We start from the raw sequence: 144,179 nt of genomic DNA, 5'->3' as shown, positions 1-144,179 counted from the left end.
TAGAAGAAGGTAAAGAGAAAGAAGGCATCGCTGAGGAAGATTCATTTGAAGAAGAAACATCATGCACATCAAACCCACTAGTTTGAGACGCACAATAACAAAAATAGACTTCTTCTATTTGATTACTATGCTCCAAAAAAGAGAGTTCGGCATTACATATGAGTGGTGTTGGGGGTACATCACGTTCCCCAATAAGTAAAACATGCTTACCATTGGCCTCAAACGTAAACGTATTATGTTCATAACTCCTTTTGAGTGATGACCCTAACCCATACAACCACTCCCGTCCTAAGATGACATCCGCACGAGACATATTCATCACTTGGAAGTCAAGAACCATAGTGTGTTCTTGCACAAACACAGGCACTTGCCGTACTAGAGTATCCCACACATCGTAATCATCCCCCTGAATGGTGGACACCACATAACGATGAGAACTCTTTGTCTCCGGCAACTTTAATTTCTTAACTAATGCATAGTTCAAGAAATTGTGCGTGGCACCATCATCAATGAGAATACGTACTCGATGACCATAAATGGAGCCATGCATACGGACCAAATCGTGTGGTCCAATTGTCTCTTGCCACATAGATGCAGTGAGATTACACTCATGCAACTCGGCAGTGTGCGAAACCTCTACCGCAGAATACTTAGGATCAGCATCCAAGGGAAGCGTTTGCACCATGTGTACAGCCTTCTCCTTGACCTTATCCTTATTCTTGCGAGGCAACTGTGGACAATTTTTCTTCTCATGATCACTACCTAAGCAATGATAACATAGTTTCTCCTTCTTGGCCCGTTCATAGTCTTGTGGAGACAACGGACCACTTGACCCTTTAGACTTCTTTGTGTTTTCAGTAGAATTGCTGGCAAGTTTACGCTTATTAGCATTAAATTGTGAGCCATTGAATCTGGCCGATCTATCCATGCCCTTCTTATCCATGGTGTCATCAAAGATAAGGGCACTTTGGATAGCCGCTTCCAAAGTTTTAGGATACTGGGTTTTAACCTTTGCCTGATATTCTTTATCAAGGCCTCTAACAAACCCACGAACCTTTTGAAAGTCGTCCAAACCGTCTAGCTTGAGAATGACTTCACGGTATTTGGACACATACTGATTAAGTGTAAGACCTTCCATCTTGCACTTGTCCCAGGCTGTCCAACTCCGATCTTTCTCGTTTTGCGGTAAGAACTCCTTTTTAAAAGCTGCCGCAAACTCCTCCCAAGTCTTAGGGCGAGTTTCAATAGGTAGACTCATCCACCACTTGTAGGCTTTACCTTCAAGTGTGAGACTCGTCTCAGTGACCATAACAGCAGCGGGAGTGCGGCGTAAGCGATGCAAGTCCGTCCACTTGTGTAAAAATGTATGGACCGCATCCTTGTTACGATCGCGCTCCTCTCCCTTAAACACAGGCGGCTTCATGTTTTTCAACATAGCCCCTTCCTGCGTTGAAGATGGTGCAATAGATTCTAGTGTAGGATTTGGAACAAGAGGAGGCATAACTATCGGAATAGGCCCTCCACTTGTCGCCGATCCACTTGCAAAACGTGCCATAAATTCAGTAAAAAGCGTGCTCATGTTTGTGAGATTGGTATTGACATTTGTTATAGTGCGCTCAAGTGCAACTACCCTTGAAGTGAGACGCCCAAACTCTACCGTGTCTACCAAACCATAATCATCTATTGGACTCGCACCCCCTTCGGCATCGGTCATGTTGTCATCCCGATCAGGCGCAACGGCCTGTTGCGAATCACCCACACCACCACCCAAAGGGTGTGCCTCACTAACATCATGCATATCATTCTCAAAATCGAAGTGAACATGAGACGGTTCCGCTGAGGCCATGGTATGCACGTGCTTACAAATAGAGAACAGATTACCTTCAAAAGCGAACTCCAATTAAAGCGTCGTAGAAGAATTCCTCTTGCATGCACGAAAATCGAGAAGAAATCACCACTTGAGTCGTCAATCAACACATGCATGCAAAAAAGTGTGTTGCATGTAGCATGTCGTTGAAGATCCGTCCACCAAAAACTTCCAAACTTGGAGCATAGAAAACTCCTCTCACAAATTGAAAGAAGGAAAGTTGAAGGTGAAAAGGTCACTAAGTGAAAAGGTGAGGTGGCTAGCACACTTGCCTTGGAGCTTGAGGTTGTGGGTTCAAAACCCCACTCCTTGGATGGTGAAGCCTCCCCCTTGTGCCACTCAAGTAAGGGAGAATTCTCGCGCGCTCGCCAACGGCGCGCCAACGATCGCTCACCGATCGCCTTCTAGGACTGCCGGTCTGCCTTGGTCGCCGCCTTAGGCGGAGCCGCTGTGGTGGCCGTACGCGGCGGAGCCGCTGTGGTGGCCGTACGCGGCGGAGCCGCTCGTGGAGGTCACCGTACGGGCGGCGGCTACGCTCGTTTCTTTTGCTGCAGCGTCGAGCTCTTTCTCGTGCAGGTCACGCTGCCGCCGCTGGCTCTGATACCAGTGTAACACCTCCGCTTACGGCTGCGTCTTCCTCAAGCCGCCATAGCCTAGGCGTGGAGAAGAAGAGAGGGTGGAAGTCGGTTCACCTCCCAACCATATAATGACGAGTTAGAGTTTCTCGTTGGGTTTTATACTAAAACCCTGGCCTGTGTCCACACCTCCTAGCCCGGCCGCCCATCTTACTTAAGAGCCATACTAACTTAGATGTGTACACACATCGACCAAACCCTAACTCGTCATTATATGGTTGGGAGGTGAACCGACTTCCACCATATAATGACGAGTTAGGGTTTCTCGTTGGGTTTTATACCAAAACCCTGGCCTGTGTCCACACCTCCTAGCCCGGCCGCCCATCTTACTTAAGAGCCGTGCTAACTTAGATGTGTACACACATCGACCAAACCCTAATGCCCATTAACCCCTGAACCCCGCTAGCACTAATAATACTCTCGAGACTCCGAAAGCTATTAACTTATGCTAGGGTTCGACTTTCGTAGGACCATAGTCCTGACAGATTGTAAGGGTACAACAATGCCCATGGATAAGAGGGCCATGACGGCTTTCCAAACATGTTCACTATCGCTAAAAGCAAAGGTACCTCTTGAAGGAGGGAAACAGTAAGATGAGGGCTACCTTAGAATCCCAACCTTCCCTCACGGCGGGATAATGACTCCTACATAGTCTTATTGGGTATCATAGAAGGTTTAATAGCAAGGCAAATAACCAAAAGCTCTAATACCAATTGTGAGGTGTGCATTCACCCAAGACCTCAACACATAGAATTTGCAAGAATTACAGAACTGTGATGTAAAGTCTTCACATCCAACAGGGCCTCCTCACTCTCATCATCGTCGTCGTCATCAATAGGAAATTTGCATTCATAGGAAATTACAAAAAAAAATAGAGATTTATAGACAATAACTTGGAATAGCAGAATCACATTGTTTAGCAGAGAATGGCCACAAATCTTTGATTAGAAGATGAGTACAATTTGATGGAAACTGCACTTCATGGCAAAGCTAGAACCTTCCAACATCCTCGAACTTTCTCACTTGCACTTGTTCTTGCATAAGTCTCCCCTCTATAAAGGTTTGATCAAATTACACTCATAGAAATCTCTAAAGATTTCCTGATAACACTAATCTATGACTAAGAAAATCTGAAAGAGCTCAATCTCAATAATGTGTATGAGTGAACTTAAATTCTGCTAAAAACAGACTTCTTTGATTCTTTTCCACCACCCAACTTTTAGAGAGGCTAAAGGAGAGGCTTATGTAAAATCTACATATATTTTTTTGTTGAACACTAGGAAAATAGACTTGTTCAGGATCCTATATCTCCTAAACAGTGAGGAGTTGGAAAATTTCCCTCAAGGGAACTTCTAAAGCCCTTTAAATTTTGCACATTTTTTCTCTTGAGGTCTTCACTCCAAAAAACTTCAACTTTACCCCAAAAATCACCGTCAAAACTTGTGACTCTAAACTACTCAAAAACAACCCATAAAATAGCAAAAATCTCTCTTTGAAGAGCACAAAGTGTGAATTCTTATTGTTTCAAAAAGTGTCCACATAAGATCCAAGACTCACATATACATTCCAAACTCCAAAAATATGAAGCTTCTAAATTTTTATTTCAAATCCAAAATGGAGCATTACAAGTAACCTGGTTTTGGCACGACCAAGGAAGACAAAATGGACAACATGACCAAGGAAGACAAAATGGACAACATGACCAAGGAAGACAAAATGGACGGCATAACCCCAAAGGCTTCTCACCATTGGGAAGTGTGTTAAGAAGTGTTTTTCCAGTGTTGGGAAGGCTCTCAAGTTGGGAAGGCTCTCAAGTTCCTCCAGCAAATAGACACGTTAAATAATTACATGTGTTCATAACATAGCAAAAATGTTAAAATGTTTCCTTCTCCTTTGTAGGACCTACACTTGTTGGTTTGTGTGCAAATTCACCTTACAACGTTAAACAAATTATGTCAAGGAGTATTTTATTAAGGTACATAAGAGGATTATATCAAGGATTATTTAGTTGAGGTAAATCATATCAAGGATTGTTTGATTGAGGTAAATATGAAGACTCCAACAATTAGGGTGTGGGACAAACCGATATTTTAGCATAAAGGCAAAAAGTATTTAGTACAAGTAACATTGGTCATAGCAAGCCCATTTCTCAACAAACTTTTGTATATAACACAAGGACTTTTTCATTCTTTATAACTTTATAAAGCCATTCACTTAGCTATTAACCCCTTTTTTAGTTTTGTTGCATTGTGTGCGGTACGATGACTATAATTATTCATTCCAAAAATCAAGGATAGTAGATACTGTAATGATGATGCTATTTGTTTGATCTAAACAAACGATTAATAATTTGGGGAGTGAAGTGTTGTATTGTCTTATTAAAAAGTTATTCTCCCCACCAAAGCCATGCTTTAATGGATAAAGTTTTCCCTATTATAAAGGCAGTAACCCAAAATAGAAATTTAAAGGTACATATTTAAGATATGCAAGATGCAACAACAAGCTTTTGGCAATTAAAGTGTATGAGCTTTGATGTGGTTCTTCCACTTCTATAAGAAGGGTGGGTATCTATGTCTGTAGGGAGGTGAACGCAAAAGGGATATACAATCAGAAATCGATCGCCTTATCGAAGGCTAAGGTATACCCTTACAAATCAATCTCCTCAATCGACCAAAGAAAAAAGATTTTTCCTAAAAGTGGTCACAAATATTAAATTCTTGGTTTGTTGCAATTTTCACTTACTAGAGCCTCACATAATGTTGGAGTAAAAACTATATATTTTTAATTTGTAGGTGAATGCACACATGAACTAGCATTGCATAGACCCATGTGTCCATTGAAAATAAGGACAATAAAAACAAAAGCGGGTTAGACAAGCTGAAGTCTCAAGATATACTTCTACTTGTGAGGGCCAAAAATTAGGCCACAATAATGGGAAAATTTTTTATTTCAAGGATCCCTACCCCTTCCCTTGCTAATCTAAGAAAGTTGACCTCCTCACAGAATGGGAAATGCTGGATAAATATAATGGAGTAGTTAGGCACTAATGAAGTGGACTAATAGAGCAATTGTCATAGTCACCTTTCTCCAAATTGCCACAAATTTTTGCTCATAGGAAAGGCTCTACAATAATTGTGAGTGGACAACAAAATAAATGCCTGTTCTCGTGAGCTCCAAAACTACCCCACAGGTGGCCTAGCATTGGGGGTTGGTGTTAGGAGTGCCCAGCCCTGCCACTTGGAGTTCAAAAAATACCATTGATGGTATTTTCGTACGTGGGAGCTCATGTTGGTATATGTAGCTTTTACAGCCCTTTGATGTACGTAATAAGGAGAGGAAAAAAGGTGTAGGAACGGGCTCTAAGTAGTAGTAGCAAGGGTTGGTGGGAACCGCCTCTAGGTGAAGGTGCGAACTTCTAAGGGGGCATCACCATGGGAATGGCTTGAGTGGGTTGGAGAAAAGATAGGTTGGACTTAGTCTAGAATTTGATCAACTTTAGGAAAAACCTTTTCAAAATGATGGGAGACAGGAAAAAGCCTCCGCAAAAATACTCTAGAAAGAGTTTCCCGAAGTTGGTGGATATATGTTATCATAAAGGTCTATCGTAACCGGCGACGCTGAGCCCAACGTGGGGGCATTTCGGTTTGTCGGTCCCACACACATGCATTTATCCTTTAACAGGACGACGACTTTCGTCACCTCGTGACTCATGCATCATGTCTGTAGTAAAAGCAGCACTGAGTAACGTTGTACTGCCCCTCTCCTTTGTCAAACCTCTCTCTCTTTCTCTCTCTCACACACACACTCTCTCCCATGGAGTCCCACCGCTACTACTACGCAACAGCACGCAGCATGCCCCTTCGCTTCTGACGTTTTCGGTGCTATTGCGCCGTGGAGCCCGTGGACACTGAACCCTATACCGCCTCCTCTTTCTTCTTCTTCCTCTTCTTCTTCTTCTCCTCTCTCTCTCTCTCTCTCTCCCTGTCACCATGAGAGACATCAGAGTTGGCTCTTCCCCCTGTGCCGCCTGCAAGCTCTTGCGCAGACGATGTGCCAAGGACTGTGTGTTCGCCCCTTACTTCCCTGCCGACGAGCCCCTCAAGTTTGCCAGTGTACATAAAATCTTCGGGGCCAGCAATGTCAACAAAATGCTGCAGGTAAAACACACACAGTGACCTCGATTAGATCCTTATCCTTATTGCAGTATCAATTAATGTAAATCACCGTCTACTGTAACGTGGAGATTAGATCCTACTTGCGTGCTGTAAAAGCTTCTCACGATCACAATAGGCCATAATGACATGCTCTTTAGGGCGTCTAAAACGTAATTGCATGCTCCAAAAGCCTCTAAATTTAGTTAAACCCTAATCACATGCTCCAAGAGCTTGTAAGCTTAATTATACCCTGGTTACATGCTAATTAAGGTGTCTAAGAGGTCTCAAATAATTGCATTGTCCATTGTACAGGACCTCCCGGAGCATCATAGAGGGGATGCAGTGAGCAGCATGGTGTATGAAGCAAATGCAAGGGTAAGGGATCCAGTATATGGGTGTGTGGGTGTCATATCTTCTCTTCAACACCAGGTCGCTCAATTGCAGGCCCAGCTGGCCGTTGCACAAGCAGAGATTGTGCGCCTCCGAATGTACCAGGGTTCGAATCTCAACAGCCTCAACACGAACTCAAATGGCTTGCTCTTGCCCTCCGGTTCTCCCCCCATGGCTCCATCTTCTCCTGGCTCAATCCTACATCAGAAGCCCAGCATCGGCGCCCAACAATTCAATAATCTAGAAAATCCCCTCTGGGCATAAATCAACTTAGAGTTAAGACTTTGGCTATGGCCACTAGTTGTGCTGCTGGCTCATGGGAGTGTTGGCCAGTGGGCTCAAGCCCTTCATCCCCCATACAGTGGAGTATCAACCATCTAAAAGCTTCCTTGTCTTGATCCTGTGGCTGGTGGAAGGCTGGCTGAAGATATGTCGCCTCCGAGGTCACAAACCCAAAGCCATGGTTAGGAGGCATAGTTATGTAGCAGCTCAATGTTTTTGTTTCACAATGGACAAACAATACGAGAGAGAGAGAGAGAGAGAGAGAGGGAGAGCGCACAAAAAAATCTCGATAATAACGACGTAGAATACTGGTAGATGTACAATTAAGATTCGCTGAGAGGCTAGAATCAAAAGCCCATTGGCCATGACAGGGGAGAGTGTGTGCGCGCGTCTCTCTCTCTCTCTCTTAGGTATCTACCTACGGTGATTGATAATACGCAAGGTTTTCGTGGCATTGGTTTCTATCTGTGTGACACGATGATCGGTTTGGCAGCTCGGCTCTCTGCGATAGCATAGCAAAATGTGCATGGTTACTCCAATGTTTGTCTTGGTGATAGGCCATGCATGTACAACTCATCACGATTATTACTCGTTCACAATATGTTTAGGGCAGGCAGCATTACAAGGACTTTTTGATTCTAGCCCTGAGAACTGGGCCTAGCCCTCCACGAGACTAAAAGACACATTATGAATCAGAAGGGATCTAAGGTTGAAAAGAGGCATCGTTTTGATTCCCGTCGTGCAAGTAAACTAGGGGTGAACTCAGGAGGGGTGAACTCAGGGTATACCATGGGGATTTTTGGGACTTAGAAAATTTTGTAAGGGTTGAGATCAATGTAAAAGTGGATTCGAACTTGGAACCATCCGCTGAAGCTTTCAACATCTAAGCACTATACTATACTTTCCAACAGGTTGTGGAGAGTGTTTTGAAATTTAAATCTTGATATTTTGGTCCCTAGTTCACTTTCTTACCGGAAAATGTTTCCCTAGTTCATTTTCTTGTCGGAAAAGGTCTCCCTAGTTCACCCCTAGTTTATCCCTGAGATTACTTGCAATTCACTCGTACTTCACTTGGGAATCCAACGGTGTTGATCAAATCCCGATCGCGACGCCTCTTTCAAACCATTGATCCCTCTTGATTCACATTAGGAATTTTTTGAGGTCATTTTTGGGCCTTGTAAGGAAGTTTGACCAGAATATTCCCTCCAAAAAGGGGCACCGGATAAATTTTTTACAAACGAACTCCAAATTTATTGGACCTCGCATATTTAGATTTTACTCTTCAAAAGCTATCCATTGATATATAACACGATAGGGTTCGGACAAGGGACAAGATAGATACCTAGAAGATTCTTTTTTGTTTGGGAAAGATTCACGTTACATTCCTTTTTGCTTGAGGAAGACAAAAAGGAATCTTTTAGGTATCTATCTTGTCCCTTGTTTGAACCCTATCGTGTTATATATCAATGGATAGCTTTTGAAGAATAGAATCTAAATATATGAGGTCCGGTAAATTTGGAGTTCGTTTGCAAAAATTTTATCTCGTGCCCCTTTTTGGAGGGAATATTCCGGTCAACAAACTTCCTTACAAGGCCCAAAAATGACCTCAAAAAATTCATAATGTGATGTGTCACTTAGTCATGAGGGCCCTCCACGGGACTGACACATTATAAATCAGGAGAGAAATAAGGCTGAAAAGAAACGTGCTCGTCGCGATCAGGATTTGATCAACACCCGACACTATTCTCCGCATATTCTTTGCTCTAGCAACCTTGTGCATGTCCTCATGAGATTGTAGTGGATTGGTTTTCAATTGGTAACTTGTAGGTATAAGAGTAGTGCACGACTCAGAGATTTCTAAATGAAATAGGCTGTAGTTGAAGGCCATCAGTTGTACCTTAATATGTGGGACCAAAATTTTTTTTCTATTAATTAATTAATGACAAGGGCTACAACCTTTGAGTTGGAAGGTTGATTAATAAATTTGTTTAAAACCTTACGAAAGGTGGTGGGATCTTACCGAAGCTTTCCAGAGAGTTCCCTTCGCTGCCCCTCGCGCTTTCGTGTAAGTTATGATGCAAAGACCACGTTGTCTCTTGGTCTCTTTCGTGCACGGCGCGTCATGAACAGTGCACTGTGCATCATGAACAGTCTCTCTGGGGGCGTATCGTGCACAGAGTAGGCTCTTCTCTCTCCTCTCGGCGTATCATGCATAGAGCAGCCTCCGTCTCTTGTGCTAGTCGTGTGTTTGCTCAGACAGATTCTCTCGCTCGTCGTCGCTCCTCCCTTGTCGCCCACGAAGGCAAAGGTGCTAAGGCTCAAACCAAAGGTTTGAACCTTAGTATATATATTAATTAGTGCCTGCATGCGGGCACTAATTAATATATTAATACACTAGACCAAATATGTCTAGTATACACTAGACATATTAATATATTTATACACTAAATCGAATATTAATAATCTACTATTTAAGCAATATCTATTACACTAGTCCTTGGGAATAAGTATCTAGATACAGCTCTTGGTAAGCTTATAAACGATGACATCAATAATTACCTTTGAAAACCACAACTTGAGACATGTCTAATCCTTGAGATTGTTCATACCGCGCCTAATCCTTTGGAACCTCCTTCACACACTTTGTCTTAGAGTTCATTTAATGGCTAGCACATTGCTTCCAAGACTAGTAATTCTTTGAAAGGTAACATAGCACTTGTGTAGCACTTTGGTGTGTCAATCTAAAAAGTGTGTAGGAGTCGAAGTTCGAACTAAATGCTAGTGCTTTAACAATGTCAACAAAAATTGAGAAAACTAATGAAAATATATGTTTAAAAGAAAAATATGGTTTCATGCCAATAATCAAGTCTTTGTTCTCAAGGACTTTGTAGAGTGGAGTTTTTGAGGAAAGTATATATTATGTTGTCAGCGGTGTAATCAATTTCATACATGGGGTCTCAAATGCACATGGCAGACGGGATCTATACTCACAAACGATCCCAGTGGGATGTTTCTACGCCATCAAATCCTAGTTAGGTAAAAGGTACATCATTGTCTAAAAATAGGGACGTTATCAATCAAATCATGTCCTCTTATTATCACTAGGAATGTAAGTGCTAAAAGCGAGTTGCCTCTAGCATTTTGCTAATTCATATTATATCACATAGGTCAGGTAAGCATTATGATTCCCTAAAGCAATCTTCTAGTTCTTCTTTTTGAGATCCTCCTTTCATGCTGGTTTGTGGTTTATCCTTTTGCTTGCTTACACTAACCCTAGAAACAAATTCCAAATTTGATTTTTTATTGATGTTCCTTAGTTCTAATGTAAATGCTTCTATAATGCTACAATGTTGTGCTTATAACAATGTGCATACAAAGTATACTATATAAACATTAGAATATTGTATATATAACAATGCTTATAAAGCATACTCTAATGTAAGTGCTTCATTTCCTCTTACTATTACTAGGAATATAAGTGCTAGAAGCGAATTCTTCATGAGCCAGTTGCCTCTAGCGTTTTGTTGATTCATATATCACTTTTGTAGGTTTGGTTAGCATTATGATTCCCAAAGAAATCTTCTAACTCTTATTTTTAAGCTCCTCCTTTCATACTAATTTGTGGTTGTCCCTTTTGCTTGCTTACACTAACCCTTAGAAATAGATCTGATTATGTATTGATGTTCCTTAGTTCTAATGTAATTTCTTCTACAACACTACAATGCTGTGCTTATAACAATGTGCATACAAAGAATACTCTATATATGTTGTGTATATAGTAGTGCTTATAAATTGTTTCAATGCTACTATGTTGTGCTTATAAGAGTGCTCTATAAAGTGCACTCTAGCACTCATTTCAATGCTACATAAAGCATTAGCACTCTATAAATCGTACTCTAATGCAAGTGCTTCTATAAATGTTACTATGTTGTGCTTATAAGAGTGCTCTATAAAGTGCACTCTAGCACTCATTTCAATGCTACATAAAGCATTAGCACTCTATAAATCGTACTCTAATGCAAGTGCTTCTATAAATGTTACTATGTTGTGCTTATAAGAGTGCTCTATAAAGTGCACTCTAGCACTCATTTCAATGCTACATAAAGCATTAGCACTCTATAAAGCGCACACGAGAGGCACATGAATGGGGCCAAATAGTAAAATAGTTTACATAAAAATATATTCATATAGGAGGATTATCTCTTTTATTTGGTGTAAACTTTTATTTAACTCTTCATTAACATAAGGTTGATCACAAATTAGAAAATTACTAAGATAATGGGACTAATGGGAAGGCAAACCTAGTTTTAAACAGGAAGACTTGTAATATTATTAGCAACCATCCATGATGAGATCATGCATATTAAAACGATACAGAATCTTGATGTGCTTTGTACAAGCAAGGAACACTAAGTTCTTTTTTACGATTTCCTTGCAACTTTGGATGTTGCACTTTAGCTCTGTTACTGCTTTGTTAGTTTCTCTTGGTGGATTGCACCCATGTCATGTCCCAAAATCTTCTAATTTACTTGAAGCAAGTTATGTTACTTTGTACACAACTTAACTGCTTCTAGCAGATTGCACTGATGTCCCCTAAAATACTCCTTAGTTAAACTACTTTATTATGAAGCAAATCATGATGCTTTATAATTGGTCTTAATTGAAGAAAGATCAATTATAAGCTCTTGTTATTGATCCACAAGATAACTCTAGATACAAGGGAGAAGTAGCAACCTTTCATGTTTTCAATGTCTCTCTAGAGTCATAAAACCTAGCTAATGTATTTTCCAAAGTGTAGGTAATGTGATACCATAGATGTATTGTATCCCTACTTCATTCTATCATAAAACGTAGCTAATGTATTTTCCAAAGTGTAGGTAATGTGATATCTTAGATGTAGTATATCTCTACCTTATTCTTCCATTATTTGAGAAGCTATTCAACACACCAGTGCGATAGGTGAATATGGTCTTGTGTTCTACAAGAAGATGTGCATAAAAAGATCCCAATACCCACAAGGCTTCTATACTGCTATAAATCGACTAGTAGAGAAGCATCTTCTATATATAAAAAAGCTTCATCAAAATTTATGTGGGTGCCCCCTAGCCATGCCAAATGCCTCCAAAATATCTTTACATGCTTTTGTTGAGAGATGAAAATGAAATTTAACTTTGTTAAGAGATGAAAATCTCCTAGCATACTACTTTTGTTGAGAGAAAAAGATCTTGTGGCATATGACTTTTGTTAAGAGAAGAAAAAGTCATGGCATACTTTTGTTCAAAGATGAAAAAAATGGTTCTTTCCAAACTTTTATCCCAAAAAAATCACGAGTCCAAGGTTCGTTATTTTAAACTCTTGCTCTCAAGATCTCCTTCATCTATAAAATTTTATTTTCATGGTTCCTCATCAAGATGGGGTTATTCATATAAAGGAAGATGATCAAGTACTTGACCTTCTCAAAGAAGACACATAAATTTTGCATCATTTTAAGGCCTTTTTAAAAGACCAATACTTATAAACTAGCCATTAATCCATTGGTACCATGCTCAAGAGGGGCCTATATCACCTTTATGAGTTTGAAACTTTATCTTCTAAAATGGAGATCACAAGTCGTATTGGCTTCACCCTATACAACTCGTCCTTCAGATGCCAATTTATATTTGAAAAATATGATTTTACATTCCTTGACATGATTGGCTATACTGAATTTGTGCTGCTATGGCCAACACTGTGTGAATTGTTATTGATCTTGCTACGGGGATAAATGTCTCCTAGAAGTCGAATCCTTCAACTTGTGCAAAAAAATTTACCATGAGTTGAGCCTTGCACTTCTCTAACGAGTCATCTAATTCATACTTAGCTTTATACATCCCTTTGGTGTGAATCCCTTGGTGCTAATGGCCTTGTGTTTCTATGAAAAATCCAAAAGGTTCCAAGTTATGTAAAAACTTATTCTCCATTTTTGTCATTTTCACTGTGTGAAGTTCTTTCTTTTTTAATGGTCTGTTTGTAAAGTTAGGTGGGATTGATGATCTACACGATTGTCAAGCATTAATCTAGTTGCCTTTGCTCTCACCCACCATATGTATGTGTCTGTGTAACATGAAGTTTTAAACTGCAAATAATTATGATATAGTGCTTAGTGAACATTAGTACGATATGAAAGTTTAAGATATATTCATACTACTTTCTTTAATGTCAATTGACAATACTTATAGCTAATCTTTTTGATATGTCTACTGGAAAATTTGATTGCATGTATCTTTATGTATTTGCGACTACTCTCCATCCACATGAGCTTCTAGAATTAGTTTGTAATGAAACCTATAGCAATGATAGCTAATAAAACTCTGAACAAAAGCTCTATTAGAAACTTTAAAGTTGTCTTTGATACCCTAATAACGTACTAGTAAAATGAAAAATTGATGTGGAGTTTTATTATCGAAGGAGTGAAGGATGGATGATTTCTAATGTGCTTATTAAATGTTTAGATGCCCTGTAAAATAACAAACCACATAGATTATTCTATTGAATACAATATAAATGAATAAAATATGATATGAATAATTAAACACAATGAACATTTAAATTAAAGACTTATAATTTTGTTTCTCCATGCATACCAAGCATGGAATTCAAAAAACATGTCTTTCTTTTCTTGTGATCGATTATATAAATACACTCCAATGGCTCCTGCACAATAGAAAAAGAAGCAAATGATCATTGATAGAGAAGCTTAAAAAAATATATTTAAAACTAAACAAGATATTAAAAAGAGAATACTTATTTCTCATTGTAAGACACAATTACATATTGCACCTTTTCAAAGTCACATCTCCTCAACCATTCTTTGAGCCTATTAAAATTGGTGTTTACTTCTCTTACATAAATAAAGACTACAGGGTCTAACAAAAAAAGAGGATAGTAGGCCTCTAGGGGTAGGGTGGCCACCCAGAAGAAGCCTACAAAAAAATAAATCACTAGATAAATTAGTTTCGTATCCTCATAAAGGCTTATAATAATAAAATCTTCAGAAAAGATAGCTTACTTGAGAGATATCAGGATCACTACATCATTTATTTCTTAATTTCTCTCTACTAGCATATATGTATCTGAAGGTGCTATATCAAGATACTTTGAACCATCTGCAAAATCTTTCACCTGAACAACAAGTTGGCCAGGTACCTTCTTTAAATCTTGAAGATTATTTCCCTCAAGATTCATCAACTCATATTCCATTATTCTTTCTTCTTCAATTCTCCTTTCTTTCTCGAAAGACATCTTTTATTTTCCCTTCTCAGCCTTTGCTTGATTTGCAGTTCTAGTATCCCTTTCATGCGTAACATCTTCAATCTTAATACCTGCATCCTTGGGTTTCCTAGTGATAGCCATTTTTTCGGCTATTCACATTGCCACAGGGAGCTACCTTGGCCAAGGAAAATCACATAAACTCTTTGTCATAAATACCTTTTCACTGTAAATAGGCGTGTGTGCGTTAGGGACTTTATCCATATCTTCTATATATTTTTTATATTATTAAAAAAAGTTTTTGCTAGCTACTCATCAAAAATAAATAAAATTATTACGGTCCATTTTGTGTAAATATTTCATTTCATATAAGGGCCTAAATATGGGGGTCTCTATTTTCTCAAATATGTAAATACTTCATTAGGCGTGTGTATTACAAAACCTAAGTATATTTTATTTATTTATTATTATTATTATTTTTTCTTCATAATGCTTTTAGACCATCATTGTACATATGCTTCAACTTCACCATGCATAAGTAAATCCTATGCCCTCACATTTCTACCTACGCCATGTAGAAAGCCTACTACCCAAATCACTTTTTTCCTTAGACTATTTCATCTTTTATTCTCTCATCTACCCTAAAATAAATGAGAGTCTCCCTCCCTTTTGACTTCCATAGTTTAGTATTTTTGTATATATTTTTTACTATTATATATTTTATAAATTTTTATTAAATATTTTTTATATATCAATTATTTTTATATATTTTATTTTAGTATTTTATTCACAATTAGATCTCTTTGTTTATTTTATTTTCCTATCATAATAACTATATTATCATGATATGTTGACTAGTTAAATACTAGCTTGTTTTTTCTTATTATGTAAATCTTTCATAAAATGGAAAAAATCTCCTATGCAAGTGTCCACATACACTTGAGTCTCTAAGGTCAAGGTATGATATATTGGGGGGCTCACTCTTGGAGCTATCAAGAAATTCCACCAATGGCGACCCACACAAAGATTTAAAAAATTCAGAAAATACATGGTTCTGCTGAATTTTTTGTGCCTGCCTCCACTCCGAATTTGGACTGGTCATCAAAAGACAAAAGTTAGCTCGGGAGCTCAGGAATATGCTCAATTTTTTTTGAGAATTTTTGGAGCTAATGGCAGTGAGATATCAATTTTTTATTGGACCCCAGTCTGCCCACTTTTTTGGCAAGGTACACCTAGTCTCTTCTCACTTCCCTTACACATTCATCACCTACACACTTACTCATTCCTTTCTCACTCCATCAAACCTGCAAACTTCATGTCCTCTCTCACCCTCTCCACCTTTTCCCTCTCCTTCCATCTCCATTTGCTCTCATATCTACTCTACACCTATACCTCATCTCCATTTCTCTCCCTACTACTCCCATATTACTAAATTATTTTTTCAATCTCAAAAAATACATAAAAATTCAGCATGAATGTATCATATTATCCTCTGCAAATATAGGGTTTTCATCTACAAAAACCCCCCATGTTCTTCACCTCAATCAACTTTTGTGGCGTCAAATGCAAGAAGGAGACCGGCGGTTAACTTAAAGATCTACACATGGGAGAATCCAAGCTTCTTCGAGCTTTCAACCACACAAAGGATCTTTTCAAATCTTTACTCCTCTCACTCAACCTCTCAGCCCTTCTCACCCATTTGTACATTGTACTACTAACCTTTTATAGTAATTATTACTAACACTAACATATGTAAATAAGCACCCACTCTACTACTTCTTGAGTAGGCATTACTACAAGTTATTTGCTCAAACCTCTACATCACACTCTCCTCTCATCTTCAATAATTCTCTCCCTTGAGCCCACATCCATGTGACTCAAGGGATAAGAAGAGGCCCACTCTCATTTCAAAATAAAAAATCTATAATCTATGATTTTTCATAATAAGATTGATTAGGCTTAATCCTAATTGGAGCTTCTCAAACCTATAAATAGAGCCCCCTCCATTCCTTGTAAAGAGATATTACACACATTGTACACCACTCCCAACTCTAGTGTGTAAGGAGATAGTGAACTTGTGAGCTCTCTCTATACATCAATACCTTTGATTGCATAGAGAAGCTTGAAGCTTGAAGCTAGTCATGTCATTGTGAGGGCTTGAGTGATGCCATACTCCCTATCATAATTGTATCTTGCCTTTGTTGCATAAATAAGATTAGTAGTTTGGGTGCAATTGTGTACAAAATCTTAGACTCCTACATCTCCAAAGTTGATTTAGCAAAGCGGTCCGATGTTTGATTTAAGGTAACTTGTATTTTGTGGTGTGATTTTATGCTTGGCGGCTTGAGGGCCTGTTTTTGATTTGTTGCCTTTCATTCCATGGTAAGAGGGATGTATGGTAAGAGGGCTCCCGTAACCTTAAGACCATGTGTATACCGACAACAAAATCAAGCTTATAGTGTCTCTCTAAGTTCTTCTCCAAGTTTGGTGTGCATATATTTGTGTTATGCTAGTCTCCTCCACATATAATACCATATGTTATGAGTGTTTGTTGAGGGTATGTGTGTCTTTTGATTGATGTATATGGTTAGCTTGTATTGATTGGCTACAAGGAAAGATCTTTGGTGTCCTAGTTCACACACATAACTAGGTGGTGCCCCGTTCTTGTTGAGTGTGTGGTTTTGGGGTTCTTATGTTTGTGTTGCGTTGTGCCCCAAGCCCATTGAGCAACACGAGAGCCTTGAGGAGTGCTTAGAGGCCGCTCTTCTTGTTGCCCGCCCCCGGACTGCCTCACTAGCTGGAGGCACATTCAAGATATTCAATGCCCTAGAATCACTCAATGGTATAAAATGCAATAACTTCTCAAATCTATATCCTATAAGCCTGCATGTGTGCATGTCCTTGTCCATAAGAGTGACCCTATGAGCATGGGTGGAACAACTGTAGCTGTCAATAAAAAAACCCTATAATAAAATCTTCTCCAGCCTCGTGAAGGGCACATAGTACATTACCGGCCCATCTCATCCCAAGCTTCCAATCATCACAAATTTGTCTCACAATTCTCATGAATGTAAGCTTGGGTATTAGAAGCTCAACATGCTTTTGGGCCCTCCTTATCTCTTTGAGGGCACTCACATGCTGGTTAATCCTTTTCTTCAACTTTTACCCTGCCAACTGAACCAACCTTTCTTGCTATTTTCTTTGTTCTAGCCATATATAGCCTGTCAATAAAGAAAAATAGAAAAAATATAAGACGTAGATAAATATCTTCTCCAACTTCACTTACGTGCAATAAAGATATTCTACATTGTAACAATACACAAGGCACTCACCGACATTGACAAAATAGACATATTACATAAGTCTAACTCGATGGAAAGACGGAGCGTAGGAGACAATCCAATATTGACATATTGTCTCTATCACACTGTTTTTCCATCACGTCGCCCCAAGGGTATTTATAGACATTGAGATGTTACTTCTAAGGAACCCCTTCTAAATCCAACATTGAGATTTTACTTCTAAAAAGGGAGCTTGGCTAGCAATTTCCACGCAACCCCTACTAAATCCAATATTCAGATATGAATTGAATAAACCTAACATTGAGTATGAACTTACTCGATGGAAGGATGAAGCGAATAGGCTATTCTAAACAGGTCCTGGTGGTTTTCAGCACATTGTCTTTCTAACAACACAGGTAAAATCAGTTCCAAAGCAAGGAAAGGAAAGCAAGGTAAAGAAAAGCAAAGACAAGGCAAAACAAGGCAAGGAAATGCAAAGCAAGGCTCTAAAAGCAAATCCCAAGGGAATGATGGCGCGGTGAAGCAGACGGATTAGAGCAAGGTTTCCTGGATTGTGTTGTCTTTCCACTCGCACCAAAAAAAATGATGGATGCATATATAGGATCGTGATTGCACACGTGGCCATACACGGCGAGGATGTGGTTATACAATCACACATGTATCCTGTAGCCATGTGGCCATACTAACACGTGAACCAGTAATGTTGCCCCACACATGCGTTACACACGTGCATGTGACACGTGTTAAGATTCCATGCAACCACACGTGTGACTCATGCATGGGACACATGTTTCACACGTGTGGGCGTATGTACATGTGGCTCATACGTGTGCCTAGTATGGCAATCGTATTTTCAGGGCCTTATAAATAAGTGCGAATCATTTTTTAATTTTTTTCCCGTGCACGCGCTCAACTTTCCAATATCTCTTAATTCCTCCTACTTGCTCCAAGTTGCCCCTAATTCGTGCCAATTTCTCCTAGTGGCTCCTCGTTCATCCTTATAGGCTTCTACTTCCAACTTACATGCCAAGTATAAAAACAACGCGATTTAGGCAATCGAGAGTCAGCTGATCTCTCGCGCCGTGTTTCCAAGCACTTTTTATACCTTTGAAGGTTCTCCAAGTTCTACTTGCTCTTAATTCCTCCTATTCTACATTGCTCCAACTTGCTTTCAACTACCCATGTAGAAAGACGATGTGATTCAAACAATCCACGCTTATTTGATTTCTCTATTCGCGTCATATTTCCAAGCACATCTGACCATCATAGACTTCTATTATTTCTTATTTCACTGTTATTTATTGTAGATCCTTTTGAAAAAGGTTCTTATGTTGCTTTTTGACAAGGTGTTGGGGTTATTTTTGTTCTAGGCATGGGTTCAAGTGATGAGGGCATTCCTGTGGTGGTGGAGGAAACTCCTGCAAAGAGACTCTTTAACTTTTTATAAAGTAGTAGGTGCACAAGGTTTGTTTGTTTCCTTTAGGGAATTATTCAATGTTGGTTTTGAGTTGCCTTCGGTCATTGAACATTTCAATGAGTATTATGAAGAAGAAGCGGAAGATCTTCTTAGATTGATTGATAGTTCTCTAGATATTGATGGTGTAAAGTTTGATCATCTCAATAGTTTAGCAAATTCTTCTTTGGAAAAGGCCAGATTGTAGAAGAAATATGATGCACTTCCTGAATATGTCAAGGTCACTATGATTCCATGCACAACACTACATAATAGAAAGTGCAGGCTCTTGTAGCATCATGTAGCCTTGCTTTTTTATCTGCATATGTACAAGTATAGAAGATTCTGCAAAGAGCAGTCCTAACACTTCTGTTGTGCAGTCTGTGGCATTTCTAGGTAATATTGAAAATCAAGAGGAAATGAATGATGTAGAAATGGTGGTGGATAAGGCAGAAGAAGAAATGTTGAGTAAAGATTTTGATGTTGCATATTTTAAAGCAAGTTTAATTTTGCCAGTAGAAAATGATGTTTCTATAGAGTATTCAGAGAAGGTGCTCACTCTCCCATGCCTTCCATCCTTCCCACTCAAGGACAACAAAGATTTTGTAATGCTTATAGATATCAAAAAACTCTTAAATTTAAGGGAAGACTATTGTCTTGGCTAAATAACTGATGGATGTCAAGTTGCCTCAGATTTTTTTAGATCCAAATAAAGTGGATGAATTTTCAATGCTTGATACAAAAGCAATAGGGAGAAAATTCATTAATGCACCCAGGGCTATAGACATGTGCTATAAAAAGATTGAAGAACAAGAAAACACATTTTCCACCACAGAAGAAGAGTTTTTGGCTATTTAAGAAAGTATGGAAATCTCCAATATGCGAAGAGGGTAACCAAAGACTCCATGCTCATCAGAAGAAGAGATGCCTCCACAAGGTTCAACTGACTTGTGTGAAGGATAGGATACTTGTTGAAGATGAGAACAAAAAGGTATATATAAGAATATATTTAGAATCTATTTTTTCAATATTTTATTTTTGTAAAGATAACTATAATTTTTCTCTTTGTAGCTTGAGATAGCAGATGAAGATGGATTCCTCAGCCAAGGTGGAGGTACACGTACTTTTGTTGGTAGAAATTCAGCCCTCAGCCACTTTATTTCAAGGATACCTCCAAGCGTGTTGATCATTTATCATTTAAAATATTCAGATGATCCATACATTCCATTAATGGTTTTAAAAAATTTGTCAGCATACTTAGGATATTCAAAGATATAGCATAATGCAAAAAAGATCATGTTGATGGAGAAGATAGAAGCTTTACTTATATTTGGATATGGGCCAGGGTTGTGGGAATAGAGGGTAGGGCATTTCTTGTGATATATGCACCTTATGCTAAGGCAATTCTTGATTTGAATACTTTTTCCCTTGGAGGCTATCAATGACAGAAGTTACTGAGGTATAGAGGCAAACTACCTGAAGAAGATGAGGACTATCCTAGAAAGGAAGGTGAACAACTACCCAAAGAAAATCCCGAAAAGGAGGGCAGTCTCGCTGAGGAAGACAAAACAAGGGAGGATGGAAAAAGAAGAAGACTTTATTAAAAATGGCTTTCTCTACTTGTATTGAAAATGTTTTGTTACATAGTATTTATCTTAATGTCAGAGCAATTATTGGTATATGGTGTTTGCTTCTCATTTACAAGCACACTTTCTTCAAAATTTTGTAAACTTTGTGCCACCACCACTTTCTCCATCATCGTGCATAGAGATACGATTTATTGAGCATCATGAATGTTTATAATTTATTGATGTTAATAATAGCATCTATATTTTTATGTGGTATGAACTAACCTGGCTTTTAAGAATTACATTGTATCGTTGCATTTTTCTTCGATAGAATGTGTTGAAGTGCTCTTGTAATGCATTTGTTTTTTTTCCCACCACTGTGTCAAGTTGTGCAAAAATAATACATGTGGCATAGTGTGATTTTTCTATGCCTTAAGTACTCCATGTAGCAAGAGCCCCTTGGTTCTTCACAAAGTATGGACCATGTGCAAACAAAATATGCTTCACATATAAAAAAGAACATACTAATAATCGCTTTATGTCATTAATTAGTCAATGCACAAATTATATGAAGCAACAACTCTTACTAAGTAGAAGGTTATGTCATGTTCCCCCAAGCAGCTACAATTGTTTCCACAAGCATCTCGATTGCTATCCCAAACTGACTAGCATAATCACCTTTAGTGGTTTACTTACGTAAGAGTCAACACTTTAAACATTATGTGTGATTAATGGATGGAATAGAATGCTACACTTTCCTCACTAATTGATTTGTCCATTTGTCCACTTTTTGTTGCAAGGACGTTGTACTAACATTTTGTTCTAAGGGTGTGGAAGAATAAGTGAGGGGGAGAGAGAGGTGGTGTATAGAGAGATGTTGAAGAGAGGGGGCGAGGGAGAGTGTAAATTAGGGAGTGAGAGAGAGATAGAGTGGGATAATAGAGAGAGAGGGAGTGTAGGGATTGGGTATGGAGAGGAGAGAATGTGAGTGAGGGAGAGAGATATATACTATGAAGAGAGTAGAGAGAGAGGAAATAAGCGCTCACCAATTTGGAAGATTCGCTCGTTGAAAATTGCTCGCCAAAAAAATGTGTTCAATCCATTGCTAGGTTGTTACACCATTCTAGATTGTGCATCCCTGCCATGCAATAGAGGCATGGGTTTGCTAATCTAGGACCACCACACACCCCATACATGCACTTTAATACTTTTAAGTCGGCACTCATGTGCCATTCAATTGTAAAGTTTCCTACCCCATCCACCACAAGATTCTCACCTTTATTATGTGCATCAATGACGCTTGGAATTACTGTGTGCCAAAATAACCATTTAAGAGTATCATGACTCTTATCTGGCACTGCAGTTGCCCGAGGTACCATAGTTCCATCTCTCTGATTGTGCACTATGTAATGGCTGGTCTCCCTCTCACCTTGGAAAAGCTTTGTTCATCTGTCGTCCTATACTGATTCTTTCCACTTTTTGATGTTTGAGAATATTTGCCTCATCAATCTTGATAACAAAATAAGATTACCCTCACAGTCCTCTATTGTGCACTGATAAAACTTCACCATGGCTAATTGGACTCTTCTAATATCTATAAATATGTTATTATACATGTCATACTTGAATGTTGATTTCTTTTTCTTTGGATTCTCTACAATCATTAAACCATCAATGTGTTTGTATTCACCTATAAACCTTGAAATAGGTAATTTTGTTGTGTCATGCCATTGCTACAGTATGTGTTCGAGGTAAGCCGAACACACGAAGACAATGAGGCTTCATACCTTGGATGAGTAGCTGTGATATAGCTCTGTATCCCTTCTTGCTTATTGAAACCTTGTTACAAGCCTCCACCACCTCATCAGTCTCTTGACAAAGTCATGAAAGTCATTGCATACTTCCTTCACTACCCTCCTTCGAAGCCTTGCACACTCCGAGAGCTTGAGCATTTCAATCAAGTCACTGTTTTTAATAGAAGACTTGATTATAGCAATTCTATCTGGAGTATTATCTAGGCAAATACCTCCCACACTATTCATGTAGCTTCGAGCAAGCTTCATCCATTTCTTCTTGGCACCCCCATGTGTTGCTAAGCATGTAACACTCTTAAACTGTCTAGATATTGCTCTTAATCCAAAAAGAGTACTTTTAGTTGGGTTTTTTGGAGTGTATGTTCCTCTAAATTCTTGTTAGTTTATTTTAGCTTTATAAAGTAGTCTTTCTAACTCATTTACACGAGTTTGCGAGATTACAATGTCTTCTAGCCCTCTAACAGATTGCTTATATACACCAAGCATAGTTTCAGCCATGCATGTGTGTTGATAATGAAAAAAGCTGCTTGATTATTCAATCTTGAGCAATATCCAAATAAGACTTCTCTACCATCTCTAATGAATCGAACAAGATCATGTAAAGTGCTAAATGATGGAGGCTTACTAGTTGATGGGTCAAGAGGGTATAGACCTCCTTGAACCCACAAATCTACATGCTTCTTCCCTTCTGCACGTAGTCTTTGAGCTTCAGCCTCATCATGTAAAGCTTTATGTGATGAATGCTTCTCCATGTGCAATAGTCTTTATCAAGTACCAAGTTGATATGGTGTCTTTTCTTTGAGTGTGGATTGTTACCATATTATAGTAGTGATGTGTGTGAACACACTTAGGACCGCCGGGGCACTTTTTCCCTCACTAGGAGGTTTTTTCCCCCGTGCATTGTATATACGCCCATTATCTTCTAGGGCTTGTTATCTTTCATTTTTGGCACTCATAATACACTACTGTGTTGTGCTCAAGCTTCCTCATCTTCTTGAAGTTGTGTGTGCATTCCTGCAACCCTAATTCCAACAATTGGTATCAGAGCAGGCTTCCTCCTCCCGGGCAGCATCACCGGCACCTGCCGCTTCATCTCCTCCGATTGCGACGAGGTTTCACGAGCGTCTGCAGGTTAGTATATGCCGTGGGAGAGCCCGATGGGCTTGTTCGTTTCAGAATTTTGATCTGAAGTCATTTCGCCCTCCGTTTTTGCATTCCAAGTACTGCGCAGGCAAAATCGTCCTACTGTGCAGATTTTCTATCAAGATTAAAATCTGCAGGACAGGTGCCCATTCGTCTGTTTTGGGCTGTGCTACATAGCACAGGTCGATTTTATACAGGTTTACCTCTTACAGACAGCATTTACATCTAGTAGTACAGTCATTGGCCATGGCTGACAACAATGATGTATTCCGCATGTTGGCTGCTGAGGATAAGTTGGATGGCACCAACTATCCATTGTGGGCATATATGATGCGACATGTATTGGTAGCAAAGGGGTTATGGAACATTGTGCAGGGTATTGATGCACGTCCTATTGTGGCTGGGAATGTTGCAAACACATCAGAAACAGGTACTGTTGATGATGGTGCAGGCACAAGTGCTGTAGCAGCTGTTCGAGAACCACCACTTTCAGCAGAGCAGATTCGTTGGGATGGTAGAGATGCGCAGGCTCATGCCTTGATTGCGCTGTCTGTCAAACGTACCATTATCCCACATATTCGCTCCTGCAGGACTTCTAAGGATGCTTGGGATGTACTTGCCACATTGTATCAGGCAAGAAATGAGGCTCGTGTTGCTTACCTCCGAAAACAGTTGGAGAGTGAGCATATGAACGAAGGTGATTCTATGGATAGCTTTTTGACAAAGATCAAGGATTTCAAAGAGCAGCTCATTTCTGCAGATGAAATCCTGTCAGACAGTTCACTTGTGCAGACTGTTTTGAATGGTCTACCAGATTCTTATCAGGGTTTTGCTTCCACTCTTCGCTTGATGATGAAAGGCAATCCCAATGCCTTATCATTTGAGGAGTTAGTTTCTGTTTTGCTGCAAGAAGACCAGTCAAGGCAAAACAGGAATATTATGCGTGTCGCAGATCAAGCTTTCGTTGCTAGTCAGAGAAGCGGGAAAGGTAAAGCTGGCTTTTCTTCTAGTAAGCAGAAATCTGCAAATGCTGCGCAACCAAAGAAGGAAGACAAAGATGAGAAGAAGGGTGACAAACAGAAGACATTTTGCAAGTACTGTAAGGGAAATGATCATGTCATCAAAGCGTGTCCTAAGCTGGCTGCGAAAGAGGCTAAGAAGAAAGAGGCTGGTATGGCTGTTTGCAGATGCCTCTCCTTCTAACAATGAATCTGCTAATGTTGTTCAAGATACAGAATGGGCATTCAATGCGCAGTGCAGTTATGACCCATCTTTGCATGACACATGTATGTCTGTAGTAGATTCAGATGTATGGTACTTTGACAGTGGTGCCACTAAGCATATCACCTCGCAGCGCAGTTTATTCACTTTCCTTGAGTCTGCTCCCACAGGGAATACTGTCACTTGTGCCAATAACTCCTCTTATCCCGTTAAAGGAGTTGGACAGATTGTGCTGAATGTTGCAAATTGCAACACCTTTACACTTTTTGATGCATTGTATGTGCCAGGGATCAAAAAGAATCTGCTGTCAGTCTCCGCATTTGCCAAAACAGGTTTGGTTGTAAAATTTGTGGATGACAGATGTACTGTTCATGATCTCTCTTGTGGTGACATCATTGTAGCATCTGGTTCACTATGTCGAGGGCTGTATAAGCTCAATATGGATGGCAAATGTGTAGAGGATTCAGCATGTGCTATTATGGATACGGAGGCTATTTCAAATGCAAAACTGTGGCATGCACGTTTTGGTCATCTGAATTTTGCAAGTTTGCTGCGCCTCTGCAGAAATCTGAAATGGTGTCTTCTTTGCCTAAGCTTGAGGCACCTGTCAAGCATGTTTGTGAGGGCTGCATATTGGGTAATGGATTTCACAGATAACTTCAAATTCCAAGATGGTACTGACCCTGAGGTGCAACCTAGAGATCAGTGGGGTGATGACCAAATTTCAGGGTCTAGCGTAATAGTAAATCCAGACCAGATAGCTAACCTAGTACTAAGGAGATTGGGACAAACCTATCGCCCACCCATGCAGCCATAACAACAGCAGCAGTGAATGAGGAGTGTACTACCTACAGGTCCTCATCTTTGTGGAGCATGTGGCAGTAACCTTAAAACCGAAGAATGTAATACCTTTTCTCCTCTAGTCACAAACCAACCCACAAAGAAGTGGTGCCAGGCCTGTGCTTGGAATTATACCCACACCACACAAGAATGTACTCGCATTGCAAGAATGAGATAGGAGAGTGAGCAGCAAAGGGGTGTAGTGGCTCCACAAATGCATCAACAGTATACTAATTTTGAACGTAAGCCACCGATGGCACAAGAGCAAGCACGACCTGTACTTGGAGCTCAACCTCCTACTCCTGGGACTGCTCCTGTGAGGTTTGTTGACTACGACAATTCAAATATGTGTAGAGACTTGGTAAACCCAAGCTATGTGGAGGAGGAATATGCATCATATTCATCCAAGGAAAATCTCTTTGAAAGTCCCGCATATCCAAGCCAAGCACCCGGGGGAACAAAATTCTTTGATGTTGCTAGGCAGCTACCAACCTAGGACTCCATGCCCCTTAGGTCAATGGCAGCAAAGGAAAGTAGAAGCCAAACTAGTGGGCCCCTGTTATGAGTGCGGAGAAGCCCATTGGGCTCGTGATTGTCCACATCGCCAAAGGCAAGCAGCTCGATCCAATACAACAGTACCACAGTTTCCACCAATTGAAAGATATTGTCTAGGGTGTTGTGTAGAACACTTTCCAAAGAATTGTTTGCTGAAACCACATGAGGAAGGCACCTCTCAACCAAAGGTCTCACTCAACTTTGTAGAGGCAGTTCCATCGCCACCTTTATCAGAGAATGAGGATGTCGTGTCACTTAGAGTCATGACTAGACACGAAATGCTGAAATGCAGATTGATGAGACACCTCGAACTAGGGATGCAAAGGCAAATCTAGTGGACACGACCCTACATTCTAATAGAAAAAGGACCACTAGGAGGAAAAAGAACCGCAACAAGCAAACTAAGAGTGCATCCACTAGCTCTCAAGAAGTCTCTAAACAAAACATTAAGGATCAAGCGTTTACAGGGCCAAGAAGTGCATGAGGAGCATCAACCTCAACCTGGGCCTAGTGCTAAACAAGATGAGGCTATTACAACTGAGGATAGTTCAGGGGGTTCTATTTTTGTGGATAAGGTGAACGAGACTCTAGATGCCATCATTGATGCTCATAGAAGTCGCATTGCAGCTTTATCTGAGCTACCCAAGAAGCTTCAAGAATACCCAAACCCTCGTGAGGAGAAGATCAATTTAGCTGTACATCAGCAACTCATTAGGGAAGCTCAATCAATACTTGAGGGCCCACCTCCACCTATCCCTCGGGGCCCCGCCTCTCTTAAGCCAACATTAGAAACCATACCAGAAGTGTCATCAAGTTGGGAAATGAAAAGTGAGCTGATCTCACAAGACCATAACGAGAAGTCTGCACCAATTGACACCCCATTGAAAGAAGGCATTCTGCCACCACCTCGTCTTGCCTTCCCATGCAATGATGAAGTTATTGATGCTAACGAGGACATGGCAAATGAGATGTGGGCAGCAGTTCATGAGAAATTTAATGAGAATATGTCCTCTATTATTTCACCTCCATTCTCTGAGAAGTGGATTTTACCAGGGGCACAGAAAACAACTTTAGACACCCAAGCATCCAGGAGGAAGTTCAAACAATTGTTTCTTCTAGAAGTAAGCATACAGTGAAAACCTTACCATCTTATTTGGGAGAATATGAGAACTGTTCTCAAACCTTGAGGATACCCTCCATGCATAGAAGGTTGACAAAGGAGATGGATATGGGTATCGTGCAAGCTATTTTGTCAGCACCAGAATTGGCTTGGACCTTACCTTTGCTTGATTTGATAAAGCTTCGACCAGAGTTGTGGAATGATATTGCCACATGTTTGTCAGAGCAGGTATTGCTACAAAAGGGTCACCATCAATGTACTATACACCCTGAGACAAAGCATGTTATGCCAGTTCCTATCAACAAAGTAGGAAAATTTTGTGAGGACGATCAGGGAAATGCTACCCTCCCATTAGAAGTGCAAAAAGTAGCTTCAACTGCAATACTTGATAGTGGTGTGGTGCAGGAGTGGGCATTGTGACAAGGTCCATTTGGGAAAAGTGGGGAAAACCAGTTATTAGGAGTACAAGGATGCGCTTGCAGCTAGCAGATGGAAGCTTAGAACATCCCATTGGGCTGCTAGAGAACATACTGGTCACCACATGTGGGATTGAATATGAGCACACATTTGCAGTAGTGGATTTTGGAAAGCATCCAAACTATGAAGTGATATTGGGTAGATCATTCATGCGACAATTTCAAATGATTCAAGATTGGGGATATAATTATTTGTACCTTCGACATGATTCTGTCATCACAAGGGTCAACCTAAAGAATCACTCATATCGTGATGTAACGCGGTCTCCAATAGATGAGTTTGATTCGGCTTCATCTGAGGGCTCAAGAGTTACATTGTCAGATGGACGAGAAGATTTGTGGATGTGTGAAGCCTCATGTAAGGATTTCAACACTGAGAGACTTAAGGGTAATCGAAGTGTATCAGATGAGGCGTACATTCCACAACCCTTCCCTGAGCACTTAATTGATCTCCTAGAATGGAGTCATGTCCTTGCAACATTATCGACATGTGCTTTACCTAAGTCAATTCAATTTTGTGACTCAGATGGATATGACATTATTCCTATACGAATGGTACAACCACATGACCTTCTAGATGATTTGTACTATGGGGATGCATCCACAACAGCACTGCATGTAGAGGAAGTCTCAGTGGAGGATTTAACACTCGAATCTGCTCTAATGATGCTGATAAGGAAGATGGATGGGACTCTGATTTTGATGATGATGTGATAATCCCGGAGGAAGAGTTAGGAAAGGCACGCCTACTTTTGAGAGGAAGGGAGGTTCAAGTAGAGATCCCTCGAAGCTGACCTAAACGTAAATGCTGTAAGAGCCATAAGAGAATCCGTAAGAAAGAGCCATAAGAGAATCCGTAAAAAAGATGAGAGGGAACGACGTGAGAGAATACAAAAAGAAGATGAGGAGTTTGAGAATGAACACTCTCGACCACCACCTCCACATGTCAATGTCCTGTACCACATTTTGACTTTTAGAGAACATGGCTGATTTTAACTCAGGAATCCCAGCATCCAACTTAAATAACCTGCCTTCTTTCTTGCCTTTTTGGCAATGACTCTACATCCATTTTTGAAATCCTCAACGAAGCAACCATGCTCATTGAAACGAGCCTCTAAACCTTGTTCCACCATTTGACCAACTGAAGGCCAAACTTTTTGTAATAGAAGGCACATACAAGACATCTGCCATAGACTTTGTTTCACCATTGTGCATCACCAATGGTACACTTCCAACATGAGTGATAGCATGTTGGGAATCATCACCTGTCTCCACACAGCCTTTCACATCCATAGACTTCATATGTTCAAACCATTTGCCATGATAAGTCATATGGTTTGATGCTCCAGAGTCCATATACCAAGTGTCATCACTGTCACCATTTGTCATCATAGATCCCACGATATGTTTCATGGTTGCAAACAAGTGATTTGTGCTGCCATCATTACTGCTTGATGCAAAATTTCCACCATTTGCATAATTTCCACTATGTTGTGCATAATGTCCACCATGCTGTGCTCTACCCCCTCTCAAATCATTTTGTTTGCGGTAACAATCACGTGCGACATGACCAAACTTCCCACAGTAATGGCATTCCACATTTTGCATAGATGTTTGTTGGCCTTGCCAACATCCTCTTCCAAGAGGATTACCTCTGCCTCTCTGAGGTGTATATCCACGACCACCTCTGGCACCATATGTAGGCTGAAAATTCTGTTGTGGTGACCTATCCTGCCATCCACGACCATTACCAAAACGACCTCGTGATGCAAATCTCCCCCTGCCTCTAAATCCCCTTTGTGAATAGAAAGCCTGATTTCTGTCATTATTATCATGGGCTAGTAGATGCATCATGAGAAGAGTCACTGAGTTTGATTTTCTTAACAAGCAAGAGTGAAACCAACTCATCAAAATCTGGTAAACTTGTACTCCGAACAGAAATAGATATATCAAAAGACTTGTACTCCTTGCCAAGACCACGCAAGGCAATGTCTACCAAATCATCATCAGCCATGGGGGCATTGATAGTTGCTAATGCATCTGCATACTTCTTTATCTCTTGAACATAATCATGGATACTCCTTCCTTTCCGCTTCACATTATGAATCTATTGTCTCAAAACTAAGACTTACAAGCACTAGTATCTGTATCAAACAGCTTTACCAATGTATCCCCCATGCATCCTTGGGATTCTCAGCATCATGTATATGTATGAGTATAGCATCCGAGATACATATAGACAAGTAATGCAAAACTTTGTATGCTCTCTTTGACCACTGTTTATGAGCTACAATCGGTTGTTGTGTAGGTTGTCGGGGTAGTTCCGGCTCTGGCTCCACACCTATAACAAGGTTCCAAAATCCTTTTCCCTTCAAAAAAGCTTTTAATCCTGTATTTCCATGCCTGGAAGTTCTTTCTATCCAACTTCTCACCCACAATCTGTACTAGGTTGTCTAACATATTTGCTCAATGCAAATGCACCTTCTGACATATTTGCTCAATGCAAATGCACCTTCTGCACACGTCCAATTCTGTAAACGAGCCTTCCTCAGCTCAACCACACTCTAATAAGTGTTCTAGATACTCCAAAGTACTCAACGAACTTCACTGTTGATGTAGAAAATCAAACTGATTGCATTCAAATTGAACTGGCATATGTAGTCCAAAGTACCCTGTTCTGGTGCGCTTTTTCCAAGGCTTCAAATTGCAATGTAGTGGTTTAATCAAGTGTGGATAACTTGTATTGACACCTAAAAAAGCTCAATATTGCATATCAACACCAACCAAGGTGCGTACATACCAAATCTATCAAATCCCCTTCTCTGTTTTGAGAAAAAAATAGTAAAACCAAGAAAAACCAGTAGTAAAAGTGCTCTAATTCCTTTGATTCTTGTCCAAATTGAGAGACCAGGCATTCATTAGCTTAGTAATGATGTCTACTAACTCCATGTAAAAGGAATTAGACCAATTGTTTAAGTTGAGAGAGTAATTAGCCGATTAATGACACTCTGTTTCACTAATCACACTGTAGATAGCCTGTTTAATCAGCTCATAATCAGCTCACACAGGAGCAAACCTTAATGTATTATCAAACCCTAACCATAGAGGGAAGCCATCTCCCTTCTCACACAATGCATAAAGCCATAATCCATAATCTACAACACACTACATGTGTTGTGTCCACACACTACTAACCCTAGCTAATGTCCACACACTATGACCAGCTGGACGCGGTCATTTATGTCTCACACATGTTACTACCTAACATGCCAGCACATAGTAGTGCAACTGGCACACGCTAACATCGAGCTTGAATCTCAACACTAGACGCGGTCATTTATGTCTCACACATGTTACTACCTAACATGCCAGCACATAGTAGTGCAACTGGCACACGCTAACATCGAGCTTGAATCTCAACACTAGACGCGGTCATTTATGTCTCACACATGTTACTACCTAACATGCCAGCACATAGTGCAACTGGCACAAGCTGACAAGTTTGGTTGTTTGATTGAGCTAGTCAATGACCAAGAAGGTAATTTCTTTAATGAGGTTATTCAAAGTCATACCCAATGACCAAGAAGGTAATTTCTTTAATGAGGTTATTCAAAGTCATACCCAATGTCATATCCCAACAGCATCATATGATTATACATAAAAATCCACATTATATTATCCATAAGCAAGTGATCCTCTACCAAGATCTTGCATGAGATATTGAAGAAGGTCGTGAATGAGAAGTGAATGAATTAGTACCAAGAGCTAGGACATAAGTGTTGATAATGTATGAAGAGTTGGGATAGAAGTGTTGATAATATATGAAGATCGCTCATTGGGGTATATACTAAGACACGATCCGCTACTTCAAACAATGACAATGATAGTAGATTTGGATTCTTCTTGTGGATTTCTTCCTCCTCGTCTACATCTACCCCTTGCAACCAATTTAAGCCTTTTGTATATATCGGACGGATTGACTAATGTAGCATATCTCTAAAGGCCATTGTCACTTAGTTTTTTTTGTTTTTAGATCCTCATGGTTATGTGATCTGTGGCCTAATTGTGCTTAACCTTTGCTTGAATGTAGCCATTTATATGGTTGTGATGTATGGATGTAGGCTAGTAATGGGCCGTGGCACTTTTTTCCTCTTTAGGAGGTTTTTTCCCTTGAGCATGTGTACACACTCTTATGAATGAGTGTGTAAGTGACCTTATCATGTCAAGGCACTTGTACTTCACTCATTGTCATCAATCTACTTTGAGTGTTGTGCTTCTCTTTATCTTTGCTTTACTTGTTGCATCTATGTGTATGCTACTACATTTGTCTCCACTGCACTAATTGGTATCAAAGTAGGTTCTCTTGGCCCTCATCAATCACCTCCTTGAGAAGCTCTTCTAATTATCTCATACTGACCTATCCTCTTAGGTGGAGAAGGTATACCCTAATTATCTCATACTAACCTATCCTCTTAGGTGGGGAAGGTATACCCTATAGCGCTTTGTTAACTACGTAATTTTTAAAAAAAATTATGCAATTCGAGCTGTTTCAGCCACATTTGGAGGCTCGTTTACATGCTATAAGGTTTCTATAGATAACCCAAGGGGAGTGTCAATTGAAACTATCTTTGTTCAATTTTAGGTTTTCTATGACAATAGCATACATTTGGCATGTAGATAGGGCCATCACATCACCGCTTCTCTATCATCATCGGCATTGCATCTTTGAGCTCATTATCACAGCTTTGTTAAAACCATCATCATCTTCGACTTTTGCATCCCTGCAAGTAACATTTCTACACTCTACTCTTTGTCATTTTTCATAAACTTTGTAGGTTTCTTCATCATCACTAATCTACTAGCATGCCATCTCGATTGTATTCAATGGACGTTGATAATATTGCAGATTGTTTGAATATTATATTTTATGTCAGTGATCTACTAGGGGCAGCCATCTTCAGTAGCACTAACAACACCTACAAGTCAGTGATCTACTAGGGGCAGCCATCTTGGTTGCATTCAGTAGCACTGACAACACCTACAAGTTGTCAGTAGCACTGACAACACCTACAAGTTGTCAGTGGCACTGACAACACCTACAAGTCAGTGATCTACTAGGGGTAGCCATCTTGGTTGCATTCAGTAGCACTGACAACACCTACAAGTTGTCTCAGTAGCATTGGCAACACCTACAAGTTGTTAGGATATTTGCATTTTTATGTCATAAATTTGTTATTTGTAGGTTGAATAGTAGGAAGCGATGTATTTGGGATGCTTTTTGCTGAGGATAAGCTTGATGAGACCAACTACTTGTAGTGGTCCTATATGATACATCTTGTATTGGTTGCCAAAGGGCTTTGAAATGTTATTATTGGGATTGACGAATGCCTTGTCTTGCTAGCGCAAGATAGTACATGCACTTTGGATGTAGTTATGGCATCCACCTCCCACAACAAAACAAGCCAAGTAGGATGGTAGGGATGTGCACATGCATATCATTGTTGATAGCAATTTCCATGAAAAGGTAGCATTATTTCTCATATTCACTCATATAAAACTACCAAGTACACTTGTGCATCCCATCCTAAGCTTCCTTGCACTTGCGCATCCTAAGCCTACTTGCACAAACAGTTAGAGTCCAAGCATATGAATGAGGGAGACTTAATATACAAGTTTCTTACAAGGATCAAAGATGAAGAGAGCATCTTGCATGTATTAACGAGGCCCATCTAGATAGTTCATTGGTGTCTATTGTTCTCATAGCTTTACCGGATTCATACCAGGCTTTTGGATCCACACTTCAGCTCATTGATGAAGGGTAAACCCAATGCTCTTTTGTTTGATGCGTTGGTGGCAGTGCCCCTGAGAAATCCTAGCAAAACCAAACTAGTATGCATGTGGGAGATCCCATTCAGAAAGGTAAAGGCAAATCCTTTTCTCCTCACGGTGGCTGGCTAAAGCCTAAGGAAGAATCATCCCTATCTTCTAGTAAGGATACTGAGAAGGGAGGTGATAAGTGTAAGAAGAAAGGTAAATATAATTATTGTCGAAAGCCAGGTCATTATATCAATAATGTAGAAAAAGACTAGAGAAGGAGAAGAAGAAAGATCCACACATGGCTCTGGCTAATGCATCAGCACTGAAAAGAAGAAGTCATCAAACTATGAATATTCTACACTGCATTTTTAACCCTTCTTTCTTTATGTATGCATGTTAGTGACAGATCAACATGTCTAGTATTTTGATAGTGCTACTAATAAGCACATTAGTTCTCAACATGATTTATCTTCCTCCCTTGAGTCTGCTCCCCAAGGAGGTATAGTCATATGTACAAACAATTCCTCATATTCAACAAGAAAGTATTCACTGCTACAAATGGTGGGATAACTACTCTCTCAAAAGTCTTGTTTATTCCTGGCATTAAAAAGAACTTAATGTTGAAGGTGTTAATTTACCTTCTTCAATGTTGTTATGGTGACAAAGTAACAGTTTCTCCTCTTTAACAACTAGAAACAGTTTGCTATTTTTTAAGTGAAGCTAAGCTAAGTGGATTGCTCCTCCTTTTTTGAAAGAATATCATTTGTATTCCTCCACACTTATAATACAAATGGTGTTTCCAAGTCCACTTTATCCATTATAATTTTATGCTTCATTAAAAAGTTGCTAATTCTATTCTCCTATCATCATGTGATTGGTTTAAGTAAAAACACACTCTAATTTTCCTCTAGTAAATAATCTCAATCGGTTACACATAAGCACTTATCTCATTTTATTCACTTGAGTTACTCTACTAAGCTACTTCCTTAAGCTCACAAGTTTTATATGTGTTTAGATAGCTTTTTGACTTATGATCACTCTCTTGCTTAGAGAGAGTTTCATTTCTATTCAGTGAGCTTGTTGACTTATGATCACTCTCTTGCTTCTACAGTCCTAGCCTTGCCCTTTCCCTTCCCTCTCATGCCATTTTAGCATGCATCATTAACCTTGACTTTCATGCCTTTCTTTGTGTTTGATCATGATATTGAGGCTTATTGGTCCAATAAACCCTTCCTTGTTGTTAAACCCTTGTCATTAAAACTTTAGAAATTCTCTAAATTCAACAATGTGGATGGATTAAATAGATTAAAAAGTCTCTAAAAGTTTGTCACAGCATTCTAGCTTCAATGACTATCTTTCCTTATCAATGCTAAACCCCTTTCTATTTCTACAAGTGTTGCTCCTATCAATGGATCCCTTCTTAGATTCATTGATTTGGACCTTGTCCCTTGAAAAATATTCCTTTGAACTATTTTCTAGGCTCTTTATAATAAAGAGATCAAGATTTTTTCTTCTTGTATTCCTCTTCTTACTCCAAAGGTTGGTGGAAGTTAAAGATAAAAAGTTCGCCCATAAGATTTGAAGTCTTGATAATATGGTTCCCATTCAATATTTGGCCTTTTTATGTAAAAGGAAGTTTAGAAATACAAACAAGGATGCCCTTCACAATAGGCAACACCTGAATTCCAAATATTTTCATTTCCCTTTGAAATTGATTGATAGTATTAAGTGTCCGTCTAATGAGGAAGTATTTTATAGGACCAAAGAAATCACTCTCACAATAAAATTCAAAGGATGATGGATCGTATGTGGAATGTGTTTCGTCCTTACATGAAGTTTTTTGTGCTCTATAAAGGGTTCCAGTAAGCAATGTAAATCTTCCATTTTGTGGATTTACCATACTTAATCTTTCATTTTGTGCTCTATAAAGGGTTCCAGAGCAACAAGCAATGTAAATCTTCCATTTGTGGATTGACCATACCTAATTACTTACTTAAAATTATTTTTTTAGTGATGGTACCATCAATCCAAGTTATTTTCCTTTCCTTGTTTGGATTAGCAAGCTTCCTAAGCTCAATATTGTTTCCTTCTTCTTTTGTTTAAGGTTAAGGGTCTCAAATGCTTCACCACCTATATAAAGAAAGATAAAGTGGATGACAACTTAAACATTAATAAAGCATGTTTGCTATCTTGGAGATTGATTTTGATGAGGCATGATCCTTGCTCTCAAGTAGTAATGGTTTGGTTCATTACCAAAGTAGAAGAAGTAAGGGTGCATTAAACTTGTTACAATTACATGTTTACCCTATTGACTTGGATTTCTTCCATTATAAAGCCTTTAAGAAAGAATTTGCAAAAGGTTTGAACCATGTCCACATTGAACCCATTAACCAATCAAAGCTCTTTTACAAGCTTGGTATGTCCAAGGGCCCAAAAGTTAGTTAATTTTATACCTCGGCTAGGTATATACGAACTCCGTACGCTCAACTAGATTTGCACGTAAATGTATGAAGTGAAATAGGGAAAAGAAAGGTCTTGTTTTTCTTTATCTATGATGGCTGTAAATTTTCTTGATTACATCATCAAAATTTAAACTCTTTTTCAATATGTCATCCTTTGAAAATTCAACTACACACATCATCCAAGTAATGGTTTTGAATGCAATGATCTGCAAGGGCTCTTGCCTGTCGCAACATCTCATGATTATGAGGTTATTATTATCACCATTAATCATCACAAGACATGGATCTTTCTTATTATAAATTTTTATTATTTTGAGATTACTATTATCACCATTAAGTTACACATAAGATTGCCTAATTTCCTTTTCTTTTTGGGGTCTTTATGTGCATATTAACTAGTCATTCCCTCATTGCCTTACTACAAGAATGACTAAGATTACAAGCATGCTCTACATACTACTCTTAATCTCTCTGCAAGAATGATTAAGACTGCAAGCATGCTTTACATACTGCTCTTAATCTCTCTGCAAGAATGGTTAAGATTGCAAGCATGCTCTGCACATGCTACTCTTAATCTCTCAACAAGAACGATTAAGACTGCAAGCATGCTCTACTTACTACTCTTAATCTCTCTGCAAGCTTATGCTGATATTATGAGAGTGCTTGTTGTTAGAACATAGTTATACCTTTAATGATTTGTTTACTACTAGGTTTTAGCTCTTAGAATGGCCATCTCATTTTATATAATGTTATACTTGATTAGAACAATAATTATTTTTGTATAACCCTATGTGGCCTGCCTTATTCTTGCTATGATTTAGTGTTATTTGACCTTCACATGATTATTTATGAGACCCTTTGATCAATGTACATCGATCATATGATAGATTGATTGATGTCCGTTCATGTTGTTTCTTTCTTTTTTGGGGGGAAGTTAATGTTAACCCTTGGTATTTCAACCCACACACTAATGTGAGCAAGTCCCCCTCCCTCCCCCCTCGGCTGCTCCCTTATGATGTCGTCGTAGGTGTAGCAAACATTAAACTAAAGACCTCTTGCTTGAGACTTAAAATGCCGTAAAACCACTACACTATGCACTGGGGGTACATTCACATGGCACATTCATGCTGTTTCTATATTTGGCCTATGAGAACTACCATTGCCTCCATTACATGTTGCTTTCCTTGGGTTTCTCACCGTAAACCTCTTATGTCAAGGAAAGCTTTCCTTGGGTTTCTCACCATAAATCTCTTATGTCTATTCCATATAAGGCTTCAGGTACTCTATTTACTTTCTGTTTCCTAGACATTCCTTTAAATAATGACCTACATTATTCATTAGTATATTTAGCATATTAATGTGCTTGATAATGACTTGCACATATAGGCAATTTTTCTTTCGCATCAGTGTTTTTGTCACATTGATTAGTTTTCCTAAGATGCATGGCATCTTGTTTGTCTTCATTGAGCACTTTCTTCCATAGAGCACATAATTAGTTTACGAACTCTAGGAGTTCAATGAGAAGGTTGGTATTACATTTAATAACTCTAGGAGTTCAGTGAGAAGGTTGGGATTATATTTAATTTCTTGCTATATTGATTTTTTAAGGTTGGGTTTAGTGAGAAGGTTGGGATTACATTTAATTTGTTGCTATTGATTTTTTACACTTGGTTAACTTTTATCCAAATATGTTGTGTTGATTTTGCATGGTTTAAGAACCTTGTTATGCCTTAAAGGATTTTTTCTTTACTCTAATGATTGAAATTATGATACATACATTCATTTTAACACTGTCACTTTTCAAGATACACACACTCATTGCCTTCTTACTTTACTCTTCTACACGATGTACCTCAACCTTTTGCATGCTTCTCTTTAATCATTTACTTGCTACTTGTATTTTTGTTGTCTTTTTTAAAAATGTTAAAATCTATAACATGCGGGGAGTCACTATGATAACTGCTTTCCCAACTAATAAAGCAAGGTGCTAATTTAACTTCTTTGTTGTTGGATGGCGGCTAGTAACAATGTCTCCCCTTCATCTAGTTTGTTATTTTCAAGAAAAGCTAAGCTAAGTGTAGTAGTACCTTGCTCCTCCTTTTTGGAAGCAATATTAATTACATTTCCCACTTATCATACAAATGGTGTTCCTAGCTCTAATATTTTATCCTTAGAGAGAGAGAGAGAGAGAGAGAGAGAGAGAGAGAGAGAGAGAGAGAGAGAGAGAGAGAGAGAGAGAGAGAGAGAGAGAGAGGGGGGGGGGGGATAACATTGCCTTAAAGGTCAACCTTAAAGGAAAATATTACCAAAACCAAAAGATTTGATACTTAAATAAGTACAGTAATACAAGTTACAAAACCAAAAGATTTGATACTTAAAACAATTATAATAATACAAGTTACAAAATCAAAAGCTTTGATACTTAAAATAAGTATAGTAATACAAGTTACAAAATGTATTTGCAAATGATATCCTGCATGCAAGAGTATGAGAACCATCATGTCTAAATTAAAAAGACTCTTAATAGGCATTTGCCGCAGCATGGGGAGCTATCTTTCTATCATCAAAAGGGGGCTGATAGCTTTTTACATTTTTTGTCATTGCACCTTTCTTGGCACTTTGCCAAAACTAGTCAATGTTTCTATGACAACATTTTTTGTCATTGCACCTTTCTTGGCACTTTGCCAAAACTAGTCAATGTTTCTATGACAACATTACCAGAGGTAGCCAATGGAATAAGCCCGTTTTTGAGTGATTTAGGAGTTTTAAAAAGGAGAAGGTCGATTCATACTTTTGTGCACAAAATGTTTATTTGTAGGTGTCTTATGTTTGGACTTTTTGTAGTTGTAAAGAAGAGAGGCTTCAACTGTTGAGTTATATAGGATTATAACCTTATTGATGAGGTTTGATTTTTGGAAGTGTTTATACTTTGGCTAGGGTGCAAGGGAACATGGCATAGAACTTGTTGACTTCCTTGATTTAGAGTGGGGGAAGACATTATTTATGTCAACCTTGGACCCTATGTGGGTGTGTGTAATGTGGGATCCATTTTTAAGGCAGCTTCTTCTAAGGTATATCTTGGCATTATTCATCTATGTAGTAAGTTACAATTGCAAGATAAGAGTCATCATTTCTAAAACTTAAGAATTTGTTGAGTTGAATAATGAGAACTGTCACTTAAAAATACTTTAAAGTTGGCATTTATTTCACTTTAGGACTTCTACATATATAGCTTTGCTACCGTCACTTGAAAATCACAAATCTATCACACCCGTTAAATCAATGAAGATTCTTATTATATTACTTGTGACTTAATTAGCGTTTCTCTAGTCCATTTCTCACCACACGATTGTAATTCGCATTTTGATACAGAGATACATGAAAGCATGTTTCAATTCGGAAATCAACCAATAACATGCAATGTTCTACGTACGAGAAGGAGATCGTTCATGGTTTAGAGTGTGTTCTTCTACTATGCCATTAGGGCTAGGGTTGGCGATGAAGAAACACATGAAGAAAATGAGATGGTGGTGATAAAACGATGAAGAAGAAGAAGTGAAGGTGGTGGTTGCAAATGTCATTTTAGTTTCCTTGATTAAGGTTAAAAAACCTTAATTTCAAAGGTTACCAAAAGAAACCTATCAACTAACCATTTTCTACTTGTTGTGCATCCCTATTGGGTGGTATGATAATTGATAATCTCTCTCTCTCTCTCTCTCTCTCTCTCTCTCTCTCTCTCTCTCTCTCTCTCTATAAACGATTAATTAATGATATATATATATATATATGTATGTATGTATGTATGTATGTATGTATATGTATGTATATGTATATATATATATATATATATATATATATATATATATACATATATATATACATACATACATATATATATATATATATATATGTATACATATATATACATATACATACATACATACATATATATATGTATGTATGTATGTATATGTATATATATGTATACATATATATATATATATATATATATATGTATGTATGTATATATATATGTATATATATATGTATATACATATATATATATCATTAATCAATAATTTAATCTAGTAATTACTAGCAAATATTCCCTTAAAAACTATAGGACTTTTGCTCAGAATGCAAAAGAAATAGCTTATGAATCATGTTGTAGCCAAAAATACCCAACTGCAAAATAGTCGTGCCACTAATATTAATTTGTATATGTACTTCGGTGTGCGACGGCTTCTTTGTTCTTCAAGTTGGCTAAGTGAAAGTGATGGCACCTTCTATCTCAAACCATATCTTTGTTTCCATCTCTCCTCTTGAGCCATCATCTCTCTCACCTTAGTTTAGCTCTCTCTCTCTCTCTCTCTCTCTCTCTCTCTCTCTCTCTCTCTCTCTCGCTTTAAATCAATTATAAAATATATGCAAAGCAAAGTTCTGTAGACAAACCCAATTTCAATGCACATAGCCTCATTGAGACCAAGTTCTTCAAATTTGACATGCTATGATGAGAAACATAACTAAGCCCCCTATACTTTTTTGTGAAACAAAGCAAGATTTTTACATGTTTTTTTTTCAATGGATTCCTCCATTTTGCATATTCTATGAAAAGAAGGTAGCATTTATTTGATGCAATTAGGGTTTTTAAGATTTTCTTTCAAGCACTTAATAATAAGGTTACAAAATCATCTCTCTTGATTAAGGGAGGTTTTCATATACGCAAAAAAATGTACGGTAAGGACGGTAGTAAAGATGGTGAATAGATTCCCAAGCTTAAAAAATAGCAGGTTGACTTGATCGGTGGTTGTCTTGTAGTTTACAACTGATTGGGCATAGCTTTGAGAGTGCAAGGTCATCATCACAAGAAAATAATGGCAATAAGTCAATACTTTGAAAGGTCCCATGAACTCGATAACCCCCACCTTACATGCAAGGTTGTGTTTAATGCCTTTGCTACTACTGCTTCTTCTTCTTACACCACCTTTGTTCGTTATATCTACAAATAGATCTTAATTAGTTGGCTTTCAAACATATAGTTTACCAGTCAATGCAAATGAAGCTGAAAAATAGTAAATGGGCTCACGTTCAATAGGTTTGATCCTCATACATCCATATGAAAACCCTTCTTTTAAAAATTATTATAATAATGCATAGAAAAGTTCTAATGTATGTATATATATATTTGCAAATCTTTTTAAAAAAAGTTTAAAACACATTCTTTTCTCTCTTTGTCTATGATGCAGTGAAATGTCAAAAATTAAAAAAAGAGCAAGAGAAACAGAGCTTGCAAATTTTATAAATTCAAACAATCAAACTATTAATGTTTATTGCATAGAATCAAAGAAGAGTCACAATGGAACAAAGAAGTTATCTACTGAAGAGTCATTGGGTTATCAACCCAATGTCAACTTCAAAGTTCTTGAGCTAAGTGTGACTAGGGTTGGCTACTCAAAGCATGGAGTGACAACATGGGTGTGGGTCACCATCCTAGGGCAATAACCAAGAAGGCCATGGAAGCTTGGGCATGAGCACCAAGAAGACATGAATGTCTATAAAGTGAATATGATAAAAAAGGATACAATGTCCATGAGCCCTATGCTTCATATAGGGTACTCTAATAGTACACATGTAAATGTCCCTAAGCCCAAGTGCCCAAGCCCCATTCCCCATGTGCACGTGCACCCAAACCTACTTCATTACAAACCATCCCCTCCTACAATGATTTCGTCCTTGAAATCAAAGGGTGGCCGTGCCCAAAGAAAAGACATATACAAGTGGCTATGTACAAAAGTCAAAAAAAAAATCACATCCATGACTGAATGTAGCGGAAGACCTATGCATGAATCATATGACCCCCTGGGTCAAATGGAAAGGATAGAGGACTCATCTTGATGATAAGGCTATATATGCAACCTCCTGGGATCAAAAGGAAATCCGAGGCATGAAAAATCCAAGGCAATGGCTCCATGATAATCTAGTGCAAGTGGAGTAGATAAGGAACCACTGTCGATTGACGAATCTAGTCGAGTATCCCTCCAGGATCAAAGGGATATGTATGGTATATACCCCAAACTGTTGAAGCTGGAATGGTAGTAGCTCTTGGATCAAAAGGAAAGCTGGAATGGTAGTAGCTCCTGGATCAAAAGGAAAGCTCGACTCCAAAGATATAGTAGTACCAGGGTCAAAAGGAAAACTCATAAGCTCATCCTCACATGACCACACATTGTGAATCTAGCATGAAAGGTATCCGCCGAAGAAGAAACTTGAAACTCCTGGCTAGAATCTCAAGTGGTCCTGGCACAAAAGAATCATCGTGTATGCCAAGACTGGAATATGTCATAGATGCATCTGAATGTCGATCCATATATCCACAAACTATGCTCCTCAAATGGCAAAGAATGTATCCAAAGAAAAATGTTCCGACTCCAAAGAACACAGGATCATGCCGACATCCGAAGGAGCCAAATGAACATAGCTCAAGGTTGGCCTCATATAGAGTCAAATGTGAACTCATGCCTCCATCATATGTAACACCACTCAAGGAGTCAAAAGCATGATCCACCATATCTATGTATGTATGAGTAGTATGATCCGACCCATGCACAATATCTCCATGTGTATGACACTCTATATGTATGTGACCCTCTAAAACAGAAGCTGGATCATCATAAAGATCGTCATCACTAAGCACTAACCAAGTGTCTACACAAGAGGTATAAGTGGTATCAATCAACTCACTATCAATGGAATCTCCAAGGTCACTAAGGTCATCCCTAAAGGTATAGACCAACTCCATCACTGGTGTCCCTATATGACCTAAATCCCATGATAGATCAATCTCCAATAGTACTAGATCTAAGGAAATACCTAGATCAACTGTAAAACTCTCAAAGTCAATGTCATAGGATATACTAGAAATATGATCAATATGCATACTCCTATGATGTCTCACCTCTATGAACTCATCACTACTCTCATGCACTATCCCCCTGACTGCTCAATCACAATAACTCGATCCACTCGAATGCTGCCAGGAATGCTATGAAAACTAGGAGTAACTTGGTCGCATCCGAAATCTCTCTACATGTAACAAATCTAGAGGAGTAGACCAACACGTCTAATACTAGAACCTCGGGTCTATGCTCCTCGTGGTCTATGATGTGCTCAACGACGTGAAGTGTCAATCCCATGTGTGACTAAAGATATATGACTAGCCGAATGGTCATGACTAGCCAAATACCCATCAAGATCATGGAATGCATCACTATGGCCAACTAATGTATCCCTATGATCACTAGGAATAGAGATAGGTAGCTCTATGATGCTCATAATGCTCGATGTGCTCGCTGCCATCCCTCCCATCAAGATCATGCCCACATGATCTGACTCACACACATTACTCTCGCTACTATCACTATCACATACATCATCATCATGTGCATATGTGTCAGTGGCATCATGTGCACGTGTATCACTATCATCATGTGCATGTGTGTGTGATACATCAATATCATCATGTGTGTGTGTGTGTGCACGATACATCATCATAGGTATGTGGGTGTGATACATCAATGTCATCACATGTATGTGTATGACCATGACCATGTTTACAAGTATCAACATCAATATCATCATCATCACCATCCACCTCATCATCCACTGAATGCATGTCATAATAATGATACCAATCCTCAGGTATATAATCATCTCTGCTCACAAATGTAGGGCACTCAATCAAATCCCCACATACATCCTCCCATGCAATCAATGCCGAACCATCCATGTAAAGATATCCACATAGATCCTCAACAAAATCACCTTGTGTAGAACGTCTAGACCATCTAACACAAACATCCTCCTAATCAAATAAATGTCTACACTAGCTAGGTAATAACATCTGAAGCTCAAACATCCATATGTGACTTGAATATGATGTGTCATCATAGCATGATGTCGGTGAAGAAGGATCTAGAGGTTGAAGCCGCGATGTGCCAAATGTATGTATGAACTCGGCAAATGATATGTAACTCCTCACGTGAAATGGCAAATCAAGATAACGGCAATGAAGCCATAATGATAGGATACGAGCAGATATCACATGATCAGGGTCTAGGATGGAGACATAGTGATAGGATACGAGCAAAAAGTATATACCGACGAGCGACGAGCAGCCTTATCACGATGAATCTAGTGTGCATGATCAATTTTTGAGTGTTCAAAAATAGGACCTTTGGTAATAATATCATTCTGAAGTGGATCAATAGGTTGAGGAGGGCATGCAAGAATACCAAGAACAATATCTGCCAATTCGTCTCCTTCCAAAATTAATAGCATCTTGTATTTCCAACCAGCAAATCCTTGGCCTTGGAAAAGAGAAACAGAACGCTGCCCAGAAGGAAATCCGTTAACAAGTATGGTGTTTGCCATGTCGGGTTGTGAGAACATGTACAAGATAAGATCACAGAACTTGCAGACCATGTACAAGATATGAGAAACATAGCCAAAAATAGGCATGCACCAGACGACGAGCATAAAGTGATTGTGTAAAGAATAGAACGTGAACCAAAATTAGAACTCTAAAAGTGGAGACCCATGTCATGATATGTAACTTCTCACGTGAAATGGCAAATCAAGATAACGGCGATGAAGCCATAATGATAGGATACGAGCAGATATCACACGATCAGGGTCTGGGATGGAGACATAGTGATGTCGACGATGAAGATGGTGGGTTTAGCACGACGATTGTAGGTGGGGTAGAAGTAGTAATGAGAACTCATGTCGTCCCGCTAAGCCTGAAAGTGTAGAAACACCTCTAAATGTGCATGAACAAGGGCTAAGATGCACATGTGAATGCCCAAAATACACTAAATGACCCACACGGCACAATAACCACCACCACGAGGCTCAAGACATGTGAACAACCTCAAATAAAACATCAATGTATGTGACACATCTCACACGTGTGAATAATCACCCAATATGCCCACACTACACATGAACTATCTCCACACACTCAAGGCATGAGGACGAACTCCATCTCCTCATGTAAACACCCCTAACTCAATGCATACTATCATGCGTGGGAACTAGCACATGTAAGGGTGTGGGAAGGGTCAGAGTGTGGAATGGCCAAAGAATCCAAAGGTTGAGGGTGTGGAATGGTCAAAAGATCAAGGGTTGGGGTGTGGAATGGCCAAGGGATCTAATGGTGTGAAAAGTAAAAGCCAAAACCCTAAGTCCCTCTTTTCATTTTTTTTATTTCTCCACACTTTATTCTTTCTTTGTTCTCTGTTCTTGCTCATGGCTCCCTTTGTTGTTGCATTCTATGTTCCCACGCCAGTTCGTCAGGGCTAAGAAGCTCTCTGTGCGTTCTCTGTTAGCTACGAAACGGCCTGCTAACAGCCAGCCGTCTCTGCGTGTTGTGAACTGGCAGCGCCTTCTATACGTTCTTTGCTCCCGTTGCACATTTGCACAAGGCTGTTAACAGTTCTTTGCTCCCGTTGCTCCGGTTCATCAGGGCTGTTGGAAGCAATCAGCATTGTTGTCACCTGACCCTGGCATGTGGTTCTATGATGCCTAGAGATGCAAATCTCTATGATGGCTAGAACCTTGGATTCATTTGCTTTTGTTTGCTGTACTGTCTAGATACCCCTACGGTACTCCCTGCGTTGCATTTGCTGCTTAATAGAAGGCTTCGAGAACCCTGCACTGCACCGGCTGTTGCAAGAGCTAGCTGAGCCCAAAAGCAAACACTCTTGGGAACAATTTTGTCATGTGTTGCTTCGACTTGTGAATACTTGCGCGCTGACGTTGGCTTGATGATGGCGAAGAATTAGAAATTTTTCTTGTTGTAAAAAATAATAATTGCCAATGACCTTGTGTTAGGCTACGTTGCAGTAGCGATCTGCTCTATCAGCTATGATTTGTTATTGTCGGCTGCGATCTGCTCTATCAGCTACAATCTGTTCGGTTAGCTGCGATCTACTTGGTCAGTTGACTACTTGTGTTGAAGCTACATTAATGCGCTAAAGAAACCAAAGTTGGTTGCGTTGAGTGCTTTAGAAACGCCTCATATGAGCCCCCAACACAGTCAATGATGCATGTAAAACATTCTTTGAATCTATTCGTGGACTTTATTGGCTTGTTTGATCAGAAGTGCCAGAATATGGTTTCAGCTACTTGCTAAACAAGGCTAGCTCCTTGGCAGCATCTAGAATGTCCAAGGCTGTGTCTTCAACAACTTCTAGCAGTAGGATAAATGCCCTTTCATCAATCTTTCCATGGTAGAATCCCTTGGTGTGAATAGTAACACATTGGCTTGCCAATGACCTCACTTCAGTTTTGAGAGGGATTGCTATACCTTTAAACTTTCTTGCAAAGATCAACTTGTTGGACACTTTTTTCTTGCACATAACAAGAAAATCAAGAATAGAATGAAGTTTAGGGTAAAGATCACTTACTGATGTAAAGTTTTGTACCAATCTTGCTAAAACACTTAAGTTCTTTACTCTGCACTATTTTCTTGATAATCTTTATGGATTTTCTTTATAATCTTTGACTGATTGTCACTGTTTCAAAAGGAACTCTGCACAATTACATAAAACTTTGCACAAACTTCAAGAAACTGCACAAACTTCAATGAACTGGAGTAATCTTCAATTTTCTGCATAGAATCTGCAACTGTTATAATAATATGCACCACAACTCTGTTCTGCACAGCAATCTGTACTTTGCACAATAATCTGCACAGAAATTTGAAAACTGCATAGCAATCTTGATGTCTACACAGCAACTGTACTCTGCATAAACTTTGTAATCTGAATATTCTGTACAGTCTGCAGCACCAGTCTTTGAAACTTCAATGAAATTTTCTGCAAAATTGCTTAAGAAACCAAAATTGCTTAAGAAACCAAGCTTCTTGTAAATATGTTCTAAGAACTCCAAGATTTTGAAAAATAGGACAGAAATAGAGGCTTAATGGATTATTAATTGAAACTGTAAGCTCTCTAAGTAGGACAATGCAAGAAAATCTCTCAATTTTGGTTGCAAAAATCTCTGTAAATCTTAATTCAAAAATCAAGAAAATCAAGATCATGAAGATGAAGAAGTTCAAGAACCAAACAGTAAACTGCATTAGGGTTCAAAAAACAGTGTTTGATACAAATTCGAAAATGATTAACAGAAATCTCTTTGCTAATCTTATCAAACAAGAAATTAGCAAATCTGAAAACTGTGTGAAAACCAATCTCGAAAATGGTTAACACTAATCACTCCCTAAGCAAGGACCTAAGCCAAAGGCTCAAATACCATTGCAAGAGACTAGGGTTGGCCACTCAAAGCATGGAGTGACAACATGGGTGTGGGTCACCATCCTAGGGCAATAGCCAAGAAGACCATGGAAGCTTGGGCATGAGCACCAAGAAGACATGAATGTCTATAGAATGAATATGATAAAAAGGGTACAATGTCCATGAGCCCTATGCCTCATATAGGGTACTCTAATAGTACACATGTAAATGTCCCTAAGCCCAAGTGCCTAGGCCCCATTCCCCATGTGCATGTGCACCCAAACCTGCTTCATTACAAAGATACCATTGCAAGAGACTAGGGTTGGCCACTCAAAGCATGGAGTGACAACATGGGTGTGGGTCACCATCCTAGGGCAATAGCCAAGAAGGCCATGGAAGCTTGGGCATGAGCACCAAGAAGACATGAATGTCTATAGAGTGAATATGATAAAAAAGGGTACAATGTCCCTAAGCCCAAGTGCTTAGGCCCCATTCCCCATGTGCATGTGTACCCAAACCTACTTCATTACAGTGACAATATCATTAGGCGATACTGATATTGATAAAGCATTGAGTACTAAACAATCTTCATCATTTCATCACAAAAGAATGCCTTGCTAGTAGTTGCTCATCATTGGAAGAAAGAGGAGGTATAGTTTTCCATCTTCATTATAAAATGGTTATTAGAATTCATGCAAAGTTATTTATTGTGGTCAATAAACTCATCAAAACATATCTTGGATGAGCTTAAAGGCAAAAATATATGCACAAAATCAATGTTATGATAGGTTATTGTATGAGCCTCATTATAAAAATGTGTCATATAATAAGAGTGCATAAGATATTTCTATGGGAATAGAAATTTGCATGTAATATGGTGCGGGTGATCTCAAGAACAAAGTTTGTCTCACTTTAACAAATATTTTTGATAAAGCATTAATCGTTTGGAAGTTCTATTTAAAGCATCATTTAGGCGATAATTTATGCACAACCATTCATAAAATGATCAAGACAGGAAAATACCACCCATCTTTTAATTGGATGAACACTATATCAAGGAAGAGGAATGGAGGTGCGAAAAGTTGATGTTTTATAGAGGACAATGGTATATCCATCCAACATAATAATGAAAGATATCTATGATATTTTTATTAATAAAACAAATTTTGATGCTTCACATCCAAGATTAGTTTGGTTTATGAACAGATGGACAAGTAATGAGAATGAAGTTGATGATTTGAGATATGCCTATAATATAGATGAACTAGTAGAAAATGTATACAAGACCATAAACAAACAATTGAAATAATGAAGGAAGAGCAAACACATAGACTTGGTAAAGAGATAGTGAAAGAGAACACCATTACTATAGATGATGAGAACATCCACAAGCTACAATAAATTTCTTTGTGCAAAAAGAGAAATATTGGTATTGTTAATCATATCACATAAATATTGAATAAAAGACATTATATCCATGGGATTTTTAGTCACTAATATTAAAAAATAACTATGGTTTGCCACCCCCAATGGAGACACAGCCTAGCGGTAAGGTGTTGAAGTCGGGTTCAAAACCTGCTAGTTGTTGATGGCGGCATGAAAAAGCACACATGCACACGAGCACAAAGATCCCCCCAAAAAAACTATGGTTTTAGCTTTTTTTTTGAGTTTTTTTATTTGTTGGGAAGATATATTTTTTATTTTTATTTTATATTAGTGCCGAAATGGACAAACTTCATGCCTCATGGCATGCAGGAGGAGGGGGCGGGTATTGAACCCAATCCCTCGTGGTGTAGGGCAAGAGCCCTTACTACTGCAGTGTCTCCCCCACCTCTAGTTTTTTTGAGTTGAGAGAGAGAGAGAGAGAGAGAGAGAGAGAGAGAGAGGTATTAACGTCGGTAGAATGCAACACGAGGGCATATACGACCAACCAACGGTGGGACTTGAGAGAGACATAGAGAGAAATAAAGAGTGGGGCCATTAAATAATGAGGCATATTCCACGAAAATTAATTGAACCTAGCAAAAAACAACACACAATGCCTCCTTGTTGAATTCCAAAATTTGAAACTGTAATGGGGAAGGGTAAAGGCAGGAGGAGGCGGCAGGCCAACTACCTTGCTGCGCATGGCGAACACAAGCTTCCGGCGCCCCCCACAACCACGGACGCCGCCGCTGTCCCCTGGAAGCTCCGCCGCATCATGACCCTCAAGACATCATCATCACCGCACAACCTAAGCAGTAAGTACTCCCCTTCTCCTTGCATAGGCTGCCTTGCATAACATCATTATCAATATTGCAGAGTCGCCTTGTGTACATGCGCAACATGTCCCTTCTCATGCAACATATGATGACAGCAACGTTGCACATCTGGAACATAAGCAAGCTACATCCGTGTTGTTTATAAGAGTTTTCCAATCGTTTTTGAGCATACTCATCCTTCACGGTGAGCTTGCACCACCCACAAGTTGTCAAGAGAGTGGAAATGTGAGCTTGCCCTTTTCTCTCTCCTGTTCCAAGGAGATTGTGATCGGGCCCCAATGGTGAAAGACATGATAAACCGTCAGCAAGAGATACTACCACGACGACGATAATAGTTGTAGTCTGCGTGCCATGTCTTTTGGTTCTCATGATTTGATCCTCATGAGTGAAGCTTTCATGGGTAGGTCAATGTATATTTTGTTGGATAATGAAAGCACTACTTTGTTTACACCATGTTAGTGTAGGAATCAGGCCTTTCAATCAGCAGGAGTAATTACAACCCTGGGATGAACTTTGCCAAGAGATGGTATACGACATGAGATCATCGTGTTGGGAATGCCTCTTTGCATCCATGATCATAAGGAGGAGTGGGGCTTAAGTTTTTGGGATCGATTGAATGGACGTTCTACTTGGCAAAGTGTGTCTCAAAAAAAGAAATGTGGATCACACTAATTATAGGATCTTTTTTGTTTCTAGAACTAATTATAGGATCTTTTTTGTTTCTAGATGCAAGCAATTGTTGATCCTAATTGTAAATATGATGTAATTACTGACACTAGTAAAAGAGAGTGTGATGCTTTGTATGTGAATGTGTTACTTGGTGAACTGGATTGTGCTGCATATTCCCTTTTTCATATCATTTTCTTTTTTCCAGTTGTGTCTTGTGAACCTAACTCCACTTGTAGATTGAAATCATTTTTAATGAATGTTTGCATAAAATATTGTGTGAAAATATAAATAAAAAATCTTTAGACAGGAAGCTTACCTTGAGATTACATGCACTTAAGTTGGAATTTGGTTTTGGATTGATCCAAACTTTCATGTATGGATATGGATGCATCCATAGGTAGATACTTGCATGAAAGGATAGGTAATCTCCAAATAAAGCGTGCTGCGATTTCAGCAAACTCAGCCATGGATTTGGTTCTTGGTTATCCGCTGGAAGATTTAGAGAAGAAGAGCTAAATTTTTGGATGTATTTCAATAAGCTCTACTTTTGGATTGTCTCTATTGATGAGTATAGATTATAAGGTAGACCTTGTTCCTTGTGCACAATCGGGTTTAAGAAATCCTTAATGGTTGAGTCTCAAGAGAGAAGACGAGATTGTGAGACAACTTAGTGAATATCTTCAGATGGGACATGTAAGTTTCCTTGGGACATTAGTGATCCTTGTGGACAAAAAGGATAAAGAGTGGACATGATGCTTGGTTGGTAGGGGACTTATGTCTACGCCAAGGGTCATGTGGACTTGGGGGATTATCCAATACAAAAGATCTAGTACCTAAAGCTTGGTCTAGGCGCTCTTGGACACAAAAATGGGCATTGGAGCTCAGTGTCAAGTGGAAAGCATGTACGGCGAGCTCTCGAGGATTTGGAAGAGATCTAGTATCGAAACATGGTTCTACATGGTGCTCACATACATTTCTAATAAGGTGGAATACAAAGGATCACACTCCTAATATCTAGGAGGGTTACTATTTTTGGACAACCCTCAATGGAAATTCCATTCGTGACGTTACATCTATGAGCTAGGCAAATGTGGGGACTTGTGTTAGTACTCATCTCCTGTTTGCATATTTACACCAGGGCCTCTGTTGTGGGTGTGCCTGCCCGATTTAGGTGTTTTCTCATTTTTCCCCACTCTCCATATTTTTTTCCTATTTTTCCCTATGTTTACCAGGTGTGGGAGGCTGTCTTGTGGTTTTGGGATTGGTCCAGGTGATAGCCGACTGGTTTTGCTGCTCCTTGTCTCTCTTTGTAGCTGGCTGACTGCACGTGTGGTGGCCAACAGACAGGAGCTGGCCGACTGTCATTTATGCAAGTCGGGTGTCCTATGTTGCTGTCGGTTGTCCTTGCTGTGCAGGCCGATTGGGCCAACTGGACCATAAGGGCCATATAAAATGGCCCCTTGCTCCCACACATGTATCATTTAGATTTCGGGATTTTCTTGTGTATATATAGCAGAGTTACACGCCTCTCTCTCTCTCTCTCCTTCTCTATTGTTGTATTTTTGTGCAGTGCACTTACTCTTGTGTTCTCAGATTTTGTCTTCATCTCCGCTGCATATTCTGACATGGTATCAGAGCTCTAGGCTCTTGATAAATCTTGGGAATTGTGTGAGCTAGAGGGGGACTGTTTTGTTGCTGATTGGTGGATTGTTTTGGACCGTTTGGGAAGAGAAGCAAGAGGAAGGCGGGCTGATTTGTTGGATAGTCACTTGCAGGTTTAAGTTCTTCTTTTTCCCACCCACCCACCCTTTTCAGTTACACTCCCGCAATGGTAGATCTACTTGAGATGGCTGAGAAGCATGTGAAGATCCCGATACTCCCCACGTTCCCAGTGGACCGTCAGTTGGACGGAAACAACTACGGCATATAGAAGTAATGATGGATTCCGTTTTGAAGTCTTACAACCTTGCTGATTTCATTGTTGTTGGGGTTCCACGGCCGGAGTTAGAGGAAGGGGAGTTACCCTGGATTCGGAAGGAATGCGAGACACAGGCACAGTTGTGGGACCGTGTCAATGCCAGGGTCCGTTCTTTCATCTTCCTCAACTGCACACCGCAGGTAATCAATTATATCAAGCATATGACGTTGGCTAGATGTATATGGCAGCATTTGGCTTCTCTCTATAACAGGGTATCACCCATGAAGACGATTTCCTTGGAAGTACAAATGCGGGTTATGAATCCTACAAAGTCATCGACGATGCGGGAGCACATTAATAAGCTGCAGACTCTTCAGCAGAAAGTTCTTCAGGTTCATCGGAGGATATGGCCATCACATTGCTATCGCATTTGCCCTCTCAGTACTCAGCATTCTACTCTTCTTTGATTACCAGTGGCAGGCTCAGCACCATCACATGGGAGGAGCTTGTGCCCATGGTCTTGGACCAGGAGGAAAGATTAATGAACCCTTCACAGGGCGGAGGTTCGGAGGCCTTAATTGACCAACGGTCGAAAGGCTGGAATAACAACAAGGGCAAAGGGAAGGCTTCATCGGAGAAGTCTTTTGAGAAGAAGCGTGACACAGACTGAGAGAAACTGAAGGCCAAGAGGACTTGCAATGATTGTGGCGAGAAAGGCCACTATTGGAGGAAGTGTCCTAAACGGACTGGGAAGAGTGCTGATTCGTCAGCTTCAGCTTCAAAGGCTCCAGCCTTTGTGCACTTAGAGATGATGGACTCAGATGCTTCATCTTCTTCGAGCGAGGAGGCAGTTGGCTTCACCGCAAAGGATACTTGGGAGTGGATTCTAGAAAGTGGTGCTTCCAGGCACATGACTCCTTTCCGTGACTTCTTTTTGGATTTGAAATGGCAGTCAGGTCGCATTTTCATTGGCGACAATTCCACAATTCCGATACACAGTGAGGGCCGGATGGAGATTATTTCCTGACGGCAAGGGGAGTAAGCATTCCTCTCGTGTTCTTTACGTCCTAGCACTTGGTTTTTATAGTGCATGAGGTATGCAAGATTGGCTTCTGGGTGGAGTTTGAGGAGCATTCAGTTGCTCTATGAGACCGCGAGATTGGCCAGGTTGTTTGGGAAGGCAGTGTGGAGAATGGTATCTACAAACTCTCCGCACTCTCCTCATTGACAGGTTCTTAGGTTGGTGACTTGTGGCACTTTCGGTTTGGCCACTTAAATGTGGATGCGCTGTGGCGAGCTTTCCGGGACCAGATGGTGGTTGGCTTGCCAGATGTTGGCAGCAGGCAAGGACGTTGCAGTTCTTGCATACGTGGTAAGTAGCACAGGGAATCCTTTCCGAAGCAGGCTTCCAGGCGGGCTTCGAAACTATTGGAGTTGGTTCACACTGACTTGTGTGGACCTATGCAAACACCATCCTTGGGAGGTTCTCTATATTTCATGCTGCTTGTTGATGATTGTTCCAGATTCACATGGGTCTATTTCCTTTCTCAGAAGGACCAAGTCTTTGCTCGGTTCAAGGAGTGGCATGTGATGGTGGAGAAAGAGTCTGGATTGCACGTGAAGACTCTCCGGGTTGACAAAGGAGGTGAATTCTCTTCAAATGCTTTCGTGAGATTTTGTGTAGATCATGGCATCAAGAGAGACAGGTTCGCCATCAGAGAATGGAGTAGTAGAACGGAAGAACAGGACTGTGGTGGAGATGGCGAGGACGATGCTGGAGCATCGTGATCTTCCTCGTCCACTTTGGGCAGAGGATGTGGCGACGACTGTCCATATCCTCAACCGGTCTCCGACGACTTCAGTACCTAACATGACTCCCTTTGAGGCATATTTTGGCAAGAAACTTGATGTCTCCCATTTCCGTGTGTTTGGGAGCGATGCGTATGTATACATTCCGAAGAAGCAGAAGAGGAAACTCGACTCTAAGTCCCAAAAGCTTATATTTGTGGGATATAACTCTCTTTCCAAGGGATATAGGTTGTTTGATCCAGAGAGGAATGAGATTGTTGTCAGCAGGGATGTGGTCTTTGATGAACATGTTCCGGTTTCCGTTGTTGAGATGAGCCGCCACTTCTTGGAGACCCAGAGGATTCTGATGATTCCCAGTCTATTGTTCCAGCTGGACAACCACAGCCAGTTCAAGAGGTTGAGCCCGTAGCTGGTGTTGAGCCCCCGCAGCAGTAGGAGGCTCCGCGTTCTGTTGGAGTACCTAGGTGGTTAGTGGACACCCTTTGGGAGTCAGGTGTCACGGAGCTTTCCTTCGAATGGACCACAGACGACGGACCTCGAAGATCGCACAGAGTCCGTGACAAAAGTCATTCAGCGGAGGTAAACTATGCTTTGATGTCTCGTATCATGTGGGACAAAGAGCCCACTTCTGTCAAGGAAGCCCTTTCACAGGATACTTGGAGGAAAACCATGTAGGTGGAACTGGATGCCATTGAGAAGAACAACACTTGGGAGTTGGTACCGAGGCCGTCAAAACGGTCAATCATTGGTGTCAAATGGTTCTTTAAGACTAAATATGCGTCGGATGGGTCGGTGGACAAACACAAAGCCAGACTCGTGGCTAAGGGTTATGCTCAGCGGCCAGGCATCGACATCGACTATGAGGATACCTTTGCACCGACAGCGAGGATGACCACGATTCCGACCGTTCTTACCCTTGCTTCTTCTCAGAGGTGGCTTGTGTATCAAATGGATGTCAAATCTGCGTTTCTTAATGGTGACCTGCAGGAGGAGGTGTATGTTGAGTAGTCTCCAGGCTTTGTGGTTCCAGGATCAAAAGGGATGGTTTACAGGTTAAGGAAGGCCTTGTATATGGTCTTAAACATGCTCCTAGGGCTTGGAATCAGACGATTTTATGTGGATGATCTCATTCTCACCGGCGGTCATGTGGAGCACATTGGAGTGACAAAGGCTGCCTTGTCAAAGGAGTTTGAGATGACCGACTTAGGCTTACTCCACTCCTTCTTGGGATTGGAGATCTAGTAGACCTAGAGGGGGTTTTTTGTCTCTTGACAGCGGTATGTTCATGAGCTGCTTGAGGCCTTTGGGATGGAGAATTGCAAGCCTATTACGTCGTCGATGGACCTGAACACAAAGTTGACAGTGAATGATCCTTGTGAGCCAGTTGATGCCTCTTTGTATCGGAAGCTGGTTGGTTCATTGATCTGGTTGCTGAACACCAGATTGGACTTGAGCTTTTCCGTGGGGCTGTTGAGCTCATTCATGTAGACGCCGTTGAAGTCTCATTGGGACGCAGGATTGCGGATCTTGCGGTATCTGCAGGGTACGAAGGATCTTGGACTCTTCTACACAGGAGGGGGATTGATGGATGGAGTTAGACTCCAAGGATGGAGTGACTCAGATTGGGGAGGAGATCCACATTTACCCAAACAAATTCGATCGCATCTAGATAAACATAGAGGAAAAATGATTACTTCTAGCCTTGCCTTTAGAACTTTAAATATCCCTAATACTAAAATGACTAAATTCTAAGACCATTCTATATCTAACCACGGGACTCTTTTAGTCCTTTCAGTCCTAGCCACCCATATAGAGGAAAATTAATTACTTCAAGCCTTCCCTTTACCACTTCAAATGTCCCTAATACTAAGGACCTATCCTCTTTCTATCAAGCCTATGCTCACTTAAGGCACCCCCAACTAAGGCTTTTACTTCAAGCCTTCCCTTTACCACTTCAAATGTCCCTAATACTAACGACCTATCCTCTTTCTATCAAGCCTATGCTCACTTAAGGCACCCCCAACTAAGGCTTTATCTCTTTTACTTCCTTTTTTTGAGATCTGGCTTATGTTTTTGTCTACTATACTTATATGTGCGATAGATTTATGACAGAGGCAGAGTACCGGGCTGCTTGCGAGGTTGTGTGGTTGCGGAGGTTGCTTGGCGAGATTGGGTTTCCACAGAAGGAGCCCACATTCATCCAGTGCGATAACCAGAGCTGTATAGCTATTGCTCGAAACCTGATATTCCATGCCCGGACCATGCACATAGAGATACAACAACACTTTGTACGTGAGAAGATCTTGGGTGGTGACATGTTGCTTCTTTATTGTTCAACGGAGGACAATGCGGCGGACCTCTTCACGAAGTCTCTACCTCAGGCTATGCTTCGGCGGCACTCCAACTCCTTGGGGTTGGTTCCACATCTAGGAGCTGAGAGGGGGTGTTAGCAGTCATCTCCAGTCTCTGTATATTTACAACAGGGCCTCTGTTGTGGGTGTGCCCGCCCGATTTAGGTGTTTTCTCATTTTTCCCCACTCTCCATATTTTTTCCCTATTTTTCTCTATGTTTACCAAGTGTGGGAGGCTGTCCTGTGGTTCTGGGATTGGTCCAGGGTGATAGCCGACTGGTTTTGCTGCTCCTTGTTTCTCTCTGTATAGCAGGCCGATTGCACACGTGTGGTGGCCGACAGACAGGAGCTGGCTGATTGTCATTTATGCAAGTCGGGTGTCCTATGTTGCTGTCGGTTGTCCTTGTTGTAGGCTGACTGGACCATAGGGGCCATATAAAATGGCCCCTTGCCCCCACACATGTATCATTCAGATTTCGGGATTTTCTTGTGTATATATAGCATAGTTACACGCCTCTCTCTCTCCTTCTCTATTGCTGTATTTTTCTGCAGTGCACTTGCTCTTGTGTTCTCAGATTTTGTCTTCATCTCCACTGCATATTTTGACAACTTGTTGAAGCACCTTTGACAGAATGTCTATAAGTTGAGATATTTTTAGAGATGAACTTTTTGGGAGGAACCATCTCTTAAATTGTGGACAACGGTTTAGAAGGCGGGGAAGATGTCACTGTCACGATTGTGACTAACTCTCTTAATCTCTCCTTAATTACTCCTTAATCCCTTATTAACTGAAAGCAACCTGTGAAGGGTCTCACCCTTACACATGGGTCACTATCAAAGGACATGTCTATTTATTAAAAGACACATCCCTAAGTCCAAAGGACATAACTGTTGATTCAAGAGTCACACCCCTTCCCAGGGATGTGTCTCTTCGCTTGTACCCTTTCGGACTCTATTTAAGAAAGGCCCCTGTCTCAATGCAAACAACTCAGTCTTTCTTGCAGCATTTGTCTTATGTTTATTAATTAATTCTTAATCATGTTAATAAAGCTATAAAAGCTTTACAGTGGTATTAGAGCAAACTTTTTCCGCCCTGTGTTATGCCCAAACTCTAACCCTAACCCTAAAATCAATCCTAACCCTAATCCTAACATCAGCCCGCCCAAACCCTAAAATTGGGTGTAGCAAGTGTTGAATGGAAGAGCAAGAGAGAATGCCCCATCAAATTCAGCCCCCAACTCCCAATTTTTGTTGATTGGCTTACCTCTTTAGGCGGCACCCCTTCATGAACCGGCACCCCTCCCAAGCGTAGTCGTACCCAATCGGCTGCCGGCGGAGAGCGCATGATGATTCGTTGATTTTTTTTATTAAAAAAAACCCAACACACCTCATAACCTCAACCAAAGGTCAAGACTCTAAGGCTTTAATGCCACGCGTACAAACACATTAAAAAAAAGAAAAGAAAAACAATAGAACTCACCTTACGGGCTCCTACGAAACGGCGCCAACCTTTCGGCCGTTTTCAGCCAAGCGCTTGTCGTAACCCTGTATTGGTCTCTTGCGGGTTGGCTTGCTGCCGCCTCCCTTCCTCAAAAACAGCCTTCTTCATTGTTGGCCTCCTGCGGTCTACACTTGTGTTTGGATCAGCCACGTGTAGTTGGTGTTTTCCGTGGATTGACGGCTACTACCCTTGGTGCTTCTTCCCCAGCAACACTCTACTACCGTTGGTGCTTCTTCTCCAGCAACACTATTTATTATGGCAACCTCCTTCAGGTGTGATTTTTCCATTTTCTTGGGTATAAACGTCTCACATAATGTGGAGTATTAACATATCAGAAACCCGCCATTTCATTCTTTTGCGGGCTCTCTGTCATGTGCACAGTGGGTATCTACCGTGTGCTATACGCATGCAAGACTAGTTTCGAGGCTTGGGGAAGCTTGGAACTAGGCAGGCTAATTGATGAGCTGAGTTAGGGATATACTAACGGGCGGGCACCCAAGTATGGACGGGCGGGCGGCCAAGTGTGGACGCCCGATGACCGGCCAAGAGCCTATAAAAGGGTGGCCAAGGTTAGTTATTGTGCGTAGAGAGTCTCGCGAGTTTGTGAGAGCTCTATGGTCTTGGAGCCTGGATCTAGTGCAGACGTGCACCTGCTTTATGCAGCCGAGGCCGGCAGCAATCTCGAGACTCGCGAGGGCAGCTTCGCGGCGGTATGGGACGTCGTGAGGAGGAGATTGGTCGGTACGTCAACCTAGTTAGCTTAGCTCGTGGCTCGGAGGGGACAGCCAAGATTGTGGGCTTGCCCACGGCTGTCATGGTTGGGAGGTGAGTCAGGCCTGCACCCCCTTGCTTGTTTGTTGTTCGTTTGTTTGCAGGATTCGAGTTTCGAACCAAGATCGATCACGAGGGGATCCGTGGGGATTTGACAGTGGTATCAGAGCATACCTCGTGAACGAGCAAGTTGGTAGGTAGAGAAGAAGAGGTCGAAGCTTGCTGTTTTTTTTGTGCTTACTACAGATTTCAGTTTGGTATGTGCTTTTTCTTCATCAAAGAAACCCATGTTGATGATGGGAGATGGTAGTTTAATAGGGTTGATTGCTTTGCAAAGAAGAGGCCTTGTGTGCAGTCGTTTAACCTGCAGGGAGAGAAACTGAAAAACGAAAAAGCAAGTTTGCTTTTCGTTGTTGAACGAGAGAGAGAGAGCAAGAGATGTGCTGTTCGTTTGGTGGGCTGGATTGCATGCAGGCGGCCAGGTTAGTACGCTGGCGGGAGACACTAGTATGCTGTTGGCGGTCCTGCAGGCGGGCGCATGGGCCTACGTGGCCAGTCAGCCAACCCATGTAAGCGCCTAGGCCAGGCAGGCAGGCACCCAGGCCAGCCCAGGTCTACGCAAGCGCAGCCAGCCAGGCAGCGCAGCCAGCCAAGCAGCGCCCAGGCCGGGCCTGCGCATCCAACCCAGGTAGTGCCCAGGCGTACGTGGACGGGTGACCACACCTACGCAGGGTTGTTGCAGGCGATGGTTGGCGAAGGCACGCTGGCGAGAAGCGCAGGGCCGGCAGGAAACCATGCGCCGGCAGTGGGTGACGACAGCATGCGTCGGCGGGCTAATCCAGGCGCCAGCAGATTAGGAGGGAAGCGAAAAAAAAAAACACGTAAGGAAAGCATTCTTTAGTGCTTTCGTTTTGTTTTTTTTTAAGGGAGAGTTTAAATATTTTTTTAAAAAAGGTTTAACAGTCCTCCCCTCTCCAAGGTTTCCAAAGGTGTTTAATTTTTTTCAGAAACAGCGAATATATATATCCATATATATATATATATATATATACATATATATATATATATATATATATATATATATATATATATATATATTTATTCAAGAAAAAAAAAGAAAAAAAACACAAAAGCTAAAGTAAAAGCTAAGCATAGCTTTTCGAGATTTTTTGGCTTTTGGGAAACCTTTATAAACCCCCTCACGTGGGCTTCTTGCCACACATCTCTCGAGTTCTCAAGTTCTCAAGTTTTCAAGCTCTCAAGCTCTCGAGTTCGCTCGCACTTTCATTGTGCAAAGATCGAATTTTCTCTTCACGTACCCTCTTCACGATGTCGACCAAGAATCAGAGTTGGAGCCCCTCGTGGAACGCGAAGGCTTGCCGGCTACGGAAGGCACTGATGCCGATCTTTTTGACGAGTTTGTGTCAAAATCAGATTTCCAAGAGTTCAAAGTAGCTCTCGAAGCTTCTTCGGCGGAACGTCAGGCACAAATCGCAGCCCAAATGCAGGCTTTGCAGAACTCCATCGCTCTCTTGATCACTACCCTCTCTACTTTTTCGGGAATGGATACCTTGGCTTCTGCTTTAGGCCCCAATATTACTCCGGAACCGTTCGGGGGCGAGCAAAAGCAGAGAACCAAGGAGATCGTGGACACTTGGCTACATAAGTGGCAAGTTCACTTTCAGTTTCATCCATATGATGATGGAAAGAAGATACAGTTAGCAGCAGGTTTCCTGTCCGGCAAAGCTTTGCTTTGGTGGAAGGAACTGAACCCAAAGCCGACGACTTGGACACAATTCGAAGACATTTTCAAGAAAGAATTCCTCAAGAAAGAGGATGACTACGATGTTGTTGCCCGGTTTTCAGCTTTGACCATGACCTCGCTGCACCTCACTTATGAGGTCTATCTCCAGAAATTTCGTGACTTGCAGATGAAGGCTACAAAGATGGATCCCACTACTCTGTTGGGGTTTTTCGTAGCTGGTTTACCCGACTCGTACCGATTACAGGTTAAAAATAACAAATGTAAAACTTTGGACGAGACCATTCATTCAGCTCGTATCTATGATGATATGATGGTCTCTTCCAAGTCAAAACCCGTTACCGAGCAGGGGAACAAGCATAAAAGAAAGTTCTCCGCACCTATGGCTAACACGACTGAAGGCAAGTCTTCGGACCAACCTTCGAAGAATTCCAGTTCGACACCAGCGAAGAAGAAACGACTCCTTAGGGCTTTAAAGCTCAAGAAGGAAGGACGTTGTTTTATCTGCGAAGAAAAAGGACACATGCGTAATGAGTGTCCGAAGCAAAAGGGTACCAAGTCAAACGCAGGACCCAAGCCAAAGGCAGCTAACCAGTTGTCTTTGACAGGTACGTCAATTACTGTACTTTCTCGCCCTAGTACTTGTTCTGATTGTCTGTTCAATTCTAAGGTATTTGGCATACATGATCTTCTCCGAGTTTATGGAGAAGTGAATGGCCATAAAATTCACATTCTGTTAGACCTTGGCAGTTCGCATAACTTTGTTGACTACAAACTTGTGCAGAAATTGAGTCTTGACACGACACTCAGCGACCATACCTATGAGGTACGTCTACCTGCGGGCAGACAAGTTTGGGATCGCAAGGTCGAGATGCTTCCAATCCAAATTCAGGACTACAAAGATACTCTGGAATGCTATGTCATGCATTTGGAAAATGTAGACTTGTTATTAGGGATTGAGTGGTTTAAGACTCTTGATGTCCAGATAGATTGGTCTAGTCATATTTTTTCTTTTCAGCATAGGGACACCAAGTATAGTATTTTAGGTGATTGTATCCATCCCTCTCAGGGACCTCTTGTAAATACAATTGATTTTGGAAATATAATGAATTCTTCTTTGTACACCGCTTTCCATTGTGTCTTGATTCCACTTTCTTCTTTTCTCATCCCTTCTATGGATGTGAATGAATTAAGTGTGTTTGAAAGCAAAGAATTACAGAAGATACTTGATTCGTTTCAAGATGTATTTCCTAAGGAATTGCCATCGGGTTTACTACCTGAACGGGCAGTAGATCATCGTATTGACTTGATCCCTGGTGCTCATCCTGTGAGTATTCCACCTTATAGGATGAGCCAAGCTGAGGAAGATGAGTTGGCTAAACAACTCGCAGATTATTTGAGGATGGGCCAGATCCGTCCAAGTAAATCACCTTGGGGTGCACCTGTGTTGCTTAGGAGAAAGAAGGACAATACTTGGAGAATGTGTATAGATTACAAAAGACTGAACAAGCTGACAATTAAGAACCGTTATCCTCTCCCTAGATCAGATGACCTAATTGACCGGTTAGCAGGAGCGAAATATTTCACGAACATAGATTTGCGTACTGGCTATCACCAGATACGTATTCATGAAAGGCATGTCGAAAGAACCGCCTTTCGGACTAGGTATGGCCATTACGAGTTTCTCGTATTACCTTTTGGGTTAACCAATGCTCCAGCCACTTTCCAACAAATGATGAACGATCTTTTTCGTGAACATTTGGGGAAATTTGTGGTGGTGTTCCTGGATGATATTTTGATTTATAGTCGTACTCTTGAGGATCATGTCAGACACCTCACGATTGTCTTATCTATTTTAAGACAGAATCGACTATATGCTAAATTCAGTAAATGTGAGTTCTTTATGACCGACATCATTTACTTGGGACACAAGATCACTAGAGATGGATTGAGCATTGACTATGACCGAGTTCAGAAGGTTTTGGACTGGCCTATACCGCGAACAGTGAAACAACTTCGTTCTTTTCTCGGTTTTGTTGTTTTTCTTAGGAAATCTGTACGGGAGTACTCTCAGCTCACACTACCGATGACCGACTTATTGAAAGGTCGTGGACGTAAGTCCAATCAGCCTATCACTTCGAATAACAATTTGGATATGGCCTTCAGACTTTTGAAAGATAAAGTCAAGGAAGCACCTATCTTAGCACTACCTGATCCTAGTCGGCCTTATGTTCTTGAAACTGATGCCAGTGACTATGCTATCGGGGCTGCTTTATTTCAAGATGGTAGACCGGTTGCTTTTGAAAGTAAAAAGCTAGACGACACTCAATCTCGTTGGCCAACCCTTGAGAAGGAGCTTTATGCTGTGATTCATGCTCTCAAGGTTTGGAGACATTATTTATATGGCTCCAAGTTTGTGGTATTGACTGATCATCAGTCAATCAAGTATGTGTGTGATGCGGATGATTTGAGAGGCAGGAAAGCTCGTTGGGCAGAGTTAATGCAAGATTTTGATTTTGAGATCCGTTATCGGAAAGGGTCCATGAATAATATTGCAGATGCGCTTAGTCGGATTAGAGAGGTGAATACTTTGTCGTTCACCGAGATTTCTACTGACTTATTTCAGTCATTGAGAGGGCTTTGCAGGACTGATAGTTATTTTGGTCCATTTTGGCAGAGGATCCAGGACGGGAGCTCATTGATTGACCAAGACTCGGTGACTGAGCAGTCTACTATTCAGGCTGCAGGAGGTCAGTGGATGATTCGGAATGGTTTACTATTCCGTAATGACAAAATTTGTGTACCACAGATTCCGGACATTAGGTCCAAAATTCTTAAGGAGTGTCACGACGCCCCTTCTGCTGGACACCCTGGGGTACACAGGACACTATCATTAGTGAAACACACTTTTTATTGGCCGAAGATGAAAGGGTATGTAGAAGATTATGTTCTCAAGTGTCAGATTTGCCAGGCAAATAAAGCTGAACGCTTTAGACAGGCTGGGTTGTTGCATCCTTTGCAAATCCCAGGTAATAAATGGGAAAGTATTTCCATGGATTTTATTACCGGATTGCCAAGAACACATCAAGGCCACGATTCTATTTGGGTTGTGGTAGATCGCTTGACAAAGATGGCTAGATTTTTACCGACCCGGAAGAATATTACAGCTACGCAATTAGCTCGGCAGTTTATCGAGCAATTGTTTAGATTGTACGGGTTACCGCAAGACATAGTCAGTGATAGGGACTCTAAGTTTACGAGTGACTTTTGGAAACTTGTTTTCGAGAAGTTGGAAACAACTTTGAATTTGAGTTCCTCAGATCATCCTCAATCTGATGGCCAGACTGAAAGAGTGAATCAGGTTTTGGAGGATATGCTTCGAGCATATGTATCCAAAAGACAAAGTTCATGGGAGGATTATCTTCCTATGTTAGAATTTGCATATAATAGTACTAAGCATACGAGTACAGGGTTTAGTCCTTTCATGCTTATGTATGGTTTTCAACCTAGATCACCTGTTACAGTAGGATTCTCAGGACTTCAGCATGATGCAGCACGTAATTTTTTGCAAGATATGCAGGAAATGTTACAAGTTGCAAAGGAATCTATTAGAAGTGCTTAGAGAGTTCTCTGAAGGAACGATGGTGTATTTGCGAGTTCCGAAAGATTCCGAGACTTTACGGACAGGTAGATCTCCGAAATTATCCCCTAGATACTGTGGACCATTTCGTGTTACACGACGGATTGGTTCAGTTGCATATGAATTGGATTTGCCTTCTCATGTGAAAGTTCATCCTGTATTTCATGTCAGTAGACTTAAGGAAGTACTGGGTGGAGCAGATCAGTTAGTTACTCCTCAAGAAATTATAGATGTCCAGGACATGACATTTGTTCCGCACGAACCTGAAAAGATTCTTGGATTTCGTGAACGAAGATTGCGTCATACGCTTATCACGGAATACAAGATCAAGTGGAAGGATCGTGTTGAGGAGGACGCTACATGGGAGACACTGACTTCTCTTCAGAGAGATTACCCTGGCTTTTTAGAGGAAGGGGAGTATGTCATGTGCACAGTGGGTATCTACCGTGTGCTATACGCATGCAAGACTAGTTTCGAGGCTTGGGGAAGCTTGGAACTAGGCAGGCTGATTGATGAGCTGAGTTAGGGATATACTAACGGGCGGGCACCCAAGTATGGACGGGCGGGCGGCCAAGTGTGGACGCCCGATGACCGGCCAAGAGCCTATAAAAGGGTGGCCAAGGTTAGTTATTGTGCATAGAGAGTCTCGCGAGTTTGTGAGAGCTCTATGGTCTTGGAGCCTGGATCTAGTGCAGACGTGCACCTGCTTTATGCAGCCGAGGCCGGCAGCAATCTCGAGGCCCGCGAGGGCAGCTTCGCGGCGGTATGGGACGTCGTGAGGAGGAGATTGGTCGGTACGTCAACCTAGTTAGCTCAGCTCGTGGCTCGGAGGGGACAACCAAGATTGTGGGCTTGCCCACGGCTGTCATGGTTGGGAGGTGAGTCAGGCCTGCACCCCCTTGCTTGTTTGTTGTTCGTTTGTTTGCAGGATTCAAGTTTCGAACCAAGATCGATCACGAGGGGATCCGTGGGGATTTGACACTCTCCACTCCTCCGGGGCCAATATCCCTTTTTACGGGTTCAAAAGCACCTCTCAGATCACGTGGACACACATTACCCTCTTCTCCGACGGCTTATGGCAGAGGAAACCTATGATTTCAGTTATTTACAGGATACACCCTCTCAGTCCATAGTGCCCTCTCCTACCCGTGTTTCTCCTCAGCCCCTGTTCCAGTGAGTGTGCCCCCCTTTTCCTAGCCCATTCATTACCGCATTCAAATCGGCACACCGACTTCTCACCTCGAGAATTCGACGTGTGGGTGATCCGTGTTCGTACTTCTACACAGGTTCTGGATCATTATTGTTTTATACTCGGGCATCATCCTTATCTGGGCGCTATCCTCCCTGAGTGTAGCATCATTTTTCATGAATATTGCACCTATTCTGAGGACGTTAATCCATCTTCATTCATGGTGCGCCCCTCTACACCGGAGTATACACCCTTGACACCAATAGCTGCCCCTACCCCTGTACCTTCTTTTCAAGTAGCAGACTCTCGTGCGAGCCCAGTCCTAGAGGATCGCCCTTACTATACTGGATGGTCTTTAGCCGCTTCACCAATAGGTAGCCTCTCCTCTCGGGATTTCCAGATGCCGCACCCTCCAACCGATGGTTCTTACTACAGTCGAGCGGCGTCATCAACAGCAAAAACCGCTAGAGCCTCATCACCCTGAAGCCTCTCCATCAACATCTTCTCTCATGGCAGAACTTGTTGACATACCAGTCCCTCTGGAATGGCAGCCAGCTTTGCAGCAACTTCAACAGTAGTTCCAACAGCAACTCCAGGAGTCTATGGCATCCTTGGCTTCTCAGATCCAGCAGCTCCACACGGATTGCCACTCCTACATGAGTTCCGTACCAGCAGCAGATGTTTCAGCAACAGTACCAGCAGATGCAGATGTCATTCCTTTCGAGGTAGAAGGCGACGACCTTAAAACTCTTTATCGTCTTTTACAAGCTAGTAAAACAAAGAAATTGGAAATTAAACCCCCTGACTCTTATGGTGGTTAGCGCAATAAGCGCACCTTAGACCAATGGCTCTACAAACTGCGGTTATACTTTGAAACCATGACCCTTTCTGATTCCAAAAAGGTGATTTTTGCAGTATCCCTCCTCAAAGACACTGCTTTATTGTGGTGGCAACGACGACAGCACGTTGGAAAAACGGTTACAACGTGGGAAAAATTCGAGCGGGTCCTCCGTAAGTAGTTCATACCTGCCAATGTGGATTTCCAAGCCCGTACTCGCTTACGCCATTTGGACCAAACTGGTTCCTTGGCCTCTTATATCTCCCAGTTCACCAACTTGATACTGGTGGAGATTGACTCTCTGTCCCCAATGGACGAACTTCATGCCTTCGTTGCAGGGCTTAATCCCACACTGCGTGTCGATGTTCAGAAATATAACCCTTTCGATCTTGCCGATGCCATATGATACGCCGAGCGCATTGCAGACATTAATTCTCGAAATTCGGCCTCCTTCGGTCAAGCTAATGACTTTCAGAAAGCCAATGGATCTCGTATGAGCCAAGATAGTCGTAGAGAGTTATCTGGCACTTCTACCTCCCGGCCTAATCCCCAATGGAATAATTCTCAACACCCTCGTCGATTAGAAGGATTGTTCTCTTTTCGGTTCCGACGTTCTCAATCCTTCCAACCACACAGTTCGGATCGTGGACGGGACCAACGACGTGACCAATCTCGCAATCCTCGTTCTTCTACTGTTCCTTCTGGACGGGATCAACCAAAGACAGGATTGTGCACAATTTGTAATGGACCTCATCATTGGTTTGAGTGCCCCAAAAGACCAACCCATCGACAAAATTCTAATGCTGAACCCTCCACTTCTGAGGAGAAACCCCTAGTTGCTGACAAAGGAAAGCGTGCACAAATACCCTTGCCTTCAGTATTTCTTCGTGATGGAAGCCTCCAAAACAGTCCCCAACAGCCGGTATTCTTCATGTGCGCGGCCTTCAAGAGAGAGAGAAAGAGAGTAGCCATCATTAGGGCAGCCTGTAACGGTGATAGAGGCTAGTGTGCAGCAAGAGAGCCTCCATTAATGAAGAGAGGGGGCTCCAATTTATAGATTTGGGCCTCCCATGAGCTAAAATGGCAAGAGAAGGCTACGATGACAAGTGGAGAGCCACACAATAGCTGAAGTGACAAGTGTGAGGCCACTTGTCTCACTTTGATCCACTTTATAACAAGTGTCAGGCCACTTGGTCTCACTTTGGTCCACTTTCTTGCCACATGTCCCAATCTAAGAGATGGGTCCTTCCATAATCTTTACCTCTAAAAATATCCCAATTGGTAGACATTCTGCCATAGGCACTTTGCCAACTGTTGGTATCTGCTCAATTCTAGATGTAATGACGCTAACAGAATTTCCATCGGAGTAAGGCCAAAAATAGCAACTCTCCTAAATTTTAGTAGTGTGGTCGTTTGTATTCTAGGATAATCTCCCATTCCCAAAACTTGTACTTTCCAAATATTTAAACATCGTGGAGTCCACCAGACCCCTTTCAGACTGGGAAATGTCCAGGCTGGTGACATTATGTGCACACCTTTAGCACTCTTTCCATATGGATATTGTGGATTATATTATCAAGCTTACAGGCAAGCTATATGGAGATATATCTCGGGATATCTTAAGGATATGGTGAGGAGATATTTCTTTTTGCTTCATGACCTACTTGGCAAAGAAAAGCTAAGTATACTTTGAGTTTGCAAAGTTGGTGCTTTGGCTATTTACTATGAAGTATTTTTGATGTTCACTAACCCTTGTATAGCCATGCAAGGAGAAAGGTGGTGTTGTTTGCCTTGAGATGGTTTCAGGGAAACATTGTTTATTGCTCCCTTTATTGGGATGGATTATATCTATGGAGATTTCTTTCTTGGACGAGATTTATATAGATATTGGGTTTCACAAGTAATTTCTATGGACGAATCTGTCTCTGTTTATAGAGAAGAAATATTTGGATATCTCATGGATATGATGCTTTCATGGATAAAAGTCCACCTCTACTCCAAGGTGTGTGGTTAGCATGGAGTATGTGGTAAGAGTTATGGACCATGGTATATAGGTCCATGGATTCCTGGACTTCTTTTCTAGGGATTTGGATCCATCCTTAGGTTTATGGATTATGTTTATGACTCCCTTTTACTGGGATGGATTATTCTTTTTGGCTCCCTTTATTTGGGATACATTGGACTTATGAAACTCATTGTTCACATACCCTGTGTAGTGTTCTCTTGTTCTACGTGCTCTCTTGAAGATTGTTTCTACCATATCTGGGTGGAACAATAGAGAGCAGATGGAAGGGAACATGGGCACTTGAGAGGGTAGTGTGAGTTGGTGGCCGAAATGCCTATAAACTATGTGTAGCAAAAATTCTTATGGAACACCAGGTTATCTATGCCTGCGAGTGATTGTTTAATCTTGTTACTTGAGCCCACCTCTCATCCAAGGTGTGTGGTCAGAGTACCAACACGGAGTGCAAGTGGTAAAAGACTTATTTTGTCTCTCCCATTTACTTGGGACATCGATTATGATATCTCGACTTATGGGACTGATTTGTCTCGCCCATTTATTTTGGGACATGATATTATTATGGAGACTTATTTAGTCTCACCCATTTCTTTGGGACATGGATTCTTCAGATATATTGGATTTTTGAGACTGTCTCGTCTCACCCACGTTGATGGGACATGATTATATCTTGAATATATGGCTTGAAACTTAAAGTTGCGAACAACTTTTAAGAAGTGGGGAGGATGTCACCAGCCTGGACATTTCCCAGTATGAAAGGAGTCTGGTGGACTCCAGGATGTCTAAATATTTGGAAAGTACAAGCTTTGGGAATGGGGGATTATCCTAGAATACAAAGGACCACACTCCTAAAATCTAGTCCCCCGGGCACCACTGCGAGTTACACTTTGGACTGACGATAAGCCAAATGCAAGATCTCGGAGGACCAAGAGTCGGGCTGAATTGTACATGGCTGTAGAAGCACCAATGATGACCAATCTCGAGCCTATGCACTCTTTCCAATGGAATGAGGGAAGGTTGCAAATCTGAGGCCGAGGTAGGGGCTGATTGGGACTGTTTCTAGGCTATTTCCAGTATTTGTGTTGCTGATGTTGTTTCCATTGTTTAATAACAGTTAAATTAAGTGTTCTAAATATGTGTATATTGTGACTTGTCTTCCGATCTGTAGGCCTCCTGTAGGGAGCGGTCACATTGGTATCAGAATCCGGTCGTCTCTCTTTCACAAGAGGAGACACGGAGTTTTAGATCAGAAGCAAGCACAAACACTTAATTCAATGGACAGCCAGGGCAACCCATTGGAAGTGCCGAAATCGAGGGGCCAATCAAGTGCTTCACGGGATTCCGATGCATTGCATGGAAGGCATAAGCCTCTGGAGAGAGTCTATGACAGTGCATACATGGGACAGTCATCACGTGGTAAAGAACCCATGCATGAGGAAGAGCCCAATGCATTGAGGGCTGAGTTGGAGCACATGAAGAGGCTCTTGCAGGCAAAAGAGCAAGAGCTGAAATTCTTGCATGAGGACCCCCATGTACAAAGTGTCATAGAAGCCAAGAAAGCTGATGCTATGGTGGTTATGACTTTTGAGTCTATGGCTCAAGAAGTGGGTAAGAAGCCAAGGGAGCTGGCACTCTCTTATCTTATCCGCAAGGGTGACCTTAAAGAGGGAGAGGATGGATAGCTTATGTTCAAGAATCCACCCCGTTTGTAGCATGGAGACCTAGCCTCTCAAAGGTTGAGATCATACTTACATAAAGAAGAAGTATCGGTCACCTCTCGCCATGCATGCACTCCTCATGGCACAGGAGGAAACAGATTTATGCATGCTCAAGGCCATTTGGATTCTAGGTATGTACATCATGGGGACAGTGGTCGGCATGCAAGCCAAAAGACCTTGCCTATTGAGTTGTCTCGTAGCGAGACAAGGCATTTCTCAGCAAGGTCACATGTAGTGGGGCCACAAGAATCAAAGACCCATGTCACTTTGGCTAGTGGAACACCTGTCATTGCCCATGAAGCTCATGCAGAGAGAGCTGTCCGGTTGGATAAGGGGAAGAGAAAAAGAGACGAACATGTACCACATCCCAAGAAGCTCAAGGAGTTCAAGGCAGGGGACAAGTCCGTGAAATTTGATGCCTTTCATGGAGAGTATGATGCCTCTAAAGTGCTAGCATTTGTGGCACAGTTTGATATTGGTTTTAGTGATGAGGACTTCACTGAGAAGTCCAAAATTCGTCATGCAAGCATGTTTTTGAAGGAGACAGCTGCCCATTGGTGGATCACTGAAAAGACCACCAAAGATCCCATTTGCACTTGGAAAGAGTTTAAGGATAGATTTTATGCCCAATTTTCGCCACCAAATGCGGAGCAAACTCTCACCCAAAAGTGGGATAGACTTGAGCAAAAAATAATGAAAGTGTGCAGCAGTATGTCAATAAGTTTTGGAAAGTATTGCTTGAGGTAACTCCCTTTATGCAAATCTCTGAGGATGAAAGAAAGAGGAAGTTTCGCTCCGGATTACAACCAGCTTATTGTTCGGGCATTGAATTGCACCCGAAACACACCCTGTAAACAGCTTATAGCCTTGCTCTTGCTACGGAGCAATTGGAGCTCAAAATTAAGCAAGATCAAGGGGGTTCTAAGGGAAAAGAGAAGGCCGTCCCAAACTTGCAAAAAGGTGGATAGCCACCTAAAAAGAGCTTTCGGGAGGTCCAGAAGGGAGGTAAAGCTGAAAATACCTCATCTAAGGATCATGGGCCAAAGAAGAACAAATTTGGCTTGACCCCCGAGCAAAGGGAGCAATATGCCAAGGAGGGGAAATGCTTTTCTTGTGGCAGCAAATGATGGGAGAAGGAACCTGAATTAGGGTTTAGAGTTCATTCATGGGAGACATACACAGAGAAGCAAGGGAGAGAGAGAGAGTTGTGGGGATAAGTCAACTCATGAAAAGCATGAGTGTGTGACTCCCCTATCACACATGTATATTGCACTTAGTACACATAGTGCACTTAGTACATTAAAAGTACTAAGTGTACTATGTACTATAACTTATGGGCTTGTACACACTATAAGGGTGGGCATAACGCCTTTACCCCAACAACCTCCCACTTAAAGGCAAAGTGCCCTTAAGTAAAGGAAAAGAAAAATCAGCATGTACATGATAATATACAAGGCCATATCAAGGCTGAAAGTGGCCTCATCCAATGCCCATCAAGTGTCTGCAATGAGCAAACCGCTCCGGAGGCAAACTCTTCGTCAACAGATCAGCCGGGTTGTCATCCGTATGAATTTTAACAAGCTGAATTTGCTTGTTCTCTATCACCTCTCTGATGAAGTGATACTTCACATCCACATGCTTCGTCTTTGCATGAAAGACAGGGTTCTTTGCCAACTGGATGGCACTCTGACTGTCACAATGCAACAATGGAATATCCCCTGTATAACCCAAATCAACCACTAACCGAGATAGCCATAATGCCTCCTTGCAAGCCTCTGTGGCTGCAATATACTCGGCCTCTGTAGTAGATAAGGCTGTGCACTTCTGCATCCTGGATATCCATGACACAGCACCTCCTGTGAATGTAAATACATAACCGGTAGTAGACTTCCGGTTATCTGGATGACCGGCATAATCCGAATCCGTGTAACCATGCACTAATGCATCCTGTTTGCCAAAGCAAATGCACAAATCCTGTGTGCCCTTCAGGTATCTCATGACACCTTTCACTGCTTCCCAATGCTTCTTGCCAGGGTTGGCCATGTATCTAGAAACCACTCCCATTGCAAATGCAATGTCCGGTCTAGTAGCAACCATGGCATACATGAGACTGCCACAAGCTGACGCATACGGAATCTTGGCCATATCAGCCCTGTCTCTATCTGACTGTGGGCTGTCCATAGCACTGAGTTTCACATATGGAGGCAAAGGAGTACTAGCTTTCTTCCCCCCGTCCATATTGAACCTCTGTAAGACCTTGCCAATGTATTCCTTCTGAGACAAATACAACAGATGCTGATTTCTGTCCCGAAGTATCCGCATACCCAAGATGTGATTTGCATCACCCAAATCCTTCATATCAAAGGTTTGATGCAGCCTCTGCTTCAAGGCATCCATCTCTTTACGAGATTTCCCGGCAATCAACATATCATCAACATACAAAATGAGAATCAAGAGACTGCCATCCAAAGCTTTCTTGGTGTATAAGCAGTGATCTATGTCACTTCTCTTGAATTTCTGGGATTTCATGAATGTATCAAATTTGTGATACCATTCCCTTGGTGCCTGTTTGAGCCCATAAAGACTCTTTTTCAGCTTGCATACAAGCTTCTCCTTTCCACTTACTGCATAACCCTCTGGTTGCTGCATATATATCTCCTCATGGAGATCACCGTGAAGAAAAGCAGTCTTCACATCCATCTGAATCAAGTCCAGATCATCATGTGCAACCAAAGCTAACACAGCTCTAAGTGTGGTCATTTTGACCACTGGAGAGAAGATCTCATCAAAGTCCACACCATATTCCTGCTTGAAGCCCTTAGCCACTAACCTGGCTTTGTATCTTGGCTTTGCATCTGGTGCAACTTTGAGCCTGTAAACCCACTTGCATGGCAAAACCTTCTTGCCTGCAGGCAAATGCACCAACTTCGAAGTTCCATTTTTATGCAGAGAATCCATCTCTGACTTCATGGCACGCTCCCATAGAGCCTTGTCTGCCCTCTGTAAAGCCTCTTTATAACATGAGGGCTCCCCACAGTCAGTTAGCATCAAGTAGTCAACCCCTGGAACAAACCTGTCAGGGGCTCTGGAGGGTCTAGTGGACCTCCGTACCCAATGACCATCATTTGCAGGTTGCTGTCCAGCCTGCATATCACCCATTGGTGGCTCCTGTTCCATGCCATAAGGCTGAAAAATCATGCCAGGTATATCCTCCAACTGTGGTATATCCATAGGGATATCTTCTGCCATCTCTGGCTGTCCATTTGGACCATTTTCAGCACCATTTAAGGGCTGGTTTTCCTGCTGTAATGGCTGATTTACAGCCCTTTGTTGTTGTCCATGATGTCCATCATCATCAAAGATGACTCTGCCAGGCTCCTGTTGCCTTGCAGGCTCCTTATACATGCATGTTTCATCAAAAAAGACATCATTGCTGCGTATGATCTTTCTATTCATGGGATCCCAAAGTCTATACCCCATTTCACCTCTGTCACCATATCCTAGGAATATGCATTTATGAGACTTAGGATCAAGTTTGGTGCGCATTTCCCTGCGTATGTGCACGTACGCAACGCAACCAAACACTCTCAAGTGCTTGTATGACGGAGGCTTCCCTGTCCATACTTCTTCTGGCACTTTCCCACCAAGCCTCGTGTTAGGTGACCTGTTTATAAGGTGAACGGCTGTCATAACAGCTTCAGCCCAAAAACCATGAGGTAATGCAGCATGTGACAACATAGAACGGACCTTCTCCTGAATGGTCCTGTTCATCCTCTCTGCTGTCCCGTTTTGTGGAGGATCATAAGGAGTAGAGAGCTCCCTCTTGATGCCTTTAGCATCACAAAAGTCCTGAAACTGTTTGGACATATACTCTCCACCATTGTCGGAACGCAAAGCCTTCAGTGTTTTGCCAGTTTGATTCTCAACAAGAGCAACAAACTTCTCAAACACTGAGAATGTATCACTCTTCAAACGAAGAGGATAAACCCACACCTTGCGTGTGGCATCATCAATGAAAGACACAAAGTATTTTGCCCCTCCCAAAGAAAGCTGAGGCATTTCACATACATCTGTATGCACAAGCTCTAACTGAGCATCTTTCTGTCCAAGAGCTTTCTTGTGGGGGCACTGTAGTTGCCTACCATATATACAATGCTCACAAAATTGAAAACTTGAAAACTTTAGAGAAGGCAAGTAACCCAAACGAGACAATTGCTCCATTCCTTTGACACTCATGTGTCCCAACCGGCTATGCCACATAGAGATTTCCGGCAGCTCGGTTGCATTTACATTTGCATGGTGACAAACACCTGCATGCATGAAATAAAGAGTGTCCACCTTAGAGCCTCTGGCAACAACCAGTGAGCCCTTACTAATTTTCCACTTTCCACTACCAAATGTGGTAACATAATCAGCATCATCAAGCTGTCCAGTAGAAAGCAGATTCTTCTTGATCTCAGGCACATGCCTGACATCATGGAGCATAAGCTGTGAGCCATCTGAAAATACAAGCCTCACATCACCTCTGCCAAGAATTTTGCATGCATGGTTATCACCCAAATAAACCACTCCTTCATTGCCAGCAGTATACCTGACAAACAAGTCTCTGCAACCTGTGACATGAAAGGAGGCACCTGAATCAATGATCCATGAGTGCATACCATGACCACCTGTAAGAAGTGAATGGGCATCAAGTGAAGAAGTAAATAGGACCTCATCCTCACTGCCACCTGCATGTGACACATTGATTTCTTCAATCTTGACTCCACTTTTGCCCTTTGGCTTTACATCTTTGGCTTCATCCTTCTCTTTGTCTTTGCCTTTTCCCTTTTCCTTTTGATCATTTTTCCATTTGTAGCATTGCTTTTTGATGTGTCCCTTCTTGCCACAATAATGGCATTCCAAATCCTTTTTGGAGCGAGACTTGCTCCTTCCCCTTTCTTGGCTTTTCCCCCTTTGCTGGGATCTCTCACGTGCATTCATTGCATTGGACTTTCCCACAGAGTTGTTTTTCCTGTTCATCTCTTCTTGAAGAAGAGCACCCTCAACATCTGCATATGACAGCATAGCATGCGAATTGCTAGTGGCTGTCCTGAATGTGTCCCAACTCTCTGGCAAAGTGCATAACAAAAAAGTGGCTTTGAACTCATCGTCCATTGCCAACTTTTGATTTATAACCTGGTTGACAATACCATTAAACTCATTGAGATGGGCTGTCATAGAAGCCCCTTCCTTCATCTGAAGGCCTATGAGTTTCTTCAACCAATACACTTTGCTTGAGGCACTTTGTTGGGCATACAAGTCCTGCAATCTCTGCCACATTCCCCAAGCTGTCTTCTCTTCACGAATGCTGAAAAGTAATGAGTCTGACACAGATAACATGATAGTAGATCTTGCCAGCTCATCCATATCTTCCCACTCTTCAGCCGTCAGAGAAGCGGGCATCACACCCCTTTCTTTGATAGGCTTGTGCTGCTTTTTCTGAAGCAACACATTGTAGCACTGGGTTTGCCAAATGTCATAATTCTGCGAGCCTTCAAGCTTCTTGATGTGAAGCAATGAAGAGCTCTCACCTGTGGTTGCCATAGCAAAATGCAACCTGTCAATGCCTGACTCCCTGCAAATGTGCAAACACTGCACCCAAGATGTGCAAACACTGCACCCAAAGCACACAAAGTGCTCACAAATGTTCTCCCAAGCTTTATCTCCCACTGCGGAAGCAAGAATGCAACTTTTCTCCCACTTTTTGTGATGAAAACACCAAAATCTGGTTGCTGCAGATTTTGGACAGCACCTCAAATGTGCTCTTTTGCCCTTCCAAAGTACTGTACAACAGTACCAAGTGCTTACAAATGATGTACCAAACCTGTACCGGCAATTTCAGCAGCTGAATTTGAACCTTTTGATCACTCAAAACAATGTACAGCCATGCCAAAACTTGCACAAAGATGTGCCAAATCTGTACCAGCAGGTACAATAGCAATAAATGCTCTCCTGGCTGTCCAAATGAGTGAAAATCAGATTTTTACAGTCACGAACACTGCATAAAACAGTCCCGAACAGAAATTGGGCAAAAGCCCCTTGACTGCAAGCTGATTTCTGAGGATTCAAGGCATAAATGTCTTGCCTGCTGCTTTGCCAAGCTCAACAAGCATTAAAACTTGAAAAGCCCCTTGATTTGAGATCAATTTCTGATCATGCATGGTACATTTGCGCACATGAAGGCATCCAGAGTGTTCACGATGCTTCCCCCTGGCCACATATACATCAAATACATGAAAGCCCCTTGATTTACAGGCACATTGAGTGCTTGTAAGGCATCAGCACATTATTCACAGCATCAAATGCGATTGTTTGCATGCAAATCAACCAAATCGGCACAAAAGCCCCTTGATTTGCACTGCAATTTGCTGCAATTTGCTGCGATTTTGCCCAAATGTGCGATTTTTCACATCATACAGCATGTATGAGTGCTTAATTGCACAATTACATCAAAAGCCCCAAATTTCGACATCCAATTTCTTGCAAATTGATCCTGATTTGACCAATTGTCACCCAATTTTGCCAATTTTGCTCAAAATTGAGCAATTTGGGCACCTGTACCTGCTCAATTGCTTGAATTGACAAGGAAAATCCAAAATTGAAGCAAAATACCTCTGAATTTTCTGGATTTTTCTCTGATTAGCAGGCGGGTTGATGAATTTGGTGCTGATGCTTGATGCTGATGCTGCTGTTCATGCAAACCTTTGTAGTCGGGCTCAAGAGAGGCGCCTTTACACAGGTGACTGTTGCGGGCAATGGCAGAATGCGAAGGAAGGAGGGACCATAGCGAGCCTGACGAGTCTGCAGCAGCAAATGGCCGAGAACGCAGCGATGAAGATCAAGAAGTGCTGCCCAACGCGTCTTCGCTCCACGCTCAGATGCAAAAAAGTGGCTGCTGTTGCGTTGACTGTCCTTGCGCTTCAGTTGTTGTAGGTGCCTGAAGTCGGAAGTAGGTGCCCCCCGTTGCTCACGCGTGTTCGTTCCACGCTCACACCCTCCAGTTTCGCCTAGCGCTTAACGCCCGCCTGACGTATTCGCCTAGCGCCTTGCTGATTAGAGTCGCTCACGTAGCTGCTTATGTTTTGCTTCGCCGTGCGCCTTCTACACGCTTGCGTTCGCTGCTGAGCCGACTCGCTTCTTTGGCCACCAGCGCCTTGCTTCAGTGTTCGCCTGCGCCGTTTGCCTGCGCCGTGTGCTGACCTCCTCGCTCGTGGCTGCTGTGCAGCCCGCCTGGCTGCTGGGCAGTCATCGCTTGGCTGCTGGGCAGCTGGGGCAGCCCACGCTGCTGGCTGGGCAACAGCTGAGCCAGCCCACGCCTACTGGCTGGGCAAGGAATGACAGAAATCAGCACTCAAGAAGAATCTGGAGAGACCAACGCTCTGATACCAGTTGATGGGAGAAGGAACCTGAATTAGGGTTTAGAGTTCATTCATGGGAGACATACACAGAGAAGCAAGGGAGAGAGAGAGAGTTGTGGGGATAAGTCAACTCATGAAAAGCATGAGTGTGTGACTCCCCTATCACACATGTATATTGCACTTAGTACACATAGTGCACTTAGTACATTAAAAGTACTAAGTGTACTATGTACTATAACTTATGGGCTTGTACACACTATAAGGGTGGGCATAACGCCTTTACCCCAACAAGCAAAGAGCATATGTTTAGACAATGCCCTAACCGCAAACCAAAGCATGAGGACAAGCAAACCAAGGCAAATGTGCATGCAGTTCCCGATGTGCAGGGAAACACAAAGCATGATGGAAAAGAGAGGATGGTATGCAAAGCATGGGGTCAAATCAAGGATTAGCCCGCTCTATTTATGTTTGATGATTGTGCAACAGATAACTTCATCTCTATTCAGATGGCAGCCGCCTTGGGTATTGAGGTTGAGGACATGGGGCCTCAAAATGAAGCAGGAGCTGCCTTTGTTGGTAAAGAGGTGCAGATTACCCCACTTATTGGGAAGTTGCGCATACATATCCAGGGTTACCTTGATCATGAGCATTTCTTGGTTGCACCACTTAATGGATGTGATGTATTGCTTGGCAAGCCATGGCATCACAAGCTTGAGCCCCGCAAAGAGTACAAGACAAACAGGATTTCCTTTATGCATAGAGGCCGCATGCATGTTATTGATGCTGGCAGGAAGGGGTTTCTATCCCACTTGTATCTCACATCCAGATTAATAAAGCAATGAAAAAGAGTCTTTCTGCGTACTTGGTTTTTGTTCGTGATAGCATTGAACCAAGTCATCAAAATGTGGCCCGAGGATCATCGCATAGATCTTGTGCCAGGCAGTTCTCCACCTAACAAACCCGCATACCGTGTGTGCCGCACAAGAAGAAGAGATCATGAAGCAGGTTAATGAGCTTTTAGAGAAAGGTTTGGTTCAGCCAAGTTCCTCACCTTATTGCTCTCCCGTGCTTCTTGTTCAACAGAAAGACGGGTCATTCCACATGTGTGTGGATTATAGAGCTCTAAATAAGCTCACCATCAAGAATAGATTTCCAATCCCGCGTATTGATGACATTTTGGATAAGCTTGATGGCTCGGCTTGTTTCTATTGATTTGAAGAGTGGTTATCACCAGTACCAGCCCCTTGTACTTGCTGTCCACGCTTGTTGGCTGCTGAACCTGCAGTACCTGTTGTACCCGCCTGTACCAGCCCCTGGTGTACCTACTGTACCTGCTGGCTGCCCTTGTGTACCTTTTGTACCTGTTGCAAGTATAGATACTTGCATAGTACTTGGTTGGTTGTACTTGCATAGTACTTGGCCAGTTGTACTTGCACAGTGGTGAAGTATCTAAAGTGCTTGATTGTACCTGCTACAAATAGTACCGGTTGTATCTGGATTGTACTCATCGTACCAGGTGCTCTCATATTCTTTTTCTCATTTGAATAAATATGAAATTTGCTAATTTAAATTCAAAAAATGCTTTAAGTTGTGTCTTGCAGGAGCATGGCATGTATATGCTGACCATGTTCAGGAAATTCTTCCTGGTGTGGTTAGTATATTTCCCTGTGTGGTGTTGTTAACCGTGCTCTCAGAGCTTCTGAGAGCCAGTGAAGGTTAGACTCACCAGGGAATTTGGGAGCAAAGCTCATTGGGGAGAACCAGGCCACGTTCCCTCTGCGGTGTACTCCTTGGCTTGCGTCAGTACGGGCGTGCATGTTGGTGCACGGTCCTGGAAGACCAGTGAAAGGCAGGTGTCCACCCAGTGAAGGTGGGAATGAGCTTGTGATTTGGGGCTACTCCTCCCAACACCTCTTCATTGACTTGAATCAGTTCTTTTGGTTGTTTTCACTCCCTTGTGGAGAAATCTGGCCTGTCAGGCCCGTGACACTTGTACAAATATAAATACTCCAAGAAATACAAAAAGTATTGAGGGGGGGGGGGGGGGGGGGGCGGCCCTTTTCGGCCCCAGTGCTGGTGTCATTTGTATTTTCAGTATTTCCAGTATTTGTGTTGCTGATGTTGTTTCCATTGTTTAATAACAGTTAAATTAAGTGTTCTAAATATGTGTATATTGTGACTTGTCTTCCGATCTGTAGGCCTCCTGTAGGGAGCGGTCACATTGGTATCAGAGTCCGGTCGTCTCTCTTTCTCAAGAGGAGACACGGAGTTCTAGACCGGAAGCAAGCACGAACACTTAATTCAATGGACAGCCAGGGCAACCCATTGGAAGTGCCGAATTCGAGGGGCCAATCAAGTGCTTCACGGGATTCCGATGCATTGCATGGAAGGCATAAGTCTCTCGAGAGAGTCTATGACAGTGCATACAGTTTTGTGCCCGACAGGAACCTCTTATACAAGTTTTATGAAGGGGAGATTTTGTCCACTACTTGTGCACATGCGTTTATGCCTGCATGCATAAATTTATTTTTGCATGACTTGTTTGCGTGTGTCTGCCTGTTATGCCGTGCGAGTACATTGGACGGGGACGTCCCCAGTGTACCGTGGAATGCTGTTTACTGACTTGGTGGTGTGGTGTGTGAACAGGTGGTAAGTATATTCATTCTCTCTTTTTTAAAAGGTGAAATCCATAAACTAGAGTAAACCTTAATGTTTATTAACTTATGTGTTCACACACATTTAAAAGAAGGGTTGGACATTTCCTTTTGATGGTGTCCATAGTATTAAAATTGAATCTAAGGTTTTATAACCTTTGATAAGGCTTTTGCATGGAACATTTATTGAAAATTTCCCAGGTGGTGGGTTGGTGGTTTCTTTCTCTCCATCGCCTGCAGCCTACTCTCCATCTGCTGTATACGACTGTACATGCTGTGGTGTACCTGTTGTCCACGCCTGTACCTGTTGTATACGCCTGTACTTGCTGTCCACACTTGTACCTACTGTCCACACCTGTACCAGCTTTGGTATACCTTCTGTCCACGGCTGTACCAGCCCTTGTGTACTTGCTGTCCACGCCTGTTGGCCGTTGAACCTGCAGTACCTGTTGTACCCGCTTGTACCAGCCCTTGGTGTACCTATTGTACCTGCTGGCCATCCTTGTGTACCTGTTGTACTTGTTGCAAGTACATGTACTTGCATAGTACCTGGCTGGTTGTACTTGCACACTCCTGAAGTACCTAAAGTGCTTAATTGTACCTGCTACAAATAGTACCGGTTGTATCTGGATTGTACTCATTGTACCAGGTGCCTTCATATTCTTTTTCTCATTTGAATAAATCTGAAATTTGCTAATTTAAATTCAGAAAATGCTTTAAGTTGTGTAGTGCAGGAGCATGGCATGTATATGCTGACCATGTTCAGGAAATTCTTCCTGGTGTGGTTAGTATATTTCCTTGTGTGGTGTTGTTAACCGCGCTCTCAGAGCTTTTGAGAGCCAGTGAAGGTTAGACTCACCAGGGAATTTGGGAGCAAAGCTCATTGGGGAGAACCACGCCACGTTCCCTCCGCGGTGTACTCCTTGGTCTGCGTCAGTACGGGCGTGTCTGTTGGTGCACGGTCCCGGAAGACCAGTGAAAGGCAGGTGTCCACCCACTGAAGGTGGGAATGAGCTTGTGATTTGGGGCTACTCTGCCCAACACCTCTTCATTGACTTGAATCAGTTCTTTTGGTTGTTTTCACTCCCTTGTGGAGAAATCTGGCCTGTCAGGCCCGTGACACTTGTACAAATATAAATATTCCAAGAAATACAAAAAGTATTGGAGGGGGGGGGGGGGGGGCGGCCCTTTTCGGCCCTAGTGCTGGTGTCATTTGTATTTTTAGTATTTTTAGTATTTGTGTTGTTGATGTTGTTTCCATTGTTTAATAACAGTTAAATTAAGTGTTCTAAATATGTGTATATTGTCTTCCGATCTGTAGGCCTCCTGTAGGGAGCGGTCACAGAGGATTACAATGGGGTCACAGCGTACGACAATTATCTTCCTAAAGGGTACTAATAATGTACAATGTTGCACTGATGATGATGAGCCATCTTGTCACCATGTACTATAGTGCAGAGTGCATGTGACAACATGAGACACCGGTTTGGCCTCATGTGAACATGGCACAAATCTGGCTGCTCTATGGAGTGACAGTCCCATATCAGTGATACCAGAAATGGAGGAGGACCAAATGGATGGCCAAATGGTGACAATTGGGCACTTGGCATGGTTTGAAGCCACTTAAGTGCTTGGTGGTCTGTTTTGATTGTTAAAGCCTGTCCATAAAGAAAAGGCTTCCAATGTTTGAGTGTTGTGATCACATCTAAAAGCTCTTTGTCATAAACTAAATAATTTCTTTCGGGCGACATCCATTTTTCGACTGTAGTAGGCCATGGGTCTATTGTCCTGCTGAAGAACAACACCTATGGCTTATTGTCCTTTTGAAGAACAACACCTATGGCTACATTGCTGGCATCGGTGATGATCTCGAAAGGTTCATGCCAAGATGCTAACTTTAGAACATGTGCTTCTGAGGTTGTTTTTTGGAGTGCACGGAATGCATCAAAAGTGCCTTGCCTATAGGTGCGACTGTTTGCCTACGAGTTTTCACTCCCTTGAGCAAGTCGGTGAGAGGTTCTGCAAGGTTGGAAAACTGGTGAACATGCGTACTGTAGGCCTGGCAACGACCTATGAATGAACGGATCTCTTGGGCGGTCTTAGGAATGTCTCAATCCAAGATCTCTTGAACCTATGAGGATTCCAATCGAATGTCGGAAGAACTGATGATATAGCCCAAGTACCTCTGTAACGCCAAAGCTAGACTTTTTGGCGTTTATGTAGAGCCCATTATCTTGCAAAAGTGGCAAGACTTTCTCATCTTTCTCATGCTGCTCTGCAGTGGCAGAGAATGTAAGTATGTCATCAAGAAATATGAAAACACACTTACCAATGAGTACTCCGAAAATCTTGGACATCATTTTATTGAAGGTTGTTGGTGCGTTGGTAAGCCCAAAGGGCATGACTATGAACTCGTAGTGACCATGTTCTGTCCTAAAAGGTGTTTTTGGGATGTTAGCTTCAAAAATGCGGATTTGATGGTAACCACTCTTGAGATCGATCTTAGTGAAAAATTTTGCATCGTCTAAATGCTCCAAAATGTACTCAATCCTTGGCATAGGAAAACTTATTCTTGATGGTGAGTTTGTTTAATGCCCTATAATCTACACAAAGGCGTGCAGACTTGTCTTTCTTTTGGACAAATAGGATGGGTGTAGCAAATGGTGAGGAAGATGGCCGAAGGAATCTAGCTCGAAGGAGCTCAAATAATTGCTTTTCGAGCTCGCCCTCTAAAGTCTTGGAAAGACGATAGGGAAACTTGCTAGGAGGTTGTGCTCCAGGGACCAAATTGATATGATGGTCCTCAGGACAAGAGAGGGGGAGATTGGGTGGGAGATTGTCCCAAAGCATAATGTCTTGGTGTCAAGACTGGAGGTATGCTAACTGTGGGACTGGAGATGAACATGAGATAGCCGCTATCGATGAGGTAGAGGCTATCTGAGCACAAACATAAATCAATGCTCCTTCTGCTTGCTTGTCATCCAGCCTGGAGATGAGAAATCAAAGGGATGCCGAGAATGCTCCTATCCCCACGAATCGTGATAGGCTTAGAAAAACCTTTACAGATAGTAAAACTGTTGTATTCCCGATTGGGAATAGGTTTATATTGGCGAGTCCATTGGATTTCTAAAATCATGTCACACCCCAAAAGAGGCGAGACAATGAATCTCATTGGAATGATGCCTTTTGAACTTAAAAGGAAAACTGCTGTGCCTTTTGAGAAATGTGGGTGCGGAGACTAGGTGTAAACCCGTCCACATCCAAATGATAGGATACTAATGTGTAGCTCATTTTGATAGCCAATTGGGAGAGATGGCGTCCTCAGAATTGCCCATGTCAAATAGGGCTACAAACTGGTAGCCCTTGGTAGAGCCATAAGCTCGGATCAGGATTTTTTGTGTAGCATCCCTCTCACCCTCTTGCTTAGCATCAAATACCACGGATGGCATAGGATGCATAGAAGATAAAAGCTGAACTGCATTGGTGGTAGTAGGCGTGGCTGGAGGAGTAGGAGATGCTGTGGTACCTGTGGAAGAAGGTGGCTTGGAGCCTTGCTCCGTTTGCCATTTCTGACAATCCATGGTATGACACAAAAAACATCGGTTTTCTGACTGGTATTTCCGTTTCTCCTCTGGAGGAAGATAGCCTCTAGTGATGCTTGCTTTAGCCTTTTCCTCAGGGGTTTTCTTAGGTTTGAATTTCTTATCCTTCTTACCCCCCTGAACTAGATCCAGAAGTGTCGTCCTTCTTAGCGTCTTTAGAAGACGAATTACCTTTTCTCTTTTGCAAAGCAGATTGCTGCTGCTCGGGTTTGGTACTAGACTGCGGTTGTTTTGGCTTGCCTCCGTTCATCTTCATTTCTTCATTTTGAGCGAGAGTCAAAGCTTGGTCATTTGTGCTAGGTTCAAAGTTACCAACTATGAACCGAATGTTAGGATCCAATCCATGAATGAATTGATCCATCTTGGCCTGCTCAGATAACCCTAGCTGCTGTGCTAAAGTGATAACCTTATCGGAAAACTGAAGCACGGGTTACCTGTTTTGTTTGAGTTCACAGAACTTATCTGCCAGGTTGTTCAAATACTGGGGAGGGAGAAATCTGGTCTTTAAGTCATGAACGAAGATATCCTGGCGAAAAGATGTGACACTTGTGGTCTAGTCCGTATGTAAACTAGACCAATGCTGCCACCAAGTGTCTGCCTCACTCGTAAGGTGGGGAGCTGCTACGTGGACTTTATCTTGAGGATTCTTTAGCTTTGCCAAAGGAAAATATGCATTAAATTGATGAATAAATTGATTGACAGCTAAATGATCACACTTACCATCATACATACTAAAATTTGGTTGAGTTCGGATGACGGTCGTTGATGCCACAAGAGTTTGGTTGGTGGCACCTATGGGTGGAGAAACTGAAGAGAGGGTGTGTTGAAATTGCAGATGCATGGCCTCCTTTTCCCGCTTGTGTTCGAGTATCATTCGCTCTCGATCGAGCTCTCGTTGGTGCTCCTGAGCTGCGAGGTCAGGCTGAATGCTTCTATGCCTCAAGCGATGAAGATCCAATGGCTGAATACCGAATCGTTGAAGGCTGAATGCTGAGATGATTGGAATGATGCAAAAAGATTGCTATTTATATGGAATGGGTGGCTGGTTGGCTGGCTACAGAGCTGGCCGACTGTAGCATTAAATGCTACAGAACTTGGTAATGTGACAAATGCTGAATAATGATGATAATAATGCTGAATAATGTTAATAATATGCTAAAAATGCTGAATAAAGTTCTAGGGCTTTTGCAATGGTTTACATGCACATGGGGATGAATGCTATACAAATGTAAACCATGAACTGATGCAAACCCTAAGGCTTCTATTGACTCTACACGCATGAATGATTCTCTTCAAGTGGGTTAAGGGACTGGGTTGACTGACAGACACTCTAAGGTTGAGGAATGACCTATGTAGCTTGTGCCTAACATATCCTGGATTGAGGATTACAATGGGGCTATTGTATACGACATTTTCATATCCTAAAGTGTCCTACTGCTGTACAATGATGCACTGATGATGAGCCATCTTGTCACCATGCACTACAGCGCAGAGTGCATGTGAGAGTGACATATCTTGGGTGTTGATGATGTGAATGGGGATGTCATAGCACGTTATCCATGCTACCTGATGGAGTTTATGAGTTGAAGCTTTGTGAGTAGACTCTCATGGAGTTAAGATTGCACTTTGGTTTTTTTAAAGGTTGGGAAATAACCTGAACTTTTCATTGGTATATATCTCTTCTTGAGCCTTGATTTGCATGTGTAGTAGTTCAAATATCTGATTTGAATATCTTATGTAGTGGAAAATCACCTTGTTTTTCTCCTCGATGATTGTTAGTGGTTCAATTTGTAAGCCTACAGCATAGCCCCGAGTCTGTAATCCTGCACTTCAGTAAAAACATTTGCTGTGTTTTCTATCAGGTCATTTGAGCTTGGACCTGGGCAAAAATAAGAGCAGCAGCAAGAGCGAAACACAGGTGCGTGTTTCTTCCATTCACCCGATTGATAGAGATCTTGATATCTGGACTTCGTTGAAAGTTCAAACTGTCATTAATTTGGATGCCTTTCCTGGGTCCCTGAACATGTGTTCCTGTTACCTGGCTGACTACAGGCTTTGCAAATAAGTAAAGGGATTTCTGCAAAGCAACACAGAATCATGAAAACTAAGAAACAGAAAGTTACCTCCCTGCAAGCAAAAGATGCTGAAGAAGGGCAAGAAAGCCCGGCTGTCCTGTCAAATGAATCTTTTGTGCCAAAGAGAAAGAAGAGGAAGCGAGAAGAGGATTTGCAGGTTTTAATGGAGAAGTTCAAAGCTACTCCTATTCACAAAGGACTTAATGATCGCAAAAAAAGGTGAGTAACTTGATGGTATGGAGCTTAGGAAGGAGAGGAAATGAGCTTATTTTGGAGTTGATCACATCTCTTAAGGTATAGTTTACATGTAAGGAGGTGTTTTTGAGGGGGTGTGCATGTGTGCACACACACTATAGTACACTTGCATGTCTGCACACATGCACACTTCTTTGCTTGGGTGCGTTGTATGCATCCTACTTACATTAATGTAAGATCTTTTTTTTTTTGTAGGTATTTACAAGAGAAAAAGAAAAAAAAGAAGAAATCAGGGTGCTTTAACACATTTGAGACAAATCCTTCTTTACATCAACAAGAGAGAATAGGTTTTGGCAATATTGTTGATGCACCTCCAAGGCTCTCTTTTCCCAAGAAAGATATGGTGAGTGAAAATTTCATGGTTTTTAAGGGAAAATTTATATTACGTTAAAATCCTCCTTTTTTGTTAGAGATAGTCTAGTTGTGATCTAGTCTTGTATTGCTTTGTCATTGTGTAGAGGTTGGAAAAAGCTTACAATGATACCCAATGTGTCTTGTGTCAATCAATATGACATCCATTGAATTTTCCCCCCCTTCAAGGTTACCCTGGTATCTAAAAATGCTTGGCGACTCCCTAGGTCCAGGAAATGGAAGACAAGTGGACGTGGTTGGGTGGTATCCTTTCCTGCTCTCCATACATCCACAAATGGGGAACTTCCCACCTTCAGTTTCTTGCATAGCTCCAAGGCATCTGCTTTGGGTGAGCTACCCTCTGCCATACCTGTGACGCGAATGTGTAAGGCCATAGTCTGTTCCTCTTCTCTTCCACTCTGATGGGCGGGGCGGAGGCTCGATGTTTCTAGACCACTGCTGTCTACTCCTTCTCCGCTTCTTGTTTTGCTATGTCGGCCCATCTCCGCACAAGTTCTTCTTTTGTTGCTACCATACTCTCTTGAATCTTTTCCTCTACACTCTTGGTGAACTCTTCCATGTGAGTGAGTTCCGCCTCCTCCTTGATAGTGCCTTGGCATTCTTTGAGGTTGTATGTGACATATTACACTTGCTCTTTCAGTCGGCTCCCCTTACTGGAGAGCTTCTCAACCTATAAGGTGTGGGCTTCCTTCATTTCCTCAATGCTTTCTCATCGTTGTCCTCTTGGATCCCCATTATGTCATGGATTGCCTTAAGGCCATCTTTGAGTAGTGAGCCCAGAACTGGTTTCTCTGTGCATGCATTCAGGTGTGTTTCCATCTGACCGATAAGACTGTTCAGCTGCTGGGATAGGCCATCCCATTTCCCTGACTTTCGTGGCTCTCTGTTCAACCAGGTGGGCACAGTTGGGTTCCCATTAAGAGAGAAGAAGAAGAAGATATATTAACGTCTTGCAAATGACCCAATGGGTCTATGAGACAAAAGGCGTACAATGTGTCCATGGAATCTCATCATGGAAAAAAAAGAGACAACATAACAAAAAAAGAGAGGATTATGTTGCTGTCTTGGGGGCCTGAGCAAGGGTGCGTGGGGAGAAGGTGGAAGGAGGGGCAGCGAAGAGAGAGAAAGAGGCGCATGTGGGGCAAAGAGAGAGAGAGCAATTAATGTCTTCAAAAGACCAGATGAATCCAAAAAGGTATCCATGATGAATATTGAACCATGGAAAAGAAAAGAATAAACTGTACGAAACTAGCTACATAGGCTATAAAAAGTAACCATGTGATGCTACATGATGACATACATTGATACCATCGTCCTCCATAATAGAATGCAAAGCAACGAAGAAATGAAATGAAATGTTATATTAACGTCTTCAAAAGGCCAAAGTGACCTATGAGACCAAAGTTACAACCATATGACATCTGATACACTATCTGGAAAAGAAAAGAAAGGACTGAAGGTAAGTATCTAGCTCTGCAATACATCAGTAGGGAGCATCCGGAAGAAGCAACTAGGGAGAGTGGGAAGCTAATGCTACTAGTCAAAATGGGGTACATGAGTACATGGATACATGAATACATGAATATGGGGGAGTACAAAAGTGACAGTGAGTACAATAGTATATGGCTGGAGTGGTTATCATCCTAGGAGCTCTAGCATGGGTCTCTGCCGGATGGCTTGGATATCTGCCATAGTGAGATGCCTGGTCGGTCGAGCCCGATGCCTCGCAATGATGCTCTGAATCCTCCGGTGTAGGCACTGTCTCTATAAGGATCCGCGAACCCTCGGGCGTCTGGATCTGCCCAACTGGATAGCTCTCTCAACTAGAGTCCCACGGGGTGCCCACTGTTGGGCTGTCGGCTGTGTCCTCCCGGGTAGTCCCTCTAAAGAAGTCAGTGATCTGTCTCTGTGTGGACTCCCTGCCAGTCCGGCGTCTGCTCCTCATAATGGACTCTCTGAGCTTGCAGATCTCCAGGAGATAAAAACCCAAGCATCACTGATCACAATAGTCCATGACTCTAGCCAGTGGTCCAAATCCCTCTCTGAAAAGGCAATGGTAGCACCCTCGAATCTCATAATATGCTGCGCAGCGACGGATGTAGTGCTCCTCCGTCTCTGGCTCTATCCAACAAATTTGACATATCCTGTCCCCTGGAGGTATGCCTCTAAATCTGCCTGTCTCTATCTCTAACTGATGTGAAGAGGTGCGGATCTGCCCAATGGCGCACCTCAATCCATGAGACAAATGGGTATCCATGTAGCTCGGTCTAATCATAAAGCCATCCTCAGTGGTGCGGAGAAGATGGTCTCTATAAAAAAAAGGTCTCCTGTGAGGGCTCTAGCCATGTCCTCCTAGTGTCCAACTGAATGAGGTCCTGTCTGATGACTCTACTAATCTCAGAATGTGTCAAGGTGAGAGAGGGTGCCTCTAGAGAGTACTGGAAGGGTGGAAGTCTGTCTAAGCTGAACCCGTGGAGCTCAAACCAGGATGCTATCTGCGCATACCAACATGAAGTGTCTCCCTCCATGGCTAGCTGATGAGAGGACTCTAAAGCAAGTCGTGCATACCGGTGTCGGGGAAGCTCCTAGGTGCTATGAATGAAGGACACTGATTTGGCAAGAGCCCTCGACTACGATCGATGGTGCTCCCATCTCGGCTCGGATAATCTCATGGGGTACTGAGGCCTTAGCCCGAATCATCCTGGAGATCATGGACACAAGTGGTCTCTCCATCAATCTCCATCCATCGTATGTGGGTCCTGATCGACTGTGACGATCTAGGCTAGGCCCCCAGATCTGTTCTCCATATAGCATAGCCGATGTGACCAGCGTGTCAAAAAGCCACAGCTTAGTGCGTGGCTCCTGAAACGTACCTGTGAGCACATCCTCTCTAGACCTCCTAGTGCTGCATATCCTCTAGTCAATCTAGCCTCTGCTGCCCCCCTCATGGAAAATGTGGGCCCAGTGAACACCACTCCAAGATATGTGTATGAGTCAACATACTCCACTGTCTCTTGCCCATATGTGAAAATAGGCGCTGATCTCCAGACCCACTGAGCTGTAGTGTTAAACACCATAACCTTAGTCTTACCAAGGTTAACTGAGAGCCCACTGTCGTGTGCATAAGCATGTAAAGTATCCAAGTGCCTCTGCATACCCTCTGGTGAGTCTGCTATAAGCACAATATCATCAACATATAAGAGCAGAGGTATCCAAGTGCCAGCCAACTGGGCTCCTCTGTCCCCTCGTGTCCCAATATAATCAGAGATCTCATCAATGTATAGTCCAAATAGAGTCGGAGAGAGCGGGCAGCCCTGTTTCACCCCTATAGTGGAGTGTACTGGCTGGGAGAGACCCTCTGAAGTCCGCACCTGCCCAACTACTGTCTCATAAAGTGCCATAATACCCCAAATGAGCTCACATGGAACCCCCAAGTCTTGCAGCCTGCGCATCAGTCTAGCTCTAGGCACTGTGTCAAAGGCCTTGCGGAAATCCACAAAGCCACAGTAGATTCTCCTCCCATGTGCTCTGCCCTCCTCAATGATAGCCCTAAGGGTAAAGATATGATCCAAAGTAGAGAATCTCCTCCTGAAACCGGCCTGTCCTTGAGCTCGGACCCCTCGTCTCTCTGCCCATCTACTCAACTCATGCTCAAGAGTAGAGGCATATAGCTTGGCCAGCAAGTGACCAATCATAATGGTGCGGTAGTTAGTCGGCAGGCTCGGATCTCCAGACTTGAGTACCGGCACAATCGTGGAAGTACTCCAAGTCCCAGGAAACCCCTCACACATGGCTCTATTAAACATGAGAGCTAGCAAGTCTGCAATCATGCATGTTTGAAATGCTCGGCTACAATGCCCTCATGATCTTGTGCCCTCCCTGTATGCAATCTGTTGATGGTCCTCCTCACCATCTCTGCTGTGAAGAAGGTAGAAGTGGGTGGACAAGGCTCTGGAGGGTTCGGTAGTGGTGGCTGCTCTGGTACTGTGTAGAGGGAGGCTGCATACTCGCCCCATGTATCTGGAGAGGTAATGGCCGGAGGCGGGGGGTGCACTCTAAGCAATCTCCAGGCCTCCCCAAAATCCTGACTCAAAAACAACTGATAGATGTCTCTCTCCAGCCAAGCTAAGAATGCTCTCTTCTCCCGCCGAATGAGGGATCGGAAGATGATGCGTGACTGTCTATATGTAGTAACACCTGTGGCCACCTCTCTCTGTAGCCGGGCTCTGAGCTCCCTACAGTCATCATCATACCAACTATTCTGGGGCATGCTCCCAGGACGTGGTCGTACTATGGGCTGCGTGTGTGGGAAGGCCGTCGCTGCAGCTGTATGTAAAGCCTCTGTCAGGATCTGTGTGAGCTCTGCTAATGGCCTCTGTGGATCCTCTGCACTCAACAAGCTGTAGATCTCTGCGGTGTATACTCCATCAGTCTCTCTACAGAAGGTATATCTCGGGTGATAGGAGGATTGCCCAACCTGGCGGGTACTGTAGTGGAAATCCACTGTAAAGGAGAGAAGTGCATGATCCACTGTAACTCCGATGGGCCTGGGGCCAATCGCAAAATCCTGGATACTCAGGATGAAGGTTGGCGAGGCTAAAACATAATCCACTGTGCTGGCCCCATGTCTGTGTAGAAAGCAAGTAAAGCCACTGGCAAGTGGATACCTCTCTAGGCCATTTAAAATGGCCAGCCCATGTGCAGTCCCCATCTCCAAGAGGTATCTCCCATACTCAGTACACTCCACCTCATCCTGTGATCTCCGGGTCAAACACATCTCCTCCACATCTCTCTCTCTCAACATCTTCTCTGAAGTGTCAAAGAAGGAGGTTTGGTACTGAGCCGTTCGAGCATTAAAGTCCCCAAGTATGATAACATCTCCCTCCCTGGAGAACTCCCATATGTCCTCATCTAGAATCATATATGGAGATTGCCCCTTGGGCGCTGCATAATGAGATGTGCTGGCTGAAGAGAGAGAGAGGCACAAGTGGGGCAGAGAGAGAGAGAGAGAGAGAGAGAGAGAGAGAGAGAGAGAGAGAGAGGCACAAGTGGGGCAGAGAGAGAGAGAGAGAGAGAGAGAGAGAGAGAGAGAGCAATTAACATCTTCAAAAGACCAGATCAATACAAAAAGGTAGTATATAAGCTATAAAAAGTAACCATGTGATGCTACATGATGACAATGTGTGATCATACACTGATACCATCATCCTCCATAATAGAATGCAAAGCAACCATACCATCTCCCCTCTGTAATGGGAGCCAGCCGTATCGTTGAATGTGACATCTCACGTGTAGGTGCACGTGGACAACAGCCAGGCTTCAGATCAGGGTGCACAAAAGTCAGGTAGTGTGCGTAGCAGCAATCTGGGCAGCAGGCGCCTATTCCACGTGGCAGTCGGTAGCATTAAATGCAGGTCATGGACAATAAAAACAGGCCGACATCAATTTCTACTGGCCGACTAGCACATTGGTGCATATATATATATATATATATACGAGTATGGGAAATTCGTCATTTGCATCAACAACAAATAGAGCTTACAGAGCATCTCTCTGCAGTACAGGCTGGTCACGGAGATCTGGAGATCTACAACAGTGTGTGGGCTGACAATGTCTTCATTCTTAATACTCGAATTCCAGTTGTAATACTTATTTCTTCTACATAATACATAACAATAGTTTTAGGACTCTTGTGGCTGTGTGTTTGATTCGGCTGCACTCTACTCTCAAACCCTAGCACATAGGCACGAGTGTTCTACAGGTGGTACGAGAGCATATGAAATTGCCAAAATTTTTGTTTTCATCACCGATGTGCACAGGTTGCTTGGTTAAGGTAGAACCTAGTCTCCAGGAGTGCACAAGTTGAGGTTGGGAAAAGTCACTATTTGGGTTCTTTTTGGTATTGTTGCCACCCTATCCCACCCACCCTTCCTCAGTGTAAAGGGTTGCAACCCTCATCATCTCTTTCTTATTGGTCATTGGTTCTAGCTCTATTCATCATGGATTCAATGGCACTTATGGAAGTTCCGTATGGATGTAAGTATGGAGGTCAAGGTTGCCCGTTTCGACAGGGTCACAGCGTGAGAGAGTTCCAAGCTTGAGACCCTGCAAGACGGGAAGCCGAAGGGCAAGGTAATAGAATAATCTCATGATATCCTTATTTCCGTCAGGGTGGTCACAGCGTGAGAGTTCCAAGCTTGGGACCATAGTTTCCACGAGTTTTGGAAACGGGGGTGCGGAGCACGGCTGGAAACGGAGTTTCGGAGTTTCAGCCTTCGGGAAGAAACGGGGAAACGGAGTTTCGGTTTAGGGTTTAATACATACATATATAATTAATAAAAACATTACAAAAGCTTGAAAAATACATCTTTGCTCAAGTTCAATGTCAAAGACTCAAATGATAGATCAAAATTCAGAAATGACAACTGTAGGCTCAAGGCTCAAGGCTCAAGCCTCAAAAGAGTCAATACAAAACAAGATCCATCATCCATCATCCATCATCCATCATCCATAATCCATATGTATAGACTGTAGTAAATACAAAACATGATCAAAAAATATCCATGTGGCTGGCAGCAGCTGTTGGCATGACAAAATCCTAGAGCTAAGTGCTCCAAAAATCACTCATCAAGATCATCCATGGAGGAGTCATCCTCCGACTCATGAGAGTCAAGCTCAGATGAAGAAATGGTAGGATCGTGGTCCTCTGCCTCTGCTGAAGTGGAAGCGATGGATCCCCCCCTCTGCCTCTGAGAATGGGTGGTGCAGCGGGTGTTGTGGCTCGGCACTGTCAGCTTCTCATAAAGCAAGGTGTACATATCACGCTCATTCCGTGGGATCTCTGGGATGAACCTCTCCCTCCTGATGTCGATCTTATCCACATTCACCTGCGAGCAAGGTGCGACTCCTCCTTGCTTGGTAGAGCTTAGATGGCAAAGGTGGAGGCCCCAAGTAGAGGTAGAGGGCGTGGTAGAGGGCTGATGTGGAGGTAGAGGGGTAGAGGGCAAGGTAGATGGGTAGAGCAGCTCCAAACAGGCGGCGGAAATAAGCACGCAGAATGGCGGCAAAAAACAGCACGCGGGTTTCTAAACCCTGGAAAAACAGGGCCTTGGAAACGCCGTTTCTGGAAACGGAAACGTTTCCGAAACGTTGGTGGGCCGAAACGGCGTTTCTGGAAACTGGGCTTGGGACCCTGCAAGACGGGAAGCCAAAGGGCAAGGTAAATCTCATGATAGCCTTATTTCCGTCTCATAACAGATCTGGTGGTAAAAGCTCCATTGGCCACTTCAGGGTGAACAGACCTATTAGTAAAGCTGTTGATGCCGCAACTGTCTACTAGTACATAGACATCTCTGCCCTTTATCTTCCCTTATCCTGAAGGTAGTTGCATTGCTATCCCACATAATCTCCTTATCATCATCAACAGCATTGCCTCCATCTGTGTAAGGTTCAAAGCAATCTGTAGTCCTTCAAAACATAAGAACCATAGTTTCTAGTTGTTGTGAGAGGATTGCTTGTAGGCAATGAGAACTGAGGTAGTAAATTTCATAATCTCGAGCCACCAAGTTTGTGATGACTTGGAACCACCAAGATGGAATACAAAATTTCTCATCCTCAATCTCATCATCTCTTTGCACATCATGGGGGCACTCATGAAACTTTTATGAAGTATCAACTGAAGATGATTTTCCATCCGATTCTGAAATCTCCACGATCATGCTCAACTTCCCTCCAATTGGCTTGGCCTCGTAAAATTTCTTGTGGTCCATACTCCACTTTTCTCCACATGTGAAACATAGGCCCTTCTTCCACCTTTCATCCATGACTATTGGGAGAGTTCCTTCTGTTAGAAGTCATCTCTTGTCTTTTATGTTGACACCAGGGCCTTTGTTGTGGGTGTGCTTGCCCTTGTAGGTGTTTTCTCATTTTTCCTCACTCCCCGTATTTTTCTCCCATTTTTCCCTATTTTTCTTGGCATGGGTGGCTTCCCTGTGATGGCAAGAGGACCCAGTGCTGGCCGACTGCATCAGCATGTTTGTGTTCACATCATGGAGCTGGCCGATTGGTCTGGACAGGTCGTGGACCTTTTATGCTGGCCGACTGCTGTTTGCAGGTCGTGGGCTCCTCTGGTGTCTTGTCGGCTGTCCTAGAGCAGGCCGATTGCACTATGGGCCATATAAAATGGGCCCACACCCCTTGCCAGTTTTGTATCATTCCGGGATTCTTTTTGTGTATCATTCCACCGATCCATGATGATTCACAGTTGTATCCAGACACATGCACACTTTTTCTTTTCTTTCTTTTCTTCCGATGAACCGGAAGAACACAGTTGTATTATTTTTTGTCTCATAGGCCGACTTTGGCCTCTCGTAGACGTTAATATCTCTCTTTCTCTCTCTCTCTCTCTCTCTCTCTCTCGTGCTGTTATTTTCTGCATTGCGTTTTGCTCTTGTGTTCCCAGATCTGGTCATCATCTCCGTTGCTCATTCTGACATGGTATCAGAGCCTAGGCTCTAAATAGTTCTTGGGATTTGTATGAGCAAGAGGGGGACTGTTGTGTTGCTGATTGGTGGATTGTTCGGGACTGTTTGGGAAGAGGAGAAGCAAGAGGACGGCGGGCTGATTTGTTGGACAGCCACTTGCAGGTGTTAGTCTTCTTTGTTCCCACCCACCCACCCTTTTTCAGAGTACATCCCCGCAATGGCAAATCTGTTAGAGGCATGTGAAGATCCCGACACTCCCCACGTTCCCGGTGGAGTGTCAGTTGGACGGGAACAACTACGGCATATGGAAGGTTATGATGGATTCTGTTCTAGAGTCTTACGACCTTGTTGATTTCGTCGTTGTTGGGGTTCCACGGTCGGAAGTAGAGGAAGGGGAGTTACCGTCGATCCGAAAGGACCGGGAGGCACAGACACAGTTGTGGGATCGTGTCAACGCCAGGGTCCGTTCGTTTATCTTTCTCAACTGCACATCGCAGGTAATCAATCATGTAAAGCATATGACGCTGGCCAGAGGTATATGGCAGCATTTGGCTTCTCTTTACAACAGGGTATCGCCCATGAAGAGGATTTCCTTGGAAGTACAGATGCGGGTTATGAGCCTTGCAAAGTTGTCGACGATGCGGGAGCATATTAACAAGCTGCAGGCTCTTCAGCAGGAAGTTCTTCAGGCTGGGAAGGAGATATCGTCAGAGGACATGGCCATAACGTTGCTGTCACGCTTGCCCTCTCAGGTATCAGCATTTTACTCGTCTTTGATTACCAGTGGTAGGCTCAGCCCATGGTTTTGGACCAGGAGGAACGATTCATGAACCCTTCTTAGGGTGGAGGTTCGGAGGCCTTAACTGGCCAACGGTCGAAAGGCCGTAACACGGGCAAAGGGAAGGCTTCATCGGAGAAGTCTTCTGAAAAGAAGTCCGTTACTGACCATGAGAAACTAAAGGCAGAGAGGACTTGTAATGATTGTGGCGAGAAAGGCCACTATTGGAGGCAGTGTCCCAAGCGAAAGACCGAGAAGGGTGAAGATTCCTCAGCAGCAATCATGAAGACTCCGAATTTTGTGCACTTGGAGGTGATGGACACCGATGTTTCATTTTCTTCAGGCAGGGAGGAGGTTGGAGGATTCTCTGCAACGGATACTCGGGAGTGGATTCTAGACAGTGGTGCTTCGAGGCACATGACTCCTTCCCGTTCAGATTTACAGGATCTTTGCAGGTATTCTGGTCACATTCTTACTGGGGATACATCCACTATCCCAGTTCACAGTGAGGGCAGGATGGAGATAGTTCTCGATGGCAGAGGGGGGAAGCATCCCTGTGGTTGGTTTCATAGCCAGGAGCTGAGAGGGGGTGTTAGAAGTCATCCCCTGTTTTTTATGTTGACACCAGGGCCTTTGTTGTGGGTGTGCCCGCCCTTGTAGGTGTTTTCTCATTTTTCCTCACTCCCCGTATTTTTCTCCCATTTTTTCCTATTTTTCTTGGCATGGGTGGCTGCCCTGTGATGGCAGGAGGACTCAGTTGCTGGCCGACTGCATCAGCACGTTTGTGTTCACATCATGGAGCTGGCCGACTGGTCTGGACAGGTCGTGGACCTTTTATGCTGGCCGAGTGCTGTTGGCCCCACACCCCTTGCCAGTTTTGTATCATTCCGGGATTCTTTTTGTGTATATAGAGCAGAGTTACACGCCTCTCTCTCTCTCTCTCTCTCTCTCTCTCTCTCTCTCTCTCGTGCTGTTATTTTCTGCATTGCGTTTTGCTCGTGCTCCCAGATCTGGTCATCATCTCCGCTGCGCATTCTGACACCTTTTGCATATCCTTCCTGTTCTTGTCAATGCCTCCGTCCTGTGCCTTGAAAGCTCTATTCACCTCACTAGAATTGGAAGCCTTTATGGTAGGGTACTTAGGAATAATTCTGAGAGTGACATATTGGCTATAAGGGTCTTGAAGGAATGTGCGGCCTTTGCTCCCCAATAAACTTCTTCAAGCCATGGTCACTAGTTACAGACTTTTGGAAGTAACCAATGTCAAGAGACTTATCCTCTGTCTTGTACTTGGTCTTGTACAACTCGGCTAATTGCATAGCTTTATCAAGGGATTGGGATCTAGATGCCACACATCAGAAGCTGGTCTTAAAAGCAGTCCATGAATGAACTTGACCATTCTGCTTTTGTCGTCCATATCTTTCATGAAAAGAGAGATCCTCCAAAACTGTTTAATGTAGCTTTTGACAGGTTCCTGTTGGTTGGATCAAAGGTGACAAAAGTCGAGAGCATCTTACTCTTGATCATATCCCATGTTGAAAATTCAGGTCTGAAGCCTTCTTGGAACTCTCGCATGATGTGTCTCTGCATGTAAGATAGCAAACTGAATTTTAGCCTTGTTGGCCCTTGGACTCAAGTTAAAAGTACTCTTCTAACTTGTGCAGCCCTTCCTCCGAGCTCATTAGGGGTGTTTGTTTCCTCTTTGAACTCCTGCAATATTACCTTGTCTTTGAAGTCCTTGCTTAGCTTGTCATCTTTGACTATCACTTTCTGCAGTTCTTCAGAAGAAACCTCACCAATTTGTGCAGGAGACATCATCCTCTTTTTCTCGAGATTTAATAGGTTGTAGGCTTTAAGCTGCTGAGAAAGCATTCTCCCCATCCTTTTGGATGCTTCAAACGCTATGTGAATTAGGCAAGGAACCAAGTCCTTCACCAGTGACCTCCCAAGGGTTTGGGCAGACTATGAGTGGGAAACCCTGGAGCTCCCGTGACGACCTTGCCTCAGCCATGAAATTCTAGGTTGGTGGTGCCCTAATCTCCCTGTCAAATAGCTCTTCATCATCATCGCTATCTGGCAACACGTCCTCCTCTTGAGCCAGCCCTTTACCCTTACGATCTGGCTGATCCTTGAAGGCTTACATTTCATTCCTGACAGTTCTGATTCGAGTGTGAACATTATTGAAGCTACCTTCCTACTGCTCTGTTGTAGAGGAGCTCGGCCTTGTGACAGATGAGTTAGCTGCTGTAAAAAACTGCAAGAGTGCCCCTTGGTGGGGAGGATCACCCAAAATGGTGGGTCATGACTCTGGCGAAGTTTTTATTGATTTTCATATGGAAAAAATGCAAAAAAGCAATCAAAAAACACAGAAAACATCAAAAGGTAGTAACGAGTTGTCCAGTAAATGAAATTGCATTAACTGAAGCATCCATGCATCATACCATGCAACAAAGGATAAATTTAGTTTTTGGTCATTCATGGCATCTCTACTATTTGTCAATTACCAGTAGACTCATGAAGCTTATTTCTCTTGTTTTTATTAACTTTTATTCATATCAAACTCATGCAGAAGACACCATATGGAAGCATACATGCATCATACCATGCAACAAAGGATAAATTTAGTTTTGGGTCATATTCATGGCATCTCTACTATTTGTCAATTACCAGTAGACTCATGAAGCTTATTTCTCTTGTTTTTATTAACTTTTATTCATATCAAACTCATGCAGAAGACACCATATGGAAGCATGCTTGCAAAATGTGATTGTGTATCAAATAAATGCTAATTACCTTGGTGATCCTCTATACTTGTTTGAGTTTCCGATCTATGGCAACTGAACTAATCAACCAACTGTTTGTATTTTCTGCAGAATATTTCAGAAGAACGGTTAAGGCAGCAAGCTGTTGAGACATATCGGCAGAAGAAGAAATGGCTGTCAAGGCCAGGGAGCCATCAGCCACCGCCCCTGGCAAATGTCAGTTCGCTGAGTTTATGATCTTTAGCAGGCAAGAGGAGTAGAAAATGTGAAGGACAGTGACCTTTATATAGATGCTGCTGGTCTTCTACGGGTTGACTCCTGCAGGACTGTGTGGGGGCCCGGCTTCGCCATTGGAATGGTTACTTCATCCAAAGATGTGAGGAATATATTATGCTTAGCGTGGTAGGATTTTAATTGTATCTACATCTAGATTGTTGCTTGTTGCCTGAGTTGTAGTGTTCAAAAGATCCTCTCAGAATGCAAACCCATGGATTCTTTGAAATGGAAGCGTAGTTTATGTGCGTGCTTGTTGGATGCCAAGGAGAGATGATCATGTATATTAGTTTTTGATCGCAAAATGCAAGGACCATTTAATCATCCAAAGAAGCATGGTAAATATGTCACCTCTCAATTCTTTGAGCCCCAAATGCTAGTTCTCCTGGACTTGTAAGTTTTTTTTGGAAGTGTTAGTGGGTGCATTGAGGTTGAAATGAGTGGAAGGTGGCAATAACACCTAGTTTGAGGATGCTACATGTGGTATTTACAAATTTGCAGATGATGGAGTAGATTGCGTGAGACTACGGCGGGTCAGAGAGTAGATTGATTGTGTGAGACTAAGGGGCAAGTTTGAACATGATAACACTGGCCCATTCATAGAAGCACCTAGAACTAGTTTATCATGATTGTCCTCATAATTGTCGAGCAAGCATCGTGTAAGAATTGATGCAAGGAGATTAACATGCTTGAAGTGAACATATGAAGGCTTTGGTTGTGTCAAAATATCTCTACATTGCACACATGATTTGTTGGAAAACTTTCAAGAGTTGTTGGATTATGTTGATTGGCCAGTGTTAAGCATGAAATAGTTGGCTTTGAATGTTGAATAGTTATCTTTGGGACATGCTCATTTAGCATGCAAGGCCATGTATTATTGAAGATTGGATAGCAAGAACGTTCTTAGTTTTCATACATTAGATATCTATTCCATGAAGCTAGGAATCTCCTTTTGCTAGTGGTTGCCACCTTGTAGGTAGAACCCTCACGAGTGTTGATTAAGTATTCGAGTGGACCATGCTAATTGTGGGATACGATTTTTCAAGGCCCTTGTATTTCTAGGGGGATGGGTGGAAATAATTTTCTATCATCTCCCTTCTTTCTCTTGTCCTTCCCACTCCTCGTCTTCCCTCGCTCACGCCCCCCCTCCCCCCCCAACCTCCAACTCCCACCTTGCCCCATCAACCACACCACCACACCCAGTACCTAAAGTGCACTTGACATCTAAGGTCCCTTGGTTTGTGTCAACTCCTCACATGGTAGCTCTAGCAAAGGAGTGGAGTTTAGTCTCTCTCTCTCTCTCTCTCAACCAGCCATAGCATGCCCAACACTAGAAAAAAAAGCACTCGACATCCACAACACCCTTCAATCCCCCACACGACACTCAAAGAGGAGGCCCAACACGCATGTAAAGAAATCCATTGTCCCCACATTATCGATATCCGAATCTTTTGGCTCACTTGCCAAATCTTTAAAGTATAGGAATCCTTATTCAATCAAGCTCTTTGTCCTTGTCATCGACCCTTGAAACTCATCGCAAGCAAGTTCGAAGTCGTCATCCAAGTCACAATCCTTGACTTGGCCTTCCTACACTCTCTCAACATTGTATCTAGGTCTAAGTCCTCTTTAGAACCAACCTCAAAGCACTCCACTTCATGCTTATTCCTCACATCATAAGCCATCCTCTTTTGTTATCCTCTCTAAACCAAGTTCTCATATTGCCATTCATATGACCCACTAATTGGCTCCTCACCCATTACTCTCAACCTAGAATAAGTCCAGGAAGCCACAATTTGGATCTTCCTCTTACATTGGGAGCTCCATATCCCTCTTCTCAAATGCTAGCAACAAATCCACAAGTGTGACTAGCTGACCATGGTCCAATCTCTCTACATCTCTGTAGCCAAGGAAAGAAAATAAATGTGCCACCTTGGTCTTTTTGGGCACTATCCAATGGGTTCAAAGAAGCCACCTCAAATACAATAGAACTTCCATCTTGGAATTATCTCCCCTTTTAGTGCTCCACATGAGCTCACATCCCTTTGCACTACATGAGACTCCCCACATGAGCTCACATCCCTTTGCACTACATGAGACTCCCCTTTTAGTGCTCCACATGAGCTCACATCCCTTTGCACTACATGAGACTCCCCACCTAGCCTAATGAAACCCACCTCAAGAGGACACCATATGCCACATGTCCTCTTACTTGAGTCTCTGGAGATTGTATACCAACCTTTGGAGGATTGCATACCCCACATCTCCTCTTCCTCGACTCTACATCACTTGCCATTGATGTCTGTTGCACATGCATCTTCCTATACCTCCCTATACCTATTATCCAACACATGTAGACTTGGCTTCAAGGATCTCATCCTCCATAACCTTTATTTCATTATCCTCATCTTCCACAAGATCTCGGTTCCCACATTCAGTTCTCAACCTCAAAACAATGGACTCTAACGTGGCCCCCTTGTTGATAACCAAAACACATCACATCATCTTGACCTCGAGGCCATGCAATTTCACTTATGCAAGGCTCTCTAGGTCATCTAACATCTACCATATGAACCTCTTTCAATCCTCAAAACTAGAAACAAGCTTATTTTACCTTCTTTTTTGCTTCTTGCCTTGGCTTGAATGGCCGGATCAAGCATTCCACACTCCATCTTGGCCTTGGTAGAGATGTCCTTTCTCAACCAATATATGATGCCTCTTGATGAAATGGTTCTTAGCTATTACCTAACCCTATAAATGTAGAGCTAAACTTGCCACAAGACATTGCACCTTCATGTGCTCCAAAGCACTTAATGCCACACCTTTATGTGCTCCAAACCACTTGATGTCAAACCTGAATTTTCTTGTATATTCCCCAAAGTCGCTTCCACATGTGTTTGGAAACGGTTGAGATACCTTTGGTCCATGATTATCGGAAACTCATCCCCAAAATTGCTTAAAATCCTTCGAGTGTGCAAGAAGTCCTCTGCTTTCTCCTGCACTCACACCAAAAGCATAGCCTTCTAAAAATTATGTAAGGATTTCATGGCAATGTACCAATGGCCACTTGTTGCCTACAACCTTGATTGAAGTCCCTAAGGTATGCGAGAGGGTCCTCCCCCATGTTGCCATAACACTTGTTCTGGATCCATATAAATGACTCAAACCCACATGTAAAGAACCTTGTATAATTCCACAATTTCCATTATCAACCTCTAGAAGTACAACACCACCTAGAACAAGCACATGCTTGACATCTCCACCAAAGAAAGATGTGCAATAAATTTAGAAAGGACATGACATCAAAGGATTTGTGCGGGCTTATAGGCATATGGGATCAATGTAAGTGTGCTAATGTGTTACTTACCATCATCACACTACTCACAAACACTTGACATCTGTGCAAGAAAGGGTGGTTTGACAGATGCAGAGGCCTATGCTGATTATTGGAAGGGGTTTTGGGCAGAGAATAAGGTAGATCCTCGGGTGTGGGAAGAGGCGGATGCAATTGTTTGGTCATGGAGGCCCAGAAAACCAGGGCCTTATATGAGAATCAAGATAGCAGTCAAGGAAGCCAAAAAAGCACAAGGAATGCGTCTAGGTGGAGCAGATCAACCTCATGAGGAAGACTTTGACAGTGCCTGCCTTGAAGAGTTATGACTTTTGTGGGTGCTATGACTTTTGTGCTTTAAATTTGCATGATAGTAAAAATGCAGCAGTCTCACTTATTTGAAATTTTCTATTTCTCACAACCTAATTTGCAAACAAGATTGTTTTTCCACCATCATAATCTACCATCGTACTTGTTTAAGACTTGGTATTTAAATTTAAAGATTGTTTCATTTAATTGTTGCCATTGAAGGTAAGTTTCATTTATTAGTTTGATCCACAATCATGAAGTCTGTGGGTATTTATGTACAAGACATATGCGGCTTCCTTATTATGGTGTTTATCAATACCACCTTCCTACATGATCTATCTATCTCCTTCCAAGTATGGAATGGCCCAATGGCCATTCTTTACACACGTACAAATTCCCACAATAAGTGGGAAATTTCCAATTTATGCGAAACATACCAATTTCAAAATTTCCAAAATGCAAGATTTTTTTCGTTTTATCTAATATGGACTTTACGTATAAATTCACATTTCCAAACAGTTTCATAGTTACTATTGAATTTTGGTAGTGTTGACACCATTTTGAGACACTATAGAACATGAAATTATTTAGACCACACGTAGACAACAACCAAAAGGGAAAATATTTATCATATATATTTACTAAAGTATAAGAGCCACCCCATTGAAGAAACTCATATCCTCATCACTACCTATCCATCCTTGATTGCATCTTATCTTCATACTCACCCATGATTATTTTTTATTTTGTGACAAACTGAGTAAAGTTGCTTCTTACTCGCTGTGGGGCATGTTATGAGGAGTAAATTCATGGAATTTAATATTCCCATGTTTCTCATTATTTATGAATTATGCTATATGGATCTAGATTGGGATGCCTTTCTAAATCTAGGCGATCCTAGCTTACTTTGCACGTATGCAAGTGATTTCATACATGCGTGAGAGTATGGGTTGCATCATCTTGATTTATTGAGTTTCATATGGTTATTTATATTTTTAAATAATTAAATAATTAATTTATTATCATAGTTGATGTAAGTGTAGATCCTTGGATTGGATAATGAAAGAGAGCTAGTGGTGGTCATGAAGATTTTGAGACACTCGACTTTGGAAGTCAGTGCATTATTATTATTTGATTTTGTGCAATGCGTGCCATTTATTCTATTTTATTTTTTGGCAACGGATATATTTATTTGGACATGTGAAATCTCCCTTATGCATATTTCATTTTACAAGAGATATACACATATGGTTTGAGGTTTATATTTATTTTAAGTAGTTTGGCTTGCACATTCAATTAAGCAAGCTATTTTTGTTAAAGTTGACATCTTTGTAAAAGTGGAAACTATTTTGAGCCCCACTAGTTATTTCAAGCAATATGATCAAAATACATCAAGACGAAGTGTGGGCTCACTCTTGTGTGGTAAAAAATTGGACCCAATCTTGTGTTATGTGCAAATTTTACTCTATGTCTTGTAAACTATTATTTTGTAATTTATTTATGGGTCGTTGTCCTCCAACGAAATCAAAAGGAGGACCTAAAACAAGTGGTCTAGTGGGTACATACAAGACAACAATCAACGTTCAATGGGCCTGGAATCAAGGGATGTGGCAAATATGTTTTGATGAAGGATAGATTATGGGGACTTAAAGTGGAAGGGAGAAGTTTACACAATATGATGATGGGAAGAATGTGTGGCTTAGTAAAGGAAGAAGTATCCAAAATATGAGAATGGGAAAAATTTATGGCTTAGTAAAGATGAAAATCCATTAGCTATTATTGCATTAGGTTTGGGAGATATTTTCATTCATCACATTATTGACAAAAAGGTACAAATGGAGCCACAAAAGATAGAATTACATAAGTAGATGGGTCAAATGAGCCATAATACTTTATGTAAGAGGATAAGATTTTGGGTGTTCATATGGATGGGCAATTGAAAGATTCATGTATGTAGGAAGTAGGCAAGAATATTGTGATAGCAAATGGAGTGTGTAGGAACTAGGAAGAGAGGATAAATAGAGATTTAGGGTTGTGATGGTAGAAAGAGGATGGGTTTGTGTTGAGTGTTTGTGGGTAGAATGATGATGGTAAGCAGCATGTTAGCACACTTACATTGATTACATATTCCTACAAGCCCACGCAAATTCTTAGATGTCATGTCCATTCTAAATTCTTGCACATATTTCATACTCTATTAGAATCTTCTCGTAGTTTGGTGACTTCCTATCCATATCAATGTTTGATTCAGCCATAGCAAGCCAAATTGGATACACATCTTTGTTTGGTGGGAGCAACAAGATAAAGTCCCCTTACTGGACATCTAGCATTGGGTTGAATTCTTCCCTTGGTTTCTCTCGTTGAGGCCCCACAATAATGATCATTGTACTCCTCGTAACCTAATAACCTTTCAGGCTCAAAGGAAGCATCCATGTCCCGCTATTGAGAGCCTTGAGACTTTGGCCAAAAATGTGTGTACAATCTAGCCTTCGATGCTATAATTGGTTTATCAAGCTCTTGGATTATATTATTCGAGTAATCTATCACCACAGGTCTATAATATCTTGGAACAAAAGATCCGTTTTCAAGATTTTGCCAAAATCTAATATAAGACTTTATACCTGATATCACATCCTCATGCCCCTTTACATGCTCTGCCATCGACAACAAAGGTGGATTACCTGGTGGTGGTAACATTGGCTTACCTTCACTATCTTTCTTCCACAGTGGAATACCTTCGTCACATCACTAGGCCTCCAATCAAGTGTTGCTACATGCACTTTATATTGCATTACTGGTGTGTCCCCATTCATGAAGAATTGAAATTGAAGTGGCATCACAAATGTATCCATCACAATATCGCTTGAAGTCAGGCACTTGAGTTAGCAACAAAGAAGGCACTGGTGATGAAGAGCTTGAGCTGGTCCTTAAGGTGTCCATAAAATGTGGTAAAGTGAAGGTCTGTCGTCCGACTCTCAATATTCTTGAGAACCTACTAAACATTGCATCTATGTCCTCATGTGTGTGTTTGACCATTAAAAATCCCAATTGAACAGTTTTAAAAACCCCCCTTGCAAATAGAAGAGATAGATATGCAAACATGTATCGATTCTTGTTTTCACCTGCACAATTATCTAGTTACAGTAGTAGCAAGTTCTCTGGCAATCTGCGAAAAGCCGAAATCAAATTGACACCTTGTAAATCATTTAGACCTAATGCATGTTCTCCTAGAACAATGGTTGTTGTGGAATTTGCATGTGCATTGACACTCGATACTTGTTGGCCAATAAGCTCTTTACCATCAGTATATCATAGTGGTAATCTAAAGCTTCCCTTGAGCTCAAGGCATGGAGAAGCGAAACATTGGTCCTTGAAGCCCCATCTGTAGTTAGATCACCAAGGGGGTGCTTATCCAACTGCTCTAGGTTATGCAAACACAATGCAATTGATCCAATTGTGAGATTAGGATCCGATGGCCATAACCCATTTAACATAAAGTGACCGTAATGCCCCTCCCCATTTAACATAAAGTGACCGTAATGCCCCTCCCCATGTCCATGAGTGATCATACCAAACAATGCCACCTGTGCAGATAGCTGCCATGCTAAATCTATGTCCTTTGGTACAATTTGTAGTCTAGGAATGGCCGTCTTCTTTTGATCCATCTTATCATGGATGATGCACACATATTTCTCTGGTTGTAATTATGAAAATGCACGCCATGCATAATACATGTTTCTACAACTCTTTGCTGACTCATGTGAACTTTTATTTCCTCCTTGATCTTTTCTCTTTCTTGTAGACTTGGCTCCCATTCTAGCCTTCAATGAACTACACAAACTGCACTTAGAGAACTCATTTGTCTTTGTCAATGCCACGTGGGGATACTCTTGATTCCATATTCTCCCAAAAAAAGACTTGGATAACTTCTTTTCATATCCCAATTGATCAAGCGTTGTATTGATCTCATCTAATATGAACCTGCTTGTATGTTTCGGGTATCCTTAACTGAGTCTCCCTTGAGCCATCCAGCATAGTTCTACTCTTGTTAGGCATCCGCTCTGAGTTAACGTTGATGAAGTCCTCAAGTAGTGCTCTAGCCATACCAGTATGCTCAAGGCTTCTTCGGACTATCCTTGTGTTTCCATGTACATGTTGACGCACACTAGCCTCAAACTTTTCCCTGTAGTAGCGACGATAAAAAGATGTCTTCGGGATTCATGCACCTCATACCATGATCGGCAAAGACACCCATCCCATTAAGTCTAAATTTATATTCTTTGTTTTTGAGTCTTGTAGCCAAGACATAGAGAGCACATCATATATGTAGTTTGTGCGAATTTCTTGAGATTGTCCCCAAAAATCTTGGCGTATGCGCATTATCATGTCGTGATCTGCAAGCTGACAACATTTATTTTTACAACAATCAATAGAGGCAACCCTTTTTGCAATGATTCCATTGACAAATAGAAACTCAAAGTTGGTGGTTCTCTCATTTGGAGTTCTTTTTATGAAAGTATAGCTTCTCTTTTTTGAGGTTGGGACCTCTTCAGCCACCATTGGATACTCAACAGTGTTCTGCTCGCCATCACCCTGCATGTCTTCAAAGGCTGCATAGCGCTACAATGGAGTATTGTTGTCTAACATTGTAATTTGCTTGATAGGGCACTTAACTAAGTTGATGCTGTCCACCTCATAACCATTTCCACTTAATGTACCCTCTTGCGCCTTATCAACATCCACACCTATGCAATGCTCACCAAGTTGTTCAAAGTTGACAGTTTTCTGGAAGCACAAACAATATCAAACCCTTGTTCATCATCTGGGTGTTGCTCTCATCCATAAAAGGACATTTTTTTCTCTTCCAAGACTCAAGTTGTCCCGATGCTCTCGTTCTTGATTTAAAAGAATATGGAGAGAATCAAGCTATTCCTGAATAGTACGACGGTGGTGCGGATATTCACCCATTTTCTGACAATTAAAAGGAATAAGAAAAATTTAAAACAAGAGAAAAGATAGGGTTTCTTATCTCATATGGAACGTCGAGCTAGATGTGAGTCCTGCCAAGTTAGCTCAATACAAAAATGCATAATTTTTTTTAAAAGAAATAATCCATGTACTCTTTTAAAATTAGAAAACTAGCCATAGGTTAAAGCAACATTTTAATGATATTATTTGGACTTCATGAGGATTTAGAAAACAACATTATTCACAAGAATTCGACAACTCTCAAAATTTCTCTTGAGGTAAGTTCTAAAAATCTGTAGAAGAAATCCAAACTAACTATATGTACATGAGATTCTTTTCCATAAAATATGATGGGAATAGTCAAAAAATATATTTTTCGTTTGTAAAACATTTTTTTTTGATCTCATTTGTAAAGCTTTAAGCTTATTTGAAAGCTTTTAAAGCTTAGTCAAAAGCCTAAAAATTATATATATATAGTAAAATAATTTTTCCTTCTACTAGGGTATGCTCAGCGGCATGAATAGAGAAGAGAAATGAAAAACATCACCATCAATGCTGGGTGCAATCTTCCCCCCCCTTGTGCGTGGCCTTCCCCCACACAAGAGTATTTCTTTATTAGCTTTCTTTTCCCCAAAAATAGGCCATAGCCCCAAAATACAAAATGTGCTTTTTAGAGAGCACGACACTCTTCTTTTAGAAAAATAGAGTGTCAAATATTGGGACTAGGGTAAAGCCATAGGCTTTAATAAATTCTACATTATAAATGTATCTTTCCTAAAGCTCAAAATGGAAAAATCATTTGCTAAGGTTGCAAGCTATGCTTGTAAAAATAAATGGGTGGGATGCACATAAGAAACATTCTCCTTCAACATTATTTATCAATCCTCGTAATCTTCTTGACGTGAAAATATAAGCTCAATTAATAATTAAATTAATCCCATAAATATTAAACAGGCACAAACCATAACCAACTCATGACTACCAGGCGTAAGTACTTCCAAGGATCACCCTACCAATACAAACCTAACTGAAATAATCATAGACAGCCCCAAGCATACGTCATATACCGCACGTATTAATATTTTTAGTGGTGTCACCCACGATATTAACCTAGCCGGCATGACGCAAGAGTAACCTAGGCGTCCCCAAATTACTCAAGAGGGAAAAAATAATATTCTTAAAGAGAACTGAAAATATATTCTCATAACACTAAGGCCACTGTTTCCGCTAATACGACTGAATTATATACCTAGATGAATCCAGGAACATGCCCAAATACTCATGGTAGTCAACCCACAAGACTATATAACTATCAATGCCATTATGCATAGTATAGACTAGATACTACGTCATCCCCACTAATGTCATCAGTGCCCAATAGTGGGTGTAGAGCTCTATATCAAGATATGCTCTCACACATGCACTCCACACACACACACACACACACACACACACACACACACAAGAACATAAATTCACTCAAAGGCCTTCGTACTAAGTTTCTGTCAAACCTCCAAAGATGCAGGGTAGACTTAGCCATAATGAAGCCTAGCACTAAGGGAAGTAGCAAATAGAAAGAATTAGTACAGCAAATAAGTAGTTGATAGGGCAAATGCACCGCTAAATATAATGTATAGTATATATACATATACTATATAATGTATATAGTATATATACATTATAATGTATAGTATATATACTTTATATATATACTAATATATATAATGTTTAGTATATATACATTATATACTATTAATACAATGCATATTATATACAGTTAAAATTATATACAATTTTTATATATACTATACTTTACTTTATATGTATACTATACTTTTTACATATATATTCTATGCTTATATATATATATTATAGTATATACTAATTATAGTATATACTTAATATATAGTATATATACAATAAGAATTATATACAATTTTTATATATATTATACTATACTTTATATATACTATACTTTTTATATATATATATAGTATAGTATATATAGTATATACTATACTATATTATATATATACTATAATATAGTACAGTGCTAAAAAAAAACCGGGGTTTAGTGTAAGCCTAACTTCAAATTTTGAAAATTACCTTTTGAAATTTGAGTTGAAGGTATGAAAACCTTCAAATTTTCAAGGGTTATAGTAGTAATACTTTTTAATTTTTTAAAATTTCTCAAGTGATAATTTTTAAAATTTTAGATTAAGGGTTTTCGACCTTTTCTAGAAATACTTTTGTTCGAGCACTGATATAGTATATAATATATACTATATTATATATACTATAATATAGTATATATACTATATTACATATAGTATATATTGTTAGGTGGTGGAGCTTGATCTCATTGCCACAACATGTTTCTCAGGACCCTCCTTATTATTATCGCCATGGGGGGTCCAAGGGGGGGGGGGACGACACTTTATGGAGCCCCCCTGGTGGGGGTTCGGGGGGCAGCCCCCCTGTAGCAAATTTTTTGGGGCATTTTTCCATGTATTTTCTCATGTACTTTTGCATGAAAATTGGGTGATATCCATTATGTGGTGGAGAGACTTTTACATGCTTTTGTATTAGGGTTTTAGCTCACCGTGTGTATATTATATATATTATATATATTATATATTATTATAGTATATTATATATTATATGTATATTATAGTATATTAGTATATAGTATATAGTATATAGTATATTATATATATTATATATTATATATTATTTAAATTGTAACCTAATCTAGCTAAACAAAAGCATCTGAAAGCAAGCCACCAAGCGAACGGAGAGGTGGCCACCTGCACAGCGAACAGTGGAAGCACACGGAGAAGAGAGAGACAAAGAGAGAGAGCGTCGGTTTAGAGGAGAAGGAGAGCGTCAGTTCAGAGAGCGCCGAAGGGAGGGAGCGTGAAGGAGGGGGGGAGAAGGAGGAGTAGGTAAGGGCTTTTTTTTTCTCTCTCTCTCTTCTCTCTCTCTCTCTCTCTCTCTCTCTCACACACACACGCACGCGCACACACACACACACACACACACACACACACACACACACACATACACTCACACACATACACACACACACACTCTCTCTCTCTCTCTCTCACACACACAGAGACTCTCTCTCTCTCTCTCTCTCAGTATGTTTTTTAATTAAGCAAGTTTAATTATATTTAAAAATTTAAGTAAGACTTCTAATTAAAATTAAGTAAGACTTCTAATTAAAAGTAATTCAATTTATTGTGTTTAAATATGCATTCAAACATAATTAATTAAATCTATATTCATTAAGATTAATCTTAATTAAGATTAATTTATTAATCTTAATCATAATATTAATTAAATTACCTAATCAACTTGAACAGCTCTAATAACACGAGAAACTTACTTAATCGGCTTAAAAGACTCTAATAACACGAGAAAACAATTTGCATACCTAACGTGGGTGCGATTCGAGTGTAGAGACGGTAGCGCTCCAAATGTTGATTAAGCAAACACGTAGCGTAGAAGCGTTGGACATAGATGGGTGGAAAAATGACGGATGAGGGTGGTTTCAAATAATCCAAATTTCAAAATTGATATGGGGAGAGGGGGAAAACATTATGCACGAAAGAGGAAGGCATGAAGATTATAATTTGAAATTGAAATTCAAATTTGAATTTTGATTTGGAAATTCGATGGGAAAATTCTAGTTTGAAATTCAAATTTCGGATTTGGGAATGCCCCTAGGACGCCAAGAATGGCCATGGCCATTCTTCTCATGCACAGTATGAATGGCCCTAGGGCACCCAAGAATGGCCATAGGGCCATTCTTTTCATGTACATGTGGAAGAATAGCCATAGAACCATTCTTGCATGACCCCAAGGCCTTAAGGTCATTTTGGAATGGCCGTGGGGCATCCAAGAATGGCCATAGGACCATTCTTTTCATGCACAACATGTGGAAGAATGGCCCAAGGGCCATTCTTGCATGACCCCTATTGAAATTTGAGCATTGTGATGAGCTATGGTGGATCAAACACTAGAATCAACATCATTAACAAAGTGATTAGCAAATAATTAAGATGTAATTAGTGGGTAATTAGCAAATAGATTAATGTAGGCATGGATACTCAAAAACCAGCAAATTCTCATTAGGGCTATGCCTCAATTTATAGAGTTTACATCAAGCATCAAATCCCATTGATTTCTCCATGATTCACTCCATCTCTTTTCCCTGATTCTCTCCACCTCTTCACTTTTCCCAGAATATCTCCCAGAATAACTCCACACTTCCCACAATATCTCCACACTTCCTAAATCTTCTCATGCTACTCTTTATTCTCTCCTAGTAGATTCTTCTCACCTTTTCACAGGTTCTTTCACATTTACATCTTCTCTTTTACAGCCTCTAACCAAGGGCTTGTTCCCGCACACACCCTATTCACTTGCATTTTCAACACCTCCCCTCAAGTGAATACTCCTAGTACACCTAGACCCTATACCAAGTTTGCCTCCCCTTACTTGATAGTCCACGACTAGTGTCTAGCATACCTCCCCTCAAGTTATCTTAGCACACCTGGACCCTGTATCAAGTTTCTCTCTTACTTGACAGTCCGCGACCAGTGCCTCAAGTCCCTAAACTCCATAGTCCTCTCTCTCTCTATGTGTCCAAGGCTACTATAAGTGCCTGTGACCTTGACTAAAGTGCTCACACATACATCTACCACGTGGCCTACATCATCGGTGGCTCAGAGGTGGTTTTTCTTTGTTGGGGAAGGTTACATTGGGTTGTGGGGTCTCTCTCTCTCTCTCTCTCTCTCTCTCTCTCTCTCAGAAAAGATGATCACCTTTGTCCACACTCTTCAGAAGCACTGCTAGTGCCTCATCATCTTCTACCTTTTTGCCAATACCTGCCAGCTGCTGTTGTTTAATGCTTTTATATTTGTTCAAGTGTGTGATTAAAGGTTCAATTTCCTTCATGTCCAATTTGTAGAATTGCATTAATAGATTTATCTTTGAATTTTTTGCTTGTGTACCAAATAATTTATTGAGTTCATCCCATGCATCTTTTGCCCATTGTATCCCTGTGATGTGATGAATGATTTCATCATTTAAACTGAGTGTAATAAGTCCCAATGCTTTTTCATTCCCACTCTTCCACTCATTTTCTCCTCTCTCTGGGCATTCATCTCTCCCTTCAACTAATCCCCACAGATTTTTCCTCATGAGCAAATACATGGTTTTTGTCTGCCATGTATAAAACTGCTCCCCATTAAATTTGGCTATTTCTTGTGCTGAACTCATGGTGATGTGAAGGGGGTATTACCTCGATCCAATTTCAAGATTCAAGGGCAGTGTCTACCCTTTTACAACTCAATCTGGTGTTTAATAGATGATTACAACAAATTTATCAGCATAAAATCACCAGAAATTACATATTAAATCAAGGGTAACCAATTTGTACAGGATGGTTGGAGTATCAAACCAACTCCGATTTGCAATTTGAAGTTATAGGGATCTGTATCAGATACTTAATGGTTAATTTGAACCCTCAATTGCACCAAAAATAGTGATTAGCACTGATTAATCTCACTGATTAGTAAATTAATGCTCTGTTTTGTGTGCAAAAAACAGAGTATGCGGGGAGTCCAGATCTGGTGCCTTAGACATCAAATGAGCTTAAATGCTTTCAAAGGCATCAATAGCAATGAGTCTAGTAGAGGATTAAGCCAAGAAACACAAGATTTGACCAAATATTGAAAGCTTAATCTCTGTTTTACCAAACTCACCTGCAGATTTGATGAAGAGCTTGGATCTCACTGTAGACTTGATGAAACTGAATTCTGTCTTTACCAGCTTGAAGAGCATGCTTGAAAACACCTTGGGCTAAAAGGAATTAGAGACCTTTGATTTGTGGAAGCTGCAATGTCAAAAACTCCTCAAAAAAAAGGCACCGGTAAATTTCACGATTTCTCCTTCGTTGCTTGGCGGTTTGCTATGCCGATTTGATGAGCTTGAAGCCAAGTGGGTTGGCTACCATATGCTAGAAGGGTTTAAGCTAAATGTGAGTGTGCAAGGTGAATGAGATTCTCCACTGGCTGGGGGTACAGAAGTGAAGTGAAAAATAACTAAAATTTTGATTATTTTCTAATTATGTACTAATCTTAATTAATTAAATAATGGGCTCATAAACCTGATGGATTCTAGGCATGCCTCTGATACCATGTTGAAATTTGAGCATTGTGATGAGCTATGGTGGATCAAACACTAGAATCAACATCATTAACAAAGTGATTAACAAATAATTAAGACGTAATTAGTGGGTAATTAGCAAATAGATTAATGTAGGCATGGATACTCAAAAACCAGCAAATTCTCATTAGGGCTATGCCTCAATTTATAGAGTTTACATCAAGCATCAAATCCCATTGATTTCTCCATGATTCACTCCACCTCTTTTCCCTGATTCTCTCCACCTCTTCACTTTTCCCAGAATATCTCCCAGAATAACTCCACACTTCCCAGAATATCTCCACACTTCCTAAATCTTCTCATGCTACCCTTTATTCTCTCCCAATAGATTCTTCTCACCTTTTCATAGGTTCTTTCACATTTACATCTTCTCTTTTACAGCCTCTAACCAAGGGCTTGTTCCCGCACACACCCTATTCACTTGTATTTTCAACAACCCCAAGGTCTCAAGATCATTTTGGGATGGACATGGGGCATCCAAGAATGGCCATAGGGCCATTCTTCTCATGCACAACAGGTGGAAGAATGGCCCTAGGGCCATTCTTGCATGACCCCAAGGCCGCAAGGTCATTTTGGAATGGCCATGGGACGGACATCGGGCATCCAAGAATGGCCCTAGGGCCATTCTTTTCATGCACAACATGTGAAAGAATGGCTGGAACAATGGCCCAAGGGCCATTCTTGCATGACCCCAGGGGCTCAAGGTCATTTTGGGATGGACATGGGGCATCCAAGAATGGTCCTAGGGCCATTATTTTCATGCACAATAGGTGCAAGGACAATTCTTGCATGACCCCAAGGCCTCAAATATCCACTATTTTACTTTAAAGTGCATCATAGTGTCTGAAATAGTGTTCATGGGGGCATCCAAGAATGGCCATAGGGCCATTCTTGCATGACCCCAAGGGGCCATGGGGGCATCCAAGAATGGCCATGGTGCCATTCTTTTCATGTACAACATGTGTAAGGACCATTCTTGCATGACCCCAAGGCCTACGTGTCATTTTGGGATGGCCATGAGGCATCCAAGAATGGCCCCAGGACCATTCTTGCATGACCCCAAGGCCTACGTGTCATTTTGGGATGGCCATGAGGCATCCAAGAATGGCCCTAGGACCATTCTTGCATGACCCCAAGGCCTACGTGTCATTTTGGGATGGCCATGAGGCATCCAAGAATGGCCCTAGGGCCATTCTTTTCATGCACAACAGGTGTAAGGACCATTCCTACATGACCCCAAGGCCTCAAATATCCACCGTTTTACTTTATAATGCATCATACTACATGAAATAGTGCCATGGGGGCATCCAAGAATGGCCCAAGGGCCATTCTTACAAAACCCCAAGGTTTAATGGGTGCATCCAAGAATGGCCATAGGGTCAATCTTTTCATACAGAACATGAGGAAAAATGGTCCTAGGGCCATTCTTTTCATGCACAACAGGTGGAAGAATGGCCCTAGGGCCATTCTTGCATGACTCCAAGGCCTCAAGGTCATTTTGGAATGGCCATGGGGCTCCCAATAATGGCCTCCTTCCATGCATAACAAGTGGAAGAATGGCCATGCATGACCCCAAGGCCTCAAAGTCATTTTGGGATTGCCTTGGGGGCATCCAAGAATGGCCATAGGCCATTCTTTTCATGCATAACACGTGGAAGAATGGACCTAGGGCTATTCTTGCATGACCCCAAGGCCTCAAGGTCATTTTGGGATAGACATGGGGCATCCAAGAATGGTCACGACCATTCTTTTCATGCACAATAGGTGTGGAAGAATGGCCCAAGGGCCATTCTTGCATGACCCCAAGGCCTCAAGGTTATTTTGGGATGGCCATTCTTGCATGACCCCAAGGCCTCAAGGTTATTTTGGGATGGCCATGGGAGAATCTAAGAATGGCCTAAGGGCCATTCTTTTAATGCACAACAGCAGTGGAAGAATGGCCCAAGGGCCATTCTTGCATGACCCCAAGGCCTCAAGGTCATTTTGGGATGGCCATGGGGGCATCCAAGAATGGCCTAAGGGCCACTCTTTTAATGCACAACAGGTGAAAGAATGGCCCAAGGGCCATTCTTGCATGAACCCAAGGCCTCAAGGTCATTTTGGAATGGCCATGGGGCATCCAAGAATGGCCCTAGGACCATTCTTTTCATGCACAATAGGTCGAAGGATGACCCCAAAGGCCATTCTTGCACGACCCCAAGGCCTCAAGATCATTTTGGAATGGCCATGGGGCATCTAAGGATGGCCTCTTTTCATGCACAACAACAGGTGGAAGAACGACATGTGTAAGGACCATTCTTGTATGACCCTTGGGCCTCAAGGTCATTTTGGAATGGCCATGGGGCTTCCAAGAATGGCCCTTGGGCCATTCTTTTCATGTACAACAAGTGGAAGAATAACCCAAGGGCCATTCTTGCATGACCCCAAGGCCTCAAGGTCATTTTAGGATGGACATTGGGCATCCAAGAATGGCCCTAGGGCCATTCTTTTCATGCACAACTGGAAGAATAGCCCAAGGGCCATTCTTGCATGACCCCAAGGCCTCAAGGTCATTTTGGAATGACCATGGGGCATCCAAGAATGGCCATAGGGATATTTTTTTAATGCACAATAGGTGGAAGAATGGCCCAAGGGCCATTCTTGAATGACCCAAAGTCTCAAGGTCATTTTGGAATGGCCATGGGGCATCCAAGAATGGCCCAATAGGTGTAAGAACCATTCTTTTCATGCACAACTGACCCCAAGGCTTCCAAGAATAGCCCTATGGCCATTCTTTTCATGTAATTTTAAATTAATAATGGCCCCATAGCAGCATTCAAGAATGCCCTTGGGGCATGCTATTATTTAACTAGGACCATTTCTTATGGGGTGATATACATGAAGTTATCTTTTTTAGCTCTTATGCGTTGTTGCTTTATTTATTTTTGTAAATATGTTAGAACTGTTTTTAAATTGTCTTACAAAAATCAATTTTGCATAGCAAAAGATGTAAAAAGCAAAAGGAAGCTTTCATTTCCCTTAAGTATTGACATGGCCAGGGGAGACTCAAAGGATTGGTACCTTGATCTCTATGACCTTCAAGGCAAAAAGCTACATCGGATCCATCTCTTCATTCAGATGGAAGACAGCAAGGAGTCTTTTGAGGGTAGGGGACAGGTCAAGGCAATCAATGTTTTTGTGGTTGATTTGCATCAAGAAATCAAATGCATACCAACTCTCTCACACTGCATATAGGAGGGATCGTATGAGGGTTGATTAAGAGGACTCTATGTTCTCTAGAGCGTGGAACCTGACTATAGAGAATTTCTCTGACATTACTTGTGAAATGCTAATCAATGCTTTTACTATGATACTACAAAAGAAAGTAACAAAGAGAGATGTGGTTTTTCGGGCTGGTGTCTCATCAAAAAGATCAAAAAAGTCAAAGGTAGGTGGCCACAACTTTAGAGACTGGGGGCTCCACTCTAACCATTTCTAACCTAAAAGATCTAGTTAAGAAAGGAAAAAAGGTGAAGGATTCCCCTTTAAGAGAGATGGATCAGTATGCACAATATTTTCCTCTAGGTTTATATACTGAGTATGAAATCCTTGTTGTGGAGAATTGTTTGGTAGCACCCAGCCACACTATATGTCGTCCCATGGACATTATCAAAGCAGAGGAAATTTGTGGATGGTTTGTTAGAAAGGCAAACAATCCTTGTTCATGTGCGTACCTAATGCCTGTCAAGTTGATTTGTGAAGGGATACACGAGCCACTAGCCAAGGAAGATCTAAGGGAAGGGGATGTTAAAAAATATGCATATTGGATCATAGGATGGCCAGCATTCTATCTATGCTGCAAAGGCAATTGTATCGCATGATAATCTTGATCCGAGATTACTCTACTTGAAAGATGTTTATAGATATCGAAAGGCTCGGATTGTTGTGAATGCACCTCCAACAGTAACAGTGGCCATCTCCAAGATGGAAAATCTAGAGGCACAAGAATTATTCATGAAGCAAACTTATAGTGACATATTAAAGCACTTGAGAAGCCAGTACGAGCATTATAAAAAGCCTTTAAGACTAGTAGTTGGAGTCCCAAAGGGACACCCTTCTCGTGTAAATTGGGATGTAAGTCATTGTATCTTATGTTTTTTAATCTTATTTGATAGCTTTTTTGATGTACCAGAATTGGAACTGTCTTGTTGTTTATGTTCTGTTTGTTTTTTCGTGATGATGATAGAATTTCTCTTCGAGTGACGAATTATCAATGGGTGCCTACTTTTTGCACCGAAGCAAGCACACATGGTTACATGCCCTGATGACATCTTCTATACTTGGCTAAATATTGCAGAAGATGTCGAGAATGGTGAACTTGGGGGAAAGAAGCCTAATCCATCTCATTTCATATGCTTGTGTGGTTTAGAAGAGGACGTGATCAAGCTTATTCAAATAGAGCTTTCGAAAGGGGACATCTTGCTCTCGAAGGGGGTTGTAGACAAGGAAAAGATTGACATGGTTGATAGAGTGATGCTATTGAAGCAGGATAAGGTTTTGCAAGAATAGCTATTTCTTCAATTCAACAATGTTAATGATTAAAAGAAATGCTGATAAGAGCTGGCTTCAACTTATCACATTAATGATAGTGTCTACCATGTGCTTCATCAAAAGTGTGAGCCATGGATAAAGGCAAGATTGATGGTTGGTAAGATGAACTTGGAGTTTCCATCAGATGCAAAGGGTTACATACAATGGATTGTTGCTGTCAATAGGGAAGAGCAGGTTGTGACTGATCTTCCATGGCGTATTCCCATTGTGAGCTTAGAGATGGAAGGCGAACACTTTTTAGCTCGATTTTATCAAAATCAAATGCCGATTGGATTGTGTGTCTTGGATATCACAGAAGGGAGTGCAAGAGATATGTAGTGAAGCATAGATTTTCTCAATTGTTGAATGGCATCATGGCAGTCTCACAATCACAATATGCATTCCTTGCCTTTTTTAAGATTGTTGATATTGTGCATCTGCAAGATGCTCTATAGAAAGTTCCTGGATGGCATAGAATGTTCTATGGTGCCCTACATTTTGTGCATGATGCACCATGCAGTGGTGCAATCGAGCTCCTCAGTATGCTTATTTTTTTGAGTAAGGAAAACACGAATGAAGGCTATGACAACTATGTTGGTGCTCAGGGTCCCATCTTAGATGCAACTATGTTACCTTTGGAGTATGATAAAGTAAAGAGTATGGACTCCATAGTCTTTTTACAATTGAAAAAGGCCATGGTCATCGATCAGTGCATCAAGAGTCTATGTATGCAAGATCTTATGATTAATGCATATAGTAATGGCTTTGTGTCAAAGCAAGCACTGAAGGCAAAAAGATAGGTAATATGACTAGTTGAGAGAGCTCAAGACCGTGATGACATGCATTCCAATCTCTTGGCATTTGCAAAGTTGGATCATAGTGTTAGACACTGGGCAAAGATCCCTGAGGACCCACAACCAACTGCTACTTCTACCTTCCAAGCATATGTGTCGCAAGCAGCTAAAGAAGCCCAATCCTTGCGTGTGAGACAAATTTCTACTGTAAGTTTGGTTTCTAAGCTTATACGCTCAGAGAAAAGAAAATAATTTGTGTAACTGTTCACTAGATGCTAAGAGAGCTTTCTTCTACAAGAAGTCTCATGAGCTAGCGGCATTGATTTTGTAAATGTCTTTTTCTTTATTGAATATAAATTTGTCGTTTACCTTAAGGTGTCTAGTTAAATATTTTGTGGAAGTTATTCTTGTCTCTTCTAGGCACAATAGAATGGTCCTATGTCCAAAATACATATGAAAAGTCTGGTTTTTTTGCTATGCACATTCTCTTGTATGCACAATATAATGATTTAATAATGGTCATAGAGCCATTCTTTTTATGCACATCAACCTTACGATTGGCCCTAGGGCCATTCTTGCAATGCTCTAGTGTATTCTTCCAAGAATGGCCCGAGGACCATTCCAGTCTTGCATGCTCTTCAAGCCTCAAGATCGTATTGGAATAATGGCCATGGACCATCCAAGAATGGCCCTAGGGACATTCTTGGATGAGCATGTGTATGCAAGAATGGCCGGGGGCCATTCTAGCCTTGGTGCCAACCCAACTTTCTTGCATGCTCTTGGGCACCCAAGAATGGCCCTAGGGCCATTCTATTCTTGCACAACAGGTGCAAGAATGGCCCTAGGGCCATTCTTTCATAGCAACTAAGGCCACTATTTTGATATAAGGGCCTCAAAAAGCACCCTCTAAATCCCTAGGGCATGCAAGAATTTCCCGTGGGCCATTCTTGCATTATCCCAGGGCTATTCTCTAAGTCTACGACCATTCTTGCATCCTCTTTTGGTCTTAAGGTTGTGTTGGAATGGCCATGGGGCATCCAAGAATGGCCCTAGGGCCATTCTTTTCATGAACAATAAGTGTAAGAATGGGCCATTCTTGATGCTCTTATGCATGCAGAATGGTATTGGGGCCATTCTAGCATGGGCTTGGTGGATCACCCAACTTTCTTGCATGCTCGTGGTGGGCATCTAAGAATGGCCCCTAAGGCCATCATTGCATGGCAAATAAAGCCCTTGTTTTTCCTTAAAGGCCTCAAAGAACATGTAAGAGTAGCCTTGGGAATCCTTGAATGGCCCCATGGCCATTCTTGCACGACCCGATGGCCTCAAGGTAATATTTGAGATGGCCATGGGGCATCCAAGAATAACCCTAGGACAATTCTTTTCATGCATAGGAGGTGCAAGAAACGGCCACTACTTGCCTTACAAGCCTCAAACAACATGCAAGAGTGGCCCTGGGGCATCCTAGAATGGCCTTAGGTGCAAGAATGGTCCTAGGGCCATTCTTTCATGGCAAATAAGGCCTGAATGAGTATTCAAGAGTGGCCTGAAAGAATGGCCATTCTTGTCATGCACAACAAGTGCAAGAATGGCCGTGGGCCATTCATTTCTTGCACCACAAGTCGTAGAATTATCCCAGGGCCATTCTTGCATGACCCAAGGGCCATTCTCCAAGGCCATTCTTGCATCCTCTTTCACTCTTAAGGTTGTGTTGGAATGGCCATGGGGAGACAAGAATGGCCCTAGGGCCATTCTTTTCATGCACAACAAGTGTAAGAATGGCGCATTCTTGATGCTCTTGGGCATGCGAGAATGGCCCAGGGGACATTCTAGAATGGGCTTGATGGATCACCCAACTTTCTTGCATGCTCTTGCACATAATAGGTCAATTCTCATCTCTCCACGTATAGATGAGCATAGAGTGGCCTCAGGGAAAATTTATGCTCCGTATATTGATGATGAGAAGAGAGATATTCTCTTCTTTAATGGCATAGATCCAATTTATACCTTTGTTACCATTTTATATTAGCTTCAAGACATGCTTTTTTTCTTTTTTTTGTGTTCGATGAAGATTGGCATCTACTCCCCTTGTACCTTGTTGGATATTAGAATGTATAACAGGTGCCTATCTAGTCTCTCTTTTGTGTCTACTAATGGTGCAAAGTAAACTTGTATCTACATACAACCATGTACAATGCACAAGCTAGTATAGAATAGTTATAGCATGGGTATCTAATTTCACTTATACTGCTTATGCTTGGTACAGACCCAGAAAATCAAGCATACCTCTCTATACCATGTGTTGTGCGCGATATGTGAGAGAGCGTGATCCTCTTGGAACATCCATTTTTCCTATTCCAATTGATGCAATGTTTGAAATTAATAATGTAACCTTTATGGTCCATTCTTCAACCATACGAGAAGCAAGTCTTGGACTTTTTTAATCCTCTTCTCTTCCAAGAGGTGTGACTATTCTTCATTATGGTGGAGACAAGTACTATCTCCACATGATTGGAAGGAGTTGTGCAAGTTGAATCCAAGAGCTTTGAAGTACTCATTTGAAGAGGATCCCAAGGTAGATAGTCCAGAGGATAGGGTGTACATCGTTGGTGATGTAGAGTATGGAAATGTAGCAAGATACATAAACAGTCGTCAAGGCACAAACATGACACCAAATGTATGTTTTACTCTTCACCCAGAATTGCCCCCTTGATAAGAATGTCAATTCAATAGAGTATGGCTACATATGTGTGGAAACCTTATGCAATATTCATGATGGTGAAGAGTTGTTAGCTAATTATAGCTTTCTTTGATTTTATGTACATTCTTGATGATTGATGACGGAAATATTAATCTTTTACATTGTCACGTTTAATTTTTTTTCCAAGTTAATCTCTTTCATAGTTTTAGTGTAAACGTCATGATTGTTATACATAGTCCATTTGTGTAATTGTCATCCATGGAAATAATGTCCCTAGGCCATTCTTGAATGCCCCAAGCCACTCTAACATAGCCTTGAGGCTAACTAAGAATGGTTAAGGTTCGATGCCTTGTACAACTCCCGCATGGCCTTGGAGTGAAGCAAGAATGACCTAGGGCCATTCTTTCTCCTCTTTTTCATGTGAGAATGACTCCATGACTATTATTAAATGCGCCAGGGCCATTCCAACATGACCTTCAAGTCATTAGGGCATGTAAGGATGGCCCTAGGACCATCATTGCAATTGTTGTGCATGAGAAGAAAGAACCTAGGGCCATTCTTAGATGCCCAAGGTCACTCCAACATGGGGCTTGCATTAGAGATGCAAGAATCTACTAGGGCCATTCTTAGATGCCCAAGGTCACTTTAACATGGGCTTGCATTAGAGCATGCAAGAATCTCCCTAGTGCCATTCCTATTCCTATTTGTGAATTAGAAGAATGGCCCTAGAGGTCGTGTTGGAATGGCCTTGGGGCATCATAGAATAGCTCTTGTGCATGAGAATAATTTTTGTTTGAGAACTGTTTACTTGTAGTTAAGTTTTGTGTATCCTTTTGGTTTGTTGAGATTTCAATGATGAACTGGATGCTACTAAGTCATTGCAAAGTTCTAATGCAATAGAATTGAAGCCATTCTGCTATACGGTAGCAAATATATCAAAAGTTCTATCTAGGAGCTTTATTACTTTTAAGTAGATATGTATTTCCTTGAGAAAATATTTGCTTAAAAAAGAACATATTTGTTTACTATGCATATGGGTACACCATTGTCTAGGCCATATCATGCTTAAAAATGTTATCATTAGAGTTATTTTGTGCAGGAGCCTATTATGATCCATATGAAATAACTATAACATCAAGCATCGCGGTTACTAGCACGAATGAAATTGCCATTGAAGTTGTGGAGGAGTCAATTCCACTTGAGAAGGAGATTTGTTCAATACAAAACACATCTAAGAGAGCCTCGCTGACTGTCGTATTGGATTTAAATGGATTACTCTTGAAGCGTTGCTTCTAGCCATGTTCTATATACTAATCCATTATGTATGCTCCAAATAGATACCTTATACTTCGTCCAGGGTGTATATCATTTTTGCAGAATGTTTTAGAAAAATTTAATGTTGGTATTTGGTCAATTGCAACACAGGAGAATGTTCTCCAGATGGTGAGAGCTTTGCAAGAGAAAGCTGGGAGAATACTTCCTTTCTTTGCTAATTGGAGTCAGAATGCACGTTATAGTTTTGAGAAGAGAAAAGTGTTCAGGCTAGATAACCCAGGTGTTGAGGCAATGCTTAAACCACTTGCAAGAATGTCAAAAGCCTTTCAATGTGATCTAGGGAGGACAATTCTTATTGATGACTCTCCATATAAAGCTTGTGTTGCTCCCTCTCTAATAACTGCATCTTTCTAAACAAGTTTGATTTAGATAAGAAAGATAATGTTCTCATGGGAGAGCTACTACCATACTTAATGCTTTTTGATGATGCAGAAGATATACGCATTGTCATTAAAAATAATCGATATGGTTAGCTCCCAGTATCAAATGGCCATGATTTATATAACCTTGTTGGTGATGTTATTGACAAAAGGCAAGAGTATGATGTGATTTTGTCACAAACAAGGTTCAACATTGGTAAACTTCCTCTTGCAAGTCAATTATAGGACTCTTCTAAAGTGAAGGACACAGGTGGAAAGAGAGGCGATAAAGGTGAATCGATTGGTAGTACAAGAAGCATGCAAGGCCTTAGTGGTAGCTCATCTCACATCATGGGAGATGAGATAAAGGATATTCTAATCAAAGAAGGTCCTTAAATTTCAAGCATGAAGCCATCAAAATTTATTTCTCTAGCTTAAAGATTGGGTTGCAAAGGAGGGAGTAACTTGAGGTCTCAGTTGCGGCGAAGGCATTTCAATAAATTACTAAACGATCATGGTATTCTAAATATTAGTAAGTAGAGAAAAGGTATTATCCTATCTAGAATTTCTCACTATATTGGGTTGCAAAGGAGGGAGTAACTTGAGGTCTCAGTCACGGAAAAGGCATTTATCAATAAATTACTAAACGATCATGGTATTCTAAATATTAGTAAGTAGAGAAAAGGTATTATCCTATCTAGAATTTCTCACTATATTATAGATATATTCAGAAACTATGTACATTCTAACTTTCATCATGACCTTTTGTGTGCAAGTTTTTCTAGGTTGTAGAATTTCCAAAATATCTATTCATGTAATGCAATGGATCAAGAACTTTAAATCAAGATATAACTTGGAAGTTTAGAAATATTCACAATGATGTACATGTTTATTCTCTTAATGAATCTATTCAAGTTTTGTGGAGATATCTCTATTCTCTTAATGTACATGTTTATTTCCTTTATTTGTTTTGATGGATTATTTCAATCTTTAGGGTCTTGAACTTTGTTGTATTTTTTCTAGTGTTAGCCTATAGTGGGAGTGCATCCTATTCTAAGGAGGCTCCTTTATTACAATTTTTCTCATATTTTGTCAAACAATTTTTTCGCCAGTGTGCACCCTACTTCTTTGTCGGAGTGCACCCTCTTGAGGCTTGTTCATAAGTGTGTTCATAACATAAAGTTTATATACCACTTGTTTCTTATAATGTACCTAAAAACCATTCTACAATCTATTATTTAGTATCTTCTCTTTTGTCCTTCTATAATTTAAAGCCCCTCGCTGAAGGTTTGATTAGCACTTGTACTAATAGCTTTGCACAAGGAGTTTTGAATGGCCCTAGGACCATTCTATAACATGTACCTAGGGCCATTCTTTTATGGTAAATAAGGTCACTATTTTCCCTTGAAGGTCTCAAAGAGCATGCATGAGTGGCCATGAGGCATCTTCATGCACAACAAGAGCAAGAATGGCCTAGGCCATTCTTGCATGACCCCAAGTCCTCAAGGTCATGTTGGAGATGGCCATGGGGCATCCAAGAATGGACCTTGGGCCATTCTAGCATTGGCTTTGTGGATCACCCAACTTTCATGCATCCTTCTAGGCATTGACCGAAGAATGGCCCTAGGGCCATTCGTGGATCATCCAACTTTCTTGCATTCTCCTTAGCATCAAACAATGGCCTTAGGGCCATTCTTTTCATGCACAACAGGTGTAAGAATGGCCATGGGGCCTTTCTTTTTCATGGCAAATAATGTCCTTGTTTAGCCTTAAAGGCTTCAAAGAGCATTCAATAGTGGCCTTGGGGCATCCAAGAATGGCCCAAGGGCCATTCTTTTCATGTAGAACAAGTGCAAGAATGGCCCTAGGGTCATTTTTGCGTGACCACAAGTCCTCAAGTCCTTTGTCTCTGTAAGTTTTCTCAAGGTCTAGGTTAGCATGCCTTACTAGGACTATTATATTGTGGTAATATATTATTGTGTAAGAAGGGGTACAAAATGATCCTAGGGCCATCCTACTATACACACTTTTGTACTATTTCTCTTTGAAATGGCCCCAAGATCACTATACCACTAGTAAGCCCTTGTTTGAGCCTAGACATAAAGGGTTTTTATTCTTTCCTTGTCTTGTAATGAATGAAGGAATTTGGCTAATTATGTGTGTTCCTATTTCAGATGATAGCATAGAAGCAATCTTGGCAAATCAAAATGTTTGCGAGCTGTCAAATCCGTTAATGCTATGTTGGCATGTTTCATTATCTTTGGTACCACGACAACCAATGTTCGCATGTGTGCCTTCACTTAAAGATCAAAGAAGGATTCTCATTCTTGATATGATTAGAATACTTCTTGAATCATTTAAGCTAGACCATGTTGATGAGATGCCATATTGGGCTAAGCATATGCGAATAGTTCAAGAAAGCAATGAATTGTACCATGCTGTGCATTTGGATGCATAAAATTTCTTAGACTTTTCCTTTAAATGGTTCAAGTTTTGGATTTGGAGTAGATGCAAATTAGATGATATTCTTCGCATTCTCAATTTATGTCTTCCAAAACATCATATGAAATTTAAGTATGTGCTGAGCCAAGAGATGTGCCAAGACACTGGGATGTTCTTTAAAAGCCCTATGTTCTTTGGCTATGAACATGCTTACCACAAGAACCTACCAGCATCTTGACATATTTTCAAGACTTGGATGGAGACAACACTTTGATTTTTGATGACACACTGTATCAAATTATGTGGAACATGCCAGGTTCCTATCTTGTATTTCCAAAGCCGTGGAATCAGACACCGAAGGAACTTCAAGGCTTCTTAAAAACCACAACTATCCATTGGTTGTGTTAATGGTTATATGCTCATAATAAGAGACGCTACACATAGAACAATGTCTTTCAGACTAAGATTAATCTTGAAACAAAGATTGTACTTGAGGAATATTTATGGAGGCGACATCATTAAAGGAAAGGTGCTTTGGACACAAAAGCAATGTTCATTCATGTATGTTATCACAAATCTTGTAAATATTTCAAGCCAAAAGACCCATCTTAACATACAAAATCTCAATGGGTATCCCTTCACTTGTATAATAGAAATGTAATTCGACTGTGTACTCTCCTATGAGACAATGTACATTTCGCACCAGAAATAAAAAATTAATGTTATTTGCTAGAGCCTCAAGTCTTATGTGTCTTGTTTATTGGTCTTCATCTTTTCTTTATTATTCATGTAGAAGTCTCAAATTTGATTACAAATGCAAGTTATTTGAATCATTTTAGTTTATACCAATTCAACTGTCGAGATGAGTAACTATCATGCATGGCCTATTGTTATTTGAATCATTCTAGTTTATACCAATTTAAGTGTAAAGATCAGTAGCCATCATGCATGCGTATCGTTTGTTGGTGTCTCCTTTCACATTATTTTATATTTTCATATTTCTCTCATCTTGTACCACTCCCATTATAAACAATCAGAGGTACAAAATGGTCCTAGGGCCATTCCTCTATTAATACACGTTTTTGTTCTTAAATTTAAGAGAGTCTTGAGCAAGCATGCACTCAAATTTACCTCTTCTAATGCCAAATAAGGCACATAGTTTAAGGGACCCATGTAGTAGTGTCTAGAGTAAAACTTATTCTATAATTCGAACTAACTAAAACTTTACTTATTATTTGAAGGTGCACATTAGCACTAGAATGGTTGATTGCCCACAAACTCCCATCTATAACTTCAATGTGTTGCATATAGGGTTTGTTCTACTTTTATTTTCAAAGCACCAAATTATAGGAGTTTCTCTTTACTCTACAGCCTTAGAATGGCCCTAGGACCATTCTTTTATCTTGTTCTTGGACTATTAAAATAACAATGTGGCACATGGGGGGCTCCTAATTTCATAGTATATATCATATATTTCCTAACAAGTTTGCATAGTCTTTTAATAGTTTTTCACACAAAAATGAAAAACATGACCAACTTGGGAATGGGATTTTTCCCACTTTATCTAATATGGTGTTCGTACTTGGACCATTAAAGAGTGTAGCAGTTACATAACCCTATTGTTTGAGACATTTATCGTGAATGATAAGAAAGTAGTTTTATTGGAATACAACAGTTATGTGCATAAGTCTTAGCAAAAAGGGTTAATACTCCAAGAGTATATTTGACAAATAAAATGTTATTTAGTATGTATAAAAAATGATAGAGAACCAAATATTTGAGAAGCAAAAAGCTATTTAGTATGTATAAAAAATGCTAGAGAACCTATATGTCAGAATCAAATATTTGTGTGTGAGATCCCTGTCCCCACTGCGCAATGGATTCGGGGTACTAGCAGCGGAAGTAGCACTTCTTGTGCGGGCAGGGTCCCACACTCGGGGCCTCTCCCACGGATATCCGGACAAGAGACTAATCCGTCGGTTTTTCCAAAACCAAACCCTGGAAAAACTTCCCTTATCCGGAAAGCACGGGCGATTCCACCAGGATAACTTTTTACTCTAACGTAGTCAAGACCATTACTGATCAAGCTGATCCGACCGCAACTATAAAGATACTCGGTCAGATCAAGGAAGAAACTTGCACTTGGATCATTGGGATCAACGCTTTTTTTCCCATCAAGAGAGGTACAGCCGTTGATTTGTATCCATAGAATAATTACTATCCGAGATTTACTTTATCTATCGTAATAACAAAAATTGAGTCTCGATTTACCGATCCATCAGTCCAGCCTAACCCCATCCAAGCCCCATGGGTTAGCCAACCGCCCAACCACTGTAGTGATGGGATCCAATTAAGAATTTGGTTAGGTTTTGTCCCGGGTACCAAGGAAAAGAGTTCCAATGCCCCCTAGCCGGAAGTTCATGCAAACATAAAACTACTCACACCACTTACACACCCCCAATATGAAATTGCCTTTTTCTTAGCATCAGCTAACTTTAAAACAATCCTTTAATGAAACCATTATGTCACTGATGACAATCCTCATAGTCTCTGGTTGAATCCTTATTTCCATTCATTCATTCATCGGTATACTTATGGCATCATTGGCAACCAGAACGCTCACCACCTGTTCACTCAGGGGCCTTTTCCATAGTTCCTAGCTCATAGTAGTAACCGGCAATATATTCATATAACAGAATGGAATCTCCGTGGAAGATCAGCAAGATCAACCCACAGATCCATATAAAAGAGCCATGGACTCATCCGTTGAGGACCAGCAAGGTCAATCAACCAGATCCATGCCCGGTTTCAAAAAACAACTCTTATTCCTTGTTCCAATATCTTCCACGACGCACGTGTGGGTATCTTCGGCGACCCAGAGCCCAAGCACCGTATGGTCAGCACCCTCTAGGATCCTTCGCAGGTGACCTAGCACTTCACTCATAGGCCTCTTCCTTCGTCCCTCATCCACCGTACCGGAAGCTCACCATTTAAATCGAACCGAGGCTGGTCAAGACCTCGATCGACCTTGCTACGCGAGACGTCCTCATTTGACTCTCCGTCAGCAGTTGCAACTTTATCAGTTCGGTCTTCATGACCTTAATCCTCAAGACGGTCAAAATGCTTCCCCAGCATTCTTGACATAAAACAGTCATTTACAAACAGTCACAAAATACAGTTCTATAATGAACTCTTGTCTTTCCACATTATCCACTCTCGGACCACATTACTTATTCCACATTCCATTCAATGTGTACTCATTCTCATCCATTCACTCATATAGACTACCCATTATTTCACATACACATTCACATTCATTATTCTACATACATATCCATGTTCGTACGTCCACATCATACATCCGATTTCACATTCATACATACGCATCTACATGCATACATCCACATCCACATTCATACATCCATACTTCCATTTCCACATCCACACATCTAGATTCACATTCATACATCCACATTCACATGCATACATCCATTTTCACATCCTCATTCATACATCCACATTCACATACATACATCCACATCCGTATCTACATCCATACATCCATTCATATTCATACACTTCCATTTCCACATCATTCACATTCATACATCCATTTTCACATTCATACATACACATCTACATGCATACATCCACATCCACATCTTCATTCATATTCATACATACACATCTACATGCATACATCCACATCCACATTCATACATCCACACTTCCATTTCCACATCATTCACATTCATACATCCATTTTCACATTCATACATACGCATCTACATGCATACATCCACATCCACATTCATACATCCATACTTCCACTTCCACATCCACACATCCACATTCACATTCATACATCCACACTTCCATTTCCACATCATTCACATTCATACATCCACATCCACATCCACACATCCATACATACACATCCATATTCACATTCACATCCATATCTACATTCATACATCCATTCTCGCCCTAACACATCCCATATACATCTTATCACATCTTATCACATCTCATACACCTCTTATCACATCCTATCACTTCCCATACGCATCTTATCACATCTTATCACATCTCATACACCTCTTATCACATCCTATCACTTCCCATACGCATCTTATCACATATTATCACATCTCATACACCTCTTATCACATCTTATCACATTTCATATCTTTTTATAGAATACAAGAGAATTCTTATATCTGATATAAGATTTCTCTACACATTTATTTATGCATAAATTCCATTTAAGGAAACTAACACTTTCGAATTAAAAATCAATCTTTTATGCATCTTCCTATGCATAAATTCATTTTAAATGAAAATGACACTTTTGAATTAAAATTCAATCTTTTATGCAACTTCCTATGCATAAACTCAGTTTAGATGAGAATTGACACTTTTGAATTAAAAATCCATCTTTTATGCATCTTCCTATGCATAAATTCAATTTGGATGAGAATAACACTTTTGAATTGAAATTCTATTCTTTTATGCATCTTCCTATGCATAAATTCAATTTAGATGAGAATGACACTTTGAATTAAAAATTAAATTTTTATGCATCTTCTTATGCATAAATTCAATTTGGTAGGAATTACACTTTTTAGATAAAAGAATTTCTCTTATGCATCTAAGTTATGCATAAAATCCATTTATGATGAAAAATCACACTTTTAGTATAAAAAGAATATCTTTTATGCATACCTCTATGCATGAAATCCAATATGATAAAAGTAACACTTTTACAATAAAATAATCAACTTTTATGCATACCTCTATGCATGAAATTCAAATATGATAAAAGTCACACTTTTATAATAAAATAATCAACTTTTATGCATACCTCTATGCATGAAATTCAATTATGATAAAAGTCACACTTTTATAATAAAATAATCAACTTTTATGCATACCTCTATGCATGAAATTTAAATATGATAAAAGTCACACTTTTATAATAAAATAATCAACTTTTATGCATACCTCTATGCATTAAAAAATTAACTTTTATGCATACCTCTATGCATGAAATTCAAATATGATAAAAGTAACACTTTTATATTAAAATAATCAACTTTTATGCATACCTCTATGCATGAAATTCAATTATGATAAAAGTCACACTTTTATAATAAAATAATCAACTTTTATGCATACCTCTATGCATGAAATTCAAATATGATAAAAGTAACACTTTTATAATAAAATAATCAACTTTTATGCATACCTCTATGCATGAAATCCAATTATGATAAAAGAAATACTTTTATATTAAAATAATAATCTTTTATGCATACCTCTATGCATGAAATCTAAATATGATAAAAGAACACGTTTATATTAAAATAATAATCTTTTATGCATACCTCTATGCATGAAATCCAAATATGATAAAAGAAACACTTTTATATTAAAATAATAATCTTTTATGCATACCTCTATGCATGAAATCCAAATATGATAAAAGTAACACTTTTATAATAAAATAATCATCAATTTTGCATAACATAAAAATCAATTTCTCCATGATTACAATAAAATTCTTTCAAATAATCTAGATGATAATTTCTAGAATATAGTAGGAAGTTCTCTTTTCATGCTTTGAATGAAATTATTTTATGTGTAATTTTTTTTAAAATTTTTGCCATAGCTCCGCTACTATGATTGATAAATCTCAATTTATTTTGAAGGATAAAGTTTATCATTAAGGGAATGATTAGAATGATCCCTAATTGGATCATTAACCTAATAATGGATTGAATCATCAATATTCATGAAATACATAAACTAAAAGCATAGAAAAAAGCCATTAATTTGGCCTCAAGCATAGATTAATCTTCGATTAAGGAAAAGCTTTATGAAAAGCTTCATTTGGATTGAGAATGGGTCATGAGTATGACCATTTCTTGAGTGAGAGAGAGAAATTACAAAAAAACCATTAGAATTAAGCATAAATGGAAATTTATGTAATTACTATCATTAATCAATTAACTTCAATAGCATTCATCAAATTATGTAACTCTTCACTACCATTCATCAATTAACTTCAATAGCATTCAAAGACCATTCCAATTAAACTTCTCAAGCTTGAGAGGGGTTGAGAAGAGAGAAGCATTGAGAAATTATAGAAAAGATCAAAATTCACCATTTACCTTACAAATTGCTTGATTTTTTGTTCACGGTAGAGGCCCCCAACCAATCAATTGGTTAAGTATGTTGATGGAGCCACCAATGGGGATTGAAGAACGAGGGAAGCTCCAATTTCTTCAATTTGGAGAGAATTTTAGAGAATAGTAGAAATTAGCATTATTTCAGCATAACTCTAGTATAGTAAAATTCTTCTATTTTTTTCAAAGGACTCATGTTCTATTTATAGGAGACGGAAGCTCTAACAAAAGCTAACTGAATTCTAGAATTTTCCAAATTCAGTTTGGTTGAATTTGGACTAGATTTGGACCTAGTTTGGTTACTTTTTGATTCGGTTTGGTTCCATTTTGATTTGGTTTGGTTCAAGAGAGAGGAGAGATAAAAATATCACATTATTTTTGAGTTTAAAACTCATTCAAGAATGTGAATTAGGCGCCCCATTGAAGGCCCTCCTTTTCCTTACAGATGTGTCAAAAATGGAATCATTATACCCAAAATATCTCATATTTTGATATTACTCATAGTTTCTTACTAATAAACCTTGTACATTTTCAACTCTTCATCTTATGTGAGCATTGAAGGAACTCCTTTCCTTACATAGGTGTCAAAATGGAATCCTTATACGCAAAATATCTCATATTTTTAATATTGCTCATAGTTTCTTACTAATAAACCTTGTACATAGTCAACTCTTCATCTTATGTGAGCATTTACTCATTTTTGGGTATCGATTTATCTCCTCCCCACACATGGATTGATCTTATTGGCCCAAAGGAACCTTAATTGGACCATAATCCAAAAATTTCTGAAAATCTAGACCCTTAGGCTAAGGTCCTTTATACCCATTTCCATTTAATTCCAATTGTACATTGGAAGTTCTTTTTGAATTTCTGTTTCAAGGGAACTTATTTTAATAAGATGAGATAATTTTTTATCCAAAAATATTAAAAATTTGAATATTCTCTCTCTAGAATATTTTCTCTCTCTAGGTTAAAACAGTTAGAAATAAGATCTTTTATATTTCTGAAGAGGGGATTGATTACAGGGGAAGATGCTGGACATTTTGAGAGACTGGGGAGGAATCTTACATTGTGAATAAGAAAAATAACATCTACATGGAAATCATATTAGGAATTGCAATTTCAAGAGATTAAAATAGCAAATGTTCAAAGAAAACTTAGCAGCACAAGTGTTGAAAAGAAATGTTTGCCATGGAGTGAGTGTGTGAGCTCCGTTTTCGCTTTAAGTGTATGTGCATCTATTTTCATGTGGGGGTATATTTAGGATCAAATTGAAACAAAGTTTAGTTTAGAAGTTGAGAAATCTCCCAGTGATGCAGTAAAGCTATTTGAATGAAATAAAGATGTTATTTCCATTATTAAGCTGTAAAAATTTTAATAGCTTTAAAATGGTTGTACGAATTCTAAGAAAAAAATATTTTTCTTCACGGTAACCATCAGTTGATCAGGGAAATCTACACATAATATGCAAAGCCTTGCATAAATTACAACCTCCTCCATTTCGTTTTGGTAAAGGGAACAATCTTCTTGAAATTGTATGAAATTGGTTCATGGATGAATATTTCTACATAACAGGTTATAATGAATGGAGCAAGATGGCCTTAGCATGTTTGAAGATTACTTGGACAACCTGATCTAGTTGGAAGAATCGCAAGGAAGCAAATAATCTTAATCAAGGCTAGCTTAGATGGGATGATATGAAGACCTTTTTCTATCAAAGATTCTATCCTCTAGGTTACAAAGAGGATAAGGTGAATGAGTTCATGGAACTTGGCCAAGAAGGAGAGATGATTCATTAGGTGAAATTTGGACTCAAGTGCCCTCTATTAAGAGCCATGTCATCACTTTGCTAGAAAAAAGGGGCCCATGGTGAACTTTATGTATTTTACATCAAAACCCCCACCACATGTGACATACTATTGAACTTTATGTATTTTACATTAAAACCCCCACCACGTGACATACTATTGAAAAGCCCTTAAAAAGTACATTTTAAATCTACCACCTCCAATAAATTTGGAGTTGATATGCTCAAGTTATGTCTTCCCCACTAAAAGGGACTTGATACATGGATGTTACAATCATTATAGTCTCCCTTTTAGCAGGGAAGACATATAATGAGCATATCAGCTCCAAATTTATTGGAGGAGACTTTCCCTTTTAGTGGAGAAGATATAACTTGAGCTTTTTAACTCCAAATATATCAGAGGAGAATTTCCCTTTTAGTGGGGAAGACATAACTTGAACATATCAACTCCAAATTTGTCAAAGGTGGTAGATTTAGAATCTAATTTTCAAGGTTTTTATAATGATATGTCACATGTGTGGGGGTCTTAATGTATGATACGTAAGGTTCCCACTTTTTTCAAGCAAAGTGATGTCATGGCTCTTCTTAGAGGGCCCTTTTGAGTCTAAGTTTTGCCTAATGAAAGTGTACCATTAGACATACATGGAACTCATTCGTTTTGTGTTGCCAACAATGGATGAAGCTTCTCTTTTAAAAAGGTTTATCAGAAAGCTTCACCCTCCCTTGGATACTCTTGTTAACAATTCCAAGGCAGATTCTATTACAGAAGGAGTGAGAATGTGGAGGACTTTGCTAAAGCTTTCTCTTGGTTAAGAAATTTTCTCCTCTTGCCTCAAAGAGAACTTCCTCTCTATTTGGAAATCAAGAGATGCCCAAGTCTAAGCAAAGCAAAAAAAGCAGAGGATTTAACTAGGGTGCCTAGAGTACGGGTCCACAGAGATGAGTCTTGAGTAACCGATGGTTTGTTATAGCAACTTTGGAGAGAAATAAGATATTTTCAATGCCAAAACCCTAGACATATCATGAGTGAGTTTCCTAATACACCACTCTCAGCACATCCTACTCAAAGTACCATAATAGGACCCCACTTCCATAGAGACCACCAACAACTTTAGTGTGAAATAATCAAGGACCCTCGCTCCAAAGCTGTTACTATTGCAAACTCATATATTGGTATTTCCAAAGATGTTACTATTGCAGACTTGGAAAATGAAGAAGCAGGGAGAATTCATGTAGTTATTGAGCATCAAGATCGGAATCAACAATTCTCCATTATCTAAGTAGCACCAGCAGACTACCAAGGTAAATAATTTAAGCTTTGAATTGATTTTGCTTGTACTCATTTGTTCATATCTCCACGCTTTTTATGAAAGTTGAATCTAGATCAGAGAGAAGTGGTAAACCAATGCAAGTTGAATTTGCTAGTGGGAAGATGCTTCTCACCTCCCATGAGATAGACATCTCTCTAGATGTAAATATGCAACCAAATACAGATTTAAGGTGTTACCTCTTGGATTATATGATGGTATTCTAGGAATGGATTAGCTCACCCAAAATTAGGGCAATAGCATTACCTTTATGGACATTCATCGGAACAAGGTGCAAGGGAACATAGTGACAAGAACTCCCACCTTACAACTTGTGATGGCATCCAAAATGCTTAAGGGCTCAAGAAAGAAGCAGACAATGTATGTTGTTATGCTTTATTTGGTTTTGGCAAGAAGTAAAGTTATATGTATATAAGAATATGGCATAGTAGAAAGAGATAGCAAGACAAAGCACAATAGACAATGCAATAGATAGACAATGGAGAGAATTTAAAATTTTGATTATACCAAAGAGGTACAAGTGATGGTGTTGTCCACCCATGTGCTCTCAAGTAAAGCTTAGATGGCGATCTAGACAAACTCTGGAGGATGGAGTATGTACAAGGTGTAGAAGGGGGTTGATACTCACAAGCATTGGATGCCTTAGCTCGTTGCAACCATGTCCATATATAGTATTGTAGGCGGTGTGGTAGACGCGTATACAACGAGGGAGGTTACACTGCATAGACACGATCACCGCCCGCATATTAAGAATGTGGCCCACCAACCACTGCCCACTAATGAAGGACCTTGTATCAGAGAGAATATTCTAGGTAATATTCCTCATACCGTCGCCTTGGGGGCTCCCGCCCTCGAACCCCTGCTAGGGGGCTGTTATAGCTGGGGCGATGCCCCGAACCACAGCTAACGCTCGTACCTCTAACCATCATCAATGGTCACAATAATGACCCCATCGGCATCTAAGTCAGGGTTCCCACTAAAGACATATGCACCATGGCTACTCCTCATAATGGTGCATTATACATCAAAGTGAGAGATACATGCTGAGAGGCGGGTATTGAGTGTATACTAACAATATTATGGTATTCTAGGAATGGATTGGCTCATCGAAAATTAGGCCGATATTCGTTGCCACAAAAAGGGACCATTACCTTAAGGGACCATTACCTTAAGGGACATTCATCAGAACAAGGTGCAAGGGAACAAAGTGACAGGAACTCCCACCTTACAACTTGTGAAGGCATCGAAAATGCTTAAGGGCTTGAGAAAGAAGCAAGCAATCTACATTGTCAATCTTTATCTAGTTTTGGCAAGGAGTCAAATTCTAAAGAGCCTGAGTGGTTGAGAAAATATACTGATATATGTCCAGAGGATTTGACAAAGATGCCCCCAGTTCATAAAGTGGATCACAAAATTGAGCTAAACCTAGGAGCGTAGCCTACTACAAAGAGGGATTATAAGATGTATGTTCTTGGAGCCATTGAGCTTAAAGAGCAATTGAGGCAACTCTTGGAACATAAGTTCATCCAGCCCAGTATATCTTCTTGAGGTGCTCCTGTGCTTTTTCCAAAAAAAGTGAGATAGTACCTTAAGGTTATGCATCGATTATCAGGGATTGAATCATTTAACAATAAAAAGAAATATCCGATCCCAAGGATAGACAAGCTTTTAGACTAACTTTATGGTGCTTAGATATTCACAAAGATTGATCTAAGATTTGGGTACTATCAGATTAGATTTAAGACCACCTTCAATACAAGCTATGGACATAAGGAATTCATAGTAATGGCCTTTGATCTTTCTAATGCTCTTACGACTTTTAATCAATTAATGCAAGAAATCTTTAGAGAGCATTTAGATGATTTTGTTCTTGTGTTCTTTGATGACATTTTGGTTTATTCAAAGAATGCAACCGAACATGAGAAGCATGTTCTAGAAATCCGAAGAAGGCATATACTCTTTGCCCCAAGAAGAGAAAATTCATCTTCTTCACTAATTGTATTGAATATCTAGGATTCATTGTTTCAAAAGATGGAATCTAAGTTGGTCCAACCAAAGTGAAAGCTATCATCATTGATTGGTCATAGCCTAAGTTTATGAAAGAAGTTTGAGGATTTCTTGGATTGACAAGTAACACATATTTATTCAAAGATACACCAAGATTGCCTCTCCCCTGATAACACTTCTTAAGAAGGATGTACCTGTTAAATGGACTCCAATGTGTCAAAGTGATCTTAACAAGCTCAACTTTGCATTGGTCCTAAAGGGTGGTACCTTGACAATTACAACAGTGCTCTCCAAAAACTACACCGTATTCACTTATTTGTGTATTAACATGGTGAGTATAGTGATGTGGGGCAAGTCAGTCAACTAGAAGAAGGTGATGTTGTAGGAAAATCGGATATACATTACATAAATGTGTATGCACCAAGAGGAACAATATACTAGTTACACCCGTCGTGCTATGAAGATGCGAGGATAAACTCCTCCAAGGGAGATAGCATGACAAGTAGAGGGTGGTGTACATTAGATACATACAACATTGATCAACTTCTCAAAAATTTTGAGACTGTAGTCAAGGGCAAGAAATCAAAGAAGATACCAAAGAAGACTAAGAAGGATGGGGACAAAGGTGGGGACAAAGGTATGAAGGTACGTGATGATGAAATTTAGAAGTCATGGATAGGTGGAAATTCAACACAAGAAGGAGGGACAAGGAAAGAGCAAGAAGATACAAGGGTGGAAGAAGTAGGATCATCGCATGCCATGGTTATGTATCAACTGTCATCACATGAAGTGGATTTTAAAGTATACTAAAATTGCCAGAGTCTGGCAAACCCTTTGAGGTTATTGTAGATGCAAGTAGATTTACAATTGGGGGAATTATTATTCAAGATGGCTATCAACTTGTGGCTTATGACTCTTGTAAGTTGAAGCCTCATCAAAGAAATTATGTAATTCATGACTTGGAACTTCTAGCTATTACCCATGCATTAAAATTATGGAGGCACTATATGCTTGGTCAGATACACTCTGGTGACTAACCATAAAAGTCTAAAATGAGTTTTTACCTAGAAGGACATGCATAAAAGAAAATAGATGCAAACCTTGTAAGATTTTGATTTTGAGATAAAGTACAGATGTAGGAAGGACAATGTAGTTGACAATCTTAGTCAAAAGATTTCCTTGTTGGAAATAACTATGTTCTCTAACCCTTTGCTTGCTGATATAAAAGAGGATATTGAGACAAATGAGTTTGCCCCAATTATAGCTTTGCTAAAGTAGGAAGTAAGACTCAAGAGTTAAGAAAAGTTCAAGAATATAAGATTGAAGACGATTTCTTACAGCTTAACAAGTGAGTGAGTGTTCATAATTTTAAAAGAAGGATTCTAATCAAAGCTCACAATAGCTTTATTGGTGGAAATCCTGGATATATCCTGGTGGCGATAAAGAGGACCTACTTTTGGCCTAGATTTAAAAGGGATATTTTAAATTATGTACGACAATGCCTTACATGTTACCTACTGGCTTTATTGGCCTTGTCAATGCCAGTAAAGTAATGGAGCTTAGAAAACTTTCGAGAACACATGTGGTAGATGCTTTGGATGCATGGTTTTAGGATTTTAGCAATCTTGACAGTTTTTACAGCAGAAGACAAAACCCTAATTTAGTAGAAGAGGTTTTGGAATAAAGAAAAAGTGGATATAGGGCTGGATTCCCCATTCCTTAAGCTCTAATTCTAGCCCTTAATGTTATGTAACCCATATAGCAGCTACGGGAGCTCGACTAGACTTTGAGACCACCCACCGGAGCATGGCGGTGAGCAAGCTAGGGCTCAAGGGAGAGGGTTCTCGGGTGTAGTTCCACGAGTAGTTGGGTATGTGTGGGCAGGCAGCAGGGCACCATATATACCCGACAATGGGGAACCTTATCCCCATTCCCCCTATGTGACTGGGTGGTGATCCTCCTCTGTCGTCGTCAACACAATGCCGCTACCACGTGACATTGGTATCAGAGCCTTGGTTCTCATCTTCGCCATGTGAATGGGGACTGGGCCTGCAAAGGTTAATTAACCTTATTAAGATATTTTTTTTGTGGTAGAGGAAGATCACCTTATCGATTTTGCATCGAGCTGAGTTGACTGTGTGTGGAGACTGTGTGTGTGTGGGAGGAGGAGAAGGTAGATGGGGAGAGGACAGCTGGGAGGTCCATCGCATCTCTCTCTCTCTCTCTCTCTCTCTCTCTCTCTCTCTCTCTCTCTCTCTCTCATCTTGCGTGTGCAGCAAAGTAGCTCTCTTTTTTTCTCATCGCCATATTCTCTCAGGTTGCATGTTGAGAGCTTTTTTCAACTCCCACACTAGCTACAACTAGCTAGCACTGTAGGAAGGCAAGATGAGATCAGGTATACAAGGCACCACCCCCAAACGCTAAAAAAAACAAACACACAAACTAAAGGTCTTGGCTTGCCTCTCTTTAGCTCAATGAAATTTGCTTGAATGTAGCTTTGGACACCTCCTGACAACTCTTGATTTGGACACCATTTTGATTCAATCAGCTCCTAAACCTCTTCATACTTTTTTTAAAATTCTGAACTCTTGATCTGAACATCTTCCTGATTCAGACTACTCCTGACCCCTTTCAAATTCTTTCATTAATTAAGGCTGATCCTATTTCTAATGTTTGCTCTCCAATCGATCACCTCCCATCTTGCCACTTCTTCTTTTTGTTTGCTTTGACTTAGACAATACTGATTCAGTCACACTGATTCTATCACTTCCTCCTTCCGTAAGCACTTCCTCCACTGATTCTATCACTTCCTCCTTTCGTCAGCATTGGTTCAATCAACTCTTATTTCCATCGTCTCTTACCCAGTTAGCTTCTCAATCAGTCAGCTCTCAACAAGTCATCTTGGCTTCTTTTCTTCCTCCAATTAGCTGTGGTTCAAATAGCACTGATCCAATCGACACTCTTCAGTCATCACTATTTCCTATCACTTTCCCTCTCAATCACAGCACTAATTCTGTCTCAGCATTGATTCTAACACTTTTCCTTTCAATCAACTTTGTATCCTGTTAGCATTGATTTTAACACTTTCCCTTTCAATCAATGTCCAACCATTGACCTTTCTTTTGTGCAAAGTACCATCTAAGTCTTCTAAGTGATAATAACTTGAAGGGAACATAGTGTTAACCTTGGATGGACCTTCCCACTTCTGTTGAAACCAAAAACTTTCAATATAACAAATGAGGCAAGGACCGTAGCAAGGGAAAGGCTACATTACCCTCCTCAAAGCCAAGAAAAGTACTTCTTGCGCAGGGCAGAGCCTCTCACTCGGGGCCTCGCCCATGGATATCCTGACAAGAGAGTAATCCCTCGGTTACGAACCCAGAAAAACTTCCCTCGCCCAAAAAGCATGGTCGATTCCTCCAGGATATTTTATTCTAACGTCACATCATGTCTATTGTTCAACTTGTTAATACCCTTATCTCTTGAGAATTGTTCATCAAATTTCTCTTTCCTTTGTTGCTACAAAGCCTCTGTTTGATTCATGGCATCCTTGCCTTTTTAACTGCAAGTCAACCAAGCTATCTCTTCTCCAGGTACAACACTAATCTTCTTGAGGTACCACAAACTAGATACATCCAATTCTACAGGGTGTAAAGCATCCTGCCCATATACTAACTGAAATGGAGTAAACCCTATAATCAATTTGTAAGTACACCTATAGGCCCAAAGTGCTCCATCCAAAGGTTTATCTTGATGCTTGGGATTACCCTTAATAAGCTTAATGATAAGTTTACAAACAATACCATTAACTTTCTCAACTAGCCCATTGCTCTGAGGGTAATAAGGATTCACATGCCTATGTCAGATATTAAGATTTTTTAATGCCTCATCCAACTTTTCCCCACTAACAAATCTTGGATCATTATCAGATATAATTTCCAAAGAAGCACCAAACTTGCAGCAAATATGATTGTATCTAAACTTGTGGATAGTCTTGCATGTGATCCTGGTAGTGGACATAGCTTCACCCCACCTAGTCATGTAATCCACACCAAGTAAAATGTAAACTTTCCTATTATGGGTCCTAGGTAATGGTCCTATAGCATCTATGCCCCATTTTTGAAAAGGGCCATAGCAATAATAGGCTGTCTCGGCCCATAGGTAAGGCTTCTATCCCCTGCAACTTGACAAGCATGGAATGATCTACACCAATGCTGCACATCAACATGCATACTAGGCCAAATATACCCAATATACAAAATTTTCTTAACTGTGAGATCATGAACAAAATGGCCACCACATGTATCTTCATGCACACTCTTGAGAACTTTGGGAATTTCATCATTGCTAGGAACCCTTCTTAGAATTAGATTTGAACCCTTTTGATATAACATTCCTTCTTCCAACCAAACATATGATAGGGCATTTTTGGCCAACCTTTATCTTTCTATTTTGGAGCAATCAACTGGGTAATCTCCAAGTTGTAAGTAAATAACCATATCTTGAAGATGTTTCAAGCACTGATATTTAGGCTCTTGAAGAGAAACTTTGGATAGAACATAAAAATTTCTAGCACCCTGCTCCATTGATTTCTTGGCCAAAGAATCATCCTCATTATTTTCAATCCTTGGAATATGTATCAACTGAACCTGTTCAAAAAACAAGGCTTTAACTCTCCTGACAAGCTGTTTCAAATGGTCAAACTTACATGACCAAATGCCCAACATCTGCTTAACCAATAATAATGCATCCCCTTTGACAATCAGTCTCTCAATTCCTTGTCTTTTACGTTCTTCTAAGGCTGAAATCGTATATTTAGCACTATTATTGTTGCTGACATCCTTCAGGAACCATTTGCTTTTTGCATACTAATTCACCTCTCCTAGATCATACACAAGAAAACCCCCACCTACCATTGAGTCACCCTCCTGTAGGCTCCATTAAAGAATGGAGTATAAGCATTTTTCAAAGGTTCAGGGAGTCTCCAAGATGAAATCTGTTTGAGATTTTTTTTTCCAGATTTGATAAGTTTTTTTCTTGATGTTCTATAAGTTAACAAATCAGCAAGTGAAGCTCTAGTACTATCATCTACCCAAAAGGTATATTCATAGCCCTGTAATTCCAAGAACCATTTGGCAATTTTAGCACTTGATTACATATGTTGATGAATCATAGTAAATATTGGTTCTACAATGACAAAAGGCAGCAGATAAGACCTGAATTTCCTAATGGCAAAAATCAGAGCTAAATATACTTGTTCAACTTGGGTATAGTGCTGCTCACTATCAGTCACACATGACTCTGGAAGAAAAATAAACAAGCCTCAGTATACATGACATTTTATCCTTTTGAAAGATTGCTACTCCAATTATATGTGTACATATACTTGGGTTTACTAAAAACCCTTGGGCCCACCCTAGGCCCACCCTAGTGGCATAATAATGGGTAGTTGTTGACAACACTTTCTTACATTCCTTATATGTCTCCTCAACCTCCTCATTCGAGTGAAATTCAACCATATGGCTAAACCTTTGCAAGGGTTAGCTAGGCTAAGACTTTGCAAGGGTTGTAATAATTCACCTAACATATGAATGAACCTGGAAAGATACTTGGATTTTTTGTATAAAACAAATAAGCTCCTTACATGTTGTTGGTGAGATGGTAATTCCAAAAACACTTTAATTTTAGAGAGATGCTCAGTTAACCATAAAATGAGGTTAATATCCCCCTTAACAGAGTGATGGGTGTATTTTTTTGGTGAGCATTTTTCGCTTTTTGGTGTTGAGGCAAGTGGTTTCTCTATCTACTCTTATTGTCTCTATCTAATCTTTCTCTCATTTGACAGCATGTCACACCTACAAGATGTTGAGCACTAGACACCATGGGCCACTATCATTGCAACTCATTTACAAAAGACACCATATTATAATCTAAAACTTATATTATATTCCAAATCAAATTTACAAGACCATAGCATTACATGACAAATGCCTACGAGATGTTGAACACATGCCAACAATACATGAAAGCGCCTACGAGATGTTGAACACATGCCAACAATACATGAAATCATGTGTGTACACAATTTCTTACTTCCATGTGTGCCACTATCATTGCTACTTCTTCACAAAGACACCATAGAGAGATGTAACTTTCGTTATATTTCAAAACAAAATTGCAATACTATAGCATATTATGAGACAAACACTTACGAGATGTTGAACACATGTAACAATCTACCCTAAATTTGCAATGAAGGTGGCAACTTCTCCTTGAAGAGGAGCCTCTTGAGCCTCTTCAATGATGCCAAAGCTCTCCATATCCCAATGGCTATTGTTGCTTTCACCTCTAGCATGTTCTTATCTGTTGTTGCAAGGTCTACCACTTTCTCTGTGTGAGCTTCTTGTAGAGCTCTTGCACTTTAAACATTCTTGTCTATGCTTCCATAAGGGCATCTGATCTAGGTTCCTTTTCTTTGAGGTGTATGAGAGATTGAAGAGCTTTACTTAAGATCCTTGCAAATGTAGTTGTATTAGAGGGATTGTTGGATGAACCCATGATAATTGAGTTTATGCCCAGCCTATTGCAATATGAAGATATAAGGGGAGTGTGGAGTGGGATGTGTGCCTAGAAGAAGAGTACTAGAACATGGCAATCTCTACTGTATTTCATTAGGAGTTTTTTGGACCCAAAGAGGGCCTCTTGGATTAACTTTTGATTAGGAATGGACCAATAGGAAGAGGGCTGGGTGCACATTTTTGACTTCTTTGACCCTAGGGGGCCTAGGCTTTGGTTTGCTAATGGGGCCTAAGTACTACTCTTGTCCCCCTACCTCTTGGGCCCAAACTTAGAGGTCCCCCCCCACCTAGAATCGCGCAGATTAAAAACCCTAAAAATTGAAAATTTTTAATTTTTTCCTAAAAGTGTGTTTTCCCTCTCAAACTTCCCCCCAACATCCTCTAGGTTTGGAAAGCTCATTTTGAACCTCTTTCTTCCTCTTCTAAGCTCTCCATTGCTGCAGAAACTCCATACCTCTCAAGCTCTCCCTACTTTGTCAAGCTCCCT

General features: G+C 41.0%; 2 protein-coding genes across 2 annotated transcripts; both read left to right on the top strand.

Moving 5' to 3' along the window:
* The first annotated feature begins 6,303 nt into the window (after positions 1-6,303).
* Positions 6,304-8,570, top strand: LOC147628299 (LOB domain-containing protein 4-like). Its single transcript, XM_086814133.1, has 2 exons — positions 6,304-6,659; positions 6,969-8,570. Exons 1-2 carry the CDS (start codon positions 6,492-6,494, stop codon positions 7,308-7,310), a joined length of 510 nt encoding a protein of 169 aa, XP_086670259.1. The 5' UTR covers positions 6,304-6,491; the 3' UTR covers positions 7,311-8,570.
* A 41,085-nt stretch (positions 8,571-49,655) lies between these two features.
* Positions 49,656-99,072, top strand: LOC147628298 (coiled-coil protein). The gene is made up of 5 exons (XM_086813397.1): positions 49,656-49,881; positions 85,607-85,662; positions 85,797-86,038; positions 86,270-86,417; positions 98,581-99,072. The coding sequence occupies exons 1-5, from the start codon at positions 49,716-49,718 to the stop codon at positions 98,704-98,706; spliced, it is 738 nt and encodes a 245-aa protein (XP_086669523.1). The 5' UTR covers positions 49,656-49,715; the 3' UTR covers positions 98,707-99,072.
* Positions 99,073-144,179: the final 45,107 nt, after the last annotated feature.

The sequence above is a fragment of the Cibotium barometz genome, chromosome 19 (assembly GCF_041138505.1).
Source record: "Cibotium barometz isolate CiBa-2024 chromosome 19, ASM4113850v1, whole genome shotgun sequence".
In the NCBI taxonomy this organism is placed as follows: Eukaryota; Viridiplantae; Streptophyta; class Polypodiopsida; order Cyatheales; family Cibotiaceae; genus Cibotium; species Cibotium barometz.
This window is presented reverse-complemented; position numbering and strand designations above follow the sequence as displayed.

Bases quoted from the DNA above. Each gene is read 5' to 3' on its own strand.
- LOC147628299 (XM_086814133.1), top strand. From the start codon at position 6,492: ATGAGAGACATCAGAGTTGGCTCTTCCCCCTGTGCCGCCTGCAAGCTC. The intron at 6,660-6,968 runs GTAAAACACACA...TCCATTGTACAG, and splicing joins ATGTCAACAAAATGCTGCAG to GACCTCCCGGAGCATCATAG.
- LOC147628298 (XM_086813397.1), top strand. From the start codon at position 49,716: ATGGGGAAGGGTAAAGGCAGGAGGAGGCGGCAGGCCAACTACCTTGCT. The intron at 85,663-85,796 runs GTGCGTGTTTCT...GGCTGACTACAG, and splicing joins GCAGCAAGAGCGAAACACAG to GCTTTGCAAATAAGTAAAGG. The intron at 86,039-86,269 runs GTGAGTAACTTG...TTTTTTTTGTAG, and splicing joins CTTAATGATCGCAAAAAAAG to GTATTTACAAGAGAAAAAGA.